Source organism: Phocoena sinus, chromosome 3 (assembly GCF_008692025.1).
Source record: "Phocoena sinus isolate mPhoSin1 chromosome 3, mPhoSin1.pri, whole genome shotgun sequence".
Taxonomy (NCBI): Eukaryota; Metazoa; Chordata; class Mammalia; order Artiodactyla; family Phocoenidae; genus Phocoena; species Phocoena sinus.
The window spans coordinates 2546485-2657920 of record NC_045765.1 but is presented as its reverse complement, the minus strand read 5'-3'; the positions used below and the strand labels follow the sequence as shown (position 1 = coordinate 2657920).

The 111436-nt window shown below is 56.7% G+C and overlaps 5 protein-coding genes and 1 long non-coding RNA gene across 9 annotated transcripts; 4 read left to right on the top strand and 2 right to left on the bottom strand.

Moving 5' to 3' along the window:
* Nucleotides 1–2987: 2987 nt before the first annotated feature.
* On the bottom strand, nt 2988–11656 carry TLE5 (TLE family member 5, transcriptional modulator). The gene is made up of 7 exons (XM_032626311.1): nt 11486–11656; nt 10271–10368; nt 7854–7917; nt 6393–6437; nt 5658–5720; nt 4204–4278; nt 2988–4114 (listed from the first exon to the last, which is right to left on the bottom strand). Exons 1-7 carry the CDS (start codon nt 11510–11512, stop codon nt 3893–3895), a joined length of 594 nt encoding a protein of 197 aa, XP_032482202.1. The 5' UTR covers nt 11513–11656; the 3' UTR covers nt 2988–3892.
* A 23884-nt stretch (nt 11657–35540) lies between these two features.
* Nucleotides 35541–55540, top strand: GNA11 (G protein subunit alpha 11). The gene is made up of 7 exons (XM_032626767.1): nt 35541–35919; nt 46299–46483; nt 48792–48946; nt 49363–49491; nt 52314–52443; nt 52527–52680; nt 53405–55540. The coding sequence occupies exons 1-7, from the start codon at nt 35784–35786 to the stop codon at nt 53593–53595; spliced, it is 1080 nt and encodes a 359-aa protein (XP_032482658.1). The 5' UTR covers nt 35541–35783; the 3' UTR covers nt 53596–55540.
* Nucleotides 55541–61654: 6114 nt separating this feature from the next.
* Nucleotides 61655–78484, top strand: GNA15 (G protein subunit alpha 15). 3 transcript variants are annotated; one of them, XM_032626674.1, is made up of 8 exons: nt 61746–62181; nt 69917–70101; nt 71439–71510; nt 71714–71868; nt 72493–72621; nt 75006–75135; nt 76351–76504; nt 77513–78484. In XM_032626674.1, the coding sequence occupies exons 1-8, from the start codon at nt 62037–62039 to the stop codon at nt 77737–77739; spliced, it is 1197 nt and encodes a 398-aa protein (XP_032482565.1). In that variant the 5' UTR covers nt 61746–62036; the 3' UTR covers nt 77740–78484. The 3 variants fall into 3 exon arrangements, with proteins under 3 accessions (XP_032482566.1, XP_032482565.1, XP_032482564.1); XM_032626673.1 differs by lacking the exon at nt 71439–71510 and adding an exon at nt 70251–70346 and having other exon boundaries at nt 61749–62181; XM_032626675.1 differs by lacking the exon at nt 71439–71510 and having other exon boundaries at nt 61655–62181.
* Nucleotides 78485–84674: 6190 nt separating this feature from the next.
* On the bottom strand, nt 84675–85719 carry LOC116751183. Its single transcript, XR_004349197.1, has 2 exons — nt 85614–85719; nt 84675–85538 (listed from the first exon to the last, which is right to left on the bottom strand). It is a non-coding gene; the product is annotated as an uncharacterized LOC116751183 (long non-coding RNA).
* Nucleotides 85720–86404: 685 nt separating this feature from the next.
* Nucleotides 86405–89907, top strand: S1PR4 (sphingosine-1-phosphate receptor 4). Its single transcript, XM_032626672.1, has one exon. It carries the CDS (start codon nt 87194–87196, stop codon nt 88661–88663), a length of 1470 nt encoding a protein of 489 aa, XP_032482563.1. The 5' UTR covers nt 86405–87193; the 3' UTR covers nt 88664–89907.
* Nucleotides 89908–93946: 4039 nt separating this feature from the next.
* NCLN (nicalin) lies at nt 93947–109824 on the top strand. 2 transcript variants are annotated; one of them, XM_032627719.1, is made up of 15 exons: nt 93947–94323; nt 99546–99736; nt 99858–100002; nt 101658–101752; nt 102570–102650; nt 104018–104121; nt 105076–105164; nt 105247–105386; nt 105629–105807; nt 106648–106735; nt 106818–106856; nt 106943–107103; nt 107995–108048; nt 108143–108221; nt 108335–109824. In XM_032627719.1, the coding sequence occupies exons 1-15, from the start codon at nt 94140–94142 to the stop codon at nt 108389–108391; spliced, it is 1686 nt and encodes a 561-aa protein (XP_032483610.1). In that variant the 5' UTR covers nt 93947–94139; the 3' UTR covers nt 108392–109824. The 2 variants fall into 2 exon arrangements, with proteins under 2 accessions (XP_032483610.1, XP_032483609.1); XM_032627718.1 differs by having other exon boundaries at nt 94026–94323; nt 106940–107103.
* Nucleotides 109825–111436: the final 1612 nt, after the last annotated feature.

The following is a 111436-nucleotide window of genomic DNA, read 5'->3' as shown; positions in this document are numbered from 1 at the left end:
CCCTCCTCCCCATCGCCCTCCGTCCCCCTCTCTTTGCTTCTCTCCCTCCTCCCTCCTTTCCCTAACCCCCCTCCTCCCTCCGGCCCTCCCTCCCTCCCTCTCTCCCTCTCTCCCTCGTCTCCCCCTCCCCCCTCCCTTATCTCCATCCTCCCTCTTCCCCTCCTCCTCCCGCCCGCCTTCCCCCTCCCCTTCCTCCCGCCTCATTAGGCGTGCCCGCGGCGCGGGGCCCATTAGCGGATCAATTAGCCGAGGTCGCCGGCAGCCCGGTCGTTAAGCGCGGGAGGCCGCACCTCCGCCCGCCCCGGCTTCCCGGCTGCGATCGCATACCTCCAGGACCCTCTGGTCTCGCTCCCCACTGCGGACTCCTGGGCCCGCCCTATACCCTCCCCAGCCCCACGGGCGGGATGAGGGGCTTCGAAGCCCTCAGAGAGACCCCAGGTCACAGATGTGTCCGTGGCTAGGCAGGACCCCCTTCTGCTTCGAAGACCCCTGAGGGGGACTGTCGGGTTTGCCCCCCTCCCCAACGCCCTTCATCTGCCAGCAACATCAGTAATAATAATATCAGCTGACGGCTGGTGAGCCCTTGCAGGCTTTCTGCTAATCCTCGGAACCCTCTTCCCAGAAACAGATCAGACAAGTGATTTCACTCGCCTCACCATAGCTCCTCTGCTTGCTGACACCTGCTGACACATTTTGTATTTTACTACCGCCGGCCACAGGGCGGGGACTTAAGTGTCCCGTTTCCTGCTGTGTCCCCAGGGCTCAGAGTAGGGGTGCAATAAATGAATGAACGAAAAAGATGAATGAATGAATGGGTGAGGGTCTGCTAAAGCACTTTCCACGGAGTCAGTAATAGAATCTGCATGACAACCGTGGGTTCTGTGATTATACCCATTTTACAGATAGGGAGGGAAAACCAAAAACCAGAGTGGTGAAGCCACTTGCTTGGATCACCCTGCTGTGAGAGGAAGAGCCAGGATTTAAACCCACGCTGGAGACCCCATGCCCAGAATCAGTATGTGACAAATTAATAACAACCACTGTTCCCCTCCAGGGGTGGGGGTGTCCCAGAGCCTTGCTTTGGGGGGAGGGTCAGGGGTGGCCTTCAGAAAAGTGACTTCTGGGAGTCCTGGGGGATTAGAATGGGGGGGGAGGGGGAAAAAAGAACACTGTTCCAAGCAGAAGGAACAGCATGTGCAAAGGCCGCTAGGCAAGGAACAACCAGTTGTTTCAACCTGGCTGCAGCCTGCTGGGAAGGAATGATTACAGGGCTGGGTAGCAGGCGCTTGCGGTCTCCTGGGCCTAGAATTTATTCCAAGGACCATGGAGGCCAAAGATTATCTATTCTTTAAATCCTTTTAAAAAACTGTGAAATAGAACACACAGAAGAGTGCCCTGATTGTAAACAAACAATCCGATGAATTATCACAAAGTGAATACACTTGTGTAATCAACTCCCAAATTACCATCACCCTTAGAAGTCTCCTTTGGTAACTCCATGACATCTGGTGCTATAGGTCCCTTGGGCCTGTCTTTGTTCTTTATATAAGTGGAGTCACACAGCATTGACTTTTCCATACCTGGCTTCTTCAGTGTTCTGTGTGCGAGATGTATGGTGTCAAGTGCGGTGAGGTCTGGTTCTTTTTCCTGGCTGTGTAGTATTCCACGGGCAGCTAATGTCACAACTTACCCTTCTGCCCTTTGATGGACAGCTGGTGGTTTCCAGTTTGGGGCAATGAGGACTAATTACAGCTGCTGTAAACATTCTTGTGGCACGTGTGTTGGGTGGATCCAGCATTCAAATCCGGGGGTATCACTGGGTGCTAAGCAGCCTTCTGAGGCAGATGTAACAATTTACACTCCCCAAGAGAGGGGTAGAGATGAGTTCTGGTTTTCAGCACAAGGATATACATTAAGCAGGGAGTGATCCCATCTCACTGGCATTCTTGGAGGTGATTTGGCTGCAGTGGGGGAGGGGAGGGGCCCAGCAGGAGGGTCCCCCTTTCCCCTCTCTGCCTCCTTTCTCTCCTTAGGGACAGGAGACATTTACCCTGAGGTTGGCTGTTCATCATCACCTCTGTCTCTCCCTCCTTCCCTTCCTGTGCCCTTGGCCCCCATGCGAACCCACTGGATCGGGCAGACAGGTGAGAATTCCTTGCATCCCTCGTGCTCCCAGCTCCTTGAGGGTGGGATTTCTGTGGCATGAAGCCCTTGTGAAGATCTTACCAAGTCCAGATGACTGTCCCCACTCTCCACCCACCTCCCCGCCACCAGGCCCATATCCTGGGTGGGGAGCCTGAACTTCTCTTAGTTTTTATTAAATTTTATTAAATTTTTTGGCCACAGCACAGGGTATGTGGGATCTTAGTTCGACCAGGGATCGAACCCACACCCCCTGCATCAGGAGTGCAGTCTTAACCACTGGACCACCAGGGAAGTCCCTGAAGTTCTCTTGACTGAAATGCCAAGTGTGCTGGGAATCCCCTTTCCTGCTGGCTCCCCCTCCTGGGCTGGTCCAGCTTGGATGCAGGGGGGCGAGGGTGGGCTCCAAGTGGTCCTTGGAGAGTTGAGGTCCAGCTGGGGGTCTGTGTTCTCTGATCTGGAAAAAAGCGTTTTGTGTGTGCAGTGTGACTGTCCAGTCTCAGCAGCTGTCTCTAAGGATAAAGACTGTCATTTAGGAACCCTCCGGCCTGGGACTCAGAAACTAGTGACCCCTTAGCTTTTGAGTCCCTTTGCCTACCTGTCAAAACGGCTGGCTAGACCTCAAGCACCTAGGCTGTGCTGTGTGACCTAGAGCCTCCAGCTGGCCCTCTCTGGGCTAGGCGCCAAGTTCAGGAGCTAGACTACATTTACAAGCCAGACTCAGCTAGGACTCTCAATATCCAATCCTGTAACAGACGAGGGGGTCTCAGACTTGAAGCCCTCTCCTCCTCCGGGAAGGGGGGCACCGCGGGCAACTCACAACACAGAGGCAGGAACACGGCAACCAACCTTCTCACATCTTTATTTGAAAGGCACAGCTAAGCCCACCCTCGATACAGCATTTTCACTTCTCTCCGTAGAGATCAAACAACTGAACACAACAAAGGCTGACAGTCTAAAAGGCTATATACAGACACAGGTGTGGGTGTTGCTTTTTTTTTTTTAACATTTTTCTGTCTTTTTCTTTTTTTTAATATCCCTTTTCTTAAAAGACAAGCTAGTGTACTGGAAAAAGGAAAAATAAAAAATAAAAACCAAGACAACTCGAGTACCCTCATCTTTATTTGGGAAAAGGGAGAAAGGGAATTCTGGGTCGCCCACCCCACCCTGTTCCCCGGGCGAAGCTTGCCGTCCATGGCCCCTCTTTCTTTCATGGGTGAGGGGACAGGACTAGGTGGGTGTGGGCGGCGGGAACTAGCAGAGGGTGAGTGAGTGGGAAGGGGAGACGCGGGGCGCCCAGGGCGGGGAGGGGCAGCTAGCATTGTGTTTGCATGCAGTGCCAGGGTGTGAGGCCAGGGTGTGCCCCGAGGAGGGGCGGGGGGCGGGGGCAGCGGGCTGTCAGTTACAGGTGTGCGAATTGGGGAAGTGCAGGGGGTTTTGGACCTCTTGAGGTCTTGCTCCCTTCGGACCTGGCCTCCCACTTGTGCCTGCAGGCCTCAGCTTGCCTCATCTGTGGTATGAGCGGGTAATGACCCATTCAGGCTGCAGGGGAGGAGGAGGGAGGCTGGGAGTCGGGGGTAGGAGCCAAGTCAGGGGGTGGCACACAAGCAGGGCAAGGGCCCCAGCAGGCGGCTACCATAAATACTACCAAAGTTGAGCCAATCCCGAGCTATACTGTGTCTTATGCTGAATCTTCCTCTCTCTCCGTGTCTGTCTCCCCTTTGTCCCCCGCCCCCATCCCAGCCGCCCACTAATCCGATTTCTCGCCATCATCCTCCTGGTGGGTGTCACCGTCATGCCCATTCTTGTCTTCCTTGGAGAGGTGGGCCTGGGAGCCCAGCGCCGACAGCGAGAGGAGGCCGGTGCCTGCACTGACCGCCGGCAGCGAAGGGGGCTGCAGCCCCACAGGCAGTGGGGTCAGAGGCAGGGCCAGAGCCTGCAGCTGGGACAGCTGGTGGGCTTGGAGCTGCTGCTGCAGGGCAGAGGAAGGGGAGCGTTAGTCCCCTTGGGCCCACCTGTCCTTCTCCCACCCGCTGCTTCCCCCGAAGACCCCAAACATACTCGGATGATGGAGTTCAGCTCAGGAGCAGTGACCTGCTTAGCCCTCTCGATGGCTCCCAAGACTTGCTGCTGGTGCTGGATGGGGGAAGGGTGGAGAGACATCAACTGATTAGCCCCGATCTTGTTAGGGCTTGTGGCTTAGAGCCCAGAAGCAGCCCCGCTCCCATCTGGGCTATTAGAGCCCTCCCTCTCCACAGCTTCCCACGCCTCCCGAAACCCCCCTCTCTCCAGCTGATTCCTTTCATCCAGCCTCAGTCTCCTCATCTGGAAAATGGGATACACGGAGATGCAGAGAAGACCGAAAGGGCTTGGTACCAAAATCTTAGGAAAACGCTTTTGGGTGAGTCTGAGAAAGCCTGAACCACGACCAATGCCATGTGCAAAGGAGCAGAAGTGCAGTGCACAACCTGGTCAACAGTACAGGGAAGTCCTGGTTCTAAGAGCTCAGACCAGGACTGCTGGTCCAAGAGATCCGAGATCTGCTAACCCAAGCTCCTCTTCCTCCACAGCCTGGGAAGGCCCAGTGAATTCTGGCAGGACTGGGGCACGAGTCTCGGTTCAGGGCAATCCCCCACCCTGTACCCCAGCCCTCCCTGAACGTCTGTCTCTCTGGCCATCAGATGCTAGAATCTGCCAAGCTCCATCTTTGCCTTGGCTACCAGGGAGCCCCTGTTGTGAACGGAAACCACAAGGCTAGGTCTTCAGGGTCCTAAGAGTCCCCCCCTTCTTTGGGGCTTTCATGGTGTCCTCCTGGAATTGTTCCTGGGCATCACCTGAGGGACCCCAAGATATGAATGGGGGCTAAAGAGAAAATGATTATCAAGAGTAAATCTGGCAGAGAGCAGATGGGCCTTACATGACCCAGACGTGTGTGTGTTTGTGTGTGTGTACAGAGTGGGCCTCACACCAAGAGTCTTAGAACCCCAGGAAACAAAAGAGGAAGAGTTGGGTACCTGGTTCCTCCGTTTGTCCGTGTGCACCTCTGTGTGTCTGTGTGCCGTGTGTTTAAGTGTCACATCTGTGCATATCTGTGGCTGTTTGTATGTCTGCCTATGTGTGCTGAGAGCCCCCCTGTCCACACAGCGGCCAGCAGGGCCTCGCAGATGAATCTCAGGGGGTGAAAGACGGAAGCAAAACAGGGAAACAGAATTCTTGGTGCAGTCTTCAGCGTGCCTGACGTTTTTACAGTGCAATGACTCACTCAGGCTGGGAATTCCACAGCAGGGTGAGGCCCCTCCCTCCATTGCCCTGCACCCCTGGGGTTTCTCCAACCTGGGGATTCTTCTGCACAGACTGGCTGGTGGCTGGGAGGTCCAGAGAGGGAAGGCGTGTGCCCTGGGGTACCCAGCATGCTGCTGCCCCAGATGGCTGCAGGACGGAGGGCCTGGGGAAAGTTCACGGTCCATCTACCGCCTCCTCCCCGCAGCCCTGGGAGGCCTGGGGGCTCCACTCACCTCTTGGGAAAGGTAGGGCAGGACCTGGGCACAGATCCCATTCAGCCTCTTGACGATTTCAGCCTGAAACACACAGATGCTTCAGCCCTGCGCAGCAGCTAGGGCAGGCGCAGACCAGCCCCAGGCCTGAGGGTTCTGTCTAATCTAAGAAGAGGCCAGCTTGGCCCAGGGTCAGGTCAACTCATCGGGCCCACGGGCACCCAACCAGCAGCAAAGGTGGAATCTGAGGCTGGCTCTCTGCCCTGTAGGCTAAGAGCACAGGACAAACCCATGCCCAGCCGCTTGGGGTCCCGGTGGCCCTGGGAAGATGATGCCCAGTGCCTGATAGGTAGTGAGTGCTCCGTGGGAGAGAGGGGAAAAGGGGTGGGGGCAGCTGGCATCAGTGTTCTACAACATACCCGAGGGTAGCCTCATCAGGGCACAGGTGGCAAGAGCAAGGCTGCAGGGCAAGGGGCAATCTGGGGGTTCCAGGGCGGGTTGGCACATCACCCCTCCCCTGCTGTTTGCAAAGGGGAGACAGTGGGGGGGGGGGGTGGCAGGTCCCCGGAAAGTCTCTGCCCCTCCCCCTCAGGGAGAGCAACCCATCAGGGAGGCCTAAGAAAGAAGGGGGGTGGGTTGGGAGGTAACAGGATACCAGGGCAGACTTGGTGCTCAGCCAAGGGGTGGGCAAGCTCCTACCTGCCTGGGGGAGTGCTGAAGTAATCGTGGGACGGAGGAGGGGGGAAGAGGGCGTACCTGCTTGTGCATCTCGATGTTCAAGCCGTAGGACATCTCGTAGTACTGCATGGGGGCCGAGAGGAGACAGAGAGAAATGGGGGCGGGTGAAGAATGGGGGGCTCCAGAGACAAAGAGATGGGGGGTGTGACAGAGAGAGAGACAAAGAGGGGGAGAAGGGGAGAAATGGAGAGATGGGGAGGGGAGGGCAGGCGAAAGAGATGGAGATGGAAGTGGGGAGACACCCACACCAGCCGCTGGGGCCCAGGTGCCTGGTGGGGCTGCTGCGGAAGCTAGGGAAGCTTCAGGGCCCCAGCAGCGGTGTGGGTGCCCTGGTTTCTGGAATAATGATCACACCCCAACCTCTAACACACACAGACACACACAGACACACAGACACACATAGACACACACACACACACACACACACACACACACACACTCTCTCTCTCTCTCTCTCCAAGGCTCCTAATCTTTTATCTTTATGTGTCTTGTCTGCGGGTGGCCCCGGACTCCAGGGAAGTTTGCCTTCCTGGGTATAAATAATCGAGCATAAACAAATCCTGCTGGGTCTGGCTCTGGGGCCAGCAGCGCCCCCCCTCACGCCCCAGATCTGACCCTGCCCCTTCCCTTGCTCTAAACAGTCCCATGGCGCCCCTCTGTCACCCCAGGGAGGGTGGGGGGGAAGCCAAGTTTGTTCCCAAGTCTTTGTGTGGTCTCCCATTCTCTGCCCAGCAAGCTCCTACTCATTCTTCAAGACCCTAGCTGCAATGCCCCATCCTCCATGCAGTCTTTCTCAAACCGGGAGCACCCCCTTCTGGAGTCCCCCAGTCCCGGGTCCCTCTCTCTGCCCCAGCCCCATCCCTCCCTCTGAGGCCAGAGGTTCAGTGTCTGGGTCTGCTTCCCCCACAGCCTGGAGAAGTGGGCTCTGGGCTGGACGGAGGTGGCGCAGTGGGGCGTGGGGGTGGGGTGGGGTTGATGCAGAAATCGCCACCTGGTGGGTAGGAAACCTAACAAGTGATTCTGGCAGCGTGCACTCAGGCAGGGTCTCAGATGTCAGGCCCAAGAACGCAGTGACACCCCTTCCCTCCCACCCACGTCAGAGAGTTCTCCTCCCAGGCTTGGGCAAGGAGGGGTTAAGCCTGGGATGCCTGGACCATGTGGGTGGGGAGGGATCTGGCTGCTCCCTCAGTCAGATCCTGGCTTTCCCAGCCATTGGCTCCTTTCCTGCCAAGGACAGCCGGGGGACCTGGCAGGCCCAGGCTGCAACCCGGTGGTTTGGCACCTCGGCCACTGCCTGGGCCGGCAGCCAGGCCAGCAAGACGGACTCGGCCCGGCCCAGGGGCAGGCTGAATGGAGAGCTGACCCTGACTCCTCATACATCCCAGAGGTGGCGGCCAGGGTTCGGGCAACAGCTGCTGGTGCTGGAGGGGGATCCGGGGGTCCCCCATCCCTGCCCACTGGACCCCAGGGCTGGCTTACCATCACGTAATGACGCTGCATCTCTGACTTCTCGCTGGCCAGCTTGTCACATTCGAGTTTCAGACTGAAAAAGAACACGGGGTGGGGCGGGGGCTGGGCTGAGGTCCCCCCCATTGTGCAGGGGAGCCCCTAACTTTGGTGGGGGACAGGCATAAAATGGGGCAGGGGGAGCCTCAGGTGCCCTAGCTAGAAAATGTGGATTATGAAACCAACCTTGCAGATCTGGGGGCAGAGAAAGCAATGAAAATAATAAAAGTAACAAAAGTCAGAGCAAATGCCCTGACTGTAGCTGAGACAGGGATTCAAAGAAACTTTTACCTCTCCTGAAACCCAAAGAGATCAGGGCCGTTAACATCACTCTGTTTTTACAAATGATGCAATGGACACCCAGAGAGGTTGAGTGAACGGGCTCAAGGTCACACAGCCAGGAAGCTGGCTTCAGAGGCCATACTCTCAAGCACTGAGGAAAACTCTCCAGCAAAGGAGGAACAAACAGACATGGTGGAGAGGCTGCGAGAGCCGAGTTGGCTGGTAGGGCTCTGGATTGGATTTACCAAGGAATCTTCAAAGGCACCCAAGCCCCTCTTGTGGGTCCTGATTTCCCTAGCAGTGGGGCATAAATTTCCACCATTGGGTAATAGAGATGGTGACGCCCCCGCCTCTCTCAAGCTCCCCCAGCAAGGATAAACTTTGGGTATTTCTCAAAGGCCCCTCACGAGGGTGTCAGGATGACAGGTAAAGAGCTGAGAGCACAAACTCAAGCCAGATAGACTGAGTCCAAAGTTCAACCCTGCTGTTTTGATGCTGTGTGACTCTGGGCAAACCCCTCTACCTCTCTGGGTCTTGGTCTCCAAGTCTGTTGAGTTCCAACCTCCGAGGGTGAGGTGGTGAGGATGAAATGAATTAAGACCAGAAACACTCTTAATGCTGGTATTCAGCAAGTACCCAATAAAAACTTAGTTGCTCTTGTAGTCACCCCAGGAGACTGGAGTGTCACTTCGCCAGACTGACCACGACTTGTATACCCCAGTTGGGAGGACAGCCACAGTTGGTTTCTCCAACTTTCTTTAAAAATATGCATTTGTTGCCACCGTTAAAAACAAAATCATGCAATTTCATTCCAAACTCTGCATTTCTGGCCCTTCCTGAAGGACTGGTGGATCCTGTGTGAGCCCCCAACATGGTAGGACCCCTCAGTGTAAAAGCAGGAAGCCCAGGCTCAATGGATGGAGACTCCAAAGCTCAGAGAGGGGGTGTGGCCTACCCGAGGTCACATAGCACTGTGGCAGCAATCGTCAGATTGCTCGGTCTCTGGAATTGGATCAGCCCCCGTGCTCACTGTGACATGGGCATGGGCCAGGCTGGGGTGGGGGTGGGGGAACCCCCCAGAGAGGCTCAGAAAGGCCAGGCCTGCCAGGCAAAGCCCCTAAACCCTCCACATCACAGGACCAGAACAAAGTTCCTAGGCCTGCCCTTCAACCATCTGTGCCTCAGTTTCCTCATCTTTGAAATGAGCACGATAGGGCAGCAGTAAAGATTAAACAAAAGGACGTATGTTCCATCTTGAGCAAATGGGGAGAATGGGAAGTACCTCCAAAGAACAAATATATCACTGCTCCCAATTTCTTCTTGGAGACAACTCGGGATCCTTCAAAGAATACTTTTGTGTGGGTAAACTAAGGTCCAGAGAGGGCCTAAGACCCCACAGGTATTCTTGGCCATGGACCCCCTTTTGATTCCTAGTTCAAAGCCCCCCTCCGAAGCAAAACCTTGAGAATCTGCATTCTTCAACCCAGAGACTGGGTACAAATCTCAGTTCTGCCACTTCTTTGCTGTGCAACCCCAGGAAATTCCTATCCTCTCTGGGCTTAAGTTTCTCTAAGTGTAAAATGAAGACAATAATAGTTCCTTTCTCTTTAGATTTGGCACATTGGCAAGCCCTTTAGAAACGTTAGATTCAGTTCTGGAAAGAGAATCGCCTTTCTGCGGGCTGGCAGGAACCCTTTCTCCAAAACTAGGCAGAGAGAGATAACATGCTACAGATTTTGGTGGGGGGGTGGGGAGGTGGAGGGTCCATCCCCAACTCCAGCTGTTGGGAGGTCTTTTATCCAATGCAGATTGAGGTGGGGGTGGGGAGGGGGCTCTGACACCAGACAGCTGAGGCTTTGGGCAAATTATTGAAATTTTTGTGTCTCAGTTTTCTCATCTACAAAATGGGACTGTCTTAAAGACTAAATGAATTTCATATCGGCAAAGTGCTAAAGACAGTGCCTGCCACCTAAGACATTCAACGCCTCTACTTTTTCGGAGCCTAGATATATAGCAGGGGCCACAACCTCCGCTGCAGGCTTCAGTCTTGCCATCTGAGCAGGGGGCTCCAGCTTCTCCCGGGGCGGGTACCACCAGCCCCAGCTCACCTGTGGTACTGAGCCTGCAGCAGCTGAAACTCATCTTTGATGCGGTCGCAGGAGTCCGAGGTGGTGAATTTCAGTTGCTGGGGGAGGTGCGACGAGCCCTGTGGGGAGGGGCGGCCCGGGTCAGGATCCGGTGGGGCCGCCACCCACCTCTCTCCCCCGCTGCCCCGAGGCAGCGGCCGGCGCAGCTGCAGTGTCCCCCCCCACCACCCGCCCTACTTCCCGGGCCCGTGTTTACAGCCCCCGGAGCGGCCCCCGCCCGCACTTCCTGCCCCCGCCTCTCCTCCCGAAGCCGAGTGGGGTGGGCGCGCCCGGAGGCTCTCGTCCCCCGTCCCCCCCCAGGCTGTGGAGGTGCGTTTGAAGGCCCGCCCTTGGTGGGGGGCAGGGTGCGCCCTCTACCGCGCCTCCAAAGCGCCGAGAGGGGGTGCACATCTGAGCGCCCCAACTGCCTCTGGGAGGGGGGAGAACGCGTCCTAGAGGGTCCCCCTCCCCAAGCTGGCGGTGGGGGGGGATGAAGCTTCCTCGCAAACTCCCCTTGGGGGAGGGGCCTCTCTAAGCACCCGAAATCTTCCCGGGGGGCCCACCCCAGATTCCTAGCACCCTTCCTCCGGGCCGCGCTCTTCCGGGAGGGGTGCGCCTCCGGTCTCCCCCCACTCCCAAGCCCCGAAAGCAGCCCCAGCGCTAGAAGTGCCTGGTGGGGCTCCCGGGGCGCCCCAGGCCCGAGGCAAAGGCCGCCGAGGCCCTGGCTAGCTTGATTGGGGGGGGTGCGTAGGGCCCAGGAGCTGGGGCCGGGGCTGGGGGGATCTGAGGTGGGATCTGGAGGAGACCTGGCTTGGGAGCTAGTGGGGGGTGCTCTGGGCCCGGAAGCTGGGAGGGGGACAGGGAGCTACGGGGAATGGGAGGGAGCCCCGGAGCTGGGGGTGGGGAGTAGCGCTGGGCCCAGAGCTGTAGGGGACTGGGCCTAGGAGGTGGGGGAGAGACGCCGAGCTGGGGGTGGGGAGGTCTGGCTGGGATCTGGAGCGGGGGGCGCAGGGCTTGGTCCTTGAGGGGTACGCAGGGCCCGAACCTGGGGGAGGGAAGGGTCCGGCTGGGAACTGGGGGGACCGGGTCAGGACCTGGGCGGACGCAGGGCCCAGAGCTGGGGGGATGGCCCGGCCGGGAACTGAGGGGTGCCGGGCCCGGATGGGGGGGGGCGCCGGGCCGGCGGGCCCCGCTTACCGAATGCCTGCTTTGTGGAAACATCATGTCAGTCGCGGCGGGGGGCGCGGGCTGCGCCCCGGCTGTGCGCCCCGGCTCGGGCTGCTCGGGGCGCCGGGCGGCCGCGCCTTTGTCCCGGCGCCGATCGGCAGCTCCCGGGGCCGCCGCCGCCGCCTCCCGCGCCCGGCCTCGCCCGCTTCCTGCGCCCCCTCCCCGCGCGCCCGGCCCCGGCGCGCCCCGGGCCCCGCTTCCTGCGCGCCCGGCGCCCCTCCCCGCCCCTCCCCGCCGCCCGCCTCCCCGCACGCCCGGCCGCCGCTCCTATTGTCTAATGGCGGCGACGCCGGCAGTGGCTGCGGCCTCGGCTAAGCGGAGGCTCCGGCTCCACCTGCTGCTGCTGCCGCCGCCGCTGCTGCTGCTTCCCGGGCCCCGTGCGCGCCGCCGAGGGGGGGGGCGCGCGCCCGGGGAGGCCCGCGGATCCCCACCCATCCGCCTCCCCCGGGCCGGCCGGCGCAGTGACCTTGGGCCCGGCGCGCCCCCGCCTCTCTGCGGCCCCTCCCGGTCGGGTGGCCCAGGCAGCCGCCAGGGCCTCGGTTTCCCCATGTGTCAGAGCCGGGGGGCCTGGCTGCCCCCATCGAAACCGCCGGCGCAGTCATGGCGCGACCCGGACGCATTCCAAGGACATGCTCTGTAATCTTGGCTCACGGGCTGTTCTCTGAGCCTCGGTTTCCTCTTCTGTAGAAAGGAGGTGGTGATACCGACTTCCTGGGAGCCATGCCTTCAACACACATTTATGGAGCGCCTACTGTGTTCCAGGCCCCGCTCCAGGACGTGGGGGTGGGAAGGGGTACAAAGTCCCGACCCTGGTGGAGATGACATGAGACAGCAAACATATGAACCAAGTCCCTGGCAGGTCAGAAGGTGGTAACAGCTATGGAGAAAACAAAGCAGGAAGGAGGGCTGGGAAGGTGCGATTTTTCGCAGGGGGAGGTCAGAGGGGGCCTGCTTGGCCTCTAGGAGGGCCCGAAGGTGAGAGAGCAAGCCAGTAGGCTGTGGGGGTGGTGGCTTATTCAGGTAGTGAGAAACGCCAGTGCAAAGGCCCTGAGGCAGCACTGTGGCTGGCACGGAGTGGGTTGCTTGGGAGGAGATGGAGGCAGGGAGGCAGCAGCTTCCTGCATTCACACATGGGTGCTGCTCCCAGAAGGGCCTGCGCTTGGGTTAATGATCTGCTGTTTTGGTCTGGAAATTCCTAATAATTTTTGAACAAGGGGCCTTACGGTTTTGCTTTGCAATTATTTATTTATTTATTTTTGCGGTACGCGGGCCTCTCACTGTTGTGGCCACTCCGGTTGCGGAGCACAGGCTCTGGACACACAGGCTCAGTGGCCATGGCTCACGGGCCTAGCTGCTCCGCAGCATGTGGGATCTTCCCGGACCAGGGCACGAGCCCGTGTCCCCTGCATCAGCAGGCGGACTCTCAACCACTGCGCCATCAGGGAAACCCTTGTTTTGCAATTTTTGAACAAGGGCCCTGCAAATTCAGTAGCTGGTGATGGGACGGGACAGATGGTGCAGGGCCTCGGGGTCTGTGGGAAGGACTTAGGCTTTTACTCAGTGAGATCGGAGCCCTGGAGGGCTGTGGGCAGAGGAGGGACAGGACTGACTCAGGCCTCGAAGAAGCTGTTGAAATAATACACGTGAACCCCTAGCAAGTGCTAAATAGACAAGCTCTTAATTATCACTATCACCATCAACTACGCGCCTTGCCTCCTGGATGGGCCTTGGGTTTTTCCCATCTGGAGTTAGGACTCTGGTCACCTTTCCTGGGCAGAGGAAGGGTTAGGACTAGGTTGACATGAGTAAGCAAAATTGAAGCCCCTTCCACCCAAAAAGCCCTTCAAGATAAAACAGTACTTTAACACCGTATTTTTTTTTTTTTTCCTGTGGCCACCCAGTGCGGCTTGCGGGATCTCAGTTCCCTGACCAGGGATTGAACCCAGGCCGTGGTAGTGAAAGCCCGGAACACGATATTTTTTAAAATAAAAATTAATGCCAGAAATTCATCACGAGCAAGGTAACACATTAAATAAGACAGCATGTTGGACTTCCCTGGCGGTCCAGTGGTTAAGATGCCAGTCTTCCATTGTAGGGGGCCGGGTTCAATCCCTGGTCAGGGAACTAAGGTCCCACATGCCACAGGGCATGGCCTAAATAAACAAACAAGCAAATAAATAAATAAAACAGCATCCAGTGGGGCCAGAGACGAGTTAGGAGGTTGCAGGGTCTCCCTAGTCCCGATGCCCTAAGAGAAAAAGTGCAAACTTATAGAAAGTTTACTATTCCTGGGGAATTCCCTGGTGGTCCAGTGGTTAGGACTCATTGCTTCCACTGCTGGGGACATAGGTTGGATCCCTGGTCGGGGAACTAAGATCCCACAAGCTGTGTGGTGTGGCCAAAAAAAAAAAAAGTTATAGAATGTTTACTATTCTGAATGGTTCCGGAATGTGCAGACCTCACAAATCGTATTGGGGTCCCTAAGTGGAACAGGCTACAGAATTTTTAGGGCCCAGGGCCAAATGAAAACGCAGGGCCTCAGGTTCAAAAAGGATCAGGAACTTCAGGATGGTGACAACAGAGCATTAAACTAAGAGCAGGGCCCTTCCTTCAAGTACAGGGTCCTGTAAGACTGCACGAGTCACAGGCCCAACAAACCAGCCCTGCTCCCAAATCTCCCCACTCCCACACAGAGACCAGACACCGTTTCTCCTGGGAGGCCCTCTGCATCTAGGCAGGCAGCTCCAAGTATTAGGGGTCTTGGTGACCATTTTAGCAGACCCTAGCCTTGGGTGGGCAGAGATGGACACAGACATCTCCAGTACAGTGGGGTCAGGGCAGGCCTTTCACCATGCGGTAGAGAAGCCCGGAAGTGTGACCCAGCCTATGAATAAAGCAACCCACCTGTTTAATTAATTTATTCATTTATTTTTGGTTGCGTTGGGTCTTCGTTGCTGCGCGCCAGCTTTCTCTAGTTGTGGTGAGCAGGGGCTACTGTTCGTTGCGTTGTGCGGGCTTCTCACTGTGGTGGCTTCTCTTGTTGCGGAGCGCGAGTCTATAGGCACGTGCCCTTCAGTAGTTGTGGTGCGCGGGTTTAGTTGCTCTGCGGCATGTGCGATCGTCCTGGACCAGGGCTCGAACCCGTGTCCCCTGCATTGGCGGGCGTATTCTTAACCACTGTGCCACCAGGGAAGTCCCTGTTTAAGTTTTTAGGTGCACAGCAAAGTGAATCAGTTATACATATACATATATCCACTCTTTTTTTAGATTCTTTTCCCATATAGGCCATTACAGAGTATAGAGTTCACTGTGCTATATAGTAGGTCCTTATTAGTTATCAATTTTGTATATAGTAGTGTGTATATGTCAATCCAATCTCCCAATTTATCCCTCCCCCCCCCTTACCCCCTGGTAACCATAAGTTTGTTTTTTACATCTGTGACTCTACTTCTGTTTTGTAAATCAGTTCATTTGTACCTTTTTTTTAGATTCTACATGTAAGCGATATCTTACGATATTTGTCTTTTTCTGTCTTATTTACCTCACTCAGTATAACAATCTCTAGGTCCATCCATGTGCTGCAAATGGCATTATTTTGTTCTTTTTTATGGCTGAGTAGTATTCTATTGTATATGTGTACCACATCTTCTTTATCCATTCCTCTGTCGATGGACATTTAAGTTGTTTCCATGTCTTGGCTATTGTAAATAGTGCTGCTATGAACATTGGGGTGCATGTATCTTTTCAAATTATGGTTTTCTCCGGGTATATGCCTAGGAGTGGTATTGCTGGGGCATATGGTAGCTCTATTTTTAGTTTTTTAAGGAACCTTCATACTGTTCCTACCAGTTTACATTCCCACCACCAGTGTAAGAGGGTTCCATTTTCTCTACACCCTCCTACCTGTTTGAGTTTTTACTATGAACCAGTCACTGCTTTAGCGTTTTAACCTTGGGTACTACCATTATGCCCATTTGAAATATGGGGAAATTAAGGCACCGAGAGGTTAAGAGACTTGGCCAAAATCACATAGCTGGTGGGTGACAGCACCATGATGTCAACCCAGGTCCTTGGGCCTTTGATCGCTATGCAGTCCTGCCCCTCCAGGTGGGGCGTGAAGGCAAGTCATGGTGGGAACACTGGCTGGAGAGGGCCAGGACCCCAGATGATGCAGGACCCTGCATTCTGCACTGAGGAGTTGGACTTGTACCTGGAGAGCACTAGGGAGCCATGGAAGAGTTTAGAGCAGGGTTTGTCAGTCTGTACTCTCGACATTCTGGCCCGAATCATTCTCTGGTTGGGCAGGGGGGGCGTCCTGGGCACTGTGGGGTATTGAGAAGCATCCCTGGCCCCCACTCACTAGATCCCAGGAGTACCCCCAGTCCCAAGTGTCCCTCAGGACAGAATTGCCCAGAGCTGAGAAGCCCTGGCTTAGAGCAGCAGAGAGAGACCACCAGGGCGAGTGGTAGAAAATGCTTACTGGCAGTGGGAATGGATGCAGATGAGGCGGGAGGTCAGGAGACCAGGGGGGATCCCCAAACTAAGGCTCAGGAGAGGTGCAGGCTGAGCCAGGCCTGCTGTGTGGAGGAGCTTTTGCGGGTAGAAAGAGCAGAATGCCAGCAAGTCGGGGAAAGGCAGGGCAGAAGGCTGCAGCCCAGGAGGGAATAGTCTTCATCGTATAATTAATTTGGGGGAAACTGGGGCTTTTGAAGACCTTCCTGTCTGGGAAGCTGCCATCCCACCCCCCACAGCTCCTACCCATCACCTACTCCTTGGGTCCATATCCTGATCTTTCCTCTTCCTGGGGTTCTTAGGGCCACATCTGGGGCCAAGTTGGGGCGGGGATCTGTCTCATGTATCCAACAGCCTGAGACCAGCCTCGCAGCCTGCTTACAAATGAGCACTGGGCCCCGGCCTCCAGGGCAGAGCCAGGCGCTGGCTGGCGCATGATTGATGGGGCTGCAGGGTCATTAATCAGAGGCGGGGGAGGAAACAGGTGGCTGCCGTGCGCACAGGGACCTCCCTGTGATAGGCCTGGTGGAGCTGGGGCCTCAGCTGTCCGGGCCTGGGTTTGAGCCCCTGGCTGCCATAACCTGGCTAAGTGACCCCAGGGCGGTATGAGTTTACTGGTCTGTACCCTAGTGCCCCCCTCCCCAAAGGGAGCTGTTATTCATTCATTCCCTCAGTAAACATTTATTGCACCTACTGTGTGCCAAGCATGGCTCTAGGTGGAGGTTTATAGCAGTGATTAAGGAGGACAAAAATCCTTCCCCTTGCAGAGCAGACAGGCTTTAAATACTTGACTCAGGTCCTGCCCCTCCTCTGCCCACAGCCTGCCAGGGTCCCACCTCCCTCGGGGTAAAAGCCCAAGTCCTCCCCAAGGCCCTGCAAGATCTGCCCCGTCCCCTCCCTGCCCTCCCCTCCTCCCTCTCTCCCCCTCGCTCACTCTGCTCCAGACACACGGGCCTCCTGGCTGTTCCTCCAATACACCAGGCCCGGTCCTGCCCCAGGGCCTTTGCACTGACTGTTCCCTCTGCCTGGAAAGCTCATCCCCACAACCCAGTTTGGCTAATTCCTTTGTCTCCTTCCAGTCTTGACTTAAATGTCACCTTCTCAATGAAGCTGTATTGTGACTTTCCTATTTAATTCTGGCAGGGCTGGGACTAGGATGAGTGTACTTTCTAGTAAGGCACTTTCTTCAGGTGTAAAATTTAAGACCAAAATCTCAGTCAACAAGATAAATACTATTTTAGTGCAATCGATTTTTGAATTGTGGTAAAATACACATACAATTTACTATGAGAGACATTTAAAACATTCACAATGGCGTGCAACCATCATGTCTATCCAGTTCCAAAACGTTCCATCGGGAATTCCCTGGCGGTCCAGTGGTTTAGGACTCCGAGATTCCACTGCTGGGGGCCCGGGTTCGATCCCTGGTTGGGGAACTAAAATCCCACAAACTGTGCGGTGCAGCCAATAAATAAATAAATAAAATTTATAAGGAAAAGAAACCATTCCATCACCCCCATAAGAAGCCCCATCCCCATTAGCATCCCCCCACCCCGCCTCTGGAAACGACTAGTACACTTTCTGTTTCTGTGGATTTGCCTGTTCTAGACGTTTCATATAAATGAATTGTATACTATGTGACCTTTCGTGTCTGACTTGTCTCACTGAGTATCATGTTTTCAAGGCCCATGCACATTGTATTGTATGTCAGTGCTTCATTCCTTTTTGTGGCTAATGTTCCATTGTAAGGATGGACCACATTTTGTGTATTCATTCATTCGTCTGTTGATGGACACTTGGGTTGTTTCCACTTTTTGACCATTGTGAATAATGCTGCTGTGACCATTCATATATAAGTTTTTATGTGAATGTATTATTTTATTTCCCTTGGGTGTAGACCCAGAAATGGAATTGCTGGGTCATAGGGTAATCCTATGTTTAATTTTCGAGGAATCACCAAATTGTATCCCACAGCAGCTGTACCATTTTACATTCCCAGTCGCAGTGCACAAGGGTTCCAATTTCTCCACATCCTTGCCAATAATTGAAATTGTCCTTAAAAAAAAAAAAAAAAAATATATATATATATATATAAAAAATACCCATTCTAGTGGGTGTGAAGTTGCATCTCAATGTGGTTTTGATTTGCATAAGGGAATATTTGAACAAATCAAAAGTAATGAAAAAATTTCCATGATGAACAAAATTTTAAATAAAAACAGGATCCAGCCCTTCACTTGCATCACCAGCTTTACTTGACTCCCTCCTCCCAGCCCTGTGGCAGCTGTTCCTCATCCCCCACCCTTCCTAAGCCAGTAATGAGGTCAATGAGGGATTTTAGTTCCCCGACCAGGGATTGAACCCACACACCCTGCAGTGGAAGCGCCGAGTCCTAACCACTGGACTGCCAGGGAAGTGAATGGGGGAGGAGGGGGATGAACCAGAGGGGAAGATGCAGACTGGGGTTCAGATCCTTTGCTGTGCAACTTCTGTGCAACCTCCAAGCCTTGATTTTCCTTCTCCATAACGTGGAAACCCTCTCTAAAAAATGGGGACCATGGCAGGAGAGTGACCCCGCAATCCCACTCCTAGGTATATACCCAAAAGAATTTAAAAAGCAAGGATTCGGGGACTTCCCTGGTGGCACAGTGGTTAAGAATCCGCCTGCCTGTGCAGGGGACACGCGTTCGAGCCCTGGTCTGGGAAGATCCCACATGCCGCGGAGCAACTACTGAGCCTGCGTGCCACAACTACTGAAGCCCGCGCACCTAGAGCCCGTGCTCCACAACAAGAGAAGCCACCGCAATGAGAAGCTGGTGCACTGCAACGAAGAGTAGCCCCCGCTCGCCGCAACTAGCGAAAGCCCACGCGCAGCAGCAAAGACTCAATGCAGCCAAAAATAAAATAAAATAAAAATAAAAAGCAAGTATTCAAATAGATATTTGTACACCAATGTCCATAGTACCATTATTCTCAATAGCCAAGAGTGGAAACAAATCTCCATCAACAGAGGAATGGATAAACAAAATTAACCATCTTACCTGTTTTCAAGCGCACAGCTCAGTGGCGATAGGCGCACATTCACGCTGTCATGCAGCCATCGCCACCATCCCTCTCCAGAACTTTCTCATCTTCCCAAACTGAAACTCTGTCCCCATGAAACACTCCCCATCCCCTCCCCCAGCCCCTGGCCCCCACCAACTATTTTCTGTCTCTATGGTTTTGACTCCTCTAGGACCTCCTGTGAGTGGGATCAGACAGTATTTGTCCTTCCGTATCTGTCTTATTTCATTCAACATCCCTTAAAGAAGCCCCGTCCCCATGAGCAATCACCCCATCCCCCTCCCCCAGCCCCTGACAACCAGGAATCCATTCTGTCTCTGTGGACTTGCCTGTTCTGGACGTTTCCCATCAATGGAGTCACACCCTGGGTGTCCTTCTGTGTCTGGTTTCTCTCACTGAGCATCGTGTTCTCAAGGTTCATCAATGTTGTAGTGAGTGCCAGGGCTTCACCCCTTTTCATGGCCGAGTGATGTTCCCGTGTGTGGAGGGACCACCTTTTGTCCACCTATTCATCTGTTGATGGACGTTTGGGGTGTTTCTACTTTTGGGCTATCGTGAGTAGTGCTGCTGTGAATATTATGTACGGATTTTCATGTGGACACGTATGTTCATTTCTCTTAGGTAGGTACCAAGGAGTGGAATTGCTGCGTCAGATGGAAACTCCAGGTTTAACTTTTAGAGAAACCACCAAACGGATTTCCACCGTGGCTGCCCCATTTTCCATTCCCAACAGCTCTGGAAGAGGGTTCAGATCTCCCTACATCTTTGCCAGGACTTATTATTGCCCGTAACTTTTTTTTTTTTTGGCCCTGCACATGCGCGGGATCTTAGTTCCCCCAACCACGGATTGAACCTGGCCACAGCAACAAACAATGGTAATGATACTGCGGATGGCACAGACTTCCCGCATGCTGGGAACCAGTCTAAGTCTTCTTTACGCATTTATTTACTAGTAACCCATTTTGCAGATGGGGACAATAGAGGCTCAGAGAGAGTGTGGCCCATCTGGAGGTCACCAGCCTGGCAGGTGACTTGTCACTGCCCCCCAGGGCTGAGCTTGACAATAAGTGTGTTTTGTTTTTGTGCTTATCCTTCTCCCCGGAGCTTCTGCCTGCACCCTTGGGAGCCTGGCGTTGGCAGGGCCGGGAGCCACTGTTGGGGTGTTTAAAGGCCTTTAAAAGGTGTTCCCAGGGGACTTCCCTGGTGGCTCAGTGGTTAAGAATCCGTCTGCCAATGCAGGGGACACGGATGGGTTCGAGCCCTGGTCCGGGAAGATCCCACATGCCATGGAGCAACTGAGCCTATGAGCCACAAAAACCGAGCCTGTGCTCTAGAGCCCGCAAGCCACAACTACTGACCTGCGTGCCTAGAGCCTGTGCTCCGCAACAAGAGAAGCCACCCAATGAGACGAGTAGCCCCCACTCGCCGCAACTAGAGAAAGCCCGCAGCAATGAAGACCCAACGCAGTCATAAATAAATAAATAAATTTATTTTTAAAAAAAGTGTTCCCAGCCTTTCCCTGGGGCTGCGTGGTAATTAGGTGCTGTAATTAGGGGGCGTGATTAGGAGGCCACCCCCAGCAGGCGTGTCTCTGGGGACATCTGGGGACTGTGGGGAGCAGGGAGGCATGGTTGCCCACCTGGCCTGCCCTTCAGAGGCCCCCACTGCCTCCTCTGAGATACCTAAAGGCCAAGTGCTAGCTGCAGCTTTGCAGCTGGTGGGCTGAGTGGCTCTGGACAACTCTCTGTCCCTCTCTGGGCCTCTGCTTTCCCATCTATGTAGTAGGTCCCCAGCACTGCTCCAAGCCCTTGAGGTGGGCACGATGATCACTCCCATTTTACAGCTGAGGAAACTGAGGCCCAGGGAATTTGAGAAATGGACTCAGGAACACACAGCCTATGAAAGGAAGAGCCAGGATTTAAATCTCAATCGCCATCCTAAGATCACCAGCAAATATTTCCCTACATGCTACTGAATGTGGGCAACACTTAGTGTTTTGTGTGAGTGCTGTGGAATAAACGGTGTCTTCCCTACAACAAACTTGTGCTGAAGCCCTGATCCTCTGTGGGCTGGTATTTGGAGGTGGGGCCTTCGGGAGGAGGTTAGGGTTAGATGAGGTCATGAGTGGGGCCCTCATGGTGGGATTAGTGTCCTTATAAGAAGAGGAATAGGCCAGAACTCTCTCTCTGCTATGTGAGGACACAGCAAGAGGTGGCTCTCTGCCACCTAAGGAGAGAGCTCTCACCAGACACTGACTCTGCTGGCGCCTTGGTCTTAGACTTCCAGTCTCCAGAACGGTGAGAAAATAAATTTCAGTTGTTTAAGTCAATCAATCTATGGTGTTATGTTATGGCAGCCCAAGTAGACTAAGGCAATGAGTTATGTGATTTAATCCCCAGAATAATCCCAGGAGGAAGTAGCTATAGCTGAGGAGACCCAGAGGCTCAGAGAGGGCAAGACACACCCCTAAGGTCACACAGACGGGAATGACAGAGATGAGATTCCAACTCCAGTCTGGCTAGTTCTGAGTCCCGCCTGTGCCTGTATGTCCCTAAACTTCCCCATCCCCACCCCCACCCCAAGCCAGTCCTGGGAGGCAGTGTAGCCTCCTGGTTAATAGACAGAGGTGAGTTCAAATCCTCACTCTGGCCTTCTACTTGCTGAGTGACTGGGACCAAGGCATGTCCTCTGTCTGCACCTCCGTCTCCTCATCGCAGACAGGAGTCCTAACAGTTCCAGAAAGTTGTGAGGATGGAATGAAATGAGATGTGAGTGTCCCTTAGCTGGGCATTAGCACAAAGAGCACGTGGTAAAAAAAATTTATTCTTTTTCTTTTTCTTTCTTTTTCTTTTTCTTTCTTTCTTTCTTTCTTTCTTTCTCTCTCTCTTTCTTTCTTTCTCTCTCTCTCTTTCTTTCTTTCTTTTTCTTTCTCTCTCTCTCTTCTTTCTTTCTTTCTTTCTTTCTTTCTCCCTCTCTCTTTCTTTCTCTTTCTTTCTTTCTCTCTCTCTCTTTCTTTCTTTCTTTTTTCTTTCTTTCTTTCTCTCTCTCTCTCTCTCCCCCCCTCTCTCTCTCTCCTTCCCTCCCTCCCCTCCTTCCTTCCTTCCTTCCTTGCCACACTATGCAGCATGCAGGATCCTAGTTCCCTGACCAGGGATTGAAGCCATGCCCCCTGCAGTGGAAGCGTGGAGTCCTAACCACTAGACTGCCAGGGAGTTCCCTAAAAAAATTTTTTTTTAATTAAAAATTTTTTAAAAATTTAAAAAGAGCACGTGGGCAACTGTCTTCTCTGAACCTCAGTTTCCTCTTCTATACAATGAGCATAATGTCAGTACTTACCTTTGTAAAGTGCTTGAGTCAATGACAGTGAAGTGCTCAGAACAGGGTCTGGTGCCAATGAATGCTTGATATACAATAATTTTTTTAAAAGTTCATAAATTCAAATACATCCACCAACGTGGAGACACACAATGCCCACGGACACACACACACACACACTGGGACCCCTCCTGCCCAGGGATGAGTGGATGAGTGGCTGCCTTCTCTACCAGTTGGGTTATCCACCCTGGTTACTGCAGAGCTCCCCTGCCTATGTGCATTAAACGTAAATTAACTGAATGAAAGGAAATTTAAAAATTGAGTTCCTAGGCTGCACAGGCCACATCTCAGGGGCTCATTAGTCACTGGGGCTGGTGACCATCACACTGGACAGTGAAGGTGCCCATTATCGCTCACCACAGCAGGGTATTCTATGGAGAGCATGGTCTCGAACGTTCTAGAGCAGTGGTTTTCAGCCAGGGGTGATTCTGCCACCAGGGGATACCAGGTGATGTCTGGGGGCATCTGTGGTTGTCACGAATGGGGGGATCCTGGCATTGAGTGGGTGGGGGCCAGGGAGGCTGCTCCACACCCACAGAGCCCAAGATGGACCCCCAGAGAATGATCTGGCCCCAAATGTAATAGAGGGGGGAGACCCCGTATTAATTATTTTGGGAAAATTTGAGTCTGATCCCTGCTCACATAACATGCCGGGATAAATCCCCGATGGTCAGGCAGTGTAAACCACGGGGGTCCTCAGTGTCTGAGTCACCTCCCCTCCCTCTCAGTTGTGTATTTAAATGTGTGCAGCATCCCAGGACCTCAGAGGTCACGTGGTCATGGAACCCAGTCTCCTGGGGGTCCGTGGAATCCCTAACCCCGGGGGTCTCAACTTGGGTGACCGTGCCCCCAGGGGACACTGGGAGATGTCAGGATATTTGTGGTTCTCATACTGGGGGGGCTCCTGGCATCAAGTGGGTGGGGGCCAGGGAGGCTGCTCCACACCCCACAGAGCCCACGATGGCCCCCCAGAGGATAAGCCGGCCCCATGTCAGCAGTGCTGGGGCGACCCTGGGGTAGGGCAATGGATCTCAAACCTGTCCCCAGACCGGCTTCCTCTGGGAGCTTGGAGGAATGCAAAATCTCTGGCCCTGCCCCAGCCAGGACTGCTGCTCACATTTCACAATGCACAGCTCGGCCCAAATGTCCACAGTGCGGCGGGGGGGCGCAGAGGAGGGTACCCTGGACTAGAGCTATGGGAGCCACTTACCCTGCACTGTTATATTATTACACTGAAATTGATGGAAATGAGATGAAATGAAAGACGCATGTCCGCAGTTGCCCTGGCAACCTCTCAGGGGCTCAGTGGACACAGGCGGGCGAGGATGTTGGGCAGCACCGAGTTAGAATACTGCCATCCTGGAGGAAAGTGCAGGTGGGCAGCGCCCCACCGAGACTCTCCCCGGGGTCAAGCCAGGCTGGCAGCGCTGGCTCCACCCCCTGCACAGGGGAGCGGAGGCCGCGGTTCCACGACCGTCCACATGGGGGCAGCGTGTCCCAGGACCTGCGCCCCGGGAGGGAGGCTGAGCAAGGAGCCCTCATCCCCTCCGCTCCGCACATCCTTGGGGAGCGCCCACCGTGGGCCAGGCTCTGGGCTGCACACGGAGCTGCACACCAGGCAGTCTAGTCCAGTTAACCCCCTCTGCGCTTGGACACTGGTGCAGGTCATCCTCTGTGCGGGGCCGGCCTGGGCACTGTGGGGTGTTGAGCAGCCCCTATCCAGTTGACGCCGAAAGCCCCCCACAGTGTGACAACCACAGAAGTCCCCTGACATCTCCCGGTGTCCCCTGGGGGCAGAATCACCCCCCCACCAGTCATGACAAGCAGAAATGTCACCAACATTGCTGACCGTCTCTTGGTGGGGCAACATTACCCCCAGTTGGGAATCACGATTCCAGTGAATCAACTCATCACACACATCAATATTTAAATTATGAAATAAGATGCAGTCTAAGGAGTTCCCCGGTGGCATAGTGGTTAGGACTCTGGGCTTTCACTGCCGTGGCCCAGGTTCAATCCCTGGTGCGGAACAATCCTGCAAGCTGTGTGGTATGACCAAAAAAAAAAAAAAAAAAAAAAAAAAGTAAGAAAAGGACATAAAAAAAAAGACTCAGTCTATAAGGGGGGAGGGGGGTTTCAAACTTTTTTCACCATGACATCTTCATCCAGTAAAACTAAATTAATTAATTAATTAAAAAATTTATACACACATGCTCAGGACACACATTTAAATACAGACATCACCCCAATAAAAGGTGCCCAAGATAACAGTTGCTGTTTCCCAGCATGAAGCATTGTATTTCCCTTACTGTATCACTGAAAATAAAAATGTGGGTCATGACCCACTAAATTGATTTCTCGACCTGCAGATGGCCAAAAGCAATGACTCAGAGTCCAGGCTGGGAAGGACCCAAATCAGAAACCCTAACCCTGAAGCCTGTTGACCTCAAGCAAGATAGCTTTATGCTGGGGTCACAGCATGGAAAATGGTCAATGGGTACTGTCACGACCTTGACACGTCTTGCAGACACAACGTGGATGGAGGCTAGGCATGGAGAGCTAGTGGCCCGGCTGCACATATATGAAGTTCAAGAGCAGATCAAACTAATCCAACGAAGACATGGGCAAAGGGCTTGAGTAGACTTTTCTACAAAGAAGCTACACGAATGGCCAAGAAGCGCTTGAAAAGATGTTTGACATCATTTGTCATCAGGGAAATGCCAATCAAAACCACAGGGAGGTGGGCTTCCCTGGTGGTGCAGTGGCTGAGAGTCCGCCTGCCGATGCAGGGGACACGGGTTCGTGCCCCAGTCCAGGAAGAACCCACATGCTGTGGAGCGGCCGGGCCTGTGAGCCATGGCCGCTGAGCCTGCGCGTCTGAAGCCTGTGCTCCACAACGGGAGAGGCCACAGCAGTGAGAGGCCCGAGTACCACAAAAAAAAAAAAAAACCAAAAAAACCACAAAAAAACACAGGGAGATACCACTTCACACTGATTAGGACATCTATGAAAAAAAAAAACAAACAAAAAACCTAGAAAGTAACCAGTGTCGGCGAGGATGGGGAGAAATCAAAACCATCATGCTCCGCTGGTGGGAATGGAAAATGGTGCAGCCCCTGTGGAAAACAGTCTGGCACTTCCTCAAAAGGTCAAACATAGAATCACCACATGACCCAGCAATTCCACTCCTAGGTGCATGCCCAGGATAATTGAAAGCAGGGGCTCAAACAGATATTTGTACACCTGTGTTCATAGCAGCATGATTCACGATAACCGAAAGGTGGAAACAACCCAAGTTTCCATTGACAGATGATGGATAAACACAACGTGGTCCATCACACACTGGAATATTATGCAGACTTAGAAAGGAAGGAGATTCTGACACTCGCTACAACATGGATGAACCTTGAGGATGTGATGCTCAGTGAGAGAATCCAGATCCAGAAGGACAAATACTGTCTGATTCCACTCACATGAGGTCCCCAGAGGAGTGACATCCACAGAGACAGGAAGTACATGGTGGGGGCCAGGGCCTGGGGGAGGGGCTGGGGAGTCAGTGTTTCATGGGGACAGAGTTTCAGTTTGGGAAGATGAGAAAGTTCTGGAGATGATGGTGGGGATGGTTGCCCAACAATGTGAAGACGCTTAATGCCAGCAAGCTGTGCACTTAAAAATGATTGAGGGTGAGTTTTACATTATGTTTATTTTACCACAACTGAGAAAAATTAAGTAAAAAATGGAAAACAAAACAAAACAAAACCCAAGGCTGGTTGGGTGTGGAAAACAGAGCCGGACACAGACAGTACCATCCCACGTAGTCAGGGCTGGGATTGTCGGGGATGGGAGAGGAGCAAAGACATTGCCTGAGCTTAGGGTTCCCAGAAACTACTGGATTCCCAGTTCAATGTGCATAGGACATTCTTATAGTAAAACCTTAACTGTTGCTTATCTGAATTGCCACTTGTCTGCACATCCTGTGTTTTTATTTGCTAAACCTGGTTGGAGATTCCCTGGTGGTCCAGTGGTTAGGACTCAGAGCCTTCACTGCTGAGGGCTCGGGTTCAATCCCTAATTGGGAAACTAAGATCCCACAAGTTGTGGCTCACCCAAAAAACAAAACCAAACAAAACAAACCTGGTTAGTCCAGACCTGGTTTGCTCTGTGCCCACTGGCTGTGCCCACCATCCTGGGATCGCTTCTAGCCTTTATCCTAAGAGGGAAAATCAGATAATCATACCCCCTTCCTGCATAAACGTGGTCAGACACATAACTGTTGAGAATGGATCCTGGCAGGAAGATAACACTCAGAAATTGTTAGCTATTCCTCTCTCCTGGGGGTAAAAGGCAGGCTGTCGGCTCACACTGCCCATGTGTCCGCTGTTATCTGCTCTCGGCCCTGCCTACCCGGGAGCCTTGATGACTTTTATTGCTGGTCACAGATAAGGGGCAATAAGGGAACCGAGATGAGAAGATTTTCAAATAAAACTCAGAATCGAAAGCCTTTGCAGCCACACAGGTCAGAAGTTTCTTGTGCCAACAGGCTGGCTGGGGCGGGACTCTGACCCAGCTCCGCTCCCCTGAGCCTCAGTTTCCCTCTAAGAAGTGAGGGGCGGGGACATTTCCTAAAGGCATGCCTTGTGGCACCGATTGCTCCGCGATGAGCAATGCCTATTCCAAAGGGCAGTTTTGATTTTACTGTATATGGTGGGGGAAGCGTATTGAACAATTGTTTTGGGTTGTGATCTAGAGTGAGGCACGGTGGATGTAGAGTCCCTTTTTTTTTTTTTTTTTTTTTTAGAGTCCCTTTTTGTTATTCACAAAGGTTCTGTGCTATAAAGTTGCTGCAAACACTGAATTACTAAACACTGCACTGCTGCTCCTGGGGACACGCAGGGTCAGGCTCCTGCGAGCTCTGGTCACGGCACTTTTGTCAACGGTCAACACATAAACTTGTGTGATGTGTGTTTCTGCTTGAAGACACCTTATTTAATAAAGGTCGTTGATTCGTTAACACTGCGCTCACAGCCCGCAAGGCTGTAACTCACGTCTGAACGAAGCTCATCTTACACACGTACTTTCTCCGTGAGCACGTCACAGCCCTCCTGCGCTTAGGACACTAGACAGCACTTCAGCTCTACCTCCATCCGGGTCCATCCCTCATCATCGCTTACCCGCGGCCAGCACAGTCACGCGCATCTTGAACCCCAGACTCCCATCCTCGACCCTACAGTCTGTCCTCCCCGAAGCAGCCACCAGAGGGCGCGCGTGAGCACCGGAGTCAGGCCCCGCCCCGCCCCTGCCCGCTGCTCTCCTAGGTTCCCACCTCCCTGGGGTAAAGGCCCAAGTCCTCCCTGCGGCCCTCGAGGTCCTGCACGACTTGCCCCGTCCCCTCCCTGCCCTCTCCTCCTCCCTCCCCTCCCTCTCTTCCCTTCTCTCAGTCTGCTCCAGCCACACGGGCCTTCTCCCTATCCTTCCAAAATGCCAGGCACAGGTCCTGCCCCAGGTCCTTTGCATACATTGTCCCAGCTGCTGGTAGATATATGGGTGCCTTGCTCACTTTTGCAGAGGGTCCTTCCCTAATCCTGGTACTTAAAATTCCACTCCCTTCCCAAACCCCCTACTGTGCTTTTTTTCCCTTCTCTTAAGCATTTACTCCTAAGACCCAGTATATTTTATTTATTTATATTTATTATCTGTCTACCCTTACCTAGAACATTGGCTCCATGAGGGCAGGAATCTTTGTCTGCGTTTTCATTGCTGTATCCCCGCACCCCGAACCATGAGACACAGTAGGTGCTCAATAAATGTTGATTACAAAACTGGCTCTATGTGTCCATTGAGCCTATTATAATGATAATCCTGAATGTTTATTGAATACCTTCTGTGTGCCAGGCCATGTGGGAATTGTTATTGTTTTTTTTTAATCATTGACACATTTTTTGAGATATAGTTCACAAATCACAGATTTACCATTTTAAGGTGTACAATTCCATGGTTTTTAGTATATTGTGCTGCCACCACCATCTAATTCCAGAGCATTCCATCACCCCAAAAAGAAACTCCGTCCCCATGAGCAGTCACCCCCACCCCCTCCCCGGCCCCTAGTAACCATGAATCCATTCTCTGTGTCTGTGGATCGGCCTGTTCTGGACGTTTCCCATCAGTGGAATCACACACTGTGGGTCCTTCTGTGTCCGGCTTCTCTCACTGAGCACCGTGTTCTCAGGGTCCATCCACGTTGTAGCGAGTGTCGGTGCTTCACCCCTTTTCATGGCCAAATAATATTCCAGTGTATAGATGGACTACATTTTGTGTATCTCTTCATCTGTTGATGGACTTTTGGGTTGTTTGCATTTTGGGGGAGGCAATTGTGAATAATATTGCTGTGAATATTCATGTACAAGATTTTGTTCAAGGGACTTCCCTGGTGGCGCAGTGGTTAAGAATCTGCCTGCCAACGCAGGGGACACGGGTTTGAGCCCAGATCCGGGAAGATCCCACATGCCTTGGAGCAGCTAAGCCCGGGTGCCACAACTACTGAAGCCCGCATGCCTAGAGCCCGTGCTCCACAACAAGAGAAGCCACCGCAATGAGAAGCCCTCACACCACAACGAAGAGTAGCCCCCGCTTGCCGCAACTAGAGAAAGCCCACACACAGCAACGAAGACCCAACGCAGCCAAAAATAAATAAATTTATTTATTTATTTAAAAAAAAGATTTTGTTTGAACACCTGTTTTCAATTCTTTTGGATAGGTCCCTAGGAGTGGAATTGCTAGTGAAATGGTAACTCTGTGTTTACCTTTTCGAGGAACTGCTAAATTGTTTTCCACTGTGGCTACACCATTTTACATTCCTACCAGCCATGCATGAGGGTTCCAGTTTCTCCACATCCTAGCCCACACTTCTTATTATGTCTTTTTTATGATAGCCATCATGGTGGATGTAAAATAGTATCTCACTGTGGGTTTTGATTTGCATTTTCCTGATGACTAATGATATTGAACATCTGTTTTTTTTTAATTCACACAAACCAACTGTTGGGTGTCTATTATGTGCAGAGCATATTTTCATGTGCTTAGTGGTGCCTGGAAATTCTCATCATCACCCCCATTTCAACAGATGAAGAAACAGAAGCTCAGAGAGGGATGGCCACTTTCTGAAAGTCACACAGCCTGCAGGGCAGTGTGTATGGGATGAGGACCAGACAGTCTGATTCTGACCTACTAGCTTAAAATGAGACTGCTGTGAGCATCCGTGTGCAAATCTTTGTATGGACGTATGTTTTCATTTCTGTTGAGTAAATACTTAGGAATGGAATGGCTAGATCCCGTGGCAGGTGTATGATTTTAAGAACTCTTTGAGAACCTGCCACACTATTTTCCGCAGAGGCTGCCCATTTTGCATTCCCACCAGCTGTCGTGGATGAAGGTCCCAGTTGCCCTGCTTCTCACCAGCACTTGGTATGGTCTTAGCCATTCTGGTGGGCAGCACCTCACTGAGGTTTTCCTGGGCTTTTTCCTAATGTGCTTATTTTATTGGCCACCTGTATGTCTTTTTTGGTAAAGGGTAAAAGCTAATATTTATGGAGTTGTGCAGTAAACATTCATTGTGTGTCTTCAGGTCTACAAAACTGTCATCCAGACAGACCCAGACCCCTCACCCTGATCACTGTCTTTGAAATTTTTTTTTTAAAAAAATATTTATTTGGCTGTGTCAGGTCTTAGTTGCGGCATGTGGGATCTACTTCCCTAGGGAAGAGATCGAACCCAGGCCCCCTGCATTGGGAGGCATTGGGAGAGCGGAGTCTTAGCCACAGGACCACCAGGGAAGTCCCTGTCTTTGAAAAAAATTTAAAAGAGGGATTTCTCTGGCTGTCCAGTGGTTAAGACTCTGCGCTTCCACTGCAGGGGGCTCAGGTTCAATCCCTGGGTGGGGAACTAAGATCTCCCATGCAGCACAGTGCAGCCAAATAAGAAAAAATTAAAAGAGAAGAAAACAAATAAATACCCTCTGGGATTGCAGGCTGGGGCGTTAAGTTGGGTTAAGGATGTGACCCCTTTCTGGTTCCTCCGACACTGAATGTCCACGTGGATGGGTGATGATCGCCCTATTTTCAGCTCTGACGCCCAGAGAAGGACAGGGACTTGAACACAGTGGAATCTGCCCACAATTCCGGGGCTGGTGCTCTGGCCTCAGGTGCCCCTCCACCTTGCGTGCCCCCAGCCTGGGTCCCACTCACTTTTGCTCACGTTCTCATCTCTGTGCCAGGAAATGGCCTTGTTCCCTGGCCCCCGGACCTGCTCATAAAATAGAATCCTTCAGGGCATGGGAGGCCAATATTCGAGAACGGAGGAGGGGAGGAGGTCATGGGGACAGGAGGACAGGGCCTCCCAACCATCAAGGAGTGCAGCCGTGGGCTTTGTCTCTCTGGGCCTCTGGGTGGAGAAACCACGGTCAGTAATTAGCCACCAGCTGGGCCCTGGGACCAGTTCACCATCTCTCCGTGGGCCTCCGTTCCCCATCTTACCCACCTGGTCCCCACCCACCTCTGGCACAAGGAGAGCACTTAGTGAATGGCTGAGAATGACATGCCACCCCCTATGGATTCTGCTCCATTTCAGTGTCCTCTGAAACATTTAAGCACTTACTAAGCACCTACTATGTACTTTACAAGTACCACCTCCTTGGACACTTCTTATTTTGACAGCTTTATGAAGGTGTAATTGACATGCCACGAACTGCACGTGTTTAAAATGTACATTTTGATGAGTTTTGTCATATGTCTACCCCAATCACAGGCACAATCAAGATAGAGAACAACGGCTTCCCTGGTGGCGCAGTGGTTGAGAGTCTGCCTGCCGATGCAGGGGATACAGGTTCGTGCCCCGGTCCGGGAAGATCCCACATGCCTCAGAGAAGCTGGGCCCGTGAGTCATGGTCGCTGGGCCTGCACGTCTGGAGCCTGTGCTCCGCAACGGGAGAGGCCACAACAGTGAGAGGCCCGCGTACAGCAAAAAAAAAAAAAAAAAAAAAGATAGAGAACAAGATCCTGCAAGCCGCGTGGCACGGCCAAACGTTTCCATCACCCCAGAAAGTTTCCTCGGGCCCCTCCCCGCCCTGACCCTCCAGCCCCAGGCAACCAGCAATCTATTTTCAGTCACTATAGATTTCCATAGTGGGTGTTTTCCAGAATTTTATGTAAATGGAATCATACAGTACATCCTCTTTTGTGTCTGGTGTCTTTCACTCAGCATAAGACATTTAAGACTCATTCATGTTGTGTGTTTTTCCTTTTTTATGGCTGAATCATATTCCAGAGAATGGATGGACCCCATTTTGTTTATCCACTCAGTCTGTCGGTGGGCATTTGGGTTGTTTCCAGTTTGGAGATGTTATCAATAAAGCTGCTACACCATGTGTGTACAGGTCTTTTTTGCTGGTTTGTTTGTTTGTGTTGGCCGCACCATGCGGCACGTGGGATCTTAGTTCCCTGACCAGGGATCGAACCAGAGCCCCCTGCAGTGGAAGGGCAGAGTTCTAACCACTGGACCACCAGGGAAGTCCCGTGTGTATGGGTCTTATGTACACCTGTGCTTTTGTTTCCCTTGGGTACATGTGTTGTTATTAATTTCTACATAATGAAACACCCCCAAACTTGCTGCCTTAAAACAATAAACATTCATGGTCTCACACAGTTTGGGAGGGTCAGAAATTTGAGAGTGGTGTAGCTGCATGGTTCTGACTCGGGGTCTCTCATGAGCTTGCAATCAAGCTATGCAGTGGGGCTGGAGGAGCCGCTTCCAAACTGGTTCCCTCCTGGGCTGTTGGCAGGAGGCCTCAGTTCTCCTGCACATGTGCTTCTCAAGCAGAATAGGATGGTCTAGACATCGGTAAAGAGCTTGCTGTAAGAGCGAGTGAGGGAGAGCCCACGATGGAAGCAAAAGGCATTTTGTAACCAAATGTCTGAAGTCTATTCCTCTGTATTCTGTTAGAAGTGAATCACTAAGTTCAACACACACCCTAGGCAAGGCAGAGAATTACACAAGACCATGAATACCAGGAAGCGGGGCTCACTGGGGGGCCATCCTACAGTTCCCTAGTATTTGAATATTTCAGCAAACATTAAGCTTCTACTGTGTACGTGACAAGAACCTTCCCCTTGGCTACTGACAACAAGCGCTCTGAAAAACAACAAATAGTCTGCCCACTTTGCAGACAGGGAAACTGGCCCAGAGAAGTTAAGTCACCCGCCGACAGTCTACACCAGAGTAAACAGCAAAAGGAAGGTTCCATCCTGAGGTTTAAGTCCTGAGTGAGGAGGAGGCCAGCGGTGGCAAGGAATAGGTGCAGAGAAGCGAAGAGAGCGCAATTATTTTTTTCCTCCGGAGCAAGAGAAGACACACCCAGGAGAGCTGTGTTCCTTCATTGGTTTCGCAAACATGTGTCAAGCACCTACTGTATGTCAGGGGCTATTTTAGGCTGTGGGGACACTGCAGAGAACAAGATGGACAATCCCGGAGCACGTGGCACTCACACACGTGGGTGGGCGATTCCACTCATCACTATCCAGGCCGGCACTGGTGCACCGTTTTGCTGGAGGAGGGAAGAGGCCTGAAGCTCTGTGCTGGACGTTGCGGACCCCAGGGTGACCGAGACACATGCAGTCACTGCCCTTCTGAAGTTCACAGCCTGTTGGGTGAGATGGAAAACAAACAACAAAGAGCTCATCCATTCTCCCCTTCAATACTTATTTGTTACTGACCAGCGTCCTTGGCTTCCTTACTGAATAGAAATTGATGAGGCCAGACAAGAATATCAGGGCCCCTGCTGTAGCAGGTGGGAGTGAGAACAAGCAACAGGTTCCCTTGCTTGTCCACTCCCTTGGTGGGACAGGGGGGGACGAGCTGGTTCCCTCTATGAGGTGAGGGTAGGGGTGTGTCCAGCGGTTGGGCCAGAGAGGTGACTTAGGTGGTCTGCCCACCCCTTCGGTGGTGTAGCGTGCAGCGGGCCTGCACAGTATCCTGCTTTTGCTTCCGGGTCTTCAGAAGTGACAGTTGGGACTTCCTTGGTGGTCCAGTGGTTAAGAACCCACCTGCCAACTCAGGGGACACAGGTTCGAGCCCTGGTCCGGGAAGATCCCACATGCCACAGAGCAACTAAGCCCATGCGTCACAACTACCGAGCCTGCTCTCTAGAGCCCGCAAGCCACAACTACCGAGCCCATGCACCGCAACTACTGAAGCCCAAGCGCTTAGAGCCCGCGCTCCGCAACAAGAGAAGCCACCGCAATGGGAAGCCCGTGCACCGCAACGAAGACCCGACACAGCCAAAAAAAAAGAAGTGACAGTTGGGTTTTTTGGTCTTTTTGTATTTTGTTGTCCATAATTTGCACCAACTGCACATGCACAGTTATTCTTAGTTCCCTTATGGTTCCTTTGTATTTTGTTGCCCGAGGAGACGTTTTTCCAGGTGCAAGCACTGCAGCAAAGGGTCCCAGGTCCCACGTGCCAGCGTGTCTGAGCACTTACTGTGTACCAGGCTGGGGTCTAGATGCAGCAGTGATCAGGACATAGATACCCTACAACATGGTGGGGAGGGAACAGGACAGTAAGGGAAGAAAGCAGGTGATTTCAGCCCATGAAAAGGGCCTGGGGAAGTCCAGCAGGGTGGTGCCGGGGTGGGGTGTGGGTGTCATCAGAAGGGGTGCTCAGGGAACACCTGGCCTGACCACCTCCCCTGGAGGAGGGGATGTTGGAGCCAAGACCAATGTTTTTGTGCAGGTTCCCTGGTTGTGGGTTCTTTGCTCAAGTGGAGTTTTCCTCTGTTGGTGGGGGGACCCCAGCGGCCCCTGCTCCGGCTGTGTGTCCAGTTGGGGTGGGGATGGAAGCCCCCAAGATGAGTGTCTCAAGAAACCAAACTTTCCTCAGTCCCAATCAACTAATAAATGGAGACTTTGACCCTCCCTTTTCCCCTTATCTCAAGACAGGTGAGCACAGAAACACATGGCACTTCCTGTGTTTAGGTCTCCTTCTAGGTCTCCTTTTGGACGAGGCCAGATGGTAAATATTTTAGGGCTGTTGCAACTATGCAGGTCTGCCGGTGCAGGGTGAAAGTAGCCAAGCTCCTTAAATGAATGTGTGTGGCTATGCTCCCATATCAACCCGGCAGTACTTGGTTTATAGTAGGTGCTTCACTAATGCTTGTTCCCTGCCTGGAATTATACCAGGCACTGCACTAATGCCTGGTCGAGGCCTGGTATATAGCAAGTGTTGCATTAATGCCTGGTCCATGCCCAGTTTACAGTAGGCATTCCACTAATGTTTGTTTCCTGCTCAGTATATACCAAGTACTTCATTAATGCTTGGTTACACAGTAGGCACTACATTAAAAGCTGGTCCATACCCGGTATACTGCACGCACTACATTAATGGCTGGTCCATGCCTGATATACAGCAGGTACTCCATTAATGCTCATCCCATACGTGGCATATAGCAGGCTCTGTATTAATGCTAAGCCCAGGCCTGGTATACAGAAGGCATTCCATTAATATTTGTTCCAAGAACGGAGGAGAGGAAGGTTCGTTTCCGGTCAGGTAATGCCAGGGCGCCCCAGGAGGCCGTGAGGGCTGGTACCCCAGTGCCTCGCGTTGGGCCTGGGTCGCTCAGCCTCGCGACCGCAGCTGCGGGTCCGAGCTTCTCGCTCCGGGGCCCAGACAGCCGCCGGGCCGAGCGGGGCCGAGCGGGGCCGAGCGGGGCCGAGCGGGGCCGAGCGGAGCCGAGCGGAGCCGAGCCAGCCTGACGAGTCCTCCACATTCCCACAATCCCGGGCGGCCCCGCCCGGCTCCCGGTTGCGCGTTCCCCTTCCCACGTCGGCGCAACCAAACCCGCGGGCGCGCCCGCCTCGCCCCTCCCCGCCCCGCCCGCGCGACGCCCCGCCCATCCCGACCGCTAGTCCCGCCCCCGCGGTGGGCGCGCGGGCCGCCGCCCACTCCCATTGGCCGCGCCGCCTGTCCGTCGGCGCTGTCCGCGCGCTGGTTAGGTTGTGAGGCGCTGTCGCTCCGTCGCGGCGGCTGCGGTTGGCGGCGGCGGCGGCGGCGGCGGCGGCAGCGCTTGTGGCGGCGCGGGTGGAGGGTGGCCGGGAGGGACCAGCGGCTGAACGGGACCGGTGCTCTCAGGCGGCCGAGGCGGACCGCCGGCCCAGGGGCCGAGCGCCGAGGGCCGGGCGGGCGCGGCCGGGGCGGCTCGGGGCCAGGGCCGGGCCGGCCGGGGGGCGGTGGCGGGGGCGGCCGGCGGGCGGCCGGGGCCGGGGCCGGGACGATGACTCTGGAGTCCATGATGGCGTGTTGCCTGAGCGATGAGGTGAAGGAGTCCAAGCGGATCAACGCCGAGATCGAGAAACAGCTGCGGCGGGACAAGCGCGACGCCCGGCGCGAGCTCAAGCTACTGCTGCTCGGTGAGTGGGGCCGGGCCTGCGGGGTTCGGGCCGGCGGTGCGCGTGCCGGGCGGGCGGGCGGGGCGGCCCTGCGTGCTGGCCACGGCCCTGCGTGCTGTCCAGAGCGGGCTCGATCCCCGCGGGGTCAGCCCTTGCCTACCTGTGCTGTCCACCTCTGGGCCACCCGATCTCTGCAGCCTGTGTTGTCTAGGTTGACTCCCTGACATCAGAGGGGCCAGGCCCTGCCTCTGTTGTCCACATCAGCGCCCCAGACCCTCGGGATCTGCTCGCGCCTATGCTGTCCGTGGCAGGTGACCAGTCCCTGCAGGGTCAGCGCCTGCTTCAACTGTCCAGATCAAGCCCCAGTTTCCTTCAGGATCAGCCCCTGTCTCTGCTGTCCAGGCGGGGTCCCCAGGACCCTTTGGGATCAGTCAGTGCCTCTGCTGCCCAGTCCCTGATCCCTGCAGGGCCAGCTTCTGCTTCTGCTGTCCCGTTCGGGCCCCCAAAACCCTCGAGGGTCTGCCCTCTGCCCCTTCTCAGGAGACAAGCTTCCTCCCTGCACAGGACTGGCCCTCCATCCCTGCCCCCAACAGGTGTGCCCCCTCGCTGCCCCCAGCATCTATTCAGGGCCAGACCTTTGGGCTGTAATCCACAAGACGCACCCCTTGCCTCCTGGCATCCCTTCTCTACTTTTCCCACCAGGTGGAGCCCTGTTCCCTGCAGGCTGGGCCCGTTCCCCTCCAGCCCCCGTTCCCTGAGGCCAGTCGGAAAACCCATGTCCCTCCCCAGTGGAGTGCAGTCTGTGGGGGAGAAGACAGCCTTTTCTCTCTTCTTGGGGCCGGGGCAGGTGGAGCCCTGACGGAGCAACCGTCTCTGTCCGGCCCCTCTCCTTACGTCCTAGTGGGAGCCGGGTCTCCTGGGTCCTCTTCCCCCTCCTGGAGAGGATTCCTGTCCAAGTCTCCGTCTCCCCCGCTGCGCACCTGTTGCACGGAACCAGTCGGCCAAGCAGTCGGCAAGCTGTTGTCACCCCAAATAAGGGTTGTTGGAGGACTTACCTCCGCAGTCAAAGGCAAGAAGGTCGTTTACACAAGCGAAGCCCTTGCCCTGCCTTCTCCGGAGCCCTGCTGCATTCCTGCACTGTGGGGACGGTTGGAAATGCTGTTGTGATGGGCCCCTGGTGGAGGAGGGGTCTGCCACCGAGGGGTCCACCCACAGGACGGTGCAGGGTCGGAGGCGGTGAGTCGCTGGAGGCCGTGGGTCTTGGAGGGACTGCCTCGCTTCTCCCACCTGTGGGGACTCTCTGGGTCCTCCCTTTGATTAAAATACCTTCCCTGTTTTTTTTTCCAAACGTTCCACTTTACCTAAAGGCTATAAAACGGGCCATCTTTGCAGAAAAGACAGGCAGAGAGTAATGGTAAAGTTTGGAGGAAACTTGCAGTGGGGTCCCAGTGGCACCTGGGAGGACAGCATGGCCCTGGCTGCCTTTCACCAACAGAGGTAGACTTTATTTTCAGAGGGGGGTTGAGAAGTTACCAGCATGTTAATGTTACCAGACAGTCGGCCTTGCCTGGGGGCTGGGGGCTGCATGAACCTCTGCACGCCCCTGCTGCTTGCCCTGTGCGCACCCAGGCTCTAGATTGACGTGGGGTTCAAGGGTACGGGTCGGTGGCCTGTGATCCTGCAGCCTTGCTGTGTGTCTCTGGTCTCCCTGGGCCGGGGCTGAGGAGCCTTGCAGGGGATCTGGATGTGTCCAGCGCTCACCCATGGGTGCGGGCTGTTGGCTGCAGGAGCACCTGGGTCTGAGGTCCCACCCCTCCCCCCGCTGGCTTGCAGGACAGGGAGTCTGCACCCTCCTGGGAAGCTATTAAGTCCTAGGCATGGGGGCAGATAGGAAGATGAGAGTTTGTGGGTCCAAGGTGAAGGTTTATGACACCAGGAGGGCGGCTGTGAATGCCAGGCGGAGGTCCAGGGGACGTGCTGGGAGCCGGGGGGTGCCGAGCAGCATCCCTGCCCCACCCACTCCATGCTGGGAGCACCCCCAGTCATGAGAACCACAGACATCCCCAGGTGTGGCCCAGTGTCCTCCGGGGGCAGAATCACCCCCTGCTCCGTGTCAGCACACAGTGTAAAATGCGTGTTGCAGAGCCGGTATGTGATCAGTGTTCGCTTGTTTTGTCAGATGCTTTGTGGGTGCTTGAAAGGTGAATGCTTTTGTTACTACGGTCCAGAGCCACATATGTGTGTGCCGTCAACACACAACACGTCTACGAACACGTGTGATAGGTGTGTTCGGTTTTGTTGGTCCTGTTACTCCAGGCCACATCCTCATTCACAGTCGTCTGTGGTGAGGAATGGGGGTAGTGAGCGTCCCTGCAGGGGATACACCGGGATCCCCACGGTTTGGCGTCGCTCTCCCACTTTACGGAAGAGGACCCCCAGGCCCAGTTAGGAGCTCCAGTGGGGGTCCCGGGCAGGCCCGCCGGCTTCTGCCTCCCGTGATCCCTCCTGGTGCAGGTGCAGTCCCCTGTCCCCGCGTTTCTGCCACTCAGCAGAGAACAACCAAGGAGGCCCCTCGTCCATTCCTTAGGACAGGTTTCCCCTTGAGAACCGAGGCCTACCGCAGGAAGTGCCGTTCCAGGAGCTGAGTGGCTCCGGGATTTCTAAATAAAGCAGGGCGGTCAGTTCCGCAGGCTTCCTGTCCAGCCTGCTGTGGCCCCGAGGGCGGTAGAAAGGGCCGGAATCCGGCCTGGGGTGTGGTGGCCCCGGCGGGAAGGGTGCGCCTGCCCTGCTTGGAGGCGCGAGTGGAACGTGGCCGTGGCTCCTGGCGGTGGCCCTGCCTGTCCCCCGCAGACCCCGATAGCTGGAAGCACCTGGGGCCCTGGGCCACCGCTCGTGGCCCACCCCAGGATGAGTCTCAGGGGCTTAAAAGTTAGATGAAATTTTGTGTCGCTGAAAGGGTGGGCACCATCCCTGGAGGTGCAGGAGCCCAGACTTGCTGTCAGAGCCCCTCTCCCTCGGTGTCCTGCGTGCCAGGCCAGTGGGAATCTCCCTCCCCTTGGGCCCGAGCACGGCCTCGCCACACGTGTCCCTGGGCTCCGGACTCCGTGTGCACAGATGCTTCCCGGCCTTGGCTGAGCTGCGCTGGTCGCTGCCTGAGAGCCTCGGATGTTTAACCACAAAAGGTTTCACTTTCTGATTTTTGTGGTGGAGCCCTTCTCCCTGCGGCCTGAGAACAGGTCGCAGTCACTGCTACTCCTGGGCTGGGAGTTTGGAGCAGCTGCAGACAGAGCCGAGTGGGGACCCCTGGCAGGAGGGACGGGAGCCCGTTTGTCCCTCCTCTGCCTCGGAGGGCCTTGGGGGCAAAGTCCAGCCCTGGGTGGGCGGGTCTGGTCTGGGCCGGGTGTGCGGAGCTGGGCTGCACTCAGGGGGAATGGCCATCTCTGGTCCCCATAGGGCGCTCCTCTCCCATCAGGACAGTGAGCCGCGGGGCCTGTCAGCTCAGTGTCCGTGGACGGGATTGGGGCATCTCCACGGGCTTCGGGGGCACCCATTTGCGGGGTTATTTTTTGGCGGAACTCCAGCTGCTCTCATAACCGGGCCCCAGGCCACAGGCTTGCTGGCTGGGGAATTTGTGCCAATGCGCCCCAGCCCCCTGCTCCTGGGTGGCTGCGGTCTCTGCCCTTGGCCCAGGCGTGGGGCGCCTGGCCGGTCACTACCAAGGTGTCTCCCCCTCGTTTTCCCCACCACATCCCCCCTCCGGGCCAGGCCCTGCCACCCCACGGCCCAGCACAGAGCCCTGCGGACCTGAGATGTTTGCTGGGTGGCTTTGATTGGCTAACTGAACACAGTTCCCTCAAGCAGGTCGAATGGGGGTGACTGGGCGCCCCGACTTAGGGCATCCTCACATCCTGCCTGGACGTGAGGCTCACTGCTCCGGGGCCTGTTGCCACTGATGGTGGCCCTCTGCTGTGACGCGTGGACAGACAGGGACTTAGGGGCACAGCTTGCAGCTGCCCTCCCGAGGCCTTGTGAGTGGGCTTGGGGGCGCTCCAGAGCGAGCACAGCCTCGGCTCCCTGCCTGCAGCGCTGTTGGGGGGAAGGCCGCAACACCTGCGAGGCACGGTGCCCTCCCGTGGTCACTGCTCTCCCGACGGAGGGCTTTACCCAGGTTGACAGGCTGCCCCGGCAGCGCTGGGAGGCGGGTCCCGCCAGGACCGAGCTGGAGAGCGCGGTGGGATTTCAGTCCCTGTGCCTCCCGAGCCTCGGGTTTCCCTGCTGTGGAAGGAGAGCGTTCCCCAACTCCTGGACTGTGGGAGGGTCAGTGGGGGCGACGCATGTCAAACTGGGGAGTGCCGTCTGTGCCTTTGTCTTTATTCACGGTATCGCGCTGGCTGGCAGTCCCTCTGCGGCCGAGCGGGGACCTCCCTGTCTTGCGGTGGGGTCTCCGGAGCTTGGCCCTCAGGGCTGGGTCTCTCGTTTCCTGATCTGATCCCAGTGCCTGCCAGGGAGGTTTGCTTACAGACCTCGGTTGGCCTAGAGCTGAAAGGTCAGACCCCCCACAGAGGCGGGTCGCCCCGTCTCTGCACCATTGGTCCTCTCTGCTGAGCCTCGACAGGTGGGTGGGGGCCTTCCCGTCCCCCAGGCCGGGCAGCTGGGCTGCATGGCAGGGTTGGGCGGGACTGGGGCTCATACCAGTCTCCCTGACTCCTGAGCGTTAGGCTTCAGGAAGCGCTGCACTAGGACCTGGCACGTGGGACAAGAGGGGGGCTGGCCCAGGGGACCAGTGTCTGCGCCTGGAGTCACCTGGGCAGGGGACGCTGGACCTGCTGACTTAGCGGCCACGGTGTGGAGGTCAGATGAAGGGATGAGTCCCGAGGTCTGCCCTGTTGTCCTCCCTCCTGGCCCCTGTCTGCGCTGGCGCCCGCTGCTGCGGTGTCTCTGAAAGGCCCGTGGCTGGCCCAGGCGAGCTCCCCCAGTGCTCTCACATTCGCTCACTTCCCTGGGTGGCGGTGACCGTGGACCATGAAGAGATGGACGGACGTGAAGCCCGAAGACCTTAGCCTGTTGAGGTCTGACAGTTACTGGCTGTGTGACCTCAGCGAAGCTGCTTGACCTCTCTGTGCCTCAGCTCCTTCACTTGTCCAGCAGGAGGTGGGGTGATAGATGTACCACTGAATGAATGGATGAGCGGGGGCGAGGGGAGCATGCAGTTGCCTTCCTTGGCTGCACGAGGTGTTTGCACTTTCTCCAGCAGAAGGTCGCCGTGCCTCTTTGATCTTGGACCTGTTGACACAGCTCGGGGCCGTGTTGGATTTCCGGGCTGTGTTTCCAGGAGCCCAGATCCCCGGCAGTGCTCTCGCCTGGGCCTCCTGTGGTCCTGGGGTTCCTGGCTTCACTGCCCACATTCTAGAATTAGGGATGGCCGGGCTGCAGCCCTGAACCCCAGCTTCTGACACTAGTGTTCTCTTGCTAGATCGTGGCCACTTGCCCCGGGGGTCACGGATCCTGCACACCTTGAGTCCCACTGGGATGATGTCGGACCAGCACCATCCTTCCTGTCCTCCAGGCCCTTTCCCTGCCCCTCTTTTCTCCCACATTTGAGGAGTGGCTGCCTGGGCTCAGACATAATTCCTCCCGGTCTGCGGTCCTAGATCTTGGCCGACCGTGCAGGCGAGACAGTGGCTTTCTCCCTCTGTCGCAGGGATGGGGCTGCTCTCCTCCTTCCTCTTCTCCAGTTAGTCTCGGCTGGGCAACTGGTGATGCCACTGAGCACGCCCAGAGATCGTCCTGCAGGCTCCTGGCCCCGCTGTGCTGTCTGGCCCCGGCCAGGCCCCCAGGGGCAGGACCCCTCACATGGGTGGTGCCCCCAGGGGCCCCCATTCTTGGAGTTAGTACAGGGGATGCAGAGGACCTGAGGGGGACACGTGACAGAACCGGGACTGTGGATTGGGGCCGAATTCATTTGGTTCATTTGGGAAAAATGTGTGTGGTACCTTCTGTGGGCCGGGCCTGTGCTGGGGCTGGGTGTGAGGCTGCTGGCAGAGCCCCGCCCTTGGGGATCTGGCTCCTAGCAGGGACAGAAGGGAGCAGCAGGCCAGGAGCAGGTGGGGCGCTGGGGGCGCTGGGGTCCTTCCTGGAAAACGTGAGTTTGGGTTTCTGTGCAGGGAGTTGGGGTGGCGTTCGGGAGGGGCAGGGCCCGATGCGTGGGTGACGTGAACAGTGGTGTCACGCGCCGGCCCCGGGCCGCAGTGCCACGGCTGTCCTCGTGCAAGGTTGGGCTGGTTGCGTTGTGGGGGACAGTGGGGGCCAGGGGACCCACAGACACAAGCTCGGAGTCTGAGTACAGCCAGGACCTGGGGCCACTCGGCGTCCTCGCTGGGAGGGGGTGTGGCGGTAGGTGCCCTCTGCACCTGTGCAGGTGCGTGGCTAGAACGAGGCCCATCACGGGGTCTCACACGGTCTTGCTTGAGGGGGGCCGTGCTCTTCTCCCTGGTGGGCAGCTGTTGAAGGTTTTTTTTTTTATAGATATTTATTTGGTTGCGCTGGGTCTCAGATGCAGCTTGCGGGCTCCTTAGTTGCAGCACGTGGGCTCCTTAGTTGCGGCTCCCAGGCTCCTTAGTTGTGGCATGCGAACTCTTAGTTGTGGCATGCATGTGGGATCTAGTTCCCCAACCAGGGATCGAACCTGGGCCTCCTGCATTGGGAGCGTGGAATCTTCCACCAGGGAAGTCCCCATGACCAGATCTTCAGGGGGAACTGATCAAGGGCCGGGCAGGATGAGCTGGAGCTGCCAGGGACCCCCGGGCGGTGGCTACAGCAGATAGGCCTGGCCGTGAGGTCCAGGTGGGCCTCGCACCCCGAGACTTCTCTAAGCAGGAGGCTGTTGGCTCGGGCGTGTTGGGGGGCCCGGGTCCCAGCTCCCGGCAGCATGTGGGCTGAGTTGGGCCAGGAGGTGGGCACCTGGAGAGGACGCTGTGGCGGCTCTGCGTCCCCCGGAGCCTTTCCTCCCTCCCTCCCTGGCCAGTGGTGGCCGAGCTCTGGCCAGCTGGGCCTGCTGGTTCCAGAGCCCAGGGCCCGCAGCTCAGGCCTTCCACCCACAGCTCTGCCGGGAGGTGCCTGCTGGGACTGGCACCTGTCACTCAGTCGCTGTTGGCCCTGAGCACAGGTGACACGCCACCCTCGACATGCGGCTGGTGGGGCTTTCCTCCGGGGGCCCGGCCTCTGCAGCCGCCACCTCCACAACCTCCTTTCTCTGTCCTTCCTGGCAAGGTGGCATGGCCCGGGCGGGGTCACTGACCGTCCCGCCTCCTGGGCCGCACTGTCCCCGGGGTGTCCCTTTTGCTGCGTTCTCCCCCAGCTTTATTGAGATGTAAGTGCCACGCGTGTTGTGTGGTTTAAGGGGTGCACGTGAGGACTTGACACGTGGATTGCGACATGATTGCTCGTGAGGCCCGTCACCGCCCCCTCACCTCACTAGTGCCTTTTGCTCCTGCACTTGATCACGGTGCTGTCTTCGCAGCGGCTCCTCTGCCCCCGGCAGGGTTCGGGCCATGTGCCTCGTCCAGGACCCCCGACGTCTCCAGGGCCAGTTGTGTTTCCGGCTTCCGAGGGGTCCATATTCCGTTTCTTGGTTTTGGGGGCATGTCCCAGCTGTGTCGTCTGTGTTGGGCACCAGGGCGTCCTCCGTTCTCCCTCGGCCACTCTCTGGCCGGTGATCACGGCTCCACCGTGAACACCCGCTGTCCCTTGGCTGTTGGCACGGGCGCGTGCACGTGTGTGAGACCCTCGGTGCCCTGCGCTGCCTCTGGGGAGCTCTGGGGGGGCTGCCTGTCCTTTGCGCACCCGTTTTGGAGATGCTGGCTGTGGTCTGAAGTCAGCAGGCTCTCTCGGGATCTCCCCGTGCCCTTGTGCTCGTGCAGCTCACTTGCCCCTCCTGCAGTTCAGGGGGGTGGACACAAGGGGCAGTGCCCCGGGGCCTGAGTGGCTGCCCTTCTCCACCTCAGCTGACCTGTGGCTGCAGGGGGTTGGGCTTTAGTGGCCACTGCTCTGATGTTTCTGGTGAGAGGCCCTTCCAAACACCAGCAGGGCACGTATCTTTTTACAGTAGCATAGTGTCAAAAACAGGGGTTCTCACCTGGGGGGTCCTGCCCCCAAAGGACACTGGGCAATGTCTGGGGATGTCTGTGTGTCACACTGAGGGGATCCTGGCATTGAGGGGGCGGGGCCAGGGGTGCTGCTCAACACCCCAGAGTGCCTGGGACGGCCCCAGTGTCAGCAGTGCTGCGGGGACCCTGGTCCAGAGGAAACCACGCAGGGCATGGCATTCCTGTGTGTCGCCTCCCCTCCCCCACCCCGCCTCCTGCAGCGATGGGGGAGTGTGTGGACCCCTCAGGGAGGTGTGGGGTTACGTGGGGGCCTTGGTGGGAGTGGGCGCCTGGCCTCTGGTTGATGTTGCGGCAGCGGTGGGATGGGAGGTGGCGTTGGGGTAGTTACCACTCGGTGACAGAACCAGAGTCGTATTCTTTTATTCGTAAAAGGACCCAGGGCCTTGATGGAGGTCCTAGAAAGGGGCAGCTGCAGTGAGGCGGCCTCTGCTCTGTCTCCCCAGGTGGGCTCAGGCATCCGTGGTCAGTTACTCAGACGCGGGCGGAGGGCCTCCTGCTTCAGGGCGGTGTGGTCACTGCAGGCCGCTCAGAACCCATGTCTTCTCCGGGAGCTCCCGGGCAAGGAGGCGGGCAGCAGATGCCTGAGAGAGACTCCCTGAAAGACAGCGGCGATGGGTCCCAGTGCAGAGGGGAGCTGCCTGCCCTGCGCCCACGGCACCGGTGGCTGTGAGCCGGATGGCGTGCAGGGCAGGACGCAGCTCAGGCCCCTTTGTTGGGGTGGGGGACGCAGGTGACTCTGAGACAGGGTGGGGAGGATGAGCCCAGGCGGGCTGGGGCGAGTCTGGGGGGTTCTGAGTCCCCAGGAGGGGGCCTGGGGGCTTCGGTGCATGGGTGAGTGGGGACCTGTGTTGGCTGTCAAGTAGGGGTTGGAGGCCCTGCGTCCTTAGGCTGTAGAAGTTCTCTCCTGCTGTGCAGTAAAACCACCCTGTAACTTAGTCGCTGAAAGTGACACACAGGCAGATGCTGAGCGTCAGGAGTCTTGGGGGTTCTGGCTCGGGGTCCCTCAGGAGGTTGTAGAGCACGTGTTAGCCGGGGCTGCCTCATCTGAAGGCCCAATGGGGCCGGAGAAGCCGCTTCCAGGGTGGCCCCTCATGTGGCTCCTGTCCACATGGGCCCTCAGGGACGGCGCTGCCCCCCGGCCCCCGCGAAAGTCCTACAGAGGACGGGGAGTCCCGTGACTCGTCTTGGAAGTGACAGGCCATCCTTGGTCAGATTCTTTTGGTTGGAAGGGAGGCACTGAATCCAGCCTGCCCTCCGGGAAGGGTCAGGCTCCCCCTCTGCATGGAAGACATCCCAGAGATTTGTGGGCACATTAAAGCCACTAAATTGCAGTCCCTGCGTGTGGAGGTGAACAAAAGTGGGGGTACGGGTTTGCTGCTTAGAGGGTGACGGGGCGGTGAGAGGCTGGAGCAGGAGAGGAGCCCTCCCTCCCGCCGCAGCGCGCTGGTGACGGGTGGGGCTGGCCAGCCCTTGATCCCGGAGACAGAGCCTCCTTGTGCCCTTCTCTGAGGTGGGGCCTTGACACCTGACACCCGGAGGGTGGTGGGACAGAGAGGGGAGGGGCCCCAGGCACCCACAGGGCCTCTGGGCTGACAGGGACGTGGGCCTTGGGGCTGTTCATGGGCCTTGGGGCTCTTCAAGCGCCAGAGTCACGCTCGGTCTCGTGGTGGCGTGAGGTTGGGTGAGTTACAGGTTCAGGGGCTGCTGGGGACTGTGGGGGGCGTGGCCCGGCGCCCTGCGAAGGCCCAGCGTGGCCTCGACGCAGATGCCAAACTCGTGCCCTGAAGGAAAGCTGTTCTGATCAGAACAGCCGTGGGTCGGCGGGACGTTGTCACACGAGGGCATGTGGGACAAGGGAGAGCGTCAAGTGACCAGTTAAGGGGGTGGCAGCATCTGGGGGAGACACTTCACTGTTCCCGGCCTCCATTTCCTCGGCTGCGGCCAGAGTTGAATTCAGACCCAAGTTGCCGCAGGTGCCGCGGCTGCTCCCTTCCCATCCCTGCCCACGTTGTTGTCCCGACCTCCCCCGAGCCGCGGCTGCCCCCGTAGACAGGGTGTGCGTGGGAGGACGTGGCCCGCCCCGTTGTCCGGGCAGCAGCGGCTGGCCAGGCGCATCCCCACCTCGAGCCTCGTGGGCGGGACTCCGCGTGGGCGGGGCTCCTCGTGGGCGGGGCTTCTCGTGTGCAGGGTGCGGTGAGCCCACGGTCCCGCTGCGTCTCACTGGGCCGTTTGCAGGCACGGGCGAGAGCGGGAAGAGCACTTTCATCAAGCAGATGCGCATCATCCACGGGGCGGGCTACTCGGAGGAGGACAAGCGGGGCTTCACCAAGCTGGTGTACCAGAACATCTTCACCGCCATGCAGGCCATGATCCGGGCCATGGAGACCCTGAAGATCCTCTACAAGTACGAGCAGAACAAGGTGAGGCCCCGGGTGGGAGCGCCGGGCACGGCTGGGCGTCTGGCAGCTGTTCGCAGCCCCGTCCTACGGTTGGCAGAGTGAGTCCTGGCCCCCTCTGAGGGCCAGCGTCCTACCAGGCACTCCACGCACTGTATCAGGCCCTCTGTGACCCCGGGGGGGTGGCACGTTCTCTTATTTTTCCAGTAACAGCTTTATTGAGAAAACGTACATACCGAGTCACCCATTCAAAGTGTGCAATTCACTCATTGTTAACATATTCACAGAGTTGTGCAACCATTGCCTTCTCATCACTCCGGAAAGAAACCCCGTCCCCACTGGCAGTCACCTCCCCTACCCCTAACCCAGCCCCTGACAACCAGGAATCCACCCTCTGTCTCTGTGGATCGGCCTGTTCTGGACGTTTCCTATCAATGGAATCACACACCGTGGGTCCTTCTGTGTCTGGCTTCTCTCACTGAGCATCGTGTTCTCAGGGTCCGTCCACGTTGCAGCGAGTGTCAGGGCCTCTCTCCTCTTTGTGGCTGAATGATGCTCATTGTGTGGAGGGACACATGGTTTGTCCATCGTCCATCGACGGACGCATGGTTGTTTCCACTCTTCTGGCTCTCGCGGACATGCTGCTGGAACACTCGTGGGCAGGTTTTTGTTTGCACGCCTGTCCTGGTTTCTCCTGGGCGCGTCCCCAGCAGTGGGGGTGCGAGGTCCAGGTTAACTCTCGGTTCGCCTTCCAGAGGGGCTGCCTGCCTGCTGTCCGAGGCGTTGCCCCGGCCGTGCACCAGGGGGCTCTCTCTGGCGGCCTCCCTTGGCTTTGCTTTTGTGGATCTGTTTTCGGGGACTTCTCTTTCAACTCCAGCAGTTTGCCTGGGCTGGCACGTGGCACCGTGTATTGGACCGTGTGTGTCCAATAGGGTTTAAATTAGTCTGTTTACTTGGAAGCTTAAGAAGGCCAGTCAACCAGATTTCTGATATTGGCGTCTTCCTGCCTTGATGCCCGGTTCACGGGTCATCAGGGACCCTACAGGGCCCAGCACTGGGTCTGGGGCCCGGCCAGCCTGGCTGTGGGAATGGGCACGTAGGGCCTGCTGGAGCCTCTCACCCTCTGGTTCGTAGGATTGCTCGCAGCTGAGGCCCCTCAGCGTCCAGGCCCCACTTGAACCATGGAAGTCCAGAGGCATCTGGAACAGGGATTGGCAGACTAAGGCCTGTCTCTGTAGGTGCAGCTTTGCTGGCGCGGGCCACGCCCACTCGCTTACACGTCATCCGTGGCGGCTTTTGCTGCAGCAGCAGGGACAGCGTGGCTGTAGAAACAGACGTCTGGTCCCTGGCCTACGTGCATCCGCAGTCGGGGGTTTTCTGGGGCTGGTGTCTGCTTCTCCAGGCCCAGATTGGGAGGCTGGGAGGGTGAGGCGGGGCTGAAGGACGCTGTTGTGCGGGGGCTGGGGCGGGAGAGCATCCCTGGGAGGTGACCGGTGGGTTCCAGAGCCTGGGCTGGGGCCCCCTCATTCCTTGTTTGGGGTTCTGCCCAGCTGTATCCCCTCCCCAGTCCCTCAGCCGTGTGGGTGGGACCATCCCGAGCACAGGCATGTGGAGCAGACTGGAGGAGAGGCAGCGGTCTCCCGGGAGCCTTCTGCCCCCGGCGGTGTGTGTGTGGGTGTGTGTGTGTATGTGCGTGTGTGTGTGTGTGTGTAGGTGTGTGTGCGCGCGCGCGCGTGTGTGTGTGTGTGCGCGCGTGTGTGGATCTCTGGGGTGGTGTGTCTCAGCGAGGCTCTTTAGGAGCGGGTCTCCGAGCTCTGTGGTCCAGGGTCTGTGTGGAGGCTCCATCCCAGGGGCATGAGTCATTGGACCACTGGACTGTTATGATTAGCTCAGCCTCCCCTTCCTGGTGGGTTGCTCTGGTCCCCAGACCCCATCCCAGGCTGCACATGAGAGGACCTATGCCTTCAGAGATCCCGAGGGTTTCAGGAGCTGTGTACTTGGAATCGGGGGGCAGGTTCTTCTTAGGTCACAGCAGTTCTCTGTGCCTCGGTTTCCTCACCTACAGCACGGGAACACAGGGGCAGCCAGTGGTGTTTGTTCCTCTGTCCTGTTTGGGTGCCCCGGCACTGAGGTGCGTGGCGGCCGGGTGGACCCTGCTCCCGGGAGCCGCCTCCGTCTGCATTTTCCTTTGGGGGCCTGGCACTGGGGGGCGATCGCTGCCGGTCGCCCTTGCGTCGTCCTGACGCGTGTTCATGGGAAATGGGAGTCAATGGTTCCGAGTTGGTTGCCGGGTACTGGCGCTGAGCGTCCCGGCCTGCCCCTCGCCCCACAGGCCAATGCGCTCCTGATCCGGGAGGTGGATGTGGAGAAGGTGACCACCTTCGAGCACCGGTACGTGAGTGCCATCAAGACCCTGTGGAACGACCCCGGCATCCAGGAGTGCTACGACCGCCGGCGGGAGTACCAGCTCTCGGACTCTGCCAAGTAGTGAGTGGGGCCGGACCAGGCCTGGGCAGAGGAGGGTCTGCATGGTGCCTCGTTAGCCGTGACGGGGCGATTTCCCTACAGGGAGGTGGGTGTCTGCGGGGATTTTCCATTGTCTCTCTGCCCCTTTTCTGTGTCTCTCAAACTATTCCAAAGTGACAGGTTTGGTTGTGAAAAGCCACCCCTCCAGCCCACAGCCTCTCTTCGGAACCCCGGCGCCGTCTCTATCCCCGGACAGACGTCCCTCAGAGCTGGGGCGGGGTTCTGTCCCAGGCATTCCCTGCAGCCTCATTTCGCCCCTGTCCGTTCTCGTCCCAAGTACTTGGGCTGCTTGGGCCCCTCCCAGTGCTCAGGAGACCCGGGACGGCCGGGAGGCCCCTGGTGGGCTGGCCTGAGCGGCCCTGCTTGCTGTGTTGCAGCTACCTGACTGACGTGGACCGCATCGCCGCCTCGGGCTACCTGCCCACGCAGCAGGACGTGCTGCGAGTCCGCGTGCCCACCACCGGCATCATCGAGTACCCCTTCGACCTGGAGAACATCATCTTCAGGTACCTGCGCCCCCGGCCCGGCCCCAAGCCCCCGCTGTGGGGCAGCGAGAGAGGGGCCTTGTCCGTGGCTGTCACCAGGTTTCCGAGTGAGCCAGGCCCTGGTGGCGCTGGCAGGGCTGAATGGAGGCGGCCCGGGGGCAACGGCCTCCTGGTGCGGGCTCCGCGTGGGCCCCAGATGGGGGGAGGGTGCCAGCGCGTGCGTGCGGGCGGGCGGGCGGGTGGTCTGGAGTCCAGGCCAGAGCAGGGGTGCTCCAGGCGGGCGGTGGAGGAGCCTGAGGGCCCCAGGGGAAGGTGGCTCCAGGCCCCTCTGCGGCCCAGTTCCGAAGCCCATGCGGCCAGAGTGAACTCAGGGCCGTCCCCAAGGTTGGGCCCCGCCACCCCGTGAGGTCACAGCTTGTCCAGAGCTGCCAGGCAGCAAGGCCAAGTGTCTCCCGGGGCAGCCGTAACAAATGACCACAGATGGGCAGCGTAAAATCACAGAAATGTATCCTCTCCTAGCTCCTAGCTCCCCGGCAGGGCTGGGTCCTCTTGAGGGCGTGAGGGGAAGCTGTCCCGTCCCTCCCAGCTCTGGGGGTGCTGGCAGCCCGTGGCGTCCCTTGGCTTGTAAAAGCCTCGCTCCATCTCTGCGTCCGTCATCACATGGCCCCTCCCTGGGTCTGTGCCCATGTTTCCTTCTTACGGTGACACCACCGATCACTGGATCCAGGGCTCCTGCTCCGGAGTGACCCTGTCTGAACTAGTGCCATCTGCAGGGACCCCGCTTCCAGATCAGGCTGTGTCCCCAGGTTCCAGGGGGACTGACTTTGGGGGACACGGTTCGCCCAGGGCTCTGAGGCCCAGGCTTCGGGGTGGGGTTCCTGCTCTGGCTGCGAGCCTTCCCTCCCTGCCACTGCATGGGGTCCCTTCTGCTGGGCGAGCCCACCCCAGGGGCCCTAGAGACAGCGCTGCTGGTGGTGGTCCTGCCCTGTTGCCTTGAAGCGCCAGCCCCGGGGACGTTCAGGGAGTCTGTTGGGTTTGCCTTGAGGTGCCCTCTGGCCCAAGACCCAAGACGCACCTCTGCCCCCAGGGACCCGCCCTTCTCAGGCAGAAGCTTCTGGGAGAGGGGGAGAGTCTGGGTGCCCCCAGCTGGCCCCCCATCCTTTCTCACCTGTCAGAGCCCCCGGGGTGCCCTTGGACCCTTAGGAGTTGTAGGCATCACACTGCACATGCCTGATGGTACATTTTCTGGTGAGAGTTCAGCATTTTGGTTTCCTTCTTTTTTGGTCAGATTCTCGATGGGGTCCGGGACCTCAGAGGCCTGCGGGGCACAGGCCGGGGCTATCACTGGCCTTCCTCCCGACCCCACGTTCCAGGGTCCCCTCACACGGCCTCACCTTGGCCTCCGCAGCTACTGTGCCCTCTGTCCAGAATGCCTCTCCCCCTCCCTTCCCGCCCCTCCCCCAGGCCTGTGTGTGCGCTCTGCTGCTGTCCAAACTGCAGAGTGGCCCTGCACCTCTGCCACCACTGTCCCTTGGCCAGCCCACCCCTTGCCCACCTCCCCCCTTGTCTGGTCGAGGGCTTACAGAGGGCAGGCCGGGGGCCCGGGCAGGGAGCTTGTGCCCCCATCTTGATCGGAGCTCACACAGCATCCCGTGACAGTGCGATTGGCCTGATGTGTGAGGCCTGAGCCTGGTCCCACACGGACCTCCTGCAAAGGCCTGACCAACACCCCCCCCCCCCGCCCCGCCCCTGGAAGCCCAGGTTCCTGCCTGGCTGTACTGGGGAGACTCAGCTCCAGAAAGGCTGTGGCCCCTGACGCCGTCGGCCCGATGGCGCTCCCCGGACTGGCAGCGGCAGCCCGTGTGGGCCTGGTGTCCACTCACCCCCCTCCCATCCCCTAGGTCACCCTGGCACATCCGCCATCTGCCTGTGCTTGCTAGAACCTCCTCTGAGAAACCCCCGCCAGGCGGATTGGCCTCTGCTGCCTGACTGCCCAGCAGCTGTGGACGGGCCTGGCCCGGGGACCCTTGCCTTCTCGGGCTGCTGTTCTTTCTCGCCATCGTCTTCAAAAGTAGAGGGCTTTGGGGCTTCCCTGGTGGCGCAGTGGTTGAGAGTCCGCCTGCCGATGCAGGGGACGCGGGTTCATGCCCCGGTCTGGGAAGATCCCGCATGCTGTGGAGCGGCTGGGCTCGTGAGCCATGGCCGCTGAACCTGCGCGTCCGGAGCCTGTGCTCCACAACGGGAGAGGCTGCAACAGTGAGAGGCCCGCGTACCGAAAAAAAAAAAAGTAGAGGGCTTCCTCGTCATAGAAAACTTAAGAAACTCACAAGTAGGAAGCGGGGACCTGTCACCAGTCGTGATGGTCAGGGCACCGTCCCTAGCGTGTCCCCGCCCCGCCTGGTGTCAGCATCTGTGTGCCGACATCTCCCGCTGGACAAGCAGCCTGCTCTCGCCATGGCTGGGGTGGGTTCCAGCATTTCATAGGTGATGCCGTGTGGTGTCCAACAAGGGGAGACGGGTTTCCAGACGTGGGACATCCGAGGTCGCCCGGCTCAGCCCCACCAGGGTCTGTGCCTCACACGCTCCACGGCGCCCCCTGTAGGCCAGGGCCCCTCCCTCGGCAAGCAGGCGCCTGGCTGTCTCGGGGGTCCCCCCCCCCCCGCTTGTGCTGTGTTCTCCTGGCTTAATGGTATTGCGGCTTTGCTGGCTCTGACAGGTGACTGAGGGGGCCCTCGTTGCTCTGATGCCTCAGGGGTCGCTGTGGCTCTGGCAGAGGCGGCTGTGCTGGGGGTGGGCATTGTCACCTGCAGCCCCGCGCTGAGCCCGTGCACCCCGCCCTGCAGGATGGTGGACGTGGGGGGCCAGAGGTCCGAGCGGAGAAAGTGGATCCACTGCTTTGAGAACGTGACGTCCATCATGTTCCTCGTGGCCCTCAGCGAGTACGACCAAGTGCTGGTGGAGTCGGACAACGAGGTGAGGCCCTCGCTGGGCCCAGGGAGGGGGGTGCCCACAGGCCCTTTGGGAGACCTGCCGCCAACCTGCTGCCTGCCCCTCAGAACCGCATGGAGGAGAGCAAAGCACTGTTCCGGACCATTGTCACCTACCCCTGGTTCCAGAACTCGTCTGTCATCCTCTTCCTCAACAAGAAGGACCTGCTGGAGGACAAGATCCTCCACTCCCACCTGGTGGACTACTTCCCCGAGTTCGACGGTGAGCCCGCCCTAGCGGCCTGTCCTGGATGCTGCCAGCGCCTCCCTCACCCCCTCTGGGCCTCGGTGGCCTCGTTGGCGACTCGGGAGTGACACGAGGACGGTGTTTCCCAGGCCGCACGGAGGCCGCGGTGCAGTTAGCATGGCCGGAGCTCGGCGGGCGCCTCGCAGGGCCCTGGATGGTGGAGAGAGCTTCGTGTCCCCCGGGGGAGCGTCGTCTGTGGGAGGGGGCACCCTGCAGTCACCGCCTGGCAGCCTGTCCCCACCTGCCCAGGGCCCGGGCATGGGGAGGAGCGAGGCGCGGGGGATACGGGGTGAGCCGGACCCCTCCTGCCATCCCCACCCCCCCACGCGGAGACCCCTGGGGGCGCTCCTGGGGGGCAGTCGGGGCTCTGCCACCCCCTCCCCGGCGTCTCCCGGAGGTGCTGCCTGAGGAGCCGGGAGGCTGGGGGGTGGGGGTGTGGGGTAGGGTGGGGGGTGGGGGTGGGGTAGGGTGTGGGGTGGGGGTGGGGTGGGCGGCGGGCCAGAGCAGGAGGCTGGCTGCCAGGGAGCAGCAGGGCTGTGGACACATGCCTGAGTGGGGGGGGGGGGTGGACAGGGGGAGGCGGGAGCCAGGGAGGTGGGAGGTGGGTCTGCCTGGCGGGTGGGCCTGAGTGAGGGGCTGCTGGGCAGGGGGGCTGCGCGGCTCCCTCGACTCATCCCGCCCCTCCCCCCTCCTCCGCCAGGCCCGCAGCGGGACGCGCAGGCCGCCCGGGAGTTCATCCTGAAGATGTTCGTGGACCTGAACCCCGACAGCGACAAGATCATCTATTCGCACTTCACGTGCGCCACCGACACGGAGAACATCCGCTTCGTCTTCGCCGCTGTCAAGGACACCATCTTGCAGCTCAACCTGAAGGAGTACAACCTGGTGTGACCACGCGGACTCCCACCAGCCGCCTGCTGGTCGCCAGTCTGCCCCAGGAGTCGGGGTTTTTTCATATTTTTAAACAAATGGTTTTTATTTCACAGTTATCAGGGGATGTACATCTTTCTTCCTACACACCTTGTGCACCTTCTCATCTTTGTCAGTGGCAGAGGCCGCCTTTTTCTGGCCTTGACTCGTGGCTTGCTTTTTTCTAAAAAAAACAAAAAAAACAAAAAAGGAAAAAGAAATAAAAAGAGAACCCACAGAAGACGGGCAGAGATGAGACCTGGCCCCCAGTGGCGCGAGACACGGCCTCCGGGGACAGCTGTCGGCCTGCTTTCTTCTGATCTCGGAAGGCGTGGAGACGCAGAGGCTGGGACTTCTCTTTCTTCCTTGTTTAAGTTATTGACGCCCTCACCACTGATGCCGGGTTTCTGCCCCGGACTCCAAGACGTGGGGGTGGGTGGCACCCCCCGCTACCTGCCCTGGGAAGTGCCTAACCATTTCTTCTTTTTTTTTGAGGAAACAAAAAGCAGCCCCTGGGGCCCTGTCTCACAGCCCTGCCTGCTGCGGGGGCCCGGGGCGTCGGGGCTCTCCGGGTCTTCCGCTGGGAGCACTCCTGGGCTCTGGGCCCGGTCCCCAACCCCGAGGAAGCCCGCCTGGACTGGGAGCCACTGTTTGTTTTGTTCCATTTTGTACCCAGTTTGGAAGCAGTGAGGGTGGGGTAGGGACTTCTTTCAGAATTTTCTCAGGTCTGTCCCCGAGAGGCAGAGACACAGGGAGGGTCGCCCTGGCAGGGCTGTGGGTGGCTGGGAGGTGCCCACCGCCCCGCACTCTGCCCGGAACTGAGCTGTCGGGGCTCGTGGCAGCTGGAGGTGGGCCCTCAGCCTGGCCACGGCCACGCACTGAGGGGGCCTCCCCGAGGGCCTGAGGGCCGGTTTCTGGGGGGAGGAAGTGGCCGTCTCGTGTGGCGTGGGCTGAGCACTGCAGTGGTTGGTTTTGTGTGGTTGGTTTCTTGCACCAACGTGACGGGAGTGGCCCGCCGGTGGCGCCCCGCACCTGCCCCGCGCACCTGGGCCCTGCGAGTGAGTGCTCAGGGCGGCCCTTGACCAGGGAGTGCAGAGAAACAGCGCACACGTCAGACCAGCCCTGCACCAGCCCTGTCCCTGTCCGTCCGCCTCCCACCTCCCTCCTGTGCCTGATACGCAGGGCCCAGGGTGGGGGGCAGGCTTCTCGGCCTGTTCTCCTCGGGCATCTCCACCCGAAGGGCCCTCTCTGGTGCCGTGCGTCCACTTGCGGGGGTTTGTGCCATAGCCCTGACGTGTGGCCGGGGACAGTGGTGCCGCTGGCGGTGGGCTCCCAGGGGCCCACAACGCACAGGGAGCCGGGGCAGGCCCTCGAGGGGGAGGCGGTGGGGGGCGCATCCAGAGTGTTAACTTCTGGAGGGGCCGGAGCGCCAAGATCCCGGGGCAAGCCCGGCTGCTGTGCCCAACCTCCCCGCCTGGCCCGCTCGCCTCTGAGGCGCTTGCCCGAGTGCCAACCTACCCCCACCGCTGTGTCACATCACCCAGCAGAACTGCCCTCCGAGTGCCAACGCCCCAGTGGTGTGAGGGGCCGTGCCGGCCGGCGGGGGTGACCTCGCCCGCTTGTACTTGTATATTAAACAGTCCTGATTTCAGACAATTTAAACCTTAATCTATTTAAAAAAGAATATTATATAAAAATGCTGTTTTTAAACCTTTTGTCATTTGAAATGCATGTGTTGTCCGTGCGGGCTGAGGGGCGGGCGCCGTCGGCTCAGTGCCAGTCTCCTGTGGCCGGAGCTGTCCGGGTTCAGGCAGCGTGTCGGGGCCCTGACCCCTTAATCCAGAGATACGTGATGGAAATAGACTTTTCATACCTTTCTTCTGAAATGAATTCTGTTTTAAATTGGAATAAATTTTGTTCCTAAACACTCGGTCCCCTGTGGCTTATTTCCTGTTCCTGACTGGGGGCGGGGGGCAGCAGAGGGGCCCTGAGGTCCCCGGGGTGTCACCTGACTCCTGTGTGGCCTGCGGGGCCCTGGCACCTTCAGGATGGGGTCCGAGGTCACGGGAGCCACAGCTCGGCCGCCCGGGGCGTACCTCCTTCCCTGAGCTCGGACTGCGGCCTCAGGGTCCCTGACTTCAGGTCAATGTGCTGTGCTGTGGGCCGGAGCATCCTGCAAGAGGAACTCTTCCTCGTGGGGGGCAGGGGACAGAGATGGGGCCTGGGCTCTGGGCCCAACTGGCCACTCACTGTCGAGGATCCTCTTGGGAAGACGCACCCCTCCCCCGGCCCCATTTCTTTCTGCGAACCAAGATGTTGGACCAGTGATCTCCCTGCCATCTCTCAGTCTTTTTTTCCTTAAAAAAAAATATTTTTTACATTGTGGTAAATACACATATAACTTACCAGCTTCACCATTTTCAAATGTACAGTTCAGTGACATTAGTTTCATTTGCAATGTTGTGCAACCATCAGCAGTAATTGTCTCCAAAACATTTTCATCACCTCAAACAGAAACTCCGTACCCATTAATCAATAACTCCCCGCCCCTCCCCCAGCCCCTGGCCCCCACCATCCTATTTTCTATGGATTTCACTCCTCCAGGGACTCCATGTGAGTGGAATCACACAGTATTTGTCCTTCTGTGTCTGGCTTCTCACTGAACGTCATGTCCTTCAGGTACATCCATGGTGTAGCAGGTGTCAGGATCTCTTTCCTTTTTAAGGCTGAATCATTCCACTGCGTGGATGGACCACCTTTGTTTATACATCCGTTGATGGTCACTTGGGTTGTTTCCCCCGTTTCACTGTCGTGAATCACGCTGCTGTGAACACAGGTGTGCAAGTATCTCTTTGAGACTCTGCTTTCCATTCTACTGGCTATAAACCCAGAAGTGGAATTGCTGGGTCAAATGGCGATTCCACGTTTAACCGTTTGAGGAACCGCCAGGCTGTTTCCACGGCGGCTGCCCCATTTCTCCTTCCCACCAGCTGTACGCCAGGGTCGCATTTCTCCATATCCCCCTCCAGTTCTATTTACTCATTCATCAGCGGGATGGAAATGCCCTGAAGGCCCCGTGTGTGCCAGGCACTGTCCTAGGCACTGCATATACAGGGAGACAGCACTTATCACCATGACTCAATCTATGAATAAAAAAAGCAGGGAAGAGTCATGGGCAGCGATAGTGGCCATTTCAGGCAGGCTGTTCAGGAAAGCCCTTTTGGAGAAGGTGGCGTATGAATAGGATGCTGGAAGACGTGAAGAGAAGGGGCCATGCTGTGGTCTGAGGGAGGGGATTGCCAGGTGGAGGGCAGAGCACGTGCAAAGGCCCTGGGGCAGGACCAGCCCTGGTTCATTGGAGGAACAGCAAGGAGGCCCGTGTGTCTGGAGCAGAGTGAGTGAGGCAGAGAGAGGGAGGAGGGGAGGGCAGGGAGGGGACAGGGCAGGTCGTGCAGAGCCTTGTGGGCCGCGGGAAGGACTTGGGCTTTTACCCTCAGGAAGGTGGGACCCTGGAGGACTGTGGGCAGGGGCGGGACAGGGCCTGACTCAGTGCTCACAGGCGCCCTCTGGTGGCCGCTGCCGGGAGGACAGACTGTGGGGCTGAGGGCGGAACCAGGGACCCGGATGGAGGGGACTCAGCTGGACCAGGTGGGAGATGATGGAGTGGTCCCAGGTGGAGGCGGAGGAGGGAGTGGGATTCGGGAGGTGGGTGCAGGGAGGGAACCCGCGGATGCTGCCGGCGCGCCTGGCCGTCATGTCCCCCGCGGCCGGCAGGTGCCGCTCGCCTGCTTTCCGCGCCCGTCCGCGCGAACGTGCATCCGCTCCGGAGGTCCTCTCCGCATCCCGGTTCCAACAGGGAAACCGAGGCGCAGAGCGGCCGGGCCCTTGCCCTGACGGTAGGCGGCGCCCCCGAGCCTGGGCACCAGCCGCGACCCGGTGCAAAGTGAAAACGCAGGGCTCTTGTTACAAAACCAGGAGGCTTTCAAGACAGAAAACCTTCCGAGCCCGAGTGCCCCGCCCACCAAGCCGGCCCAGGTGGCCGGCGAGGGGATCCTGGGTGTTTCCTCCTTTTGGCTGCGGTGAATCATGGTTTTGTGAACTTGGGTGGGAAAGACCCTCTGGAGAACCTGCTTTCGGTATGGATATACTCGCAGAAGTGGAATCAAATCCGTGATTCATCAGTTAATAAAGGGAGGGGATGGACATTTGTACCCCAGCCTTGGGCCAGCCCTGGTGGGGGCGGGGGCATGACCTTGGGTATGGCCAAGGGCAGTGGCCAGGGAATGACCCAGCTGTGGCCTCCCATCAGCTGAGGACTGTGAGGTACTGTAAAACCATGTAGACATCCTATTCCTCATTAAACAGAAAGGGCATTTCTCATACCAAAGGAACAGCAAGGAGATCGTCATTTCTGAATAAAGGAGAGACTTTTGGATGGGATAAATTTAGGTCCATAAAAAACTCATCAGAGAGAATTCCCTGGTGGTCCAGTGGTTAAGAATCCGGGCTTCCACTACAGGGGGCACGGGTTCGATCCCTGATCGCGGAACGAAGATTCTGCAGGCCCGGTGGCACGGGCAAAAATTTAAAAAACAAACAAAAAAACCTTACCAGAGCTACTGGGGTTGTAAATTGGTACACGCACTTTGGCAAAAGAGAGTTAATATCTGGGAAATACCTTGTAACCCAGCATTTCCACAGTTGGGTTTTTTTTTTTTTTAATGAATTTATTTATTTTTGGCTGCATTGGGTCTTCATTGCTGCCTGCGGGCTTTCTCTAGTTGTGGCGAGCTGGGGCTACTCTTGGATGCGGTGCGCGGGCTTCTCATTGCGATGGCTTCTCTTGTTGTGGAGCATGGGCTCTACATGCACAGGCTTCAGTAGTTGTGGCACGTGGGTTCAGTAGTTGTGGCTCACGGGCTCTAGAGCGCAGGCTCAGTAGTTGTGGCTCACGGGCTTAGTTGCTCTGCAACACGTGGGATCTTCCGGGACCAGGGCTCGAACCCTTGTCCCCTGCATTGGCAGGCAGATTCTTAACCAGTGCGCCACCAGGGAAGCCCCCCTCAGGCATTTCTGATGGGCGTGCAAAATGGGAAAGCCACACCAGAAAAGCATTCAGCCGTTTCTTACAAAGTTACACGTACAAGTACCTTATGACCCAACCATCCCGCTTCTAGAAATATCCTAGAGAAATGAGCAGGGATGATGACTATAATGCATGCTTACAGCAGCACTGTCCGTGATCACCCCCAAACTGGGAGCGACCCAAATGGCCTTCTACGGGTGAACAGATAAAGGGTGACGAACCCACACAACAGAAAACTACCCAAGAGTCCAAAGGAGAGGGCTCCTGACATGCCTCACTGCATAGGCGGATCTCAGATGCTAAGTGAAAGAAGCCAGTCTCAAAAATTACACAGTGTATGATTCCATGTATATGACAGTCTCAAAAAGATTCAAAAAACCATAGCAACAAAGACCAGATCGGTCTTCCCTGGTGGCGCAGTGGTTGAGAGTCCGTCTGCCGTTGCAGGGGACGTGGGTTCATGCCCCGGTCCGGGAGGATCCCACATGCCGCGGAGCGGCTGGGCCTGTGAGCCATGGCCGCTGGGCCTGCGCGTCTGGAGCCTGTGCTCCGCAACGGGAGAGGCCGCAACAGTGAGAGGCCCGCGTACCGCAAAAAAAAAAAAAAAAAAAAAGCAGATCGATGGTTTCCAGGGGTGAGGGCTCAGGTGAGGGTCTGGCTATAAAGAGGTACCTGGAGGGGGTTCTTCAGGTGACAGACCATATTCTGTCAACTGTTTTAGCCATAATTTACATGACTGTGTACATTTGTTAAAACACAAAACCGTACACCAAAGGAAGCACCTACCAAGCCATGTAAATTGAAAAAACAAAAAGCAAAATAAATCTTGTTACCAAAAATACCCCCCAAACACAGAAATACCATAGAAGTTGGTGCAGTACCGACTGCCCAGCAGGAGGAAGGGAGTCTTGTTGGAACGGGTATCTGGGAACCCTCTTGGGGCTGACGATACCCTGAATCTTGGCCTGGGTGGGGATCACGTGGGTATCAGTTTCACAGGAAATTATTAGGTTATATGTTCATGTTTTATGTGTTTTGTGTGTGTGTGTGTGTGTGTGTGTGTGTGTGTGTGTGTGTGTTTTAATTTTTAGTTCCCTGACCAGGGATGGAACCCACGCCCTCTGCAGTGGAAGGGTGGAGTCTTAACCACTGGACTGCAAGAGAAGTCTGTGTGTGTATTTTTTTTTAATATACGTTTTTTGGCTGCACCGGCTCTTAGTTGCAGCATGCAGGATCTAGTTCCCCAATCACAGATGGAACCTGGGCCCCCTGCATGGGGAGCGTGGAGTCTTACCCACTGGACCATCAGGGAAGTCCGTGTGTGTGTATTTTTTAAACACACACACAGCTCACCCTGTTATTCCCGAATGAACTAATAGGTGACAGGTGTCCCGCCAGGATGGCACCTCATCTGGAGAGGAAGCAGCTCCTCGCCTGTTTGGGGAAGTGGAAAGATTTGTTGTGAGGCTGAAGAAATTCACAGAGTATGGGCCCCAGAGGAGGGGGAATCAAGGCGCCTGTTTTTATTTTAAGTCAGCGGGATGCCGCCCTGGCCCTGTGTGATGGGTTAGGGGCCTGGTGTCCTTTGGGAAACAGCGGGGTGGCCCCAGGTGCTCCCGGCCTTGCCCTGCCATCCACCCTCCAGTCTGTGACTCAGCCTGGCCTCTGGGTTTTGCCAAGCTGGTTACCTCCGTTCTGCTTCTGTGTGGCCCAGATTATTATTGCTGCTTTTCTTCACCTTCCCCGGTAGTGGGAAGTCACCCAGGCCTCAGGCCCCGGGGAGCACCCCCTCCTCACGGCCATCCGGTTGGGGGTGGGAACGGGGTTGAACAGGGCAGTGCCTGCCAGGACCCAGTGACCCAACGGGGCCCCTATCGAACTTCCCATCTGCTGGTCGTTATGAATCAACAGCGAAGAAAACCGCATTGGTGCCAGCTGGGGCGTGGCACAGGCAGACAGTTGCGGCTGTGTGACCTCAGGCACAGCACGCACCCTTTCTGAGCCTCACCAGTGCCTGTGGGAGGGGCCCGGGGTCTCCCGGATTCTGTGTACCTCTGGGGGGGAGGGGTGTTTGGGAACTTTCTAGAGCTTTCTAGAACCTCTCAAAGAGCATTCTGTCCCCAAACACAGCAAAGAGCTGCTGGATTGGAGACATTCTGTGGGGACGCAGCTACACAGCCACCCCTGTGTCCCCTCCTGCTTCTAAGGTCCTGAGGGCTGAGTCGTCAGGGAACGGGGGCCTCATGGCCTCGCTGGGATGCGGGCTTGACTCCCAAGGTCCCCCTATGTCCAGGCTGCTTGTCCAACTTCTCCTCCCAAATGCCTGTCTTCTCAGAGTGACCTTCCTTGACCCCCTGTTTCAAGCCACACATGAGCCCCCACCCCAATCTCCCATCCCCCTTCCCAGCTTTATTTTCCTCTCACAATTTATGGCCATCTGATAGGCTTAGATATACATATATTTAAGGTATTTCTTTATCTGTCTGTCTAGAGCATAAGGTAGGGAGATCGGGTTTTTTGTCATTTGGGTCCCTGCTGTGCGTAGAATGCCTGGCACACAGTAGGCGCCGCATAAATGTTTGCAAGAAGAATGAATGGCCCGGTTCCAAAGTCCCAAAGCTGCCAGCTCTGCAGTTGAGACTGAGGCCCCACGGGTGGGAGAGGCTCCCCGGGGGTTGTCACTGCCTGGCTGTGCCTCTATGTCCCCATCTGTGCAGCGGGAATGGCAAGGAACTTGGGGTGCTGTCCGCATGACCAACCCCCACCCCGTCAAACACAAAAGCGCTTAAAACAGTAAGTGACGCTGGGCCCTGGCTGTGCTTTTAAAAAAGACCTTGTGGGGTATTCTGATGACTGCTTCTAATTGGCCCAGAGGAGGGGCAGAGGTGGGTGGCCGGGGCCGGGCGTCAGAGGCCCAGGAGGACAGGGTCCACCCCTTCTCCAGAATGAGGAAGGAGGCCCAGCGCAGACCCAGACTGCAGACGCCGGGCCTTTCCTCCCCGCCCCGCCCTCCCCCGGGGCGCCCACCTCACCTCTCGCTCTACTGCCGTCAACCTGTCGGGCCGGGCCGGGCAGGTCTGGGGGTGGGCGGGGAGCCCTAAGCCGGCATCTCCTCTCCTTCTCCACCCCTGACCCGCCGCGCAGGCCTCGCCGAGCTGGGCCGCCGGGTGCCCAAGGCCGGGAAGCCGGGGGTCCCAGGGGGGGCGACCCCCACGACGAGGGAGACTCTTGCCGCCGGCTGTCAGAAGCCCACCCCGGAGCGGCCGGCCAGGGTGCCTCCCGGGGGGAGGGGGCGGGGGCGGGGGCGATGCCGCCTGGTGCCCGCTGAGGCCCCACCATGGCCCGCTCGCTGACCTGGCGCTGCTGCCCCTGGTGCCTGACCGAGGACGAGAAGTCGGCGGCCCGGATCGACCAGGAAATCAACAAGATCCTCCTGGAGCAGAAGAAGCGGGACCGAGGGGAGCTGAAGCTGCTGCTGTTGGGTGAGTCCGCGGCCACCCCGGGCGGGACAGCCTGGGAGCCCACTTTCAGGATAAGTCGACTGAGGCCCGGTTCCTAGTCCCAAGGGGTGAGCTGTGGGCCCGTCCCGCGGTCCGGCCATCTCCTGGGCATCTGCAGGAGCAGAGGCGGTTTGGGCCGGCGGCCTGGCTTCTGTCGGGCAGGCCCCGCCTGCCCCACCGGTTCCGCGTCACAGGAAGGGAATGAGCCGCGCAGCCCGGGGAGCTCCAGCCTCGCCCTCCGAGACCCTCCCGTCCCTCTGGAGCGCTGGGTCTGTTCTGGTGGTTTATCAGCACGAGTCGTGTGGGCAGAGAGAGCATTGCCACGTGCCTCTGATTGATTGACTGGTCGGTTCATTCATTCAAGACGTACTGCGTAATTCGTGGGGGCACAGCGGCAGAGGAGATGGGGTGTGTCCCTGCCTCTGGGGACCTCAGCTTCCGGTGGGGGAGACAGATGTTAAGTCCCCAAACTAATAAGCAGGTAAAATAATTTCCAGCAGCACGAAGAACAGGAGGAAAATAGAACAGGGTGAGGGAGTGGGGGTGACTTGGGTGTGGTGGATTGGAAGCCTCTGAGACCTCATGTCTTCTTGTCCACGTGTGTCCACTCCCCCAGCCACCTTGCCCTGTGTATGACCCTGCTGGCCTAAGCCCAGGGATGCCAGCCTTGGAGGGTCTCCTGGGACTGCCTGAGCCCTGAGCGAGGGCCGGGGAAGTGTTCCAAAGTCCCATCTGCCTGTCCTGGGGCAAAGAGCCTGGTCATCTGGATGGCCGTCCCCTCTCTTCTCTTGCTCAGTGGCAAGGGGCAGCCCTGAGGGGTGGAGAGAGAGGAGAGGGTGGGGGCATGGGACCCCAGTGAAGCTGTCTGAGCCTGGAAGGTTTTAATTAAGAATTTAATTTCATAGCTATCTCTATTCATTTTCTGTAATAGCTAGGCTAGTACATATATGTTATTTACTAGCTTTTAATAAATAGGGCTATTCCTTCTCGAGTGAGCTTTGGTTATTGGTATCTTCCAAAGAATGTGTCCATTTCTTCAAAGTTGTCAAATGTATAGGCATAAAGTTGTTTATAACATTCCCTTGTCATCCTTTCATGTCTGTGGGATTTGTAGTGATGTCTCCTTTTTCATTCTTTGTCTTTGCTCCATTTTTCTTGACCTGTTGGGCTAGGGGTTTGGCAGTGTTAGTGATACTTCCTTGCACATCTCAGGTTTTCTTTAACCACACCTCAGGACCTTTGCACTTGCCATTCTCCCTGCCAAGGGCTCTCAGCATCCCCCAAGCCTTTGCATGGCTGGTGCTCTCACTCCTTTCACTCAAGACAGGTCTCAGCTCAAGTGTCACTTCCTCAGAGAAGTCTTCCCTGATTTCCCGGGCTTCAAAGTCAGCCCCATCTTTCTTTCTCGCCTGATTTTTCTTCATACCACTCACTCGCTGACGCTCTCTCTCAGGTATTTTCTTGTTTCCTTGTTTATTGTCCGTCTCTCCAGTTACACAGCAAGCAACACAGAGGTGAGGACCATGTCCATCTTACTCACTCCTGTGTCCCCAGCATCTATTTCAGGAGTACGGTGACCTGACGTAGAGCAGATACCCGATGCATGATTTATCAATGAGTGAATGAATGAATGAATGAATCCTGTTTCAGGGATGATTTTCCCCAGAGCTGTACCATATCTTCCTGGAGCTGGGAAAGTCCCTTGCCCCACTGACCACGGCACAGCCAGTCCCAAATCAGGAAGCCACTTCTGCTGGTAGGGGTGGGAGAGGGGAGAGGGGAGGTTGTCCACATGCCCAAGCACAGATGGTGGCCCTATGGACAGCCCGCTGGACTGTGATTTCAACACCCCTATCCAAGCCCTGAGAGCTGCTTCCACACCTGCCCTCCTTAAAAACAGGAATTGAATCCAAAAGTTGTTTTGTTTTTTTGTTTTTTCTGGGAGGTGGCAGACCCTTTGGAGGAAGAAGGCCAAGGGGCTGGGGGGTCTGTCCCTGACAGGAAGTAGTCACCACGTTGAGGAGGGGGAAAACTCAGAATAAGGCAATTAAAGGAGCCAGCTCTGTCCATACTATGTGAGGTAGGAACCACTCCAGACGGGGAAACCGAGGCCCAGAGAGGTGAAGCGACCTGCCCAAGGTCACACAACCAGGATCGGAACCTAGAATTCTGGTTCCACAGTCCACACGCTTGACTGCCCTGTGAACGTGCCTCTACAGAAGCCCAATGACAGATGGGGAAACTGAGGCCCAGGGCGGCGGCAGGATGGGTCTGGGGTCTGCAGCCAGTTTTGAGGCAGAGCTGGGCAAAGAAGATGAGCTGTCTGCTCTCAGGCAGCTCCCTGTGTCCCAGTGGCCCAGTTTCCTGGGGGAGGGTGGCGGGGCTGGGACTGCCATCACCCATGGAAGGAGCTGCACAGTGTCTCGCGATGCCTGGGGCTTGGCACGGCTCCTGGCCTCTGCAAGTTTCTACTTCCTCACCCACTCCCAGAATGAAGCAATCACTTCCCGTCTGGCTGCGAGGACGCACCAGGTGGCAACAGCTCTCCCCGCAGCTCCCAGTCCCATTTGGGGGGCTTGCTGAACCACATAAGGAGAGGGAACAGAGAGACTCCTGATTCCTCAGTGGCTCCAGGACAGTCACAGCCGCAAAGGTGGAGTTTTTCAGACTTCAGGTTGTGAGCCACTTGTGAGTCACAAAACCCAAGCTGTGGGTGGCAACCAGGATATTTTTTTTTTCTTTAATGAAACAGAAGAGGAAAAAAAAAAAAAGAAATCGGTGCATCTCAACAAAATTAACTGTTGCGGACTTCCCTGGTGGTGCAGTGGTTAAGTATCCTCCTGCCAATGCAGGGGACACAGGTTTGAGTCCTGGTCCAGGAAGGTCCCACGTGCCGTGGAGCAACTAAGCCCGTGCGCCACAACTACTGAGCCCACGTGCCACAACTACTGAGCCTGCGCTCTAGAGCCTGTGAGCCACAACTCCTGAGCTCATGTGCCACAACTACTGAAGCCAGCGTGCCCAGAGCCTATGCTCTGCAACAAGAGAAGCCACCGCGATGAGAAGCCCGCGCACCACAATGAAGAGTAGCCCCCGCTCGCTGCAACTAGAGAAAGCCTGCACGCGGCAACGAAGACCCAACGCACCCAAAAATTAATAAATAAATAAAAATTAAGTTTCTTGGTGAGATCTTTCTTTGTTCTCCACACTTTTGGGGGCAACCCAGAGGACGGTCAAAGGGTGCAGCCCCCTGCCGTAGGTCTCACCGCCGTCTTGGCAGCACCCAGAGGAGCCGACGAGCTTCCGAGCGTCCGTAGAAACATCACATGAACTGATACTTTGATGAAGGTGAAGGATCCACAAGGGCTTGTGTTTACTCCTCTGCTTTTCCAGTAGCTGGTGTGACCCTGGGAAGTCACTTCACCTCTCTGAGCCCCCACGTCTCCACTGCGAATGGGAAAACAGTGGGAATCTTAGTGACGATAATTCAGGCAGTGCCTGGGGAACTTCCCGGAATGATTATTAAAAAGCCCGTAAGCTCTGGACTCAGAACCGGGTTTGAGTCCCAGTTTGGCCACCCACCAGCTGCATGACCCAACCGATCTGGGACTCAGTTGCCCCACGCGAAATGTGGAGCCAAGAGCCATTCCTCTTGTGAGCTCGGGCAAGCTGGTGCGTGTGGACCCCCCGTCACCCTAGGAGGACAGGGGGGCTTACGGTACCTCTTCCACCTCCAAATAGCAGAAGCTCCGGACACCAGCCCATCTCCCAGGTTTCCCAGTGGGAGGCGAGGCTGTGGGTTTATCTCACTGCCTGTGGTAGTCAGAGGTTCTACTGCAGGAATATTTATTGAGTTTGATGTATCCCCGTCCTGAAATCCAAGGAATCTGAGACACATGTGGCTTCTTACTGAAGCATTTCAGATTGTGGAACTCTGGGGCGTTTTTTGTTTGTTGTTGGTTTGTTTGCAGGAAACTTTTTATTTCGGAATCATTTTCGAAGGACAGAAATGTGGCAAGGATAGTCCGGAGAGTTCCCGTCTCCTCCTAAACAGCTTCCTCTCGTGGTGACATCTTACATAAGTGCCGTGTGATCATCACAGCTGAGATATTAATGTGGGAACAGTACCATTACATTTCTGTTAACTAAACTCCAGATTTAGATTTCACTGGTTTTTCCACCACGGCCCCTTTTCTGTTCCAGACTCCAATGCAGCATCTCACATGGCATTTGAGGGTTTTTTTAATTTTAATAAGTTTATTTATTTTATTTTTGGCTGCGTTGGGTCTTCGTTGCTGCATGCAGGCTTTCTCTAGTTGTGGCAAGCGGGGGCTACTCTTCATTGAGGTGCACGGGCTTCTCATTGCGGTGGCTTCTCTTGTTGCAGAGCAGGGGCTCTAGGTGCATGGGCTTCAGTAGTTGTGGCACGCAGGCTCAGTAGTTGTGGTGCACGGGCTTAGTTGCTCCACGGCCTGTGGGATCTTCCCGGACCCGGGCTCGAACCCATGTCCCATACATTGGCAGGCGGATTCTTAACCACTGCACCACCAGGGAAGCCCTTGAAGGTTTTTTTTTCCCCTTTCTTAACTTTTCATTTTGAAATACTTTCAGAGTTATAAAAAAGTTGCACCGGATTCTTCTGCAAATGTTAACATTTTATCACATGCCCTTTATCCCATCCCACCCTGCTCTCTCTCTCTCTCTCTCTCTATATATATATATATATATATATGTATACACACACATTATATATAAGTATATGTGTATATACTTATAATTTACATAATGCATAGCTATAGTTTATTTGTTATACATTTATATATTATATTTAATACATACGTATTCATTTTTATCAGAACCGTTTGCGAGTAAAGTTGCAGCCCTGACACCTTTTCCCCCCCAGGTACTTCAGTGGGTTTACGTCCCACTAAAAAGCAAAGACCCCCCCAGGGCAATGGTGAGCAGGTGTCACCATCACGTCCCGCTGGCATTCCCAGTTTCTCCATGAATGTCCTTTAGGGCCATAGAAAAGTGACTCTTTTCCTTGGATCTCGAGTGCAGCGGTGTCGCTGGGTCCTGCCCTCGCTGCCTTCAGAATTGCTGGGAGTGGGAGGGGACGAGAGCCCCCCCAGGGGCGGTACAACAGAGTTCTACCCCATCCTCTGCTGCTTCCTACACTCCCCGCCTCCTCCCTGCTGTGTTTCCTCTGCTCCTTGTTCCTCTTTCTGGCTCCAGCCAGGGCACCCCTTCCCTTTTTGCTGCTGCTCCCAGTTCCTCCTGCACGAGTCCCCTTCCCCACCCCTGGAGGGACGCCCACACCAGTGTCCCCCAGGAGCCGACAGGGTGACAAGGTGTTGGAGGTGGTTCCCGACCCCACACCTCCCGCCTGGCTATCATGCCCATTTCACAGACGAGAAAACAGACAGGGAGATATCAGGGCTCAGACAGCAGGGAGCCAGGCCTTGCTCTTTGAGCTTCCAAAGGTTCTAGTGTTACTATCCCAGACCCATGACCGGCTTTTTGACGTGCGACCCTGCACTCAGAAGGGCCCTGTGGTTTCATCCAGCACTTGGCCCTGGAGATTCTGTAGGTGAGCCTGCAAGGACCCCCTCCCCACTCTGGTCCATCAGCAAGGTCGTGTGTATTCTGTCTCCCAAATATCTTGTGCATATGTCCTCTTCTCTCTAGCTCCACGCGGCCACCTGGGTCCAGCCTGGACCAGAACAGTCCCATCTGGCTGGGTTCACCCCTCCCCAACCTGCCCTCCCCTCAGTAGTCAGGGGCCACCTGTGAGCCCCTGAGTCAGGCCCCACCCCTCCTCTACCCACAGCCCACAAGGCCCTGCATGACCTGCCCTGTCCCCTCCCTGCCCTCCCCCTCCCCCTCTCCCCCTTGATCACTCTGCCCCAGACACACAGGCCTCCTGGCTGTTCCTCCAACATGCCAGGCATGGTCCTGCCCCAGGACCTTTGCATGTGCTGTGCCTGCTGTTGGGAATGCTATTCCCCCTTCTCTTCTAATGAATTCTATCATCTGCCAGCTCTCAGATGAGATGTCACCTCCTCAGTGAAGCCCTCCTAGATTACCCAGCCTAACTCAAAGCCCCCTTCTCCTTAGAACCCCTTCCACAATCATAATTTCACCTCCTCCCTCTCTCCCCCTCGCTCACTCAGCTCAAAGCACACAGGCCTCCTCGCTATTCCTCCAACACACCAGGCCTGGTCCTGCCCCAGGGCCTTTGCACGTGCTGTGTCCACTGCCTGGTGCTCCCTCCTCCAGATCTTGGCATGAGAGCAACCTTCCCAGTCTTCAGATCTCAATGCCAATGTCACCTCCACTGAGAAGCCTTCTGTGACACTTAGCTGTAGTAGTCACTTAATCACTCTTTATCTATTTATCTTATTGTATTTCCTTCACAAAACTTTCTCTTCCTGAAATTATTATAGCGAATAATAATAACAGTAATTATAATCATGGTAAAGACTACTATTGCTAATAATAGTGGACAGGAATGTAGCTCTTACTATGTCAAAGCACACTCTAGGCCAGGGGTCCACAGACTTTTTCTGTAAAGGGCCAGATGGTAAATCTTTTCAGCTTTGCAAGCCAGAGGGTCTCTGACTACTCAATACTGCAGCTGTCCCGAGAAACCAACCCTAGATAATTTGTATACAACAAGGCGCGGCCATGTGCCAATAAAACTTTATTGACCAACCCTGAAACCTGAATTTCATGTCATTTTCAGGTGTCACCAAAAAGGAATCTTTGGATTCCCTTCAGCCATTAAAAAATGCAAAAACTGTAACCATTACAAAAATGTAAAAACTGTAAGGGTGAAAAGAATTAGAAATATAAAAACCATGCAAACTGTAAAAATTTGCTGGCCATGCAAGAACAGGCAGCTGTCAGGAATTCCTTGGTGGTCCAGTGGTAGGACTCAGCACTTTCACCGCAGGGGACCCCGGTTCCATCCCGGGTCGGGGAACTTAGATCCCACAAGCCGCGTGGTGTGGCAAAAAAACAAAAACAAAAACACAAAACCCCAAAATTAAAAATAAAAACAGCGGCCGGCAGGCCGTGGTTTGCTGCCCCTCCTGGGACAAACTTTTTTTTTTTTTTTTTTTTTTTTCTTCTTTCCTTGCGGTATGCGGGCCTCTCACTATTGTGGCCTTTCCCGTTTCGGAGCACAGGCTCCGGACACACAGGCTCAGCGACCATGGCTCACGGGCCCAGCCGCTCCGCGGGATGTGGGATCCTCCCAGACGGGGGCACGAACCCGCGTCCCCTGCATCGGCAGGCGGACTCTCAACCACTGCGCCACCAGGGAAGCCCCAGGGACAAACTTTTAATGAGCTAGTTTACCCCTCACGTCCACCCAGCAAACCACGTTTCACAGGTGGGGAAACCGAGACATAGAGCCATGAAGCTGCTTGCCCAGGATCACAGAGCGGGGATTTGAGCCTTAGCGGCGGGAGGTGGCGGGTGGTGGGAGCCCCGGGGGGCTGAGCTGACCGCAGAGTCATCTCCCCAGGCCCTGGCGAGAGCGGGAAGAGCGGGTGGTGGGAGCCCCGAGGGGCTGAGCTGACCGCGGAGTCATCTCCCCAGGCCCGGGCGAGAGCGGGAAGAGCGGGTGGTGGGAGCCCCGGGGGGCTGAGCTGACCGCGGCGGGTGGTGGGAGCCCCGGGGGGCTGAGCTGACCGCGGAGTCATCTCCCCAGGCCCGGGCGAGAGCGGGAAGAGCACATTCATCAAGCAGATGCGCATCATCCACGGGGCGGGCTACTCGGAGGAGGAACGCAAGAGCTTCCGCAGCCTGGTCTACCAGAACATCTTCGTGTCCATGCAGACCATGATTGAGGCTATGGAACGGCTGCAGATCCCCTTCAGCTGGCCCGAGAGCAAGGTGAGCCTCCCGGGTCTCACCGCATGGGCGCCACACTGGGAGGGGTTTCCTTAGGACTCCGGGGTGGGACCGTGTCCCTTCAGATCCCCTAAGTCCTTGTTGAGAACCACCTCCTCCAAGGTTTCCTGGGATCCTCTTCTGCATTCCAGGCAGCTCAGCACCAGCGGGTCCCCCCCACCGACCTCGCAGGTTCCCCGTGGACCCCCAGGGCTCAGCCATCTCTCCCTTGGACCCCACGGTGCCTGGTAGGAGTCCTGAGTCAGTAGGCGTTTTGTTCTAGAAATATTAGTACGGTGGACTGGTTCCTGAGCCCTGCCCTACCATGCTGGGGGGAGGGGTGCTATGCAGCCTGTGCGTCACATCACCCTTCTCTTTAAAATTTTTATTTTATTGTGTGAAGAACACTCAACCTGAAATCTATTCTCTTAGCAAATTTTAAGCGCACGATGCGGTATCAGTAACTGCAGACACAACGTCATCAGGGAGAGCTCTAGAATGTATTCCGCTTGCCTAGGGGAAACTTTATTCATAGCAACCCCAGCTCCCTTCCCCTAGCCCATTCTACTCTCTGTGTCCATGAACTTGCCTCTTCCAGATGCCTCATATAAGTGGGATCGTGCAGGATCTGTCCTTCTGTGACTGTGTTATTTCACTTAATATGGTGTCTTCAAGGTTCATCCACATTGTCCCCTGTTGCAGAATTTCCTTCTTTTTAAAGGCTGAATAGTATTCGAGATATATCTATCTTTATCCATTCAACCATCGATGGACATTTAGGTTCTTTCCACATCTTGGCTGCTGTAAATAACACTGCAGTGAACCTGGGTGTACAGATTATCTTTTCAAGATCCCAGTTTCAATTCTTTTGGATAAATACCCAGGAGTGGAATTGCTGAATCACAGAGTAGCTCTATTTTTAAAAATTATTTATTTATTTGCCATGTCACATGGCTTGTGAGATCTTAGTTCCCCGACCGGAGATGGAACCCAGACCCTCAGCAGTGAAAGCGTGGAGTCCTAACCACCGGACCGCCAGGGAATTCCCAGTGGCTCTATTTTTAATTTTGGTGGGAACCTCCATACTGTTTTCCACAATGGCTGTACCAGATTGCATCGCCCCAGCAGTGCATGAGGGTTCCAACCCACAAGACCTCAGGACTGGTTCTTTCTGAGGCCTCTCTCCTTGGCTCGTAGATGGCTGTCTTCTCCCTGTGTCCTCACGTGGTCATCGTTCTGTGTGTGTCTGTGTCCCAATCTCCTCTTCTTACAAGGACACCAGTCACATTGGATTAGCGCCACCCTCATGACCTCATTGTGACTTCATTACCTCTGTAAAGACCCTATCTTCAGACATGAACAACAGGAGTGCCTGCTTCCGGTGCAAAGAAAGGAGGACAGAGAGAGAAGAGGTTACTGCCCCAGGCAGGGTCACCCAGAACTGACTCTCCCTGCACGCAAGCAAGCCCCTGCTGGCCCCTCGCGCCGCGGTGCGCTCTACCTGTGCCCACCCTTTGTGGATGGACGCCGGCACGAAAGGGGGTGGAGACGTCAGGAGGGCAACCCGCCCCGCCCGGCTGCTCTGACCCGCCCCTGTCCGTCTGTCCCTCCCCAGCACCGGGCCAACCTGATCATGAGCCAGGACCCCTACAGGGTGACCACCTTCGAGAAGCACTACGCCGTGGCCATGCAGTGGCTGTGGAGGGACTCCGGCATCCGCGCCTGCTACGAGCGCCGGCGCGATTTCCACCTGCTCGACTCGGCAGTGTAGTGAGTCTGCGGTCCGCGGGGACGGGCGCGGGGTCGGGGTGCCGAGCGCGAGGCAGTGCCAAGGCGGAGCCAGAGGAGACCCAGTCCCAGGGATTGGAGCCGGCAGAGGGGCCTCAGGCTGGCCAGCTCCCACCGCTGGGAATGCTGTAGGTGGTCTTGCCCCGGGGGGGAAGGCCGTCCCTGGGGAGCCGCTGCTCCCCAGGTGACACAGCTCCTGGGGTGCACTGTTCATGGGGTGACATCATTCCTGGGGTGACATCGTTTCTGGGGTGACGCTGTTCATCATCATGCCGTGAAGCTGTCCTGGGTACGATGCTGGGTGTCTAGTGCTCCAAGCTATCACTGTTCTTGGGGCAGTGACACACCTGGGGTGACAGTTTTCCCAGGGTGACGCCCGCGCCAGTGAGACTGTCCTTGGGGGTCACGCTGCTGAGGGTGAAGCTGCTTCTCCCGATGCTCCCATGGCCTTGGGCTGTGCTCCTGAGCCACCTGGGACCCCAGAGATCCTGGCCCTGCCCTGGGGGCTCTCTTTCCCCCAGCAAGGTCCTCACCAGGCCCTGGGTGGTGGGCCTGAGAAGCAAAGGGAGGTTTCAAGGCCAAGACTCAGGGCTTCTGGCTCTACAGCTACCTGTCAAATCTGGACCGCATCACGGAGGAGGGCTACATCCCTACCTCGCAGGACGTGCTCCGCAGCCGCATGCCCACCACCGGCATCAACGAGTACTGCTTCTCCGTGCAGAAAACCAACCTGCGGTGAGCGCATAGCCTGGTGGGTGGAGAAGGCTCCTGCTGGAGGGGCAAAGGAACTGGGGCACTGAGGGATGAGTAGGAGTTGCCTAGTCCCAGCCCCCAAAGGGGCTGCCAGGCTGAAGGAGGCAAGGCTGGACACAGACACCTCCAGCCCCTCCATGGAATCAGGACTGGGACCTGGGGGAGCCAAAACTGAGCCCCCAGAGCTCTGGGAGGGTACATCTTCCTGGAGGAGGGGACATTGTTATTAGGGCATTGAAGAATGAATAGGAGTTCACTGGAGCTAGGAGGTGATGGGAAGGAAGAGACAGAGACTGTGCAGTCAGGGCTAGACCAGAGGGATTGATTTGGGGCTGGGGAAGCTCACCCTTTGAGCTTCCCCAGCCCCAAATGAGGGTTGAAGCTGGAAGTCAGGAGACCCAGGAGAAGGCAGGAGCCATGGTTCAGGCAGAAAGAGTTGGGAAGTGCCCGGGAAGTGGCCTTGGGGATGGAAATGAGGGGTCAGTGCGAGAATGCTTTCTGATGTAGAATGGGCAGGACTAGATGAGCATGGGATTTAGGGCAGAGAGTCAAAAGTGACTCCCTATGGGTTTCCCATCAAGGTGACAGAGTAGATGGTGGAGCCACAGTGGTGGTGGCAGGATAGGAGGTGTTACAATAGATGATGAACTCATTTGGGGCAGGTTGGGTCTGAGGGGTCTGGGGCATCTGGGAGGTGGCTGGGCGCACACAGGCCTGAGCTGGAAGCCAGAGGTGTGGGTGGCCAGTGCAGCAAAGGATGGTCCATGCAGAGTCATGGTCAGTGTCAAAGGCCAAGGAGAGGTCAGGAAGAATGCAGTGAGAGAAGCGACTTCTGGGAGTGGCCTTTAGAGAATCCTCAGTGACCTTAGTGGCCTTTAGAGAATCTTCAGTGACCTTAGGCAGGGACCTGTGGAGGGTGCAGGGTGATGCTTGAGACCCTTCAGTGTCCAACCCACCCTTGTTGATCCCTTGTTTCCCCGAACACCCCCTCCCCCAGCCCCATGTTGTTCTGGCCTCTGCCATAGTCCTTAGCAGGAACGTTCATAATTTATCTGTTTGCATTGGGTCTCCTCCACTATATGGAGAGACCCTCAAAGTTAGGGGCTGAGTTTGCTTCACTGGTGATGATCAGCTGAAGGTCAGAGTGGAAGTCTGGAAATGTGAGTGGATGGTTGGAAAGATGGATGGATGGATGGGTGGGTGGATGCATGGATGGATGCATGGATGGGTAGGTGGGTGGATAGATGGATCAATGGATGGGTATATGGGTGGGTGGGTGTGTGTATGTATGAATGGATAAATGGATAGATAGATAGACAGATGGATGGATTGATGGGTGGGTATGTGGACGTATGGGCAAATAGATGGGTGGGTGGGTGATTGGTTGGATGGATGAATAGATGGATGGATGAGTTGGTAAAAGTTTAGGAGTAAAAGTAGTGGTTGGGGAAGTTCAGAAGTAAGGCTGGGCTGAGGAGGGGAATTATCAGATGGGGAAACTTGAGTCTGTTCTTAGGCCAAAGGTGAGGGCTCAGAGGAAACTGAGACTCCGAGCTGAGAGGCTGGCAAGTAGCATACCCCACACCTATCTCAGCCATCGGAGCCCCAGTCTCAACCGCTGCATCACACACCCCGCTCTGGATACGGGGTTTGAGGGAATCTGAGGATCATGAGAGAGGCTGCTTTCAGGAATCAGGAGCTGCAGGCATCAGCCTGGATTTTCCTCCGGTACAGCAGGGCAAGTCTCTTCTTGCTCTGAGGCTTCTGGCGTTTCCTTCCAGCTGCCTGAGTAATGGTCCCATCCCTGGGGAAATGACACAGGGCTTGTTATCAGTAACCCACGTTTCTTAGAAGAGAGAACAGAAAGGCAGGAGGGCCCAGGCTTTTGCTGTGGTGTGTCGGGGGGTGGAGGCGAACCCTTTCCCTGGGCCACACACAGAGGGGATGGCATTTGCCCATCTGTGTGGCCACTGGACACTCCCACGGTCAGCTAGAACACAGCTGATGGGAAACTGAGTTCTGGAGACGATCTGCAATTTCCCTCTTGTCACCCAGCCAGAACCAGGGCAGAGTGAGGGCAACCAGCTGTCTTCTACCATGGGGTAGAAATCAGGCAGCCCAGTGTAGCAGAAGCTCTAGAAAGTGCCCTCTCTCCCTATGCCTCAGTTTCCTCATCCATAAAATGGGCATAATAGCGATACTTGCTCCCTGGGGTGAAATGCTGTAACACACAAGGTGGCTGGCATCTATTCTTGTTGCTATTAATATTGCTCATGGCATGTCCCAGCCATGACTGGGGTCTGGGACCCCTCGTCATGGGGCTCCCGATTAGGCCTGAACTCTGAAAGGGAGTTTTTCCCGGTAAGGATCGTGGACGTCGGGGGCCAAAAGTCAGAACGCAAGAAGTGGATCCACTGCTTCGAGAATGTGATCGCCCTCATCTACCTGGCCTCGCTGAGCGAATACGACCAGTGTCTGGAGGAAAACAACCAAGAGGTGAGGGGCCACGATGGATGCAGGGGCACCATTTCCCCTGCTTTTCTTACCCCCATCTTGGCCCGGGGACCCACAGCTGAGCAGGCACTCTTGAGTGGGTCTTTGTGTGTCTGGCGTGGCTTTGAGCTTCACCGTCCACTCTTTTGTGGTCAGACCATTGAACCCCAACACACAGATCTACAAGCATTTGTGAGGCCAGGACCCTGACACACACACACACACACACACACACACAGAGTCGGACACTCAAGCCTCAAGGCACACACACACCCCTGCACCCCCTGAAGCACAATGTAAGCTATCCTGGGAATGTGGGTCATGGGGACAATGTCCTGCTTTTACTCAGAATTCTTCTCCTTTTCGTGAACTCTTCTCCTAATTAACCCCCGGTGTGAAGGTCGGACACATTATCATCTCTGACATGTGCACTTTTCAGGGTTAAATTTTCCTATAGACAGTTTCGGGATCCAAGGATCAGATGTTATAACTTCGACTTTCAAACTGAATCAGATAGAATCAATTTGAGGTCATTCTGACACAGATCTTGCTCCAGTCCAGCCACACGGGATGTCCTAGTTTGCTAGGGCTGCTGTGAGGAAGTGCCACAAACTGGGAGGTGGTGGGCATGGGGGTGGGGGAGAGCTGAAACAACAGAAGTGTATCGTCTCATAGTCCTGGAGGCCAGAAATCTGTGGTCAGGGTGTCAGTGGGGCTGGTTCCCTGTGAAGGAGAATCTGTTCCGGGCTCTCCCAGCTTCTGGTGGCCACTGGCAATCTTTGGCATCCCTTGGCTTATAGAAACAGCACCCCATTTTACCTCCATCTTCACGTGGCCATCTCCTTGTGTCCTAAGTCCCCTTTTTATAAGGATACCAGACATTGGACTTAGGGCCCACCCTACTCCAGTGTGACCGATTCTTAACTAATTACATCTTCAAAGACCCTATTTCCAAATAAGGTCTCATTCTGAAGTTCCAGGTGGACATGAATTTTGGGGGTGGGGGGGGACACTACCCAAACCAGTACAGGCACAAAACCATCTCGGGCATACATAGGCAGCTGGCCACACCACCCTCAGACCCAGCTGGGTGGGAATTGGGGAGCCTCAAGCTGCTGGATGGGGGGCCGACAGCCCCATCTCTACGTGGGGAGAGGGCTCCTGTTTGGGCCCAGCTGGCCGTCTGGATCAATGACCTGCTTGTGCCCCCCAACCCAGAACCGAATGAAGGAGAGCCTGGCCCTGTTTGGCACCATCCTGGAACTGCCCTGGTTCAAAAGCACTTCCGTCATCCTCTTCCTCAACAAAACCGACATCCTGGAAGAGAAGATCCCCACCTCCCACCTGGCTACCTACTTCCCCAGTTTCCGGGGTGAGTGGTTGTTCTAGAACTTTCTATCCCTTCACTTCCCAAAAGCAGCTCCCAAGAGAGATGCTGGTCCAGGTCCTACCCCAGCCTAGAGCCAGTGGGGTTTCAAATGCAATGGGACAGGCCTGAGTTCCAGACCCATCTTTGTCCTCTGCCCAAGATCTCTGAGTCTCAGCTTCCCCCTCTGTAGAATGGGGATAAACTAACAGAAGCCTTCATACTGGATGCTTAAAACAGCAGAAATTTTTCCCCTCACAGTTCAGTAGGCCAGAAGTCTGAAATCAAGTTGTCAGCAGGGTTGGTTTCTTCTGGAGGCTCCAGGGAAGAATCTGTTCCAGGCCTCTCTCCTAGCTTCTGGTGGTCACCTGCAATCCTTGGCATTCCTTGACTTGTAGATGCATGTCTCTAATCTCTGCCTCTGTCACCACATGACTTTGTCTCCGGTTGTCTCTTGTCTTCTTATAAGGACACCAGTCATTCATTCATATATATATATATATATATATATATGAATATATATATTAATATTCATATATATATATATATGAATGTGAGATGGTGGTGGGGGGAATCGCATGTGTGCCTCACCAGGATGGCCATCCTTCCCCCCTCTCTCTCAGCCTCGGTTTCCCCATTTGCACCTCCCCAGGATGTCTTTCTCTGCAGTTCCAGGCTCCCATCCCCCCAGCTCCAAGCCCAGCCAAGAGAGAAGGTCTCTTTTTAACACAGTTCAGCCCAAAGTCCCAGAGACCAGTGTCATTGGTCCATTCCAGATCATGTGACCTGCATGAACACATACCTGATGCTCTTATTGGCTTGGCCTGAGTCAAGTGACCAGCTAGAGAGGCAAAAGATGGCGGTGGCAGGCAGGAACTTTGGTGGGTGGTCCCTGCAGCCCTGTTGCTGCCCATATCGGGGACAGGGTCTCCAGAGCCCACCTTGGTCCCAGGAGGGAGAGGCTCCCACCTGCCCCGTGAGCCGTGTGCCCTGACTGCCCACCCCTGTCCCCAGGCCCGAAGCAGGACACGGAGGCAGCCAAGAAGTTCATCCTGGACATGTACACTGGCATGTACAACAGCTGCGTGGACGGCACAGATGGGAGCAGGAAGGGCTCGCGCTCCCGCCGCCTCTTCAGCCACTACACGTGTGCTACGGACACACAGAACATCCGCAAGGTCTTCAAGGACGTGCGGGACTCAGTCCTGGCCCGCTACTTGGACGAGATCAACCTGCTGTGACCTAGGCCCAACGCTCCGGACTCAGACCCGCGCGTGGCAGGCGGGACCTGAGGGCGGTGGGGGTGGGGTGGGCCAGCGCTCAGCGAACCCAGGTGCCCCTTGTCACTCCAGCCCCAGGCCCAGGTGGCAGAAGGGCCACGAGTGAGCCGGGGTGGAAGGCCGATCGGCGCCTCCTCCTTTCTCCGCCCCTCAGCAGAACAGCCTCTGTGTCTTCCTTTCCTCGACTCACTGTATCCCCTTGGAGAGGGAGCACAATGGCCTTTTGGGAGGCCGGGGTGCAGGAAAGGGTGAAGAGAGCAGGGGTTCCAGGACTTGGGTGGATGGGGTTCTCTCAGGACCCCCACCTCCAGGTATGTCCCCCCTTGGGCAGGGGTCTGGGACCCTTTTGGGGGTGATGCACCAGCCCCGGGACAGGGGAGTGGTCCTTCATGCCGAGGGACGCGGACTCTGGCGCCCCCTAGCGGAAAGGAGCCGCATCCCAGCCTGAGGTCTGCGTAGCTCAGGGACTTGCGTTTTCTTACGAGAAAGACGCCAGAAAACGCCGCCGTATCAGAGCCTCGTGGTTCGAAGAGTGTTCTGCCCCAGTTTTCAGATGAAGGAAACCGAGGTCTACAGGCATCCCCCGCCCCCACTTCCTTACCAGGCTGGGGGCCGGGCGTGCTGCATCTTACAACCTTCTGTATTTATTACCTCACCTTCTGCGGGGCCCCTTGAAGGGTGGACATTAAAGAAATGACATTCTGGAGATCTTTGATTTCTTAGGGGCGTCCTGTTTTAACAACCAACCCCCTGCCCCGCGCGGTCCCATCTCAGGTCGTCTGTCCCGGGCAGGGTAGCAAGGAAGGAAGAAGTTCTACTTGTGCACCCACTTGTGTAGGGCATGGTACACAGAGCTGTGTGAGACTGTGTGCACTTTGAGCCAGGAAGTGGAGTTCAGCCTCTCTCCCTGGCCCCGGGGACATTTGAGCTGACCTTCTGTTGCTACTCACCCAAAATTCCAGCAGCAGCCACCACCTATCCCTGATGGAGATGATGATGACCCCACTTACTCCAGATCCTGGTCTCCCACCATCCTCAGGGCAGGCCCATGTAGCACGAACCCCATCGCCCCCATTTTACAGATAGGAAAACCGAGGCACAGAGAAACTGAATAATTTGACTAAGGCTAAACACCTGGGTGGTGGCCAAGCCAAGATTCTATTATTCATTCAAGAGGTTTTTTGGTTTTTTTTCTTTTTAAAAAATAAACTTTAATTTTTAGAATAGTCTTAGGTTTATAGAAAAATTGCGAATACAGAGGGTTGCCTTATGAAACCACACCTGATTTCCCGTATTATTAATATATTAATATGGTACTTTTTTTTTTCCATTAATGAACCAATATTGACCCATTATTAACTGAAGTCCAACAAATTTCCTTTTTTCCCCTAATGTCCTTTTTCTGTCCTGGGACCCCACCCAGGTTCCCACACGACATTTCATCATCACGTCTCCTTAGGCTCTTCTGGGCTGTGATGGTTTCTCAGACTTTCTTCGTTTTTGATGACCTTAACAGTTTTGAGGAGTGCTGAACAGCTTTTACTTTCCCAGGGCTGCTGTAACGAAGTACCACAGACAGAGGGGCTTAAAACCACGCAAATGTATTCTCTCACAGTTCTGGAGGCAAAGTCTGAGACTGAAGTGTCAGCAGGGCCGTGCTCCCTCCAGAGGCTCTAGGGGAAAGTCCTTCTTGCCTTTTCTAGCTTCTGGTGGCTCTGTGTATCCCTGGCTTGTTGCTGTGTCCCTCCCGTCTCTGCTTGTGTCTTCACGTGGCCATCTCCTCTTGTGTGCGTCGGTGTCCAAATTTTCTTTTTACAGAAACACCAGTTACGCTGAATTAGGCCCGCCCAAATGACCTCATCCTAACTTGATCCTATCTGCAATGATCCTATTTCCAAAGAAGGTCACGTTCCCAGATACCTCTCCTAAAACGTATTTTGTCAAACGTCCTTTGGTTGAGTTTCGTTTGATGTTTTTCTCATGACTAGACTGAGGTTTAGATTTTAGGTCCGAGGAGCACAGAAGTGAAGAAGGTTTTGTCCCATTATATCAAGAGTACATGCCGTCAACATGACCTTGGTCCCCTGAGTTAGGCACCCAATTCTTATTTATTTATTTATTTATTTATTTACGGCTGCATTGGTTCTTCGTTGCTGCACGTGGGCTTTCTCTAGTTGCAGCACGTGGGCTTCTTATCGCGGTGGCTTCTCTTGTTGCGGGGCACGAGCTCGAGGCGCGCTCAGCACCTGCCAATGCAGGGAGCATGGGTTCGAGCCCTGGTCTGGGAAGATCCCCATGCTGCGGAGCAACTAAGCCCGTGCACCACAACTACTGAGCCTGCGCTCTAGAGCCCGCGAGCCACAACTACTGAGCCCACGAGCCACAACTACGGAAGCCCGTGAGCCACAACTACTGAGCCCGCATGCCACAGCTACTGAAGCCCTGTGCGCCTAGAGCCCGTGCTCCGCAACAAGAGAAGCCACCGCAATGAGAAGCCCGCGCACCGCAACGAAGAGTAGCCCCTGCTCGCCACAACTAGAGAAAGCCTGCGCGCAGCAACAAAGGCCCAATGCAGCAAGAAAGAAAGAAAGAAAGAAAGAGAGAAAGAAAAGAAAGAAATTTATAAAATTAAAAAGAAAAAAAGTTCTGGCCGGTTATTTTATAGAACGTCCCGCAATTTGGGCTTGTCTGATGTTTGCTCGTGATGTAATTAACGGCATGCATTTTGGGCGAGAATGCCGCAGGGTCCCTCTTAGTACCTCAGCCTGGTGGGCCCATGATGGCAAAATGTCTCATTGCTGATGATGAAACGTCATACGTGTTTTTTCCGCAGGTAGTTCCTTTGAGTCAGGACCCAAACAAAGCCCACACGTGGCACTTGGTTGCTGTATCTCTTAGTCTCTTTTCACCTATAACCATCACCCAACCTTTTTTCTTTGCCATTTATTTGTTGAAGAAACCAGGTCGTTTATCTGGTAGAGTTTACCAGCCTTCTGACTGGATGGGTTGTTTCCCTGGTGTGGATTAATGGTTTCCTCTGTCCCCTGTAATCCCTGTGAATCGATCTACCTAGAAACATGAGTGGACTTCCTAGGTGGTGTGAGCTCCTCCAGACAACACATCTAGTTTGTTTTCTCTCTGTATCTCTGTGTCTCCATGTCTTTGTCTCTCTCTCCGTGAGACATGTAACAACATTAACACCCAGTTGGTTCCCTCCTCTACCTCGTTAAAAATGACCAGTGGGTTCAGGTGGCACAAGTCTGATTCATTTACTGTGAATTTCCACGTGAACCTCTCTCATAATGTCTTAGTGGCCACTGGTGATCATTGCTTACATACATCATTAGGGGTTGCAAAAATGGTGACTTTGAACACTTTCATTTCTTCTGCATTTATTGCCTGGAATTTTTCTGTTAAAAAACCCAGCTCAAGCAAAAGAACTGAAAGCAGGGTCTCAAAGAGATATTTGTACACCCGTGTTCACAGCAGCATTATTCACAATGGACAAGAGGTGGAAGCAACCCGTGTCCATTGAGAGATGGATGGATAAACAAATATGGTTCACCCATACAGCGGAATATGATTCAGCCTTAAAGTGGAAGGAAATTCTGACACACTACAGCATGCATGAACTTTGGGACCTTATGCTCAGTGAAATAAGCCAGACACAGAAGGAGAAGTACTGTCTGATTCCACTCACATGAGGTCCTAGAGGAGTCAAATCCACAGAGACAGGAAGTCGATGGTGGGGGCCAGGGGCTGGGGGAGGGGGATGGAGAGTCAGTGTTTCATGGGGACAGAGTTTCAGTTTGGGAAGATGAGAAAGTTCTGGAGATGGATGGTGGGGATGGTTGCACGACAGTGTGAATGTATTTTTTTTTAATTAACTTATTTTTGGCTGTGTTGGGTCTTCGCTGCTGTGCGTGGGCTTTCTTTAGTTGCAGCCAGCGGGGGCTACTCTTTGTTGCGGTGCACGGGCTTCTCATTGCGGTGGCTTTTGTTGCAGAGCACGGGCTCTAGGCGCGCGGGCTCAGTAGTTGGGGCTTGCAGGCTCTAGAGCACAGGCTCAGTAATGGTGGCACATGTGGGATCTGCCTGGACCAGGGATCGAACCCGTGTCCTCTGCATTGGCAGGCAGATTCTTAACCACTGTGCCACCAGGGAAGCCCCAATGTGAATGTATTTAATGCCACTTAATTGTGCACTTAAAAATTGTTAAAATGCTAATTTAATGTCACATGTAATTTACCACAATTTAAAGCAATTTAAAAAATGGAGTATGATTGAAAAAACATCTTTCCCCTATCAAGTAATTAGTTACCCAGAAGTAAAGGCTGTGCAGGAAAGACAGGGTAAATGCCTGATTCTTGACTTTTCTTTAGCAGTTTTCACAATAATTTGTTACTTCCTCAATATCCACAAAAGATCACCAGAGAGTTTTTTTTTTCCTTTTGTGTCACTATGAACTCATGGATGTAACATCTGATGTGTTTCTATCCACTGCATATCTTATTCTTCTTATGTCCACATTGTTTCATCTTTGGCCAGTGGAAACCTCTTTGAGTTGGTCCCTAAGTCCTTTTGATGTGACCCAGTGGCCTTAAGGGCTCATAGTTCTGGGGACTCCCCTGGCGGTCCAGTGGTTAAGACTCTGCATTTTCAATGCAGGGGGCATGAGTTCCATCCCTGGTTGGGGAACTAAGATTCCACATGCTGCGTGGTGCAGCCAAAAAGAAAAAAAAAAAAAGAGCTCATAGTTCTGGTCCAGCACGATGCTTTCTGCTCATCCCATACTTCACAGCCCCAGCCCTGGACCCGGCCATTTCTCCAAGGAGCCCTGCTTCTTTTTAACGGGAGATGATATTTGGAGACCATAATCTGACCACAAAGTTAGGAAACCCACATTTTCTTCACTCATCTTTTGACTTGGAAAATATTTGACCTACAGAAGTTGCAAGACGATGACAATGAACTCCCATAGACCCTTCCTCTAGGTCAGGGGTCACTACCTGTTCTAAGCCTGTTTTTTGTAAATAAAGTTTTATTGTCACATGGCCAGGCCCATTCATTTACACATGGTCCGGGGCAGCTTTCCGGATGACAACAGAGTCATTGTGACAGAGACTGTCTGCCCCTCAATGCCAAAAATATTTACTATTTGGCTCTTTGCAGAAAAAGTCTGCAGACCCCTGAGCTAGATGCTCCCACAGTTAACCTTTTGCTTTATATTTCTCTATAAACATAATCTAAAAGTATACAATCTATTCCATAAAGAATATACACATTTTAAATTCTTTTTCTTAATTTTTTTCTAAGTAATTTGGAAGTGGGCAACATCATGCAACTTGACTCCAAAAAACCAAACAAACAAACAAACAAAAAAAACAAACAGAAAAACCAAATGCATTTCCTGCAAACAAACACCTCCTGTTATGTAACCAGAAGGTGTTGGTCAAATTCAGGAAATCTAGCACTGATACAACAATAGTATTTAATATACAGCCCATATGAAAATTTCACCAGTTGTCCCAATATCGTCTTTTATAGCAACTCCCCCCTCCCCCCTCCCCTGTTGTTGTATTCAGTTGGGGGTCACTCATTGCATGTAGTTTCATATATCTCTGATCTCCTTTCTTCTGAGACAGCTTTAGGCTTTTTTTGTTGTTGTTGTCTCTTATGACCTTTTACGACCTTGACTCTTTCCAAGAGGCCAGACCAATTTTTCTGTGGGATGTCCCTCAGCGTGGGTCTGTCTGATGTTTCCCACGATCAGATGCAGGTGATCCACGTTTGGCAGGAATATCCTAGAAGTGATGTGTCCTTCTCAGTGCCTTGTATCAGGAGGCCCAGGAGGCCCACGAAGCCCATTTTTTTTCCCCATTCCCTGTGTGTTTACTTGGTGTCTTGGTTAAGCTGCTATTCACCGGTTTCTAAGTAAGGCATTTTCCCCTTTGTAACCGATAAATCATCTGTAGGAAAATACTTTGAGATTATGTAAATATCCTGCTCCCCAACAAACTTCCACCTAATTACTTTAGCATCCACTGACGAATCCTGCTTGGATCAATTATTGCTGGGATGGTTACCAAATGGTGATTTTTTAAAACTCTGTTACTGAGTCTGTGCCTGGGAGTGGGATTGCTGGATCATACGGAATGGTCATTCTTTTTTTTTTTTTCTAATTGTTTTTTAAAATACACATAACATAAAATGAACCGTGTTGTACATTTCAGAGGTATGGCTGAATGAATACATACGTCATTTTGCAACTGTCACCACCATCCACCTGCAGAACTCTTTTCACCTTGTAAAACTGAAACTCTGTCCTCATTGAACACTAACTCTGAATCCCCCCCTTCCCTGCCCCGGGCACCCACCATCCTACTTTCTGTCTGTGTGATTTTTTTAAAAAATACTTATTTTATTTTTAGCTGTGTTGGGTCCTCGTTGCTGTGCACGGGCTTTCTTTAGTTGCAGTGAGTGGGGGCTACTCTTTGTTGCAGTGCTCGGGCTTCTCATGGCAGTGGCTTCTCTTTGTTGCAGAGCACAGGCTCTAGAGTGCAGGCTTCAGTAGTTGTGGCCCACAGGCTTAGTCGTTCTGCAGCATGTGGGATCTTCCTGGACCAGGGCTCGAACCCATGTCCCCTGCACTAGCAGGCTGATTCTTAACCACTGCGCCACCAGGGAAGCCGCACGTCTGTGTGATTTTAAGATTGTTCATTGTTGATGCTCAAATTGTCTCAGGTTTGGCCAGCTTGTGTTTCTCCCATGGGTCCCCATCCTTCTCGGAGCCGTTCCTTACTCTCTGGTGCATCAAGACATTCCAGGCTCACCTTGTATGCTTCCTGCCCCATCCCTGGAATCAGTCATTTCTCCCTAGAGTCCTGGATCCCTTCTTTTTTTTTTTTTAGGGCGTGATATTTAGAAGCCAAGATCTGGGTGCCGGGTGTGCTCATTCCTATTGGGTTATCTCAGTGGATGGAGTTAGGAAATTGATTTGTGTTTAAATATCAAGTCCGCATGGATGCTTTCATCCCATTTCATCCCTGTGGGGCTCTTCTATTTCATCTTTGCACCTTTCTCCCCCAGTGAACACCTGATTCCTAATATCAACACACTTGCTACTTCGCCACATTTGCTACTTCACTCAGTCCCACAGTACAGGATAGTTTCAGAATCACTACACCTATACCACTCCCAAAAACAAATGTACCGAACCAAGTTTAAAATTTTTTTTGCAGTTCTCTTTGCCTTTAGAGTGAGTAGTGTGTCCAAAAGTTGCATAAGCTGGTTCTTTTCTATTTCTGTGAGGTTATGTTTTTCATTTGACATACGGTTCAGTTAATCTGTTTTCTACTTACGGTCCATCTTAAAGCTTCTGTCCTCCATCGTTGTTGATTTAAATTTTTGTTGAATACAGAAAGCATTAACAGTTTAAAAACTATACAAAGAGGAAAACACAAAGGGTGTCATCCCCTCCTCTCTTCAATTTCAACCCCATCCACTCCTGTAGGTAACCAATTTGATTGGTTCTTGGCTTATCTTTCCTTCACAAAAGCAAGCTGATATGTGGGTATTTCACTCCCCCCTTCTTTATTATACAAAAGGTAACATACTACATATACTCTGGTACTTCCCCCTCAACTTAACGATACATCGTGGAACTCACCCCATTCCGCTCACAGAGATCACCCTCGTTTCTTTTTCATGGCTGCGTAGTACTCCACGGTGACGTGCGGTGTAATGCATCAGCCTCTCTCCTGTGTACAGACATCTGGGTTGCTTCCAATATTTTACACTTACAAATGACAATGAGTAACCTTTTGCATACTCACTTGTGTATTGTGGAAGCTGCGTTTTCAGGACAGATTTCTAGAAGGGGGACTGCTCTTCTGTAGCCTGGGGATAATCGTAAGATTAAATAAGGTTTAATGCACGTATGGCCTTTCACCCGGTCAGCAGGTAACTCATGGCAGAAGGTCACCGCTGTTGGACAGCTTGGCCTCAAATTAGCCAAACTCTGCTCTCTCATAGCATTTTAGTCTAGTTCTCAATTTGCTCTCTCAGCCTGGGGTGAGGGGCTCAGCTGGGGTTGGGGTTTAGTTGGGGTTGGGGCTCCACTAGAGTTGGGACTCAACTTGGGATTGGGGCTCAGCTTGGGGTCAGGGTTCAGTTCAGGGTCAAATCTCAACCAGGGTCAGGGGTCAGGGTTGGAGTCAGGCTGTGGTCATGGGTTCAGCCAAGGTCAGGATTCAGCCTGGGATCAGGGCTCAGTCTAGGATCAGGGCTCAGTCCAAGGTCAGGACTCAGCCTGGGATCAGGGCTCAGCTGGGGTTGGGGGTCAGCCTGGGTCAGGGATCAGAGTTGGGGTCAGCCTATGGTCACACGTTCGGCCAAGGTCAGGGTTCAGCCTGGGATCAGGACTCAGTCCAGGGTCCAGGCTCAGAACATGCCATGTGTCTCCCTGTGGATGTGCCTGGGTCAGGTGGTCCCTCGTGAGGCCGGGACTGGGGCTCAGGTGCTCATCCCCTCCCCCCTCCCCCCAGCTGCCTGCACAACCCCTCCTCTCACAACCCCCCCTTCAGATCCGTTTCTGCTTGGTCATCTCCAGTGACCAGATGTTGCTACTTCCCAGGGCGCCCCTCCCTCTGAGCTTCCCTGTAACTGTCCTGCTCCAGAGCTGAGCAATGAACTCAGGGTTCAGGGGGCCACAGTCCCTGGGCTGTCCTCAACCCCTGTGTCCTGCCCACCTGCCACTCATGGGGGACACCAGAGCCCCTCCGACACCTGTGTCTCCCCCCTCAGACACTGGCCAGGGCAGTGTCCCCCCGCCTCAGGCCCCCCAAACATCACTCCACACATCATCCCCGACTTCCTCTCCCCGACTTGGTGCCCACACACCTCCGTCCTCACCCTTCTCTGGTTGAGTCAGTGTAAGCCGGGTCAGGATGGCTGTGCGGTGGCGGTGGGGAGAGCTCCCCACTTCTGTGAGCCCCTCCCCCTCCAGATGTGAGGTGCTGCCCCGGGTGGCGGTCCCCAGCAGCTCTGCTCCCAGCAAAGCCAGCTCAGGGGCAGGAGAGGCAACGGAAAACCTGGGGAGAGAGGGTCCCGCCACGGAAGCCCCGGGTAAACGTGTGGGTGCGTGGGATTCACCTCCTGGCTGTGTGCTCTTCTGCGGGACCCGGGGCAGACACAGCCTCTCCAGGCCTCGGTTTCCCCTTCTGTGGACTGCGTGGTCCTGGCCCTGTCGTGAGGCTAAAACGGGGTGCATCTGCGGTATCGCTGAGGAAGCTGGTGGTGCTCCTGTGTGTGCGGCCGCTTGACGCACACTTATTAAGCACCTACTGTGTGCCAGGCGGGTTTGGAGCAGTTGGGGAGCCGGTGACGGAACAGCGGGTCCTGCAGGGAGTAGCTCATGGGGGCGGGGAAGTCATCCAGCCCGGGTGTCACAGGGGAACCAGGTTTCCTCCGCTCTGGGACCCCACCCGCAATGAGGGATCGCGGGCTCGCAGCAGGCAGCAGCCGCAGCGCCCTCCGGGAGTCCGGGTGGGAAGCGACCGTTGGGATGCCCCTCCCCGTCCCGGCCTCACCCTCACCCTCACCCTGGGGGTACCTTGAACATAACAGGAAATTTCAAATAACAGGAAACCAAGACCGGGCAAGGCGAGCGGCTCCACCCTGCCTGGGGCGAACCACCCCGGGCCTCAGTCTGCCCCCGGGGACCGCGATGAACGCCACGGGGGCCCCGACCGAGGTCCCCGAGTCCTGCCAGCTGCTGGCGGCCATCGGGCACAGCCGGCTCATCGTCTTGCATTACAACCACTCTGGTCGGCTGGCGGGGCGGGGCGGGCCCGAGGAGGGCGGCCTGGGGGTGCTGCGCGGGCTCTTCGTGGCTGTGAGCTGCCTGGTGGTGCTGGAGAACCTGCTGGTGCTGGTGGCCATCGCCAGCCGCATGCGCTCCCGCCGCTGGGTGTATTACTGCCTGGTGAATATCACGCTCAGCGACCTGCTCACGGGCGCCGCGTATCTGGCCAACGTGCTGCTGTCCGGGGCGCACACCTTTCGCCTGGCGCCGGCCCAGTGGTTCCTGCGCGAGGGCCTGCTCTTCATGGCGCTGGCCGCCTCCACCTTCAGCTTGCTCTTCACGGCGGGCGAGCGCTTCGCCACCATGGTGCGGCCGGTGGCTGAGAACGGGGCCACCAAGAGGGGCCGCGTGTGCAGCTTCATCGGACTCTGCTGGCTGCTGGCAGCCCTGCTGGGCCTGCTGCCTCTGCTGGGATGGAACTGCGTCTGCGCCTTCCAGCGCTGCTCCAGCCTGCTCCCGCTCTACTCCAAGGGCTACATCCTCTTCTGCGTGGTGGTCTTCGCCTGCATCCTGGCCACCATCATGGTGCTCTACGGGGCCATCTTCCGAGTGGTGCGCTCCAACGGGCAGAAGGCCCCGTGCACCCCGGCCCGCCGCAAGGCTCAGCGGCTGCTCAAGACGGTGCTTATGATCCTGGTGGCTTTCGTGGTGTGCTGGGGCCCCCTCTTCGGCCTGCTGCTGGCCGACATCTTTGGCTCCAACGTCTGGGCTCAGGAGTACCTGCGGGGCATGGACTGGATCCTGGCGCTGGCCGTGCTCAACTCCGCGGTCAACCCGGTCATCTACTCCTTCCGCAGCCGGGAGGTGTGCAGGGCCGTGCTGGGCTTCCTCTGCTGTGCGTGTCTCCGGTTGGGACTGCGAGGGCCTGGGGACTGCCTGGCCCGGGCTGCCGAGGCCCAATCCGTCGCCTCCACCACCGACAGCTCGCTGAGGCCGAGGGACAGCTTTCGGGGCTCCCGCTCGCACAGCTTCCGGATGCGGGAGCCCCTGTCCAGTATCTCCAGCGTACGGAGCATCTGAGCCCACGGTTGGGGCAGTGGTCCAGCTGCCGGGTGCACGCCCGGGCGCGCAGGGATGCAGCAGCAGGCAGGCTGGATGCAGAAGAAGGAAGAGGGCAGCCGGGGGCATGTGTCCCAGGGCCTTGCAGTCCTCCCCGAAGCCTCCTGAGCCTGCTGACGCCGAGTGGATTTCCCACGGTCTCCGTGGGGCAGGAGGCAGCAGGAGGAACAGAGAGCGTGCTGGAATAGGGATGAATGGGTTTGCTGTGTACGCAGCCCCCCCTCCTGTGAGATTCTGAGGAAATCCCAGCCCCACAGTGGGCCTCAGTGGGGCTCCCAGGCTGCCAGGGCTAGGCTGGGTAGGGGGGTGTCTATGCCCCGGCAACGCGAGAGTTCAATGATGGGATGAGATGCTGCAGCCCCTTATTCACATGTGGCATCAGGGTGATGGGATGAGGGCTGTGGGTCTGCTGGAGCTGTGCCTGCAGCACAGGGAGGGCCACGACACCCGCCCCTCCCTGTTCACTTCCCCTTTCCCTGCCCTGTCTCTCATCTTGGGTCCTGGGCGGCCTCCTTCCCCCACCTCTGGCCTCTGCATCTCTTGGGACTCAGTCTGGAGACCAGCAGAGGGGGAGCCGACTGGCCCTCCTGACCTCGGGGAAATCTCACCCACTTCTCCCTTTAGCACTACCTGCCTCTTCCTTCCCCATCTGTGAAATGGGCCTATAGCAGACGGAAGCCACCGCAGGAGGCGGTCGGTACTCGCTCAGTGTTTTTTGCCATGGCGCGTGGCATCAGTGTGTTGACAAAACATTCAGCGACAGTGGAAATGTTCTACATCTGTGCTGCCAGTGTGGGACCCTCATGTGGCTACTGAGCCCTCGATAAGTGGCCTGTGCGACTGAAGACTGAGCTTGGAATTCCCTTGCATTTAGACAGTTCACAGGACTTGCGGCAATGGTATGGGACAGCGCCGCAGGGGTCCACCCTCCGGATGTAGCCACCTTTTGCTGGTAGAAAGTGCTCTCTTTCCATCTTCCTAGCCAAGAAAATGTCCGCAGGTCTTTCTGCCTCCGTCTTGCCAAGTTCTTGGGTCAGCACCCCGTCTGCCACTCTGGATGGGATAGCTCCGTTCTGAGCCTCCGTTTCTCCCCTGCAGGATGGGGGATGCAGCGATGGGAAACTGTTTACTGCGCTGTTTCAATAAAGCAGCCATTAGCCACACGTGGGTATGTAAAATTAATTAAAATGAATTTTAAAAATTCAGTTTCTTGGTGCATTTCTCGGAGCTGCCGTATCAAAGTATCACAGACCGAGGGGCTCAAACAACAGGAATGTATTCTTTCATGACTTCCCTGGTGGTCCAGTGGTTAAGACTCCACGCTTCCACTGCAGGGGGTACAAGTTGGATCCCTGGTCGGGGAACTAAGATCCTGCATGCTGAGCGGTGCGGTCAAAAAAAAAGAAAAGAGAAAAGAAATTTATCCTCTCATGGTTCTGGAGGTTGGAAGTCTGAGATCAAGGTGCCAACAGGTTTGGTTCGTTCTGAGCCTTCTCTCCTAGATTCTGGGGGTTTGCTGGCAATCTTTGGCATCCCTTGGTTTGTAGACTCCATTTTCACATGGGCTCTCCCTGTGTGCACATCTGTGTGCAAATTTTCCCTTTTTATAAGGACACCAGTCCTATTGGATTAGGGCCACCCTATCCCAGTGTGACTCAGCTTAACTAATTACACCTATAACCATCCTATTTCCTAATAAGGTCCTATTCTGAGGTCCTGGGGGTTAGGATTACAAGACATGGATTTTGGAGACAAAATTCAGCCCATAACACTTGGTCACACTAGCCGCACTTCAAGTGCTTGATGGGACATGGGACCTGTGGCTACTGTTTTGGACAGCGTAGACACAGAGCATGTCCATCATCACAGAAAGTTCTGTTGGACAGGACTGGAAAACGTTCCAAGCATGTATAAGCTGGGATACTTCTTACATTTTCCTGATTCCTGGTCCACGTGTGTTTATTCGGGACAGTGGCAGGCAGGGTGAGGTCTCAGTGGAATTTGGTGTGAGTGGAGCCTGGGCCTCCTTGAAGCTCTCAGCCTGTGTCCTGGGCCTGTGTGAGCTGGCCCTGTGGCCCCCTCTGCCCTGTGGGGGTCACACTTTGCTTTGACTGAGCTGCACTCTTTGCTGCTCTCTCCCATCTGGGGTCTTTGCACCTGCCTTTGTTGTCCCCAGTAGAGTGGCCTGCCTGGCACGTGCCCTGCCCATCCTTCAGGTCTCAGCTTTAGCATCACCTCCTCCAGGAAGTCTCCCTGATTTCTCCTCCTCAGCCCTCTTCCGGGCTCCCACACCTGCCTGTGCAACTCCATCATAGATCCGATCGCGCCTGGTTACTCATCCACCTTCTCCCCTGGACTTGGAGCTCCATGAGAGTGGAGGTAGTGACAGTGTTTGGGCCACAGCTATGTCCCTGGCACCCAGCACAGGACCCAGCAGATAGTAGGTGCTCCATGACCTAGAGTGTTGGGAGAACTAGTCCTAGCATCGTGCCTTACAATGAGCCTGGGAAACTTCTTCCCCTCCTTACTCTCCACCCCCACCTTCCTCCCTGACTACGATGAAACTGTTCCCATGAATCCTGACTTCTGCTCTTAGGTGGCTCAGGTGTCTGTAACGCATCACCGTTCCCCAGCTCTGCCGCTCACCATGGGCTTCAATTTCCTCATCTGTAAAATGAGGATATTGATATCCCCTGCCCTCCTGGGATGTTGTTAAGACAAGGAATATAAAGGCCCTCAAACTTAGTGTCTGATTTTGTAATAGGGAAGAACAAATCTGACTCTTTTTTTTTTTTTTTTTCGGTACGCGGGCCTCTCACTGTTGTGGCCTCTCCCGTTGCGGAGCACAGGCTCCGGATGCGCAGGCTCAGTGGCCATGGCTCACGGGCCCAGCCGCTCCGCGGCATGTGGGATCTTCCCAGACCGGGGCACGAACCTGTGTCCCCTGCATCGGCAGGCGGACTCTCAACCACTGCACCACCAGGGAAACCCCCTGACAACATTTAAAAATGCCTTATGTATCACTCAACGTTATCCTAGTCACCTTTGTACTAACTCACTTAATCCTTGGAAAATCTCCAGGAGGTAGGTACCATCATAACTCCATTTTATAGATGGAGAAACTAAGACCCAGAGAGGTTAGGTAGCTTACACAAGGTCACACAACTGGGAAGAGGCAGAGCTGGGATTCAAACCCAGACAGGTGACTTTTTTTTTTTGTTGTTTTCTGGGATCTTAGTTCCCTGACCAGGGATCAAACCCACGCCCCCTGCAGTGGAAGCGTGGAGTATTAACCCCTGGACCGCCAGGGAAGTCCCCACAGGTGACTTCTGGATCCCTGTCTGTTACTGCCTCTTTGATGAATGAATGAATAAATGAATGAATGAAAGAATGAATACCAGTTCCTTCTCTCCTTTGGAAAACTCAGAATGAATGTTCCATTTCATTCTTCGGGCTGCCCCAAGGTTTCATCTCCACAAAGCAGGATTAGTTGAACCTCCCCATATTACAGACAGAAAAACCAAGGCTCAGGAGAGGAGGCGGAATGGGCAGCCCTAAAGTCCAAGCCTCGTTATCTGAGCCAAGTTTAGGCCCCTTTCTTGCTTTGTCTCTAGGTGAGTGTGCGTGTCTTGCCTGTTCATAGCCTGACCTGGAAGAGTGGGGGTAGATGGAGAAGCAGGTAATAAACATTTGCTGATGAAGACCATGTGGGCCAGAATTTCTCAGTCTTTTCCCTGCCCTGCCAAGCCACTCCTGACTCCTCATGCCTAGGACCTGCCTGGGGATGGCCGGAAGCAAGGGACACAGCTGGAAGGGAGGGGCTGGTGTGTTGGTGTTTTCATGACTCATTCATTCATTCATTCAACAACTGTGTGTCAGGCTCTATTCTGGGCAATGGGGTTGCAGCTATAAACAACCTGGTACCTGCTCGCGGACAGGTCACAATTTGCTGGGGGTGGCAAACGTCAAACTAAGAAATGTCCAACATCATTTCAGTAAGGAACTAGCCATGCAGAAAGTGGGAGGGGACCCGCGAGTGTTTTGCAGGAACAGTGGATGCAGCAGCTCTGAGGCTGCACGAGCTTGGTGCGTTCTCATAATACCAACACTTACTGAGCACTTCATGTATGCCTCATCGTTTCTAAGTGCATTCACGTGGATTATCTTATTGAATCCTCACACACCCCTGGGGAGCCGGGAAAGAGTGTTTGATTATTTATCATCATATTTGGCAGCTGAGGAAATGGAGGCTCAGAGAGGTGAAGCGACTTGCCCAAGGTCATACAGCTGGGAAGTGGAGGAGCTGGGACTTGAACCCATGCTGTTAATCAACACAACTGCCACCTTTCACTTGGGACCGAAGGGAGGCCCACTTCCCTAGACAACGGTATCAGAACCTGTGGGCCAGGGCCATGTGCTCTGCACCCTCTGGCCTCAGTCTTCCCGTCTGTACAAGGGGGTGTGAGTTACTGATGCCCCTTAAGGCCCCTGGCCCAGAGAGAATTGGGTTCTCAGGGGGGCCAGATTAGAAAATACAAATTTAAGGCACCCAGTAAAAGTTGAATTTCTGATGAACGAATATTATTTTTTTTTTACTGAGTATGTCCCAAATATAAATATGCCTAAGTATAAATATATCACCAACCCCGGCACAACACCAAGCTGCAGACTACAAGTCCCATAATCCATTGCGACATCCCTTTAGGAACCTTCTGTCATGATTTCTTGATTCTTCTTTCATTCTTTTATCCAAAAATTATATAAACCACCCACTGTGTGCCAGGCCTTGTGTTAAGCTCTGAGGAATACATCAGTGCACAAAGCAGACACAAGCCTTTGCCCTCACGGTGTTAACATCTATATTTCTTGGGAGTTTTAAGTGATTTTTTTCCGAACTTCTGCCAGGAAGACTTCAGCTCCCATGACCTCTTGTGCTTGTTCAATGAGACTACAATTCCCAGGAGACCTAGCGCATCAGGCCGGCCCCTCTCTTCCTTATTCCCAACTTTCCTCCGGGTCGCAAGGTCACGTCCTGCATAACCCCCTTCCCCCCTCCACCTTCTATCACGGCAAAGACAGAGCCTCAGTAAGTTCCACCGATTATATATATATTTTTAAGTCTCCGTATTTTCTGACTTGGGGTTTATGTGAAACCTTAGTCAAACGGTCCACCACAGCTTCTCTCGGGGAGTAACGGAATAGGCCTACAACTCCCAGGTGGCTCCGCGCGCGCCGGTCGGACTACAACTCCCAGCAGGCAGCGCGGCGGGCGGGCGGCCCTCGGCGGTGCCCGCAGGACCCCGGAGCGGGCGCGGGCTGCCCGGCGCGGCGCCCGCAGGACCCCGGCACCTACTCATGCCTAGGTGAGTTCGCGTGAGCCGCCGCTGCCGCCGTCCCGTCCCCGCCGCCGCCCCGCGCGGCCCCGCCGCCGGCCAGGATGCTGGAGGAAGCAGGAGAGGTGCTGGAGAACATGCTGAAGGCGTCCTGCCTGCCGCTCGGCTTCATCGTCTTCCTGCCCGCCGTGCTGCTGCTCGTGGCGCCGCCGCTGCCCGCCGCTGACGCGGCGCACGAGTTCACCGTGTACCGCATGCAGCAGTACGACCTGCAGGGACAGCCCTACGGTGCGTGGACCCGGGCCCCTGGCCTCCCCCCGGGGCCGGGCTTTCCCCATGGGCTCCTCACCTCCTCCACCTTTGCCTCCTCGCACCTGACCTTTCGCTCAGCCTCTCCCGTCTCCGGGGCTCCGGCCTGTGCCGGCCAGGATGCCCCTCCCTCGGTTCGGTCTCTGCTCCCCGGGCCCCAGGACCTAACTGTCCCACCTGTCCGGCAGGAGTCCAGCCCGCAGACCTCACTTGGGCCGCCAGATACTTACCCAGATCCCAGGCAAGTCTGAGCCTGGATACCTGGACCGACGCTAGGCCCCCAGCTCTCTCTGCCCCACGGACCCGCTGCGCTGGCTGCCACAGCACCCCGGCCCCGTCCCCGACAAGGGCTACATGCTCCAGAACGCAGAGCTTCCTCCCACCTTCAGGCCAAGCTGTCCCTGCTCCTTTTCTCCTGGGTCCTCTCTCTCTGATTCCCAGCTGGAACAGAGCCCCAACCTTGGGTCTTCTTCACTTGGAGTGGAGCCTCTCAGCGCGGTTCTGCCAGGCCGAACTGGCCACCCTTGCACAGCTCCTGGCACCCCGGTGTGTTTTGTCCAGTGTCTGCATTCTCACCCCCCTTCAGGGCTCAAGAAGCTCTGATCGCTGACCCCAACCTGGCTCCGTGTCAAGGCCCATCTCTCCCCAGGCTCTGCTCCCTAGTCCCAACTCATGAGCCAAGTTCCTCAGAATTCCTTAGCTAATCCTTCAGTCCCCTGCTTTTGGGCTCCTGAAATCCCTTGCACCCTATTTCTTGCTCCCCCCTTAGGTGCATACCCACCCCTCAGCTTCCTGGAACAACACCGACCCACCCTGGCTCCTTCTTTCCAGGATTTCAGGCCCCGTGGCTGGATCCTGCCCAGCTCCTGTTCCCCGGCCCTGCTCCCTCATCTGTCAAAGTTCTGACCCCAGTGCCCAAGTCATTCTGAATTTCCCTCTTTCCCCAGCCTTGCTGTATCTGGTGTTCCAGAACCTTCTGGCCTCTGGTTTCTCTTCCAGCCTCTGGTTTCTCTTCCAGCCTGGTGCCTTAGGCCCCCACAAGTCAAGGCCCGCCCTCCCCAGTCCCCCTGGTCCCCTCATCTCTGAGCTCTGGTTCTCTTGGATTAGCCTCACTTGTTGGAACGTCAGGCCTAGCCTGAGCCCCCTGGATCCCCTGCCACTGCCAGGCCCCTGGGGAGCCCCAGTGTCGGGAGATTCCCCTCAGATTCCTCATCACCCCAGAGTTATGTTGTTTCTGTTTAGTGCAGTGGTTGTCAACCCAGGGGTCGCTGAGTGATGACTTCGGGTTGTCATGACTGGGGGGCTCCTGGCATCGAGGGGGTAGGGCCAGGGGTGCTGCCCCACACCCCACAGCACCTGGGACGGCCTCTCCCAGAGAATGACCTGGACCAGATTGTCAGCAGTGCTGAGGGAGAGAACTTGGGGTTACAGTGATGTCTCTAGACCCCAGGCTCTCGACCGGTGGGGAGGAAGGCCAGGAGCCCCTAACGAGTGGGCAGTTTGTATGCGTTGTTGACATCCCCCTGGGGAGAGGGTTTCAGCCGGTGCTGTCACAGGTGGTCTTTTGAGATGTGGCTCTTGCAATGGAAGAAGGGGATCTTCAGCATCTTTTGGTGGTTCATTGTAATCAGCTTGAATAGCCACGTGTGACTAGCGGTTGCCGTCCTGGTCTAGAGGATCCTGCAGTCCAGGATCCTAGAACTCTCCAGGTCAACCCGGCAGTCCTTCCCGCACCCAGTCACTCCGCTGTCCCCTCTCGCACTGCACTCGGAGCCTTGCCGGGAGCTCTCCCAGCACACCCAGCTCCACTCCGGGACCCTTGGGCAGCTGTAATCCAGCAGCCTGGACGCCCCGGATTCCCCCACCACCTGCTCAGCGCTGGCCTGCTTGCAGTCGTGGCCCCCTCTCCCCGCCCCAGACAGGTGCCGCAGACCTGCTCCCTGACTGCATCATTCTCCTCACAGGTCCTCGGGAACCTTCTCTCCTTTCTCCCTGCCCTCCTTCCCTCCTCCCTTCCTTTACCTGAGTTCTTTCCCCTGTTCCTGGATTCCTTCCCGTTCTTTTTTCTGACCCGGTGTCTCCCCCCACCCCACATGCCCTCCTTTCCGGCCCCCATCTTTGTTGCTCATGGTGAGAAACCCGGATGCCGAGTGGGCTCGGGGGTGAGCGGAGGGGCCTGGCAGGGCGCCCACCCGTCTCAGCTCGCACGTCTACACCTCCACCCAGATCACACCAGGCAGCGTCCTCCATTGGCAGGGATGTGAGGTCCCCACCGCTGCCTGGGGAGATACTGGCGGGATAGTTCGGGAAGGCCCGGTGGTGCAGAGGGAGTTCCGGCTCCTCCCCGGTTGCGGAGCCTCTGAGGGCTGGTCTGCTGGGTCACTGCTGATTGCAGCGTCCCCAGCATCACGCACGCCCTTGGCTCCTGCCTCCTGGTGTAACCCTTGCTCTGGGCCTCCTTTCCCAACTTCCTGTTCGCTCCTGTTGAGAAACAGGCGGGCGGGGTGCCGGGAAAGGGAGGCGTGTGCTCTTTGAGCTGGGGTGTGACACCCCCCGCCCCCCGAATGGACTCTGGCCTTTCTGGGCTGGGCCGCTCGCGCCCATCCCACTTGGTCCCCTCAGAAACAGCCCTGGGAGGTTGCGACGTGGGCACCCACAACGGGCACGGGGACGGGCTCTCTGCCCCTTGTTGGTCGGTGGCTTCGCGCTACAAAGGACCAGTGCAACCCGCAAGGAGAGAGGACTGGCCCTGGGCCCTCAGTAGAGAAGTCTGTGACCTCTGTCCAGGTCTGGTCCCATTGTGGAAACCAGCGACTTCCGTCCAGGTGTCCAGTGCCCACCCAGACGCAGGGGTGACCGAGGCTGCGCTGGCTTCATCCTCATGCCAGCAAAGACGGTCTCTGCTCTTGGGGCGCTCAGCCTCTGGGGGCACTTAGGGGGCTGGCGTCCACTTGATTCCGCTCTCACCCCCTCCTTCCCATCCCCTGGGAAGCCGGTCTCTGTAGGCTCCACAGGCGGTCCTCTGTGTCCCCACCTCGAGGTGACAGGTGACATCTGAGCCGACTCTGGGAGGCTGCGGGCTCCTGGGAGGCTGCGGCTGGGACACTGGGACACGTGGGACACGGGGGAGGAGCCTGTCGGCATTCCCAGAGCTAAAGGGGCCCCTGAAGGTTTTTGCCGCTCTCCCCCGCCAGGCCCTCCCAGGCTCCCACGTTGCCCTAAAGCAGAGGAAAGGCCCCGGGGGTGGGGTGGGGTGGGGTGGGGTGGGGAGAGGCACACAGCCCCCAGCCTGGGGTGCACAGCCCAGCTTGGCTCCTTGGTCACAGACCCCGCCCCTGAGACAGCCCTGCCCTTTGCCACCTGTGGCGCTGTCCCTTCTGTGTTCTGCTGGGCCCCTCCCGCGGACCAACCCTCAGGATGAGCTGTAGGAAGCCACCCTTCTCCCTAGGGCACATTCTTGGGAAGCAGAGGTGGGGACCTCGCTCCCGGCCCTGAGCCTGAGTCCGTCTGGGCACAGGTGTCGCCTTGCCCAGCAGGCTTGACCTCCAGGCAACACGCTCTGGCTCCCTGGGGGAAGCAGACCTGTTTCTCTGCGTTGTTATTTTGACGCTCACTGTGTGGGTCTCCAGCTGGAGGCCCTAAGGGCCGTGCCTGGCCCCCGTGTGCAGTAGGGTTTGTTTGCTTGTTTTGTGCACCCTGGGTCAGCCTGGGACCCGTGAGACATTCTGGGCTCGCTGTGTGCCGTTGTCACCTGGGTGCTGGTGGCCCTGGCAGCTGGGGGCCTGCCTGAGCACCCTTTCCCATCAGTCCAGGGATGGCCCCGAGGGCCCGCCGCTGCATGCCGTGCACCCGTGGGTGCTGGCGCCCCCTCCTCGTTCCACTGAAATGTCCACGCAGCTTCCCACCGCCTTTCTCCAGTAGAGCTCTCAGGACAGCAGTGCTCTGTGTCTGAGGGGACCGGCTGGCCTTAGGAAAGCCCTCTGCAATCCTAGCTGTAGCCTACTTCTGCTCAGGCGGGGAGGGGGCAACTGCCTGGAAAAGCTTGTGAGCGGGGAGGGGTCCAAGCTGGAAGCAGCCTCTCCCTCCTTCCCTGATTCTCTGGCCCTTTCTTGAGCTCCCAGAGGAGAGAAACGCGGGTGGTCCTGCCCGCAGGGCACACCAGGCCACGTCTGGCATCATCTGTGGTTACCCTGACTAGGGGGCTCCTGGCATCGAGGGGGCGGGGCCAGGGAGGCTGCTCTACACCCCACAGCACCCAGGACAGCCCAGGGGGAACAGTGCAGCCCTGACTGGAAGAAGATGGGCAAACCCTGGTGTTTCCCTTCCTGAGGGGCTTCGGGGAGACCGGGCGTTGGTTCGTTCCATGTCCTGAGCCTGCTGGGCTGGGAGTCGCCAGGCGATGCTGGGTTTGCACTGTGGTGAACAAGGTCCCTACCCCTGGAACCCCCAAGCTAGTTAGGGGAGTAGATAGCAAGGGCCCCGGTGACATGGACAAGGCCGTGTTAGAGCTGTGAGGGGAGGGGGCCCTGGTCTGGGGAGGGCAGGACGGGGGCCACTGATCAGGTCAGCCAGGGCAGGGTTTGGGTTTTCCTCAGGTCATTGGCAACTGTGGGGGGCAGTCCTGTAGCCTGGGGGCTCCCTCTGCTGGGGACTAGACACTGGAGTGGGTGCTGGGCTCTGCGCTGGGGGTCTTCTGACACCCTGGGCAGGGCGTGAGGCACCTGTGGGGCCCTGCATCCCGGGAGCCACGGGGAACCTAGGGGAGGAGGGCTGGGGGAGCAGGACCGACTGGGTTCCAATCCCGGGGCTCCTGCTGACGGTCCTGCCTTCCGGGTGGGTGGCTTGTGGGGGTTACTGGCTGCCTCTGTGGGCTGGGGTGGGGGCACCCCCCCCGAGCTGCCGCAGGGACATGGGGCGGGGGGTGGGGCACAGCACCTAGCCTGGCAGGCAGCCCGCACATCTTCGCGGGGCGGCTGGGTGGGCAGGGACCACGTCACTTTCTGAGGGATGCCTGTGGCCGAGGTGCAGTGGCGGGGGGAGGGTGCCAGAGCAGTGGGTCCAGCCCTGGTTTAGGAATGTAGGGGTAGGGCAGTTGGTCCAAGGAGAAGGGTCTTCGTTTTCCTTGAGTTCTCGGGGCCTTCCGGTTGGGGTGGGTGCGGCTCCGGTGGGTGGGCGGCCAGCTGAGGGACCACTCCCTGCAGGCACGCGGAACGCGGTGCTTAACACGGAGGCACGCACCATCGACGCGGACGTGCTGAGCCGGCGCTGTGTGCTCATGCGGCTGCTGGACTTCTCGTACGAGCGCTACCAGCGCGCCCTACGCCAGTCGGCCGGTGCCGTGGTCATCATCCTGCCACGGGCCATGGCTGCGGTGCCGCAGGACGTCATCCGGGTGAGGCCCGCCCCGCCCCACCGGCTCCGGCTCCATCCAGTCCAGTCCCCGGTGCCCGCTCTCCAGGGGCAGCCCCGGGCCCCCTTGCCGGAAGCCGCCTGAACATTTGTCTCTCCCGCAGCAATTCATGGAGATCGAGCCCGAGATGCTGGCCATGGAGACCATCGTGCCCGTGTACTTCGCCGTGGAGGACGACGCCCTGCTGTCCATCTACGAGCAGACGCAGGCTGCGTCCACCTCCCAGGGCTCTGCCTCAGCCGCCGAAGGTGAGCTCGGGGCGGGGGGTGTGTGGAGAGGGGCCCCGCTGTGCAGTTTCCAGGACCCCCTCTCCCGGGCTGGGGGATGCTGCGGTGAGCTTGGCAGTCGGGAGCTCTGCTGTTTGACGGGTCTGCGGGCCATGGGGGAGAGTGAGCTAGCAAAAGTGGTCAAAGAATTGAGCCAAAAGGATCCAATCGCTGGTGTAGGAAAAGGAAGCTGGTGAGAGTGGGCAAGGCAGGCAGGCAGGTTTGTCCACACAGTGGACTCACCCAGCTCCTTGGGGAAACAGTTTGTGGGTATGTGTTTAAGCTGTAAAGGAAGGGTCATTCCTCCTGGCCAGATTATTAGCTGCGTGGATAAGTTACAGGTGTAACTTATATAAGTTACAGGGGTGGCGGACTGTGGCCCTCGGCCGCCTGTTTGTGCAAATAAAGTTTTATCGGCACACAGCCAGTGTTTCACACGGCTTATGGGCTTTCACACTACAGTAGCAGAGTTCAGTGGCTGTGACAGACTGGCCCACCGAGCTGAAAATTTCGACTCTCTAGCACTTTACAGCAAAGGTTTGCCAAACCCTCGTCTGGATTAAAGTCTGGACCGTGGCCGTCTCCATTGTGGCAGCACAAGAGTGAGTTTTTGGAAAGATCTTAATTTCTAGTTAGAGCGGAAGGGAGGAGGAGGAGTCAGCTGCCTTGTGGAATATTACGCAGCCGTTAAGAAACGGCATCGGGTGTGAGAAAGTGCTTACTTCCCATTGGTTGTGGAAAAAACAATATAAGATCATAGATCAGGATCACAACACTTTCTTAGGCGGAGCTTGTTTGTTTTGGAAAAACGCTAGGGTTTATAAGAAGTTGCGGACATACTACGATTCCTGAGAGGCACCCTCCCAGCTCCCCCAGTGATGACACCTCCCATGGCCATCACGATTGTGGTTTGTGTCATCGTCATCGTTGTTTTTCGGCCGCACCGCACGGCTTGCAGGATCTTACTTCCCCGACCAGGAATTGAACCCCAGGCCCTTGGCAGTGAAAGCGCGGAGTCCTACCCACTGGACCGCCAGGGAATTCCCACTGTTGTATTTTTAAATGTGTAAAGAACGGAAGGGCTTGAGACAGGGTGAGCTCATGGGTGTTTTAGGGCAGTCGCTGCCCCCAGGTGAAAAAGTGGCAGGCGCAGTGGACCACTGGCTCACATGGAGCGAGGTGGGCACCACCTCACCTAGGCTCAGGACAGAATCCTTTTTATGAAACTTTGAGTTCTCACGCCATCTTCGCTTTCGGGGCTGGGCTGGAGGGTCCTGAGCCATCTGATGGGAAACTCCTGTTTTGGGGTCACTGCTGAAGTGATCCTTGGGAAGCTGGGTCAGAGGTCGTGCACGCACCCTCGTGATTTAGGAACGGTCCTGCAGGGCGGGCAAGGGCGCGCACGCACTCCTTACCGGCCTCAGTGGTGTCCGGGTGACTGTTTCACCGGCTCTTATACTGGACACCCAGCTTCTTTCCCGTGTCCAGTTACCACGTTGTGTTCTAGTCTGTGTGGTCAGTTCTGCTTTTGCTCAGACTGAACCCCTGGAGTCTGGGGTGCTGGGGTGGTGAGCATGCAGGCTCTGGTCCGGGAAGCCCCCCCGGCTCAGGCCGACCCTCCCCGCCCCTGTCCTCAGTGCTGCTGCACACCGCCACCGCCAACGGCTTCCAGATGGTCACTAGCGGGGTCCAGAGCAAGGCCGTGAGCGACTGGCTCATCACCAGCGTGGAGGTGGGTGCCCGGCGTGCCTCACTGCCCGTCCCCACTAGAGGGAGCCTCTGACTGGGAAATCGGGTCAGATGGCCGCCCGCCCGCCCTATGGAGAGATGGGCCTCCAGCCACACACCCTGCCTTGCCTCCTCCCCCCACCCCTGCCCCACCGAGAGCCCCCTCCCGAGTGGCCGGCCCTTCCCCTAACAGTAATATCGCGGGAGCTCGGCTGAGCAGGTGGAGAGCAGAGCTCTGGGCAGCAATTAAAGCCTAATCTCCCACCGGGAGGGTGGGTGTATGCGGGCATCCAGGCCAGAGCAAGGTCCAAGTCCTCCCCCTTGCATTCTCCCCACCAGGGTCAGCTCCACGGGCTGCCTGTGGGGTTGTCTCGCTGCACCCGCCCCCCCCTCAAAAAGCCTCTGGCGGTTTTGTTCCCTTCCCCCCACAAGGAGGCCACAGCTGAGGCCTTGCAGAGCTGCCCTCTGTCCAGAGAGTAAGGGGCGTGGGGCCTCAGCACATGCTGCCCCGGCTCAGCCCCGTGGGCCCTGCTCCTGACAGGATGACTTTCCCGACTGTTCCCTGCGGGACTTGACCGGGGGCCGGTTTACGCAGGAGGACCGGCCAGGGTGCCGGACCCCGACCCCCCGAGCTCTTCCTGCTCTGTCAGGACCTTGCCACGCCTGCCATCAGCAGGGATCGGCCTTTGAAGGGTGGGCCTGTTTTCCTGCGGCCAGCCCCCGTGTCCACAGTGTAGCCGGCAAAGCCGAGAACACTGCCGCTGGGTGGAGGGCGGCCACGGCCTCGGGCCGGCTGCCCCTTCATGCCTGTGTCTCTGCAGGGGCGGCTGACAGGGCTGGGTGGAGAGGACCTGCCCACCATCGTCATCGTGGCCCACTACGACGCCTTCGGGGTGGCCCCGGTACGTCTGTGCCCTCAGGGCCCCGTGAACACCCTGCAGGACGGGTGTCATCGTGAAGCTTCACTCCCCCAAACGAGACGTGACAGCAGAGGGAGGGGCGGTCCCCGGGGAGGCCCAAGAGACCCAGCCCGGGGCTCTCACTGGGGGCCGGTCATGCAGGCACCTCGGCCCGGCATGGCCGAGACCCCAGACCCAAGAGGAGAGCAGGAGCCCGTGCAGACCCCGTGTCTGCACAGACAGTGTTGGGACGGGGGGCCCCCAAAGTCCGGTTCCTGGCGCCCCCGAGGGCTGGCCTGGCCAGCGTCCCTCCAGGCTGCAGGCCACCCGGGGCTGTGCCCTCAGAGCCCCCGGCACTTTGGGGTGGGAGGTTCCTGCTGGAGAACCAACAGCCGGCTGAACCGGACAGTGGGTGCTGGGAGGGCCTGCAGCCGGGCGTGCGCCCCTGACCGTGCCTTGCGGGCCGCCTCACCTGGGAGGCCAAGGCTGTCCTTGAGGACGCTGGGGCCCAGAGGCCGGCCCTGGACAGTCGACTCACAGCCACTTTCACCCTTTTCATCATCCACCCCCACGGAGCCTTTTTAGACACCTGTGTCCTCGTTTTCCCTTTCTTGTGAAATTTTCTTAAATTTTTGAGATGTGATTCCCATAACATAAAATCCATCCTTTTAAAGCACGCAATTCAGAGATTTTTAGTGAATTCACAAAATTGTGCTTTCTGCTTCCAGAGTGTTCCATCCCCCCAAAAGAAGCCCCGTCCCTATGAAGTCACCCCAGCCCTCCCCCAGCCCCTGACAGCCAGGAACCCACTCTCGGTGTCTGTGGGTCGGCCTGTCCTGGACGTTTTCCCTCAGTGGGGTCACAGCCTGTGTGTCCTTCTGTGTCTGGCTTCCCTCACTGAGCACCCTGTCGGCCCCTCCCTGTGAACTTGAACGGCGTCGTGTGTCAGTTGGTGCACTGTGACTGTGGGAGGGTCCCAAGCCATGCAAACAACCCAGTTTTTTTCTCTCCAAGAACCAGTTGTTCCCCGTGGGGAATGTCGCCTTAGAGCGCAGGACTCAGACGCCGGGCCGGGGCGGGGGTGGTGGTGTTCACAGCGCTCGGGGGAAGAAGGCCGGAGGTCCAGCTGGAGGGAGCTCCCAGGGCAGATGCCCAGGCTGGACGGAGGCTGCGCACGGGGGCTTCCCACGTGCGTGGGGGCCGGGCGGCACCCAGGGGCCGTCGGTCTCGGGTTTGGCCCGCGCAGGGCGGGTGAGCCCAGCTGCGCTGGAGATGTGGACCGGGGGCGAGATGCGGAGGGGGGTTGGGGGGGTGCGAGGCGCCGCATGTGGACGTGGGGTGACCTCGGCCTCCTCTCTACACACCCGCAGTGGCTGTCGCACGGCGCGGACTCCAATGGAAGTGGCATCTCTGTGCTGCTGGAGCTCACCCGTCTCTTCTCCAGGCTCTATACCTACAAGCGCACCCACGCCGCGTAAGTGATGGGGGCAGGGTGGTTCCGACCCTGGAATCACAGCGTCAGGTCGTGGGGCCCAGCTCCTCCCGGGTGCACCCCTGGGAATCCTCCCCAGGAGGCTGGGCTGCCCTCGCTCCTGGAAGAGCCAGGGACGCTCCAACGGCAAGAAGCAGAAATGCCTGCGAGCCGGTCGCTCAGGCTGGCGTCTCCCCTGGGACGGCAGGGGCCCGGTGACGAGCGAGTCTCCCTGAGCTGCCAGGCCTGGCCCCGCGCATGCAGGTGCCCTGAGCAGCAGGAGTGCTTACATCCTGGGTAGGGAGGGGAGGTTGAGATCAGGGTGTCAGCAGGACCACGCCTCCTCCTGAAACTCCAGGGGAGGGTCCTTCCTGCTGCTGCCGGGTTCCAGCAGTGATGGATTCCTCGGTCCCAGCTTTACGTGGCCTTCTCTTCCTCCAGGTGTCTCCCCTCTTCTATAAGGATCGCCGTGGCCACGGCGGGATGGATGGGGCTGGGCGGGGGGTTGGCGCGGGGACATGGTCCTTCACGACACCCCTGGCTTCAGTCCTTCTCGAGGGATGGGGTGCTGAATCACCTGTCACTTTTTATTTCCCGGTTGGTCCACCCAGTCTCTCCTGGTTTCGAGAGTTCAGAGAGGCCCCTGAAGCAGTGCTTCTCGCCAGAGGGGCAACAGAGCTGTGCTTCTCACCTGGAGTCCCCTGGGGACGCTGGGCCATGTCTGAGGACATTGTGATCATCATGGCTCCGGGACTCCTGGCATCCATTGGGCGGGGGCCAGGGATGCTGCTGCATACCCCACAGCACCCAGGACGCCCCGATGTCAGCAGTGCCAGGATAGGGAGGCCCAACCCTGAAGGCTGGTTGGATTTCATACTTGCGGGGGGGAACCACTTCCTCCTTGTCGGGGACCTGGACTCCCACGTGTCAACGCTGGCGCCCCACTGCTTCCGCTAGGTACAACCTCCTGTTCTTTGCGTCTGGAGGAGGAAAGTTCAACTACCAGGGCACCAAGCGCTGGTTAGAAGACAATCTGGACCACACAGGTGAGCAGCCCCAGCGGCCAGGGTGGGGTCTGGGCTGCCGGTACTCCCCCCACCTCCACCCACCAGCCCTCACTGCACTCAGATTCCAGCCTGCTCCAGGACAACGTGGCCTTTGTCCTCTGCCTGGACACCCTGGGCCGGGGGAACAGCCTGCACCTGCATGTGTCCAAGCCGCCCAGGGAGGGGACGCTACAGCACTCCTTCCTGCGGGAGCTCGAGACGGTAGGTGCCCCGCCGGAGGCAAGGCTGGGACGTGGGAGCTTTATGCACCCTGGGGCCTTGGGTGAGCCTCAGGTGGGTTTTCCGGGGAGGGGGGCAGGTGGGCTTCTCCCTGGGTTCCAGAAGCAGGAGGTTCAGGGAGGGACTTGGGACCCGCCAGACGCGAGGGACCACCGCCACAGAGACAGGCGGGGTTGGGGCGCAGCCCGCGGGCACCGGGCAGAGCCTGACAGTGCCCCTCTCAGGTGGCCGCCCACCAGTTCCCTGAGGTGCGGTTCTCCATGGTGCACAAGAAGATCAACCTGGCGGAGGACATCCTGGCCTGGGAGCATGAGCGCTTCGCCATCCGCCGGCTGCCTGCCTTCACCCTGTCCCATCTGGAGAGCCACCGTGACGGCCAGCGCAGCAGCATCATGGACGTGCGGTGAGCACCGCCGTCGGAGCAGGCATGGGCCGGGGCATCCGCTGGTCCTGGGGCATCCGGCAGGCTTCCTGGAGGAGGTGGCGCTAGAACTGGGGCACGAGCCAGGAGAAGGGTGTGGCTCGGTGGAGGGGAGACTTGGGGCGGGGGAGGCAGGGTACCTCCCGGGGCAGCCCCGCACCCCATGCCCACGCTCACTCAGGTCGGGATGTGTTGCCTCCGAGGCTCCTCTTCTACAGTCCTGTGTTACTGGCAGCCCTTGGTGTCCCTGGGCTTGTGGCCGTGCCACCGTCCCCACCTCCGTGGTCACGTGGCCTTTCCCTTGTGCCTGTGACCAAATTCCCCTCCTTACAGGGACACCAGCCGTGGGACTTCAGGCCCCCCTACTCCAGTGCAATCACATCTTAGCTAATAACGTCTGCGGAGACCCTACTTCCAAATCGGGTCCCATTCCCAGGTTCCGGGTGGGCGTGAATTTGGGGGACACTGTTGCCCCCACTACAGGGCGTTACAGCAACTCCATCCTCAGCAGCCCGTGGAGGTGTGGGTGTCCTGACCTCCCCCAATGTCCAGAGGAGGAGATAGGCCCGGGGCCGCCAGTCACTGAGGCAGACGCGCGTCCACAGGGCGCAGGCTCGCCCGCGCGCCCGGGGTGCAGGGCAGCCCCGTCGGGGGCGGGCTCGTCCCAGAGAGGAGCCTGCAGTGTGGGGGGCGCCCGTCTGCTGGGAGGGCCGTCACCCTGCTTGTCTTTATCGTTATCAGGTATATGCTCGCTCTTGGTTTTTGGCGATTATGAACGATGCCAATTCCTGATACATGTGTCTTTAAAACTTGCCCTCGAAGGTCCCGGGTTGACTCCAAAACTCTGACCCGAAACACGAGGCTGATCGCCGAGGCCCTGACCCGTGTCATCTACAACCTGACAGAGAAGGTGAGCCCCCGGCCGCTCCCCTGCAGGCCCCCCACCCGCCCGGCCGCTCTGGACTCAGCCCCATGCTCTCCTCTCTCTGCAGGGGACGCCCCCGGACATGCCAGTCTTCACGGAGCAGATGGTAACGTGCGGGTGGGCAGGCGGGCGGGCGGGGGGGCCGGTGGGGTGGGGCAGGGTCCCGTGACCACGGTCTCTTCCCCGCAGCAGATCCAGCGGGAACAGCTGGACTCGGTGATGGACTGGCTGACCGCCCAGCCGCGGGCCGCCCAGCTGGTGGGCAAGGACGGCACGTTCCTCAGCACGTTGCAGCACCACCTCGGCCACTACCTGAAGGAGGTCAGGCCGCACCACGTCAAGGCCGACAAGCGGTGAGGCCGGGCGCCGCCCCGCCAGCCAGCGGGTGGGCTCTTCTGGGGCCTTCCCCCAGGGCCAGATGGAGCAGACAGAAACACTGGACGAAAAATAAAACGATAAGTGAGAAGTGCAGGTGCCCCGTTAAACGAGTTCCAGGTGAACCACAATTGTCTCAGTGTAAGTATAGCCCACGCAGTGTCTGGGACATGCTTACACTGAAAGCCCATTTCTTCTGTATCTGCAGTCCTCGTAGAACTGAAGCCCTGTGTTTTATGTGGCAGCCCTATACTCCCAGCTACCCTTCGTGGACCTTTTGTGTTCTGGGCCTCGGGTGACTCATACCCCAGGTCCCCTCCTGCCCTCGGGATGCTCTTCCCCACTGCAGGCCTCCTGAGTTTTGTCTTCTTTCTGTTCAGGGCTCCCATGCTCCCTGGTTGGGCTGAGCAAGGACTGGGGAGGGGTGTCTGGGGGGTCCATAGGCAGGAGACACCCCCCAGAAAGCTTGGTGCCCCTCGCTGGCTCTCCACCTTCCTCCCAACTCTTGGTGCTCCAGGGAGAGCAAGCTCTTGAATAGAAGAAGAAACTGAGGCTCAGAGTGGACCCACAGCTGTGGAGCTGGGGGCCTCCAATTCCTAGGCTGTGGTCGTTCTCCCTCTATAGAAAGACTTCCCAGACCAGATAATTTCCACAGTAACCACACTTTGTTTTAGAGAGTATACCCCAGAAAGTAACAGGAAAGACATTAGTTGAGAATAAAGCACGGTCCTTCCCCAGGAGGGACAGTGGCAGCCTTGTGCAGGCACACACCTGGGGTGCCCCCTTCCGCCGCCACGTTCCTAGGCTGGTGGGACCTCCGGTGGCCCTGCTATCAGGGTGAGCCTGCTGAGAAAGCGCTCTCTCACCAGGGACCCTGAATTTGTCTTCTACGACCAGCTGAAGCAGGTGATGAATGCCTACAGGTGAGCACCCTGGGTCACCGTCCAGGGGACTGGGTCCTCGGGACAGCTGGGGAGCAGCCCGCTGACCCACCCCGCCACCCCCTCCCCTCCTCAGGGTCAAGCCGGCCATTTTCGACCTGCTTCTGGCCGTCTGCATCGGCGCCTACCTCGGGATGGCCTACACAGCGGTCCAGGTGAGCAGGGGACTGGGGAATGCGAGGCCTCTCAGGAGACCCCTTGGGCGGCCTGAGGGCCTTCCTGTTGGCGGTGTCGCCCGACCTCACTGGAGCCCTCCTGCTGCCCCCAGCACTTCGACCTCCTGTACAAAACAGTTCAGAGACTGCTGAAGGCCAAGACGCAGTGACGCGGCTGCTCGGCGCCGGCAGGAGGGCAGGGCCTTGCCCCTCGGCCTCGGCGGCTGTAACCCTGAATTACAGAGCTTTTCTGTGTTGCTCTTGAGGATTTGGGGGCTTTCTCTTGTTTATCCTTTGAGCTCCCTCGGAGGAGTGCTGGTGGAGGTCTGTCTGGTCTGGGGCCTGGCCGCGGACTCGGGGAACAGACGTGTGGATGAGCCCCTGCCCTGGAGTCGGCCCCGTGGCCCTCGGGGCGCGTAAGCCACGCCAGGAAAGAGGAACTGTGCCCAGCTCAGCCTCGGCTTCACCCCCGCCCGTGATGCTGACCGTGGACCTGGTGGTCGCAGGCCAACAGGGTCAGGGCCAGGCCACCCCCGTGCTGGCTCTGCGTCTGACCTCGAGGCTGTCCCCACCCCCTCCGTCGACCCGGGTACTCCCTTCCCTCCTGTCTGGAGAGGGTGGCACCGCCTCTGGGTCCCCAGGTTCTGGCCACCCCCTCGCAGCCTTGTGCTCTCACCCAGCTGGCCCTGGGACACGACTCCCCTGAGCCCCCTTGGGCGGCTGGCGCCTTGAACACCTGGCAGCCTCCCCAGGGGCCCTTGCACTGCTCACCCTGCTTCGCGCTGCCTCTGCCCCTCCTGCCCCTGCCCCGGACTCTTGGGGCTCCGCGCTCAGCCTGTCCCCCTGCGGAGCTCCCGGGGTGGGGGGCGGCCCCTCTGCTCCTTTCCCTGGGCCTTGGTTTCCTCATATGCAAGGAGGAGGATGCTTTCGGGGGGAGTGGGCACCCCCCCATCCCAGGAGGAGACATGACCATGGGAGCAGCTCTTCCTGCGACCCTGAGGGGGCGGGTCTGGGCCTGAGCCGCTCGGAAGGGGTGGAGGGGGCAGGGCTGGGACTGACCTCAGGGAGACCCAGATTCATTAGCAATACAGTCAGTTAAGTGTTGCGTGCTGGGGGGCCAGGGTCCAGGAGAGGGGACTCCAGGGGCCTCCTGGCCACCAGGGAGGGCTCGCCTGCCTTCCAGTTCTGAGGGGCCTGGAGGGGCTGGGGACTGGCTCGCTCCCAAAGCCTCCCGACGCTCACTGGAGGGAACGGGCTCCTGGGGGCTCCTGGCTCGGCTGGACCGTCCTGTCAGGCCTGGGAGGGGCAGGTGTGGAGGCTGCAGGTCCTCTGTCTCATCCCACCCTCTCCCTGCCCGGTGGCCCATCTCCCCCAAAGACTGTTTACCGAGTGCCCCGCCACCTCTGGGACGGGTATGGGCCCGGCCCCGCCTGGCCCATCCTATCCTTCCCCACGTGTGAGTGTGTGAGCCGTGGATGAGCTGTGGTTGCCACGTGAGCGTCCTTCCTCCCCAGGGCGTGTGGTCAGGATCGCTGACCCGTTGGAGTCAGGATGCTTATGGGACATGGCCGGACGATCAGAAATAAAGCCATAATGAATGACAGCCTTGTGTGTCCTGTCTTGTCGGGGGCCGGGGCCTCAGGGTTCAGTCCTGCCCACCTGAAAGTGGTTTGCGTTTCCCCAGGGGGTGGGGGGGCCTGGTGCCTGTATGGAGAGCAGGGTCAGCATCCCTCCTGCCCCCAGCTGAGACCGCCACCACCCCCCACTGCAGAATGGGAGTAAAAACCAGCTCAGAGCTGATGGGACAGCAGGCCATGTTCCTTTCCTACGGTGGCTGTACCACGAACTCGGTGTCTCAAAACAGGGATTTGTCGTGTCCCACCTCTGGATGCTGTGAGGGCGAGGATCCCAGGTCTGTCCCGGCTTCTGGTCTCTGTGTCGTGTGGCCGTCTTTTCTGTCTTCTCTCATAAGGATGCGTCTTTGGGTTTAGGGCCCATGCTACTCCAGCAGGACTGCATGCCAGCTAATCACATCTGCAAAGGCCCTATTTCTCCCTAAGACCATAAGTCTGAAGTTCTGCGTGGACGTGAAATTTGGAGGGACACCATTCAACCTGATGTAGGGTACAATGGCTGTGTGAAGGCCACGCCCACTGGTCAGGCTCCGCCCCCCCCGCCCGGCCACCCAGCCGCAGACCAGGCTACGGGGAGGCCCTGGCTGGGCTGTGGTGCCCCGTGCAGCTCAACGCAGGGGTTCCGGCGTCGGGTTCTCTGTTCTGGGCCTGGGAGCTCCCGAGGGTCTGCTTTGAACAAAGCCCTGCCCTCAGGAGCTTGGGTTCTGGGGGTGGGGTAGGATACACAGTACAGAGACGTATGCTGCGGGGACATGAAGCCACAGGCGACGGAGGCAGTGCGGGGGGTGCAATTTGGACGAGGCATCGGGGGAGCCAAGGGAGGGGGCTGTGGGATCCTTTATCCCAGGGAGGTGGGACCCTGGGGGGCTGTGGGCAGAGGAGGGGGCGGGGCCTGACTCAGGTGCTCACAGGCGTCCTCTGCTGGCGGCTGCGGGGGGGACAGACAGGGGAGGGCGCCAGGCGCCGAGGACTGTGCTTGTCCAGGTGGGGGCACAGGAGGGGAGGAGTGGGCTGGGTTCCCCGAACCCAGAGGAGGGGCTAGGAGGGTGCTCCTGGGACCGTGTGGGCCAGACCGCAGGGGGTTGCTCAAGTTGCCTTAGTGACGCCCATAGGGTCAGGGTCACAGCTGCCTCTCCTCAGACCCTCCTCTCCTCCCCCCACTGCCCTCCCCCACCCCGCCCCCCACTGTCCTGAGGCTGGAAGGTGGCTCTGGCCCCAGCACAGACTCATGTAAAACTCCCCACGTCTCAGGGGCAAAGCCAGTCCCTCATCTCCTCATTTCAACACAGGTTGATATTTCTTCCTCGTTTTCCACAAAACTGTTCCATTGACTGTAGCCAAGAAAAGGAATATCGCAACAACACCGGCCCGGCAGACAGAGATGGCCACCATCTACATGCTGGATGCCTTATCCTGTCCCCACACCCCCAGGTACGTGGATGTGTGTACACGTATGTACCCGAAACCTCGTTCTGGAATTGAGGTTCACGTATAAAAATGGTTTAAGTGTTTCTCTCCATAGGCACAGTGGACAGGCACCCATGAAGCCATCCCACGTGGAGGGCGTGGTGTGTGCGTCGT

Excerpts from the sequence above, each read along its gene's own strand:
- TLE5 (XM_032626311.1), bottom strand. The coding sequence starts at position 11,512 with ATGATGTTTCCACAAAGCAGGCATTCG. Across the intron at positions 10,369-11,485 it reads TTCCACAAAGCAGGCATTCG|GGCTCGTCGCACCTCCCCCA; the intron begins GTAAGCGGGGCC and ends CCCTCCCCACAG. Across the intron at positions 7,918-10,270 it reads CTGCAGGCTCAGTACCACAG|TCTGAAACTCGAATGTGACA; the intron begins GTGAGCTGGGGC and ends GTTCTTTTTCAG.
- GNA11 (XM_032626767.1), top strand. The coding sequence starts at position 35,784 with ATGACTCTGGAGTCCATGATGGCGTGTTGCCTGAGCGATGAGGTGAAG. Across the intron at positions 35,920-46,298 it reads GCTCAAGCTACTGCTGCTCG|GCACGGGCGAGAGCGGGAAG; the intron begins GTGAGTGGGGCC and ends GGCCGTTTGCAG. Across the intron at positions 49,492-52,313 it reads CTGGAGAACATCATCTTCAG|GATGGTGGACGTGGGGGGCC; the intron begins GTACCTGCGCCC and ends CCCGCCCTGCAG.
- GNA15 (XM_032626673.1), top strand. The coding sequence starts at position 62,037 with ATGGCCCGCTCGCTGACCTGGCGCTGCTGCCCCTGGTGCCTGACCGAG. Across the intron at positions 72,622-75,005 it reads GTGCAGAAAACCAACCTGCG|GATCGTGGACGTCGGGGGCC; the intron begins GTGAGCGCATAG and ends TTTCCCGGTAAG. Across the intron at positions 75,136-76,350 it reads TGGAGGAAAACAACCAAGAG|AACCGAATGAAGGAGAGCCT; the intron begins GTGAGGGGCCAC and ends CCCCCAACCCAG.
- S1PR4 (XM_032626672.1), top strand. The coding sequence starts at position 87,194 with ATGGGGGCGGGGAAGTCATCCAGCCCGGGTGTCACAGGGGAACCAGGT.
- NCLN (XM_032627718.1), top strand. The coding sequence starts at position 94,140 with ATGCTGGAGGAAGCAGGAGAGGTGCTGGAGAACATGCTGAAGGCGTCC. Across the intron at positions 105,387-105,628 it reads TCCTGCGGGAGCTCGAGACG|GTGGCCGCCCACCAGTTCCC; the intron begins GTAGGTGCCCCG and ends TGCCCCTCTCAG. Across the intron at positions 108,049-108,142 it reads CAGGTGATGAATGCCTACAG|GGTCAAGCCGGCCATTTTCG; the intron begins GTGAGCACCCTG and ends TCCCCTCCTCAG.